At 37.5% G+C, this 141,403-nt stretch overlaps 12 protein-coding genes and 1 non-coding gene across 27 annotated transcripts in view; 10 read left to right on the top strand and 3 right to left on the bottom strand.

Annotated features, from left to right (window-relative positions):
* Window positions 1-1,125, bottom strand: part of LOC110620681 (autophagy-related protein 18h) — a 7,382-nt gene extending 6,257 nt beyond the window's left edge. Inside the window, exon 1 of the mRNA XM_021764494.2 lies at window positions 624-1,125. Coding sequence (XP_021620186.1) covers window positions 624-797 — 174 coding nt within the window. The 5' untranslated portion in view covers window positions 798-1,125. The remainder of the gene's footprint in view (window positions 1-623) is intronic.
* A 6,466-nt stretch (window positions 1,126-7,591) lies between these two features.
* Window positions 7,592-9,753, top strand: LOC110620708 (probable LRR receptor-like serine/threonine-protein kinase RKF3). The gene has a single exon (XM_021764528.2). The coding sequence runs from the start codon at window positions 7,714-7,716 to the stop codon at window positions 9,625-9,627; it is 1,914 nt and encodes a 637-aa protein (XP_021620220.1). The 5' UTR covers window positions 7,592-7,713; the 3' UTR covers window positions 9,628-9,753.
* Window positions 9,754-12,100: 2,347 nt separating this feature from the next.
* On the top strand, window positions 12,101-15,799 carry LOC110620630 (putative sugar transporter ERD6-like 13). 4 transcript variants are annotated; one of them, XM_021764435.2, is made up of 18 exons: window positions 12,101-12,296; window positions 12,515-12,577; window positions 12,683-12,772; window positions 12,870-12,929; window positions 13,009-13,074; window positions 13,176-13,241; window positions 13,324-13,399; window positions 13,497-13,561; window positions 13,671-13,763; window positions 13,845-13,928; window positions 14,013-14,097; window positions 14,194-14,237; window positions 14,495-14,557; window positions 14,628-14,687; window positions 14,767-14,820; window positions 14,942-15,001; window positions 15,074-15,188; window positions 15,515-15,799. In XM_021764435.2, the coding sequence occupies exons 1-18, from the start codon at window positions 12,132-12,134 to the stop codon at window positions 15,631-15,633; spliced, it is 1,428 nt and encodes a 475-aa protein (XP_021620127.1). In that variant the 5' UTR covers window positions 12,101-12,131; the 3' UTR covers window positions 15,634-15,799. The 4 variants fall into 4 exon arrangements, with proteins under 4 accessions (XP_021620127.1, XP_021620128.1, XP_043814739.1 ...); XM_021764436.2 differs by having other exon boundaries at window positions 15,507-15,799; XM_043958804.1 differs by having other exon boundaries at window positions 12,418-12,577; window positions 15,074-15,799.
* A 23,007-nt stretch (window positions 15,800-38,806) lies between these two features.
* LOC110620576 (sugar transporter ESL1) lies at window positions 38,807-42,493 on the top strand. The gene is made up of 18 exons (XM_021764371.2): window positions 38,807-39,070; window positions 39,667-39,729; window positions 39,843-39,932; window positions 40,012-40,071; window positions 40,168-40,233; window positions 40,312-40,377; window positions 40,469-40,544; window positions 40,637-40,701; window positions 40,784-40,873; window positions 40,951-41,031; window positions 41,116-41,200; window positions 41,276-41,319; window positions 41,385-41,447; window positions 41,537-41,596; window positions 41,701-41,754; window positions 41,853-41,912; window positions 42,010-42,124; window positions 42,213-42,493. The coding sequence occupies exons 1-18, from the start codon at window positions 38,882-38,884 to the stop codon at window positions 42,344-42,346; spliced, it is 1,461 nt and encodes a 486-aa protein (XP_021620063.1). The 5' UTR covers window positions 38,807-38,881; the 3' UTR covers window positions 42,347-42,493.
* Window positions 42,494-43,833: 1,340 nt separating this feature from the next.
* On the top strand, window positions 43,834-47,978 carry LOC110620575 (sugar transporter ERD6-like 5). Of its 9 annotated transcripts, XM_021764367.2 has the most exons (18): window positions 43,836-44,082; window positions 44,273-44,335; window positions 44,627-44,716; window positions 44,819-44,878; window positions 45,003-45,068; window positions 45,209-45,274; window positions 45,361-45,436; window positions 45,525-45,589; window positions 45,764-45,856; window positions 45,978-46,058; window positions 46,154-46,238; window positions 46,347-46,390; window positions 46,471-46,533; window positions 46,607-46,666; window positions 46,773-46,826; window positions 47,242-47,301; window positions 47,404-47,518; window positions 47,623-47,978. In XM_021764367.2, exons 1-18 carry the CDS (start codon window positions 43,927-43,929, stop codon window positions 47,766-47,768), a joined length of 1,443 nt encoding a protein of 480 aa, XP_021620059.1. In that variant the 5' UTR covers window positions 43,836-43,926; the 3' UTR covers window positions 47,769-47,978. The 9 variants fall into 9 exon arrangements, 7 of the variants coding, with proteins under 7 accessions (XP_021620060.1, XP_043815179.1, XP_043815178.1 ...); XR_002488842.2 differs by lacking the exon at window positions 47,623-47,978 and adding an exon at window positions 47,072-47,145 and having other exon boundaries at window positions 43,834-44,082; window positions 45,978-46,238; window positions 46,337-46,390; window positions 47,404-47,475; XM_021764365.2 differs by having other exon boundaries at window positions 43,835-44,082; window positions 45,978-46,238; window positions 46,337-46,390.
* A 1,315-nt stretch (window positions 47,979-49,293) lies between these two features.
* LOC110621179 (sugar transporter ERD6-like 5) lies at window positions 49,294-55,038 on the top strand. The gene is made up of 18 exons (XM_021765325.2): window positions 49,294-49,608; window positions 49,867-49,929; window positions 50,830-50,919; window positions 51,027-51,086; window positions 51,488-51,553; window positions 51,646-51,711; window positions 51,785-51,860; window positions 51,969-52,033; window positions 52,296-52,388; window positions 52,558-52,638; window positions 52,748-52,832; window positions 52,904-52,947; window positions 53,034-53,096; window positions 53,177-53,236; window positions 53,323-53,376; window positions 54,261-54,320; window positions 54,422-54,536; window positions 54,623-55,038. The coding sequence occupies exons 1-18, from the start codon at window positions 49,420-49,422 to the stop codon at window positions 54,748-54,750; spliced, it is 1,458 nt and encodes a 485-aa protein (XP_021621017.1). The 5' UTR covers window positions 49,294-49,419; the 3' UTR covers window positions 54,751-55,038.
* A 7,413-nt stretch (window positions 55,039-62,451) lies between these two features.
* Window positions 62,452-63,758, top strand: LOC110621180 (protein DMP10). The gene has a single exon (XM_021765326.2). It carries the CDS (start codon window positions 62,655-62,657, stop codon window positions 63,291-63,293), a length of 639 nt encoding a protein of 212 aa, XP_021621018.1. The 5' UTR covers window positions 62,452-62,654; the 3' UTR covers window positions 63,294-63,758.
* A 7,271-nt stretch (window positions 63,759-71,029) lies between these two features.
* On the top strand, window positions 71,030-72,455 carry LOC110620531 (protein FANTASTIC FOUR 3). Its single transcript, XM_021764313.2, has one exon. It carries the CDS (start codon window positions 71,202-71,204, stop codon window positions 72,096-72,098), a length of 897 nt encoding a protein of 298 aa, XP_021620005.1. The 5' UTR covers window positions 71,030-71,201; the 3' UTR covers window positions 72,099-72,455.
* Window positions 72,456-74,880: 2,425 nt separating this feature from the next.
* Window positions 74,881-74,953, top strand: TRNAA-CGC. Its single transcript has one exon. It is a non-coding gene; the product is annotated as a tRNA-Ala (tRNA).
* Window positions 74,954-75,106: 153 nt separating this feature from the next.
* On the top strand, window positions 75,107-77,780 carry LOC110620187 (phosphoglycerate mutase-like protein AT74H). The gene is made up of 2 exons (XM_021763814.2): window positions 75,107-75,980; window positions 77,195-77,780. Exons 1-2 carry the CDS (start codon window positions 75,365-75,367, stop codon window positions 77,614-77,616), a joined length of 1,038 nt encoding a protein of 345 aa, XP_021619506.1. The 5' UTR covers window positions 75,107-75,364; the 3' UTR covers window positions 77,617-77,780.
* Window positions 77,781-78,910: 1,130 nt separating this feature from the next.
* LOC110620974 lies at window positions 78,911-81,247 on the top strand. Its single transcript, XM_021764933.2, has 3 exons — window positions 78,911-79,771; window positions 80,221-80,244; window positions 80,717-81,247. Exons 1-3 carry the CDS (start codon window positions 79,579-79,581, stop codon window positions 81,031-81,033), a joined length of 534 nt encoding a protein of 177 aa, XP_021620625.1. The 5' UTR covers window positions 78,911-79,578; the 3' UTR covers window positions 81,034-81,247.
* A 56-nt stretch (window positions 81,248-81,303) lies between these two features.
* Window positions 81,304-86,517, bottom strand: LOC110620972 (glutathione synthetase, chloroplastic). 2 transcript variants are annotated; one of them, XM_021764932.2, is made up of 12 exons: window positions 85,980-86,517; window positions 85,360-85,529; window positions 84,654-84,729; window positions 84,403-84,533; window positions 83,627-83,749; window positions 83,460-83,540; window positions 83,099-83,179; window positions 82,928-82,997; window positions 82,418-82,539; window positions 82,155-82,294; window positions 81,871-82,063; window positions 81,304-81,713 (listed from the first exon to the last, which is right to left on the bottom strand). In XM_021764932.2, the coding sequence occupies exons 1-12, from the start codon at window positions 86,118-86,120 to the stop codon at window positions 81,590-81,592; spliced, it is 1,452 nt and encodes a 483-aa protein (XP_021620624.1). In that variant the 5' UTR covers window positions 86,121-86,517; the 3' UTR covers window positions 81,304-81,589. The 2 variants fall into 2 exon arrangements, with proteins under 2 accessions (XP_021620624.1, XP_043815048.1); XM_043959113.1 differs by having other exon boundaries at window positions 85,360-85,522; window positions 85,980-86,118.
* Window positions 86,518-134,622: 48,105 nt separating this feature from the next.
* LOC110620656 (kinesin-like protein KIN-1) lies at window positions 134,623-141,123 on the bottom strand. Of its 3 annotated transcripts, none has more exons than XM_021764463.2 (16): window positions 140,941-141,122; window positions 140,407-140,558; window positions 140,202-140,304; window positions 139,923-139,966; window positions 139,698-139,727; window positions 139,478-139,600; window positions 139,319-139,386; window positions 139,118-139,199; window positions 138,666-138,707; window positions 138,553-138,586; window positions 138,304-138,376; window positions 138,012-138,231; window positions 137,839-137,930; window positions 135,761-135,875; window positions 135,512-135,691; window positions 134,623-135,068 (listed from the first exon to the last, which is right to left on the bottom strand). In XM_021764463.2, the coding sequence occupies exons 2-16, from the start codon at window positions 140,518-140,520 to the stop codon at window positions 134,898-134,900; spliced, it is 1,491 nt and encodes a 496-aa protein (XP_021620155.1). In that variant the 5' UTR covers window positions 140,521-140,558; window positions 140,941-141,122; the 3' UTR covers window positions 134,623-134,897. The 3 variants fall into 3 exon arrangements, with proteins under 3 accessions (XP_021620155.1, XP_043814825.1, XP_021620157.1); XM_021764465.2 differs by having other exon boundaries at window positions 134,624-135,068; window positions 139,361-139,386; window positions 140,941-141,121; XM_043958890.1 differs by having other exon boundaries at window positions 140,407-141,123.
* Between the last annotated feature and the right edge of the window lie 280 nt (window positions 141,124-141,403).

The raw sequence follows: 141,403 nt of genomic DNA, 5'->3' as shown, positions 1-141,403 counted from the left end.
CTCAGATTCTCTTAATCCAAAAATAAAACTAAGTTCACATTCAAAGCCTAAAATTTATCATCTAATGGGGAGTTTCTTTAGTAACTTGGTCTTTTACAAAGTAGATATTACTTTGGCAATAACTACCATTGGATGAGTTATTAAATTTCAATCTAATAGTAATATATACAAAGTATAAACAAAGTTTAAACTCAAACTAACCACAAAAGACACTCATCTAATGAAGCAATACTATTGAAAAAGAAAACGGAAATGAAAAAGAAGTTTAATTTCTCAACTTTGCAATAGAACTTTTATCTCCTACTGAACAAAGAGATCAGCAACTATTTCATTTAGTCAAAGTACATTTTCATCTGCAATAAACTAAAACTCTCTTAACATTTCTTTTTAAATTTTCTAGCTACAGCTTTCTCAGCAATCAAACAGGTTTCACTTCTAAAAACTCTTGATTTATCAAAATCACAAACTCCAAATTCCATTTCAAGAGCAACCAAACCGATTCAACACACTAAGAAAATTTCATAAATAGCGCCGCAAAATAAATAAATAATAAACTGAAATTAAGAGTAAAATATGAACATATATACATATACTTCAAAGAAAAATTAATAATAAAAAAAAACCTGGTCCTTGTGGTCTTGATTATCACCGGAGATAGAAGCGGCGACAGAGGCGCTGGCGGAGCGGACACCGGAAGAGGCGGTTTTAATGCAAGAAGAAATGAATTTCAAAGAATTCGGGATAAAGCCATTGCTGTTGGTCTTACTATTATTCTTACCCTTGCTGTTATTCTTCATAATAAATCAAACGCTATTCAAAAAAAGTTCCGCCAAAATTCACCGGCGACCGGGAGTTACCGGGAAACTGGAAGTGTCGCCACTGCGATCGGTAATAGCATAAAGAGTATAGTCCTGAAAAGAGAAACTGGACAAGCTCCGGCGAGATATTGGATTGGATGGCGTTCGGTATGGTGGTTTTGACCTTCTCGATGAAGAGAGAGAGAGAAACGGTTCTTTGCTTTTGTATTGTGTTTCCTTCTTGATGGAAATGTTTCTTTCTTTCCTTTTTTTTTAATTTTTTTTTTCTTCTTTGGCTTTTGAGATTAGAGTTCTTCGAGTTCGGGTGTCGATTGCGCTGTAAGCAAATTTTAGCAAATGTCAGACGACTCCTATGAACTTCAGCCAAATTTCATCCGTGCCCCTAAAGTTTTGAAATGACAGTGAAGTGCACTGTTTCTTACTTTTTTATGACAATTAATTGAAGATTTGGAAGTTACTGAGTAAATTTGAGAAATTAAGGGCCGACAGTGAAAATATAATATAGGGAGGGGATGGCTAAGAGTAGGAGGATTAGAGAAAATGACAGACATTACGTCACGACAACGGAGGGATGAGAATGAGAAAATCTTAAAACAGCCAAACAAGTTGCTGAAAAAATTACAGCTAATAATAATAGTAAGACGGAAATTTACAGCGCCGTAGATTTTGTTTTACAGCGAGTGCGGCTTAAAATTTGGAAAAGGGGCCCACATGATAGAATTACAATATATAAAGCTTTGGAAAATTTACTATTTAACCGGAAAATTTAGTATTTAATTTATTAATTTTAAAAAATAATTTAAAATGTCAATTTATTAATTAATTTTTCAGTTAATTTTATCATTAATTATTTTATTATTTAATTTTTATAATTTTAAAAAATTTATTAATTAATTTTTTAAATTTTTAAAAAATTAAATAATTAATTTTCTTTATTAAAAGTATTTTAAATTTTTTTATAATATTTATCAGTTAAAATTAATAAAAAAATTAATTAATGATTTTTTTAAAATATTAAATACATTTTAATATATTTTTTAAAATAAAAAATTAATTAATGAATTTCTTTATAATAATAATTTTTTGTAAAGATTTAAAAAGAAGAAATTAAAGTTTTTTTTATTCTGTTTAAAATTCTTATCTGCATATATTTAATTAATAAAAAGTTACTAATAATATATTTAAATAATATTTTTATAATATTATATAATTATCCTTAATTTTTAATGTTATTTTTATTTTGTTAATCTTGAAATTATACATTAATTTATTGTATTTAATAAAATATTTTTTTATTAAATTAATTTATTAAAAGTAATATTTACACATATGTAAATATATAAATTAATTTAAATAATTAATTTAATAAAGTAGAATAATGAATTTAAACTCTAAAATTAATTAAAATAATTAATGTGTAAAGTAACTTAAATTTAATAATAAAAAGAAACAGAAATTTTTATATAATAATTAAAGCAACTTTAATTTTTATATAAAAATAACGTAAATAAACTGCTTATTCTTTTTCAACTTTGATCTTTTCTTTAATTTTTTATCTGCTTCATTATCTTCAACTTGAATAATTATGGATGGTGTCTATTTGAATTTTTTATTCTGACCCTTTTCATGCTTGTCTTTAATAACTTTTTATGATATTTCAACTTTTTGGATGTCTGATACTACCATTTTTTTAGATAACCATCAAAATCTTTATTTTTATTTATTTTGATAATAAAATTATATTCTTTCCCGTAGCATAAAATCATGTAAAATGAATTCATTTCTTTATGAATGTGCATAATAAAAAAAATTATATAAAATATTTATTTTATTTAAATTTAAAATTATAAATTTTTTTTTTAAAATATAGATCGGGGATTGGAAGAATTTTGGAGATTGAAAAAGTTTAGGCAAACCTCCTAACAGTCTCTACACCCCTACCTCCTTTACCACTGAGCAGTTATTTAAGGGTCTTAACTGGTGATCCGTGTTTTTTCTCTACGATGAAGTTTATCCCCATTGTCTCACTGGCCAACCTTGTCCCTATTATTTTGAGATCGTATTTAGTATTCATAATTTGTCTCGATTAAATATCGCTCTCGCGGTCCACATCAAAATAGTGCTTTATTCTTAAATGTCCAGTCAACTGCTGCGCCTCAACACATTTCGAAGAGAACCAGCTAGCTCTAGATTTGAGTGGCATTTCACCCCTAATCACAACTCATCCGCTAAATTTTCAACATGAGTCGGTTCAGACCTCCACTTAGTTTCACTTAAACTTCATTCCGATCATGTATAGATCACCTAGATTCGAGACCATAAACGGTGACAATTGCCCTATGCTTTTGTTCCGTATATATTAACCGGATATTCAATTAATATTTCAGTATTATCAAATATGATAGCATAAATTACTTCATTTTCATTTATAATATTGAAACTAAACATGTATTTATAATATAATACAAAATATAAAATTTTATATTTCATCTTTTTATATAATTATTAAATTTATTATATCAAAATTAGATAAAAATAAATTTGAAGAACATAAGGGTTTATAGCAATACCTTTCAATAAATTCAGCATTTAAAGGATTATCATGGTAAAATCTTAGTGTATCATCACCATTATCATAAATTTCTTATCACATATCTAACCTTGAAAAATAAATATAAAATAAACTATTTCTTTTTATTGAACTTATGTGCTTCAATCAATTTTCTTGAATTTGATAAAAAAGAAGTATGAGTTTTTTCTATTTTATTGCAATTGTAATTATTAAAAAAATAATAACATTGTATTAAAAATAATTCTATCTATAATATAATTATTATAAAAATTAACAATTTACTATTTACGAAATTCATTTACTTTAAAAATATTTAAATAAAATATTATTATATTTGTTAAAATAGTTTGCAGTTGCAATTCATTAGTATATTAAAAAAATTAATAATTTATAATTAATGAATGGTATTTTACAATGGGTTCTGTAAAACTGAAAAAACTTAGACCTAGAGAGAGTATTTCTCCTTTTATATGTTTCCTTTTGTCTGCTAGTGACGTGCTTGGTCCACCTGTCCCTACTATATTGATATGGACGTACGAGGGAATCAGATCTCTGCTCTATGCGTAACGATCTTTGATTCTCCCTGTGCGTGTATAGAGGGGTCCACAAGGCAGATGAATGAGTCTTCCTTCTGGTTCTGGACTGGGCCGGAAGATAGGAAGAAAGCTGGGCCCAAAGGAGATCGGCCCGAGGTGCAGTGAAGGCGAGGCCAGCCTGGTTGAGAAATTCGGAGGGCCCGCTATCAAGGCTCAAAAGGGCCTGACCTGTTAGTGCAGAGGATGTGTGGGCTTTTGAGCGATGGACCGCGGTCGAGGGCTTGACTCCTGACTGGGGTGGAGAAATCTAGTGGTCATCAATAATAATAAGGAGAATTTACGATTTAGTCCCTGGGTATTGCCATTATTAACAAGTCAGTCCCTGTATTTTTAGAAATCTATTAAAACGTCCTTATGTTTTATTTCCGTCAACGAAATAGTCCTTCCGTCCTATTTTCCGTTAAAATTATATAAAAGAGGAGAGAGAAAATTTTTAAAATCCAATTTTACCCTCAAATAAAACCATTTATTTAGTCCTTGTATATTGTAATTATTAACAAGTTAGTCCTTACATTTTCAAAAATTTATTAAAATATTTTTATCTTTTTTCATATCTAGTAAAACGTTCTTATTATTTTTTTCCATCAATGAAATAGTCCCTATCTTTTCTCACATCTATTAAAACATCCTTATCGTTTATTTAAGTCAACGAAATCGTCTCTCCCTATATTTTTAGAAATATATTAAAACGTCCTTATTGTTTCTTTTTGTCAACGAAATAGTCCCTATCTTGTCTCAGATCTATTAAAACATCCTTATTGTTTCTTTTTATCAACAAAATAGTCCCTATCTTTTCTCTCCTCCTCCTCCTCCTCCTCCTCCGACTCCGAAAAAGAAGAAGAAGAAGAAGAAGAAGAAGAAGAAGAAGAAGAAGAAGAAGAAGAAGAAGAGGAGAAAGAAGAAAAAGAAGAAGAAGGAGAAGAAGAAGAAGAAGGAGAAGAAGAAGAAGAAGGAGAGAAAGAAGAAAAAGAAGAAAAAGAAGAAGAAGAAGGAGAAGAAGGAGAAGAAGAAGAAGAAGATAAAGAAGAAAAAGAAGAAAAAGAAGCAAAAGAAGAAAAAGGAGAAGAAGTAGAAGAAGAAGGAGAAAAAACAGAAGAAGAAGAAGAAGAAAAAGGAGAAGAAGCAGAAGAAGAATAAGCAAAAGGAAGAATTGATGAAGAAGAAAAGGAAGGAGGATGAGAAAAATAATTTGGAGTAATTTAGTCTTTTACTATATTTTTAACGGCAAAAATAGACAGAAGGACTATTTCGTTGACGGAGAGAAAACATAAGGACGTTTTAATAGGTTTCTGAAAATACAGGGGCTGACTTGTTAATAATGACAATACCCAGGGACTAAATCGTAAATTACCCTAATAATAATATTTATTTTTCAAGATAATAATAAATATTTATATAATATATCACATAACTTAATATTAATATTACCTTTATATTAAGTAGCACAAGCATTTAATAATACTATTATCAATAATAAATATTTTTTATATTTATTTTAAATAATAAATATCTCAAAAATTCATTCAACATTGTTTAAAAAAATTTTAATTAAAAAAAATGTTCTATAATAATTACACAAGAAATTATATATTATTTAATATTAGTTAATATGAATTAAAAATTATTTTTATTTTTATACGGACCATTTATAATTTTAGCTTAAATAAAATTGAACATAAAAATAATTCCCTATCTAAATACTTTTAGCTAAAATAAAATTAATATTCATAAATATTAAAATTATAAAAATAAATTTTAACTACAATATTTAGCTAAAATTAGTTTATTTTCGTTATTTTAAGGAAAATTAATAATTATAAAAATAAATTACGCCGGATTAATTTTAGCTAAAATATTAATCTTTTAGTTTAAAATTATAATTGATGAACTGAAATCCAGAAAAATAGGGAGTTTTGTGAACTTAGAAAAACTTAGGTCTAGAGGAGGGCAATTCTTCTTTTATTTATTTTTTTTTTTATCTGTTAATGACGTATAACAAACTGTCTATTATTGGGCCACATGTTCCTGCCATGTTGATTCGAACGTACTAGAATATCATATTCCTGCTACATGCGTAACGGCCTCTGATTCTCCACAGGAACGCATGCTGATGGACCTAACAGACGGATGGGTCGGTCTCCTTCTAAGTTCCAAGCCGGACCGGCAGATAAGATTAAAGCTGAGTCCAAAGAGAATCTGCTTAATGAGCCATACGGGCTGGGCGGGCCTGATTGAGAAACTTAGATGGAGCCCGGTTTTAAGATTGAGTGGGCCGGACTGGATCCATGCGGGAGACTTGAGGGCCTCCAGATAATGGGCTATTGTCATGGGCTTGTCCCCAGATCGGGGTGAAGAAATTCAGCGGTCATTAATAATTAATCACAACTTACATGTGATTAATTTTTTATTTATAAAAATTATAATTAATCACAACTTGTATGTTAATTTTTTATTTTAAATAATTATAAATTTACATTAAAAATTTTAACATTACAAATGAATCTTTATAATTTTAGAAAATTTTAAATAAATATTTAAAAAATGTTCTATGACCATGTTTAGATTTTTTTTTTAATTTTTAATTTTTATTCTTTCTATATTAAATTAAATAAGATATTAAATAAATTTAACATTTATTTTTTATTTTTTATATTAAATTAAAAATTAAATAGAAGTGAACTAATGAATCAAATATTCAAAAATCACAAGATTTATTCCTTATTTGAAACCCTTTAAAACAAAGGAGGTAAATCTATTTAAAACTTTTAAATACCTTTAAAAACTTTCTATTTCTCTCAACACATCACTTTAAAAAATCTTTACCAAATCGTAAGGTCTGAAGGAAAAGGCTCCACTAACATCTAGCTTAGATCAAGAAGAATCCAACAAGCCCAAACGCAATGAATTCTAGTTCAGAGAATGCCCATGTCATTGGCTAATTATTTTGACAACTGGTAGCCATGCTAAGAATTCATGGCATGGTCTATGTTGCAGAGGTATTCAACAATCGAGGATTTAAGACGCGGCTACCCCAAGACGTGTTCTTCTTCAAGATGACACCAAGCGTTGCTGTCATGGTCGCGAAAAAGGCCTGTGTCTTTGTTAATTGCAAGGACTAATGCTGAAGTCTTTTTGAAATATAGGTATTAAATTGAAACTTTTCGATTAATATAGACAAAAAAAAATAAAAAATAAACTAAATTGAACTATTTTAATAAGGGTGAAATTAAGTATTAAGCACATAGAAGCTACTCCTGTCAATAACCAAGAAGTTGCTGCAAATTTTCAGATAAGAGATCAGAATTCTGACTCACTCTGCGTTGTGATCCCAAGTTTTGTTTTGCTGAAGCTTCACGCCTGAATTCTGAATATTCAATCGACATGCATGTAAAATATTTAACATGGACACTCTTGAAAGCTCATTTGATTTATTCAAACATCATCGTATACTTGTCAAAGTTTCACTATCGATAAACCCATAAGGTCACATGGGCTAAAAATCAAGAGCTTTAATGGTCTGTATGAAGACAAATGAAGATTCTTTTTCTCTTATAAAATTCAGTTTTAGACCCATTCCAACTCTCACTTGCCGCCCGTTCCCTACGTGCCAAAACCGGCCACTGATTGAAGAGATGAAGATGAAGGTTCAAGTTTAAAGTCATGGTTTCCAATTCCTATGAAGGATTAAGCCAAAATTAAATCATGGTTTCCAAATCTTAGCTTAAACATGTCCCTCTTTCCATCCACTTTCCTTGCGCTAATATTAGCTTTAGCAGCTTCAAACTTATGTGGTTCATCTGCTTTTCACTTCCAAATCTCGGACACAAACCTTACTAAACAATCCTCCTGTCCCATGAACTTCGATGTTCTTCGTGAACTCGCCGCTGAAGTCTCTGCTAGGCGTTCTCTTATCGATGTTCCAACTCAGTGTAAGTACATTCAGAAGGGAATTCTTTTCGTTAGATCGGAATACCTTCGGACAAATGGGTACTTTGTTCCCCCTTCCGACACTTATCACGCATGTTGGGAATCATATGGGAGCTTAGTTGCAGATTTCTTACCAGGTTTTGATATGCAATTCACTTGTGGGTATCATCCTGAATGGATTTCAGACAGTTATATGAACATTACAACTAAAGCACAGTTTGAGAGCCTTCTTCCAAGGTCCGAATTGCAAGAACTGAGGCTTTCTTGTAACCAGTCTTTGGACAATGGCCATGTTTGTCAATCTTGTATCCAAAAGTTGTGGAGTATTCAGAAACAGTTCCTCCAGGGTTCTGAAACTAAGAATGCCTCAAATTCTGCTGATTACTTGTTCATGTACGCGGCTGCTTTCAGCAATAAACTTGGACCAGGCGATATAGCAACTGCGAAATGCTTGTTCAGGCTTGAATTTTCTATGCAGTTGCAGACCAATAATAAGCACAAGTCTGTAATTTCTGGTGTTGTTCTTGGTTGCATAATCGGGGTCGTGGGGGCCTCAATCGCAGTGTGGTTGTTCTGGGTCCTGCATAAGAAATGTGGGAAGAAAAAAGACAATTCTGATAATAAAGATGAGACCAGTTTGGACCTAGGATTGCAACTGCAAACTAGAAGTACCAACTTGGTCAAATTTAAAGTCGATGAAATAAGACATGCTACGATGAATTTCTCAAGGCATAATATTGTTGGGAAGGGAAGTTATGGGAATGTTTACAAGGGGAGATTGGCTGATGGATCTGAACTTGCATTCAAAAGATTCAAGAACTGTTCTGCTGCTGGCGATGCAATATTTGCACATGAAGTGGAAATCATCGCAAGTGTTAAGCATGTCAATCTCGTTGCTTTAAGAGGCTACTGTACTGCAACAGTTCCTATGGAAGGACACCAACGAATTATTGTCTGTGATCTTATGCACAACGGAAGCCTCTACGACCATCTGTTCGGCCCAGGAACAAAGAAGCTAACCTGGCCAATTCGTCAGAATGTTGCCCTGGGAACAGCTCGTGGATTGGCTTATCTACACTATGGGGTCCAACCTGCAATCATCCATAGAGACATAAAAGCTAGTAATATACTTTTGGACGTGACATTTGAGCCAAAGGTAGCAGATTTTGGCCTCGCAAGGTTCAATTCACAAGGAAGGTCACATTTGAGCACCAGGGTAGCAGGATCTCTTGGCTATGTTGCCCCAGAATATGCCTTATACGGCAAGTTAACAGAAAGAAGCGATGTTTACAGCTTCGGGGTTGTGCTTCTTGAGCTCCTCAGTGGAAGAAAAGCATATGAAAACGACGAAGGAAAAGTTTCTCTCTTGACAGATTGGGCATGGACGCTGGTGAAAGAAGGCAGAGCATTGGATGTCATCGAAGCTAACATGCCTGAAATGGGATCCCCACAAGTGATGGAGCTATATGTTCACATAGCTGTGATCTGTGCTCATCCAATATTATTTGCCAGGCCAACGATGTATCAGATTGTGAAGCTGCTGGAAACCAACTTGCAGCTGGTTCCCTCAAACCTTGGAGATTATATTGGTGGTTCTTACAGAGGGCTTAGCCCTGTCGGCTCAGGTTATATGTCCTATTCTTCCATCACAAGTGGTGATCAAAATTTGGAAAATAGGGATGCTCAGAGAAGCTTCACCGTGACAATTCTCTAATTAATTTTAGGCCATAGCTGATAATAATTTTTTTATTTTAATTTAGCTAATAGTTTCTAAAATTGTTAATTATCGACTGGATTATTCCTATATTGGTGAAAAAATAACCGATTTTATTGATTGCTATTAATGGATATAATAAATTATTTGTATAATAATTAATTTTTTGGATCAAAGGTAGAATATTCCTATAATAAATGGATACATATGAATGAGGCTCAGATCATTCTGGTGATTGAATAACCTGTCCAATAAAAAAATCTTGGGCGATAGCGACCAGCGTACCACATTCCCAACACCTCTTCCACTTCATTTTTTTCTTTAAAAAAAATATCAAGAAAATTGGAAAACAAAATAGACTATATAAATGATAAATTTTTAAATTTTAAATTTTTTAATTTTTAATTTAAATTAAGATCGTTTCTCTATGTAGTCCCTTGCGACTCCATACTCTCGTCTTTTCCAATTCCTTAAACCTAATTTTTTCTTTTTCCTTTCTTATGAAAAACGATATGCGTCAATTGACTATCAAAACAGTCAAAAGTCATGATAGCCGAAAGTAATTATCGTTCTGTGTTTGAACTGCCGAAAACTCAGTAATTCTCGGAAAATTAATATATTGAAAGATTTGATTACTAGTTATAAGTCGAATATTTTATTTTTGATGGAAACAAAAGTTCTTAGTTTTCATATGAAATTTTTTCGTAATTTTTTACATTTTAATGGTTGTTTTTCAGTTAATAGATAAAGATTGGGAGGAGGCCTTTCGTTAATGTTGAAGAGTAATTGTGGTTGACTTTTCATCAAATTTTATTGATTCAATTGTTTCGGAAGGTGTTGACTAGAAGTTTACTAGTTATTATGGATTTCAAGTATCACAATGACGATATTAGTTTTGAAACCTCATTCGAGTTTTATCTCGTAGAAACTCTCTTCCGTGATTTTGTTAGGGAGACTTTAATGATTTATGTTCGAGAGATAAGAAATAAGGAGAAGCATCTTTGTCAACTTTTTTATGCAGGGTTTCGACATGCACTTGAAAAGCATTCTTGTCAAATTATCTTATGTAGGGGGTTTAATTTTGAATGATTGTAAATTTTTGTTAGACTCTCCAACTGATATTTCTGTTAAATGGATTCGTCGTAATATTACTCTACCTGCTCATACTTTAAGTAGAGAATCTATTAGTTATAATCGTCCCTATAATTGAAATAATATCTATTTTTATTTGATGAAATTTTATTAATATAATCGATAGTTTTATTTTTTAAAAAAATTAAATTAAAATATTTATAGTAGTGATGTATTAAATATTTTTTTTATTATATGATTCAAATCCTTAATTTTTAAATTTATTAATTTTTAATTTATATTAAAATATTAATAGTATTTTTATATTAAATATTTTTTTTAATTCTGTTAAGATAATAAATTATTTTTATAAAATTTATACAATTTTTAAAAATATATTATAACTAGTAGATGTATGAAATAAAAATAAAATAGAATACAAATATTTAAATTAAATTATTTATATTAATATAATACTGTTATAAAATGTGAATTAATTTAGTTCTTAAACCTTTATTCTGCAGAATAATCATTTCATTAAAATTCACCGTTCTACTATAATAATTTAATCATTTGAATTTTAATTTTTATAATAATTTAATCTTTATATTTAAAAAAATTATATAAATTTTATAAAAATAATTTATTACTTTAATATATTCAAAAAAATATTTAATATAAAATCACAATAAAATATCTTAATATAAATTAAAAATTTAAAAATTAAAAGTTTAAATTATATAATAGAAAAAATATTTAATAGAAAACTATTATAAATACCTTAATATAAATTGAGAATTTATAAATTTATATAAAAAAATTATTTAATATAAAACTGCTATAAAATATTTTAATATATATTAAAAATGTTTTAATATATATTGAAAGGGTTTAAGCTTATTTACTTTTTTTTTATTATACGAATAAGTAAAAATTTTACTAATAAAATAAAATATTAAAAATTAAATTATTTATTGTTTAAAAAATTAAATTAAATTATAAATTTTATTAAATTTAAAGAATCATAATATAAATTAACTTCATTTGTAAAGTACAGTAAGTTATTAATTTTAAATTTTTTTTAACTTTTGTCTGAAAAATAATTTTTTATTTAAGAATTAACTTTTATTAAAAACTCTTAACAAGCAAAAAGCCCTGTATTTTCTATGAACACACCGTTCTACTCTGAACAAATAATGAGGTATGGATAAGAAATTTATATGCTCAACCATTTGCCCCTGTATTTATTGATTTAATTCACCACATATTTATTTTTCAAAATTAGCTCAAATTTCAATTTAATTTAAAAATTTTTTTTTCTTCTTTTTTTTTTTTTTTCCTAAAAGGCCTGAACCAAACAAGTCGGTAGTTGATATTATGTTTGTCCCTATTTAATTAGTTGTTGCACGCATACGAGATAAAGAAAATTCATTATGCAAGAAGACACTGAAATGAAGACAAGCTCACTGCTTTGGAAAGAAAAGCAGAAAGAAGATGATAATGGAGAATGCAGTGGTGACGGAACTTCTTCTGTCACGTTTATGCTCATTTTCAGTACATTCATCTGTGCTGTTGGTTCTTTTCTTTCTGGAAATGCTGTAAGTTTATCAGAAATCATCCCCAGAAGCATATTCTTGTTTATCAGAAATCATCCCCAGAAGCGTATTCTTGTCCTTTGTATCAGAAATTTTAAGTTAATTTTAACTTGTTAATTGACAGATGATTAACTCAAGCAACACATCCAACAAATGCTAGTGTTTCATCAACTCTGGTAGATGGTGTTCATAATCTTTTTAATTAATTCTTTTCCATGCAGATGGGATTTTCATCTCCTGCTGAATCAGGAATTTTAGATGAGTTGGGTCTTTCTTTAACAGAAGTAAGTTCCGACATTCCATTATTCGTTGTTATTAATTGTCATCTTCATTGTCTCCTATTAGTTAGGGATTGATCTTGTAACAGACACTTTCTATTCTTCTTTCAGTATTCTCTTTTTGGTTCAATTTCAACTGTTGGGTCATTACTGGGAGCAGTCTTGTGTGGGAAGATAACAGACGTTATTGGCCGGAGGGGTGTAAGTTGACAGAGTGACAAGTCCTTTTGTTACCTCTCAAGTTTATCTAAATACAGAATATGTTTTAGTTTGATATTCTCTGATAATTTTAAGACAGGGACTTTGGGTTTCGGATGCTTTTTGCATTGTAGGATGGCTTGCAATAGCATTTTCAAAGGTTATTGCTCTCTTCCCTGCAACATGTTTCTTTTGTATTCACCATTTGTTTATTTTCAGTGTTCAACTTTTTTATGAAGGGTGTTTGGTCGCTTGATGTCGGAAGGCTGTCTGTAGGAATTGGAACTGGGATTCTTAGTTATGTGGTAATTAGTCCAACAAATGTTTTTAGATTTCAAGTTCTGGTCATTTGCTTAATCATTCAAGAGTTTTCTTTATGATCCAATACTGTATTTGCATTTCACAGACACCTACTTACATTGCAGAAATTACTCCTCAGAATCTTAGGGGAGCTTGTGCAGCACTTTCTATGGTAAACAATACAAGCATTAGTTAAATTTTAAGCTGGTTTTTTTTTTTCTTCTTTGGTTTCTGAATCCTTGTCAACTTTACAGCTTATGACAGGTTTTGGCATATCTCTTGTATTTATCATTGGTTCCATCTGCCATTGGCGAATCTTGGCTCTATTAGGTGGTCCTTTTCTGTTTCACTTTTCCCTCAAAATTTAGTCCTCATAAAATTAGAAAGTAATTCCTGTGATGGGATCTTATCATGGTTATTGTGTCAGGTGTCATTCCATGTCTACTACAGCTTCTTGGGATCTTCCTCATTCCAGAGTCTCCCAGATGGCTGGTGAGTCCAACTCTGAAATTGTGCTGAAAGATGCTTTTGGTTGTATGATCATGATGCGCATCTGCTAAAAAATGGCTGCTTTTAAAATGACGAGTGCACTTTTCTGCAGGCAAATGCTGGTCAAGAAAAAGAGTTAGAATTTGCTCTCCAACTCCTAAGGGGAAAGAATGTTGATATCTCTTATGAAGTTGCTGAAATCACTGTAATTTTTTTTACTCATTACCTATGTTCTACGTAATTGTAATTGAGCTCAGATAGAAGATTCATTAATGCTAAGCTTCAGGATTATATGCAAAGTCTTCAATATCAGAAAGCAGAAGCTGGAATTATGGAATTATTTCAGAGAAAATACTCGTATGCAATTCTTGTAAGCTTTACAAACGAATCATCAAGATTTCATCCCCTTTCGAATTAATTGTTCTATACATTTGTAGTACCTGTGGATATACAGGTCGGAGTTGGGCTAGTCGCATTGCAACAATTTGGAGGGCTAAGTGCCTATACTTCCTACATGAGCTTTATTTTAGAGTCAGCTGGTAATTAGGACTTGACAAGGATGCTTCACATGACAATTGAACTTGTGGAAAAATCACTTAGATACTAACATATAAACTTGAAATTGTGCATGGCAGGTTTCTCTAGTGCTATTGGGTCTGCAATAACAAGTATCGCTCAGGTGCTCCTCCTCCTCCTCCTCCTTCTTCTTCTTCCAATGGAAAAATAAGTTATTTTGTTGGAAAGTATTTTTTGTAAAAACTATTTTTCACAGTACAAGTTATTTTCCGTAAACAAATAGAGTCGAAATATTAATGTGGACTTCACAACCGGATTGAAAATATACGGCTTAGCTGAGTCAAGCTAGCTGTAATGGTGTATGAATATGGCAATCTCCTAGCAGCATATCTCATTCATTATGTTTTGTTTTTGCTGCAGCTAGTGATGAACATTTCAAGCATATTCTTAATTGATAGATATGGAAGACGACCACTTTTGCTGGTTAGCATCGAAATCTCTCAAGTTTAAATATTAAGAGGGAATGATAAAGATATCCTAGTTTTACTTTCAGGTTTCTTCAAGTGGGATGTGCTTGGGTTCCCTTACTACAGGAGTGTCCTTCCTATTAAAGGTTCCAAAGAAACATGATTTAAATACCTTAGCCAATATATATTCATTCTCTTGAAAATTCTAACATATATTATGAGCAGAGCTCTCACATGGGGAAGGAAACATCTCCAGTTTTGGCATTGATAGGAGTTGTGGTAATGCAAAGCCTTGATGCTGCTAGTTACTGATTAGCCTTTTTGTTTTCATGTTTCAATCATTTCTTTTCTTCTAATTTAGATTTTTCCATGAAAATGCAACTTCTGATTCTGCAATTAGGTCTGTGTGTCATCTATATCCATTGGCTTGGGAGGAATACCATGGATCATAATTGCAGAGGTATGTCAACAAATTCTGGGCTTGATTTCTTGAAAGCTTGATAATATCAAATGATGAGTTTTTGTGTGTCAGGTAATTCCTGTCAATGTAAAGGGTTCAGCTGGAAGTATACTTAATTTGCTTAACAGTTCCTCAAATTGGATTGTTGTATACACTTTCAACTTCTTGTTTGTGTGGAGCTCAGCAGGTAAATGTGTCCCTTTCCCCTTCTGTATCGACGGAAATTTTGTATTACCCCACTTGGGGTTCTTTTGCAGTGCGGCAGCGTCCAGTTTCGTCTTGATCCGGGAAAATATTTTTCAGAATTTTATTTTATTTTTTACCTGAAACTGCAAAAAGCCCCAACCGGCTCTGATCAGGATTTGAACATGAAATCTCTTAATCTTAAAGATACTCAGTACCAGTAAGCTAAAACTCATTGGTAAAAGTGGGGTAACGCTAGCCATGTATATGCTTGTCTTGTCAATCTCAATATCTCTAGCTTAAACTTTTCATGGCATATCGTTATTGCAGGAGTATTTTTCATATATTCAGCCATTTGTGGTTTGGGTATTATATTTGTTGCAAAGTTAGTTCCAGAGACGAAGGGGCGAAAGCTAGAAGAAATCCAAGCCTCAATCATCATTGACTAGCAGCATAGGAGATTTAGTGCAGTTACTGGTTTTCACAAGTATGTGGCTATGCATGGAAGCTCTACATGGTCCCTGAAATCTTGTCTGATTATGTTTGTGTTACTCTAAATTCTACCAATTTTAGGACATGTTTGGTATAATGAAATGTTTATTTACCCTCCTTTTCGCAAAATATTTCTGTAGAAAATATTTTTGGTGAAAATGTTTTCTCAGGAAATAATTTATTTTTTATTATTTAATTTTAATTTAAAAATAAAATATATTAATAAATTTATATTTAAGGATTTTAATAAAAGTTGTGAAAAATATTTTTTTTATTTTTTAAAAAAGAAGTCATTTTTTTTAAATAACTTAATTCTTTTAAAAAAGTTTTCACAAAAAATATGTTTTAAAAAAATATTTTTCATATTTTTTGACATTTCAAACACTAAAAATATTTATGGACAGAAAATATTTTTCTGAACAAAAAGAAAAAATAAATTATTTTAAGGAAAATAACTTATTTTTTTAAAAAAATAAAAATTTTCACATATTAACATTTTTATAAGACTTCTATATATAAATCTTTAAATAATTTTTATTTTGAAATTAATATTAAGCAATCTTTAAATAATTTTTATTTTTGAAATTAATATTAAGCAATAAAAAATAACTTATTTCATTCAAAAATATTTTCTACAAAAAATATTTTTCAAATATGAATTACTTTTTATGAAATAAAGAGAGTTTTAATATTTAATAAAATTTAAAATTTTTAACATGATTATAATAAAAAAATTAATAAAATAATTATTTATGTAAAAAAATTAAAGTAGATAAAAATTATGAGATTAAAGTGGATAAAAATTATGAGGTGAATGGAGTAAATTTTTTTTTGAAATAATGTCTATAAAAATTTTAAATTATGTATTTTTTTTATAATTGCACTCTTAATTTTTTTCGATAAAAATATTCTATACTAACGATACGATATTTTTATAATTGTATTTTATGTTTATATTTCTATTAAAAATTAATGAAAAAAAATTATTTTTAGCATAAAAAACTCCTAAATTAATAAAAAAAATTCTAATTAGAATAATATTTAAATTTAAGATATAGAAAAAAAAAGATATTTTTTATCTAATAATTAAATCTCTGATGTGTGTGATAATTGTATTTAAGGTTTTTTATTGTTAATTTGAGATTTTTTATACCGAATTGATTTTATGCATTAATTTTTAATAAAAATATAAATAAAGAATATAATTATAAAATTGAGATATTTTTATCTAAAAAAATTAAGAATATAATTATAAAAAAATTGTAAAATTTAAGATTTTTATGAATATTTTTCTTTTTTATATTAATAGATTTTATATATGTATAAAATAAATTATTATTTTTATAATTAAATATATTAATTAACTATAATAAATATTTAAATATAATAAAATATTATGTTGGACATGTCATTTAAACTCTTATATTTTATTTTTAAAAGTTAATCAAAACTATATCAAATATAAATACTGAGTAAGTTTATTTAAAATTAAATATTAAAATTAAAATATAAAATCACATAAATAATATTTTTTAGTAAAATTCGCCTTTTTAATTTAGAATTGAAACTAAAACATCAGGCACCACAACCACAAGGCCTATCAAGACCGCAGCCAAAGGCGGAAGAAAAAACACAGCACATCCCAATAAAATTTTTATAAAACAAACCACCAACTACAAAACAATTAAGGGCCAAGTCATTCCTCTAACTCTAAAACCTACCCAACTCCCACCAACACGTATTCGATTCAAATTTAAAAAATCAATTAAATTTTGATTTAATTTTTTATTTAATTCGATTTAATTTAATTTTTAATTTTAAAAATTTCAATTATTTTTAAAAAATTCAATTTTAATAAAAAAAATCAAAAAAACGAATCAAATCGATTAGTGATAATAATATATTATTTTCAATAATAAAAAAAAATAAATTATATTAAAATTAAAATATTTTAATTAAATTTTAAAATATTAAAAATAAAGTATAAAAAATAAAAAATTTATTAAAAATTAAAACCGACCAAATCAAACCGAATCAAACCGAATCAGATCGGTTCGATTCAATTTAATTTCTAATCAAAATCGATTCAGTTCGATTTTTATAAATACTAAAATTTTAATTTTTAATTTATTCAGTTTGATTTAATTTTAAATTGAATCGACCGAATACTCACCCCTAGAACAGAACATACGGCTAACATATTAAGAAAATACTATAGTCTTGTTTGGTTTAATAAAGTTATTTTCTGGTGAGCAATTTAACTGGATCAAAAAAATTACTTGATTTTTCATAAAAATAAAAAAATATATTATTTAAATAAATAAAATTTTAGCACTTTTTAAAAATTTAAAATTCTTTAATTAAATAAGACCTGCGTTTGCATCCAAAATTGGGTTGAAGAAGTTGTGTGGAGGAGGAGCACCGGCAGGAGGGACCACACCATGTCCATAAGGGACTGCATCAACCAAACAAAAACTGTCCCCCACACTCTGATTCTATCCAAACGTTATATTTTTGTTAGATTTAAAGTATTTTTTTTAAATACTTTTACTTTGCATCATCTATCTTCTATTTATAGAAATTTATGTGGAAACAGATAAAATATTAAGAATTTTGAAGAAGACAGGTTGTATAGAGATACCCACCCACCCCAGAGGAGAACCTTGAGACATGGTGGATCCACCTTCACGCCACAAACAAGATGGACTCGCTGCGTGTAGGCTTCAAGTTGAAACTCAACGATGCAAACCAACGTTTTAAATATATATGCATCTACTTCAATATTGCCTGTATAATAAATAAAAGAAATGCCTATGTAATGATAAAAAAAAAATATAATTTTTTTTTAAATTTGGTAAATAATTTCTCTCTGGATGCGTATCAACGCCAACAAGAAATTGAAAGCAGTAAAAGTGTAAACAAATCGGGATTATCCAAATTTTAAAAAGTTTTAATTTAATTCGTTAAAATTTTTTTGAGTTTAAATTATTAAGGGTTAAGCATTCAGTTGGTTTAATTTAAAATCAGATCGAATCGAATAAATTGAAAATTAAAATTTTGGTATTTGTGAAAATCAAACCGAATTGATTTTGATCAGAAACTGAATCGAATTGAACCGGTTTAATTCAGTTTGATTTAAATTTTTAATAAATTTTTTATTTTTATATATTTTAAAATTTAATTAGAATATTTTAACTTTAATTATGATCTAATATCTCTATTATTAAAAATAATATACTATTATCACTAATCGATTCGATTTGATTTTTTCTGATCAAAACCAAATGAATCGAAATAATTAAATTTTTTTAAATTAAAAATTAAACCAAACCGAAATAAATAAAATCTAAATTGAATTTCTAAATTAATTCGGTTCGATCAATTTTTTCAATTTAAACTGAATACTGCTCACTCTTACGAGTTACTCATTTTGAATTTGAGATGAATATTAATATATAAGTTCGAGTTTATTTCATTTAGTAAATAAGTTAAAAGACGAATAGAATATTTATCGAATCTAATTTTGAATAATAAGAAATGGTGAATTTATTTATAATTATAATAAATTTTTATATAAAAATAATAAATTTAAAATTAAATAATTTTAATTAAATAAATATATATATAAATTAATTCACCCCTCTATAAAAACACAAACTCTTAATTATGAACAATATAAATATCTGTAAATTCTAATCAATTAGTGTATAATTAAATTTTAAAAAATTTTAAAAATAGTTTATGAAAATTTATGTTGGTTTTAAATTTAGTATATTATTCATAAGATATTTCATAAGTCATGAATTTAGAAATGATTTGAGTTTATAAATTTTAACGAATTAAATATTATAAAATTTGATAACCGCTGGATTTCTTCACCCCGAACCAGGGCCTCGACCATAGCCAAAAGCCCATCAAGCAGAGGCCCACACACGTGAGACAAGCCGGACCCATATGCCTTCAAAGGCCGGGCTCACCCATCTCCTCCATTCAGGCCGGCCCAACCCGCGCCAAGCAAGCCCTCTCCTCTTGGGCTCAGCATCTGGTCCGACTCTCAGCCCAGCCCAGTGTCCAGACCCAACTCAGACAGCCTGGCAGATCCGTACGGATGTACGCATGGGGAGAATCAGAGGCCGTTACGCATGGAGCAGGCGGCTGATACCCTCGTACACCCAAATCTGCATGCCAGAGACGCGTGTCCCCATCACGGAGAGGCCTTTACACGTCACCATGAGCAAAGCAGAAAAGATAAAAGGGGAGCACCGTCCCCAGACAAACCAAGTTTGGAGAGGAGTCTGAGAAAGTTGTATTAACCATTGTTTTGTAATACGAAACCCTTGTAAAACCCTATTCCATTGGATCTCAGATCATCAATTGGCGCCGTCTGTGGGGAACCGAAGGAGATCTTTTCATCCCCGGAGTTTCCACTTTCAAAACCCACTGAGATCCACGATGGCAAACCACCAAGAAAGTAATCTTAACCTTCCCAATGACCTGAGCTCTGCTCAAGAAGGGCAGCAGTTCTCTTTTTCTGGCCCAACAACGATGAATAACCAAACACTTGTTCCCCCTAATCCCTCGCCAAGCCTGGTAGGGAATGCTCCCCCTATGACCCTGTCCAACCAGGACATTCAAACCATGGCTCTCCAGTTACAAACCACTGCTCACTGGTTGGGGCAGATAATGCAACAGAGGGGTCTTAGCACCCCAGTGAATGCACTCCCAGTAGTGGAGGAACCCAGAACCAATGAGCCCCGACCCATCTCCGACCATCTTCGAACTAACAGTCATGATACCGGGGAAGACGAAGAACCACAGGCCCGCACCCATGCGAGGAGAGTCAAAGAAATGATAGACAACGAGGAGGTGGATAACTGTGCTGCTGAAACAACCGTCGAGACCGGAACGGAAGCGGAGGAGGAAGAGGAATGCAGTTCGGGAGACGAGAAGATGAACAAAAAGTTAGAAAAGTTGAAAGAACAGCTCTTAGCCGAGCTAGGTAAGAAAGATCAAAGCCTAACCTCCTTACCTACTTCTTCTCCTTTCTCCAAGATGGTACAGCAAGAGACTGTCCCCAAGAAGTTCATGATGCCATCAACAGCAGCCTATGACGGAGCTGGCAACCCGAGGGAGCACGTCATGAACTATAAGACGTTCATGGAGTTGCAGACTTTATCAGATGCCTTAATGTGTAAGGTATTCCCTACAACACTCTCGGGACCAGCACGAGCATGGTTCAATAGTCTGGAGGCCGGAAGTATCAAAAGTTTTGGAGACCTCGCTACTCGTTTCATTAGCCGGTTTATAGCTGGGGTGCCAGCAGATAGAAAGACGAGCTACCTGGAAACCGTGAAGCAGAAGGCAGGGGAATCACTTAGAGAATACGTTGCCCGTTTCAACACGGAGGCCTTACAGATTCCCGAGCTAGACGAAGGGAGGGCAGTAGAGGCCATGCAGAAGGGGACAACCTCGGCCGAGTTCTTCGGCTCTTTGAGCAGGAAACCTCCGACCACACTGGCCGAGTTAATGAAGAGAGCGGAGAAATACATAAGGCAGGATGATGCCTTAGTAACGAGCAGATTTGCCAAAGGGACGGCAGCAAAAGACAAAGCCCTGGAGGAGAAAAGGCCGGAGAGACATGAGAAGAAGCATGGGAAGAGGCACGAGCCGTATAAGCAGGCCTGGGAGAGAAGGGACCAAAGGCCTCCTCCCCATCCGCGGGTTCCTGAGCCAAGAACGCTCCCGCCTTGGGTCCCTGAAAAGCCGACCCCTCTCAACGCTTCCAGAGCCGAAGTGCTCATGGCAGTCCAGGATAAGGAATTCCTCCAGTGGCCAAAGCCCATGAGGTCGGAGGCGGATCAAAGAAACCCTGACAAGTATTGCCAGTATCACCGGACGCATGGTCATGATACAAATAACTGTTTTCAGTTGATTGCGGAAATTGAGAGGCTGATAAAAAGGGGGCATCTCAAAAACTTTGTGAAAAAACCGGAGGGGCAGAGGCCTCAGGCCGGACCGGCAACCCAGATGCCGAGGAGAACAGGAGCCGGGCCAGTGAATGATGGATCCAGCGGGACCATCAATATGATTGTTGGAGGAACAGGAGGGCGGATGAACCGTCGAGGCAAGAAAAGAAACCGAGAAGGGGAGACCAGCAGCGGCGAAGTCATGCAGATCATGGAGCATTCTCCCACGACCATCACTTTTTCTCCAGAGGATGCACAGGGTATTCAGATGCCCCATGATGATGCGTTAGTCATCGAGGCTGTCATCAATAACTTTCGAGTGAAGAAAGTCCTGATAGATGATGGGAGTAAAGTCAACCTGTTGCCATATCGGGTTTTCCAGCAGATGGGAATTCCCGAAGAACAGCTGGTCCGAGACCGATCACCGATCAAAGGGATTGGAGGAGCGCCGGTGCTCGTTGAGGGCAAGGTGAAGCTGGCTGTCACCTTGGGAGAAGCACCTAGAACTCGCACTCACTACGAGATATTTGTGGTGGTTAAACTCTCATTGTGCTACAACGTGATTTTGGGGAGGCCGGCGTTGTTCGATTTCGAGGCTGTCACTAGCATCCGGTATCTGGCACTCAAATTCCCAACAGAGGGAGGAGTGGGAATAGTTAAGGGCTGTCAAGAAGAAGCAAGGGCTGTATACTTGGCTACAGTGGCAGAGCCGAGCTCAACTGAAGAAGAACTTGACTCGGAAGTCCTGGAGGTCAGGGATGAGATCAAGGAAGCTCGGACAGAGCCAGTTGGAGAACTGGAGACTTTCTCCTTGTCAGAAGCAGAAGCAAGCAAAATCTTCAGCCTCAACGCCAACCTCACCCAAGGACAGAAAAATGAAGTAATGGCTTTAATCCGGAGTCATGCACAGACCTTCGCATGGAAGCCCTCAGACATGCCAGGAATTGACCCTAAGATAATGACGCACCGGCTGAATGTCCTCCCTGAAGCTAAACCAGTAAAGCAAAAGAAGAGAGTAGTGGGAAGGGAAAAACAACAGGCTACCCGGGAGGAAGTACAAAAACTAGAGGAAGCAGGTTTTGTTAGGGAGGTAATGTATCCGCAATGGCTGGCAAATCCTGTGTTGGTCAAAAAAGCCAATGGCAAATACAGGATGTGCATAGATTTTACCGACCTAAATAAGGCCTGTCCTAAAGATTGTTATCCCCTTCCCGATATTAATAAAATGGTCGACTCAACGGCCGGCTTTGATTACATGTCTTCTTTGGATGCTATGTCTGGTTATCATCAAATCCCGATGGAAAGCTCGGATGAGGAAAAAACCTCATTTATAACCGAAGATGGGACTTACTGCTACAGAGCTATGCCCTTCGGGTTGAGAAACGCCGGGGCAACTTATCAAAGATTGATGAATAAGATCTTTAAAAACCAGATTGGCAGAAACGTGGAGGTGTATGTGGATGACATGGTGGTCAAGAGTTCAACTTTCCAGCAACATGTTGCCGATTTAAGGGAGGTATTTGGGGTACTGGATCAATATAGAATGAAGTTGAATCCAGCGAAATGTGCCTTCTTTATCAGGGGAGGAAAGTTCCTGGGGTATATGGTGAGCGGAAAGGGCATTGAGCCTAATCCGGAGAAGGTGGAAGCTATACTAAGTATGTCGGAGCCGACCTGTGTAAGGGACGTACAAAGATTAACCGGGAGAGTAGTGGCGCTCAACCGATTCATGTCGAGGTCGGCAGAGAAGTGCTTGCCATTCTTCAAGAAGTTAAGAAAGGTGCCGAACTTTGAATGGACAGAAGACTGCCAAAGAGCCTTCACAGAGTTGAAGAGATATCTTAGCTCGCCCCACGTGCTCAGTAGTCCCTTAAAAGGAGAAGAACTCCTGATATACTTGGCGGCCTCAGAGCAAGCGATCAGCGCGGTTTTGGTAAGAGTAGAAGAGGGGGAACAGAAACCTGTTTTTTATGTCAGCAAGGTGCTCAGAGATGCTGAAGTCAGATACTCGAATGTCGAAAAGATAGCCTACGCCCTGTTGCTAGCAGTCCGGAAATTTAAAGTTTACCTGGAGGGTCATCAAGGAGTTGTAATGACAGATCAACCCTTAAAGAAGATACTACACAGACCGGAAACTTCAGGACGGATGTTGGCATGGTCCGTGGAAATCAGCCCTTATTGTCTGGAGTATCGACCTCGGACAACGATAAAATCACAAGCGCTGGCTGACTTTATAGCGGAGTGCACATTTAACAAGGAGAAAGGAGAATCAACCTCAAGCATGCCGAAGAAAGGGGGAGAGGGAGAACCTTCTCAAGAGTTTAGCTGGAAGTTATATGTGGATGGAGCATCAGGCGCTGAGGGCAGCGGCGCTGGGATAATGCTTAAAGGGCCGGAGGACTTCAAAGTGTGTTATGCCTTGCGACTAGAATTCAAAGCTTCTAATAACGTGGCTGAGTACGAAGCCCTGGTGAATGGGATGTTAGTAGCTTCGGAGGTAGGGGTAACCGATCTCGAGGTGAATAGCGATTCTCAGCTAGTGATCAATCAAGTGATGGGGGTGTATCAGGCCAGGGACCCCATCATGCAAAGCTACCTTGACAAGGTAAAAGCTTTGGAAGCCGAGTTCACAAGTCGAGGAATCAACATCAAGTTTCAAAGAATACCTCGAGAAGAAAACGAGGAGGCAGACCTGCTGAGTCGGTTGTCCAAAGAAGAGCTAGAGCAGCTCCCCGATGAAGTGTACATACAGCACGTTCATGCCCCTGCTTTCAAAAAGGCTAGCACGGTACTGCAGGTGGAACTGAGCTCGAACTGGATGACCCCATATCTAAGGTACCTGGAGAAGGGCGAGCTCCCCGAGGATAAAGACGAAGCCAGAAAAACAGTAGCTCGAGCCGCCAACTATCAGGTAATAAGGGGAACCCTGTATAGAAAAGGGAAATCCAGCCCGTGGCTCCGATGTGTGAGTCCGGAAGAAGCCACAAAGGTAATGGAAGAGATTCACAAAGGTCTGTGTGGAGCCCACGAGGGAGCAGGGACATTAGCCAACAAGATATTCAGGCAGGGATACTACTGGCCCACGGTCAAAAAAGAAGCAGAGGAGTTTGTCCGGAGATGTGACGTGTGCCAAAGATTTGCTAACGCCATTAGGACCCCTGCCACTCCTCAGGCAAGCATATCCAGCCCATGGCCTTTCTCACAATGGGGAATCGACATCCTGGGACCTTTCCCCAAGACTACGGGGCAGAGAAAATTTGTAGTGGTGGCTGTGGAATACTTCTCTAAATGGCCAGAGGCAGAAGCAATCGCCACCATCACTGCTCGCAAAATGATAGATTTCGTGTGGGGGCATATCATCTGCAGATTTGGCATACCCAGAGTGCTTATCTCAGACAACGGTAGACAATTTGACTGCAGCACTTTCAAAGCCTTCACGACGAACATAGGAATATGGCATAAGTTTTCCTCCGTAGCTCATCCCCAGACCAATGGTCAGACAGAAGTTACCAACAGAGCTATCCTCCAAGGATTAAAGAAACGGCTAGATGGAGCAAAGGAGAATTGGGCAGAAGAACTCAATAGCATCCTATGGACACTTCGAACCACTCCCAGAGCACCCACCAAGGAAACTCCGTTTGCACTTGCCTACGGCACAGAGGCCGTAGTCCCAGTCGAATTACAGGTGCCCACTCATCGAGTCCAATTCGTCAGTGAAGACACTAATGGGGACAAACTGAGAAGCAACCTGGATGCTCTGGAAGAAGTTAGAGAAGAAGCTCAAGTCCGGACTGCTGCTTATCAACAACGAGCAGCGAGGTATTATAATCAAAAGGTCAGAGAAAGAAGCTTGAAGGTAGGCGACTTGACCTTAAGAAACCTAGAAGCTACGGGGAAAAGAGCAGCTGCAGGGAAATTAGCACCGACCTGGGAGGGACCTTTCAGAGTGGCGAAAGTGGTCAAGCCAGGGGTATACCGAATAGAAGATATGCAAGGAAATCCTGAACCTCACGCTTGGAATATCCAGCACCTAAAGAGGTATTTTCCCTGAAATATTTTGTAAAGAAAAAACGTTGTATTCTTTAAAAAATACATTTGTTTACAACGTGTGACTGTTCTTGTGAATAAAATTCCAAAGGAAGAGCAGGGCTTAAAATAAAGAAGACCGGGATCCCCAAGATCTCCCGGGCAAATAAAAAACGACCGGGATCCCCAAGATCTCCCGGGTAACCAAACAAAGACCGGGATCCCCAAGATCTCCCGGATAAAATAAAGAAGACCGGGATCCCCAAGATCTCCCGGGCAAATAAAAAACGACCGGGATCCCCAAGATCTCCCGGATAACCAAACAAAGACCGGGATCCCCAAGATCTCCCGGATAAAATAAAGAAGACCGGGATCCCCAAGATCTCCCGGGCAAATAAAAAACGACCGGGATCCCCAAGATCTCCCGGGTAACCAAACAAAGACCGGGATCCCCAAGATCTCCCGGATAAAATAAAGAAGACCGGGATCCCCAAGATCTCCCGGGCAAATAAAAAACGACCGGGATCCCCAAGATCTCCCGGATAACCAAACAAAGACCGGGATCCCCAAGATCTCCCGGATAAAATAAAGAAGACCGGGATCCCCAAGATCTCCCGGGCAAATAAAAAACGACCGGGATCCCCAAGATCTCCCGGATAAAATAAAGAAGACCGGGATCCCCTAGAAACTCCCGGAAAAAAAGCGAAAGGCCGCCGGTGGGGCCCCAAGATCACCCCGGAACAAAAAACAGACAGGATCTCGTAAGATCTCCTGAAAACAAAAATGGTCGGTGAAGGACTTAAGAGCCTCCCCGAAAAAAGAAACTTTCCCATATCATATGCAGGGACAAATTCGTAAAACTCAAGATCCGATCTAAAAAAAAAAAAAAAAAAAAAAAAAAAAAAAAAAAAAAAAAGCATAACAGTGTCGACCTCGCAGTAGTTACGGTTCCGACCTCACAAAAGCTCGGGGCACCCCAGCAAGTAAACGACGACCTCAAAATAGAGGCTAAGTAGAAATAAGGAACCACGAGTTACCAGTAAAAAACATGTTCCGACCTCATAAAGAGGCAGGGGGCACGATGGCAAAAGGGTGCCGAACTCAAAATGCATGCTAATGATTAAAAGTTTAGCCGAGGCAGAAGGACGGGCTTCCAGCTCGGATAAACATATATCCTTAAAAACCCAAAGGCATGAGGGCCAACGAAAAAACCAAAATTCTCTTCATATAGAGACTAAACCGTCTAAGGCATAAATAAAGAAGAAAAAAGTTACATCCAAAGCCCAAGTCAGTTTTCCAAAGATCTTGATCACACTATTAGCTAAAAGCTAAAAGTCAATACAGCACTTATAAAAACACATTACAGGGCATATGAAAAATTAACAAAACATTACAATTCACCTCTCAGGCGAAGTAGGAGGATAGATAGTCCTTAAAGGACTTACATCAGTTAAAACTCCCTCGCCCACATTATCCCTATTTGCAGTGACATCTGCAGGAAGCTCAGCATCCCTTGGATCAGAGCTCTCAACGTTAGCAGCAGAAGCAATCTCTGACCCAAGGTTGGGGTCCTCCTCCTCAGCAACAGGGTCGTCATCCTTCGACCCAAGGACTTCCACGTCCTCTTCTTCCAGCTCGGATTCATCCGAGGAAGACACAGTTGCCCGGCCACCAACACGGCAATCTCCCCGGGGCATAGGGAAATCATCCTCTCCATACATTACCGGCTCGCCATCTGAATCTACCTCCCGCTTGCGAAGCTCTGACAACGGGATATCAGGAGCCTGCCTAGCCTCTCTTAAACCACGATTATAGCCGGATGAGTAAAAATGAAGGGCTTTATTAACAATAGCCCTCTTCATTTCATCAGAAGCTAAATATTTAGCAAGATGCGCTTCACAGGCCTCAGCTACAAACTCCTTAAACTCAGAAGAGTCCCTGTAGTCCTGAACAGCCAACTCACCGGCCTGAATGATCTTCTCCTTCAGCTCATCAGACTCCTGATACTCCGCTATGCATTGCTCACGTACCAGCTGAGCTTTGCATTCCAAAGCCCTGACTTCCTGGTTAAGTTGATCATGACGAAGTTTGAATTCTTCAGCCGAAGAAGCCAGATCTCTGATACGGTCAGAACTTGCACTCAACTCCTGCTCGAGGACCTGCACCCGAGCTAGGGCTGCCTCTTTCTGAGTTTTCTCCTCCTTCATATGAGCTTGAAGTCCATCAAAATCTGCCTTTAAGGCATCATACTGGCGCTGGACCTCCGCTTTTTGGCCCAAAGCCTCATTCCTCTCCTGAAGGGCATTCGCCATAGAGGACAGTTGCTCCGAAACTCCTTTGCAGCGAGCCTCCAAGGCAGTTGCCCTCTCATCCGACTCTTGGAGAACTTTGCGAGTCCGAGACAGCTCATTTTCTAAAGACGAGGTATGCTTCGCTGTCTCAGCTGTTTCCTCCTCAGCCTTTTTAAGGGCCTCCAATGAAGAGTTCAATTCCGCCTGGAGGGTCTGGATTTGTTCTCGAGCAGCAGCCAGATTCCCTCTTACATCATTAGTTGCAGATATGTTCTCCTCCTGACGCGCCTCCTCAATCCGGCGGTCTACAGACTCCCGGAAGGAACGATCACGGATATCCACCTCCGTGACAAGACCCGTCATCTAGCACAGGAGAACAACAGTCAAGCAAACAAAACAGAACAAACTGAAAAGACAGGAAAAAATGACTTACCATCAGTAACATCTCCCTGATTGTGTTCCCGAGCTCTTCACGAGAACGAGATCGGAATGACACCTGTTCCTCAGTAGAACTGGCTAAGAGACCAGTCAGGGCGAGAAGACGGGGATCCGAAGCTTGTGTAACCCCGCCGAACATCTGCATTCTGAGAAGGTCAGCAACAGCACTGGCTGGAGACTCAAAGGTAATGTCCGACGCTTTCAAAGCGTTGCCAGAGGAAGGCAACGGAAGCTCGGCAACAGCACTTTTTCCTTTCCCAATGGGAGGAAGAGCCGGGGCAGACCCTGTAGTAACCCTGGATTTCTTCCTAGCTGGCGATGGGACAGACGTTCTAGCAGGAGCTGGGCGCTTTTCCCCGGTCTTTGCTGAAACACCCTCAGAACCCTCAGGTTCAGCCCTCACAGGGGCAGGGGCATCTTGGGTAAGATCCTCTGGAGTTCGGTCCTCTATAAGGACAATCTCCAACCCCGTCCCGGAGGCCTCCTTATTTTTATCCCCAGATACCTTCTCAGGAGAGTGGGCAGTACCCCGCTCCACCTGCTCGACAGCAGAAGTCTGCTCCGTAATAACCAAGGAAGCCTCTCTCACGGCCTCTGAGGAGGCTGGAGCAGACCTAGACCCTTCAGCAGACTCCAAAGTCGAGCTCTGTCCGCCACGGCCAGATGGCCTGGATGACTTGGAGCTGCGAGAGCTCGGCTTTGCAACTTGAGAGGGAACTTTGGCTGGAGATCGGCTAACCTTCTTGGAGGAAGTAGCTTGAACCACTTCCATAGCAGCTTCAGATACTGAACGACCAGCTGAAAAGGCGTCATAGATTGCATGAATATTGTCCCGAGATAGGACAAAGTTCTTGGGAAACTTGATCTCGTCCATTTTTACTTCCGAAGCTGCAAAAATGCGAAATCATGAAAGTTAGCATACATCCCGATATTACAAGCAAAGTAGAAACCACATAACTGGACAGAGTGCTATACCCATGGACCGGACGTCCCTACGATTGGACACGTATAAACACTTCTCGACGTCATACTTCCTATCAACGGAAGTCAGTCGAAGCAACCCTACTTGTTCAACAACACTCAAGTTGGGCAGGTCGTTGGAGCCCGGATCAATCTCTCCCCAACGTAGGTCTACCTCCCACGACCGGTCAGTCCCTAATTTTAGCTCGGCTACGAGGAAATTCTCTACCCACCCCTTTATGGAATCCTTGTAGCCCGTAAGAAGAGATAATCCCCTACGAGGGGAAAAATAGTAGAAGTTCTGGACCGCCTTTACAAGGCGGAAGAAGGTCACAAACAGACAGGCCGTAGGTGCAAAACCCCAACCCAGGCAAACAGACTCGAAACAAGACATGAACAAAATGGAGTTTGGGGATAACATTCGAGGAGTTACCCCAAAATAATCAAAAACCTCAACAAAGAAAGGAGTAAAAGGCAAGGGTAGGCCAAACTCTTTCTGCTTCAAGAAAAATACTATGCTACGATACTCTTGAGGATCCACCAAACCCGGAGGAGGAGGATAAGGCAGAACTATCCTCTCATTTGGGTGAGGGGCTCGAATCAGATACAAAGGAGTATCCAAAAACCTCCGAGAAAGGTATTTAGTTATGTTGGCAGGCGTAATGTGGGACTCAAGGTTACCAACATCAGGGAGTTCTGAAATCGCCATAGAAGAACAAGGAAGCGTACCTGAGAATGAAATAAGGTAAAAATGCAGAAGGAATGGCAGGAAGACAGAGAGCAGAAAGGAGTTGTTTTCCTCAGCAGACAGAAGGAATTCGAAATGACAGCCAAATAATGAAACAGCACTCTAATCTGTACAGTTTTGTCTTGGAGCGGCGCGATCATTGATTACCCTCGAAATTTACCCTCCCGACGGTTGGCTAACCGGTGGGAAGGTAAAGGGGGCAAAAAGAGGGGAAAAAGGATGACCGCTGGGCTTCTCTGCACACAACAGGGGTCAAGTCCATCACAATGGCCCAGCGCTCAAGGGCCCACGCGCCGCATAAGAAGCCCAACTCGTCAGTCAAAGTAACTTAGCCCACAAAGATTTACCTCTTTATCAATAAAGGGGATAAAAGGGGCAAATTGTGAAGAGACTCAACAGTACAAGCGAACAGGAGCACAATCCAGGTCAGACTTGCTTATTATTTAGAAAATTATAAGTTCTGACGCGATTGTTATTAAAATAAATACTGAGAGACCGGGGCGCTAAGGACACCTCGGAGTCATACAGAGCTAAAGGCTCAGAGTTCAACTTAAAAGCAGAGCTCACAGCTCGGTATTCTAGCTCGAAAAAAGAAAATCGAAAGCAGAAGCTCACGACTAAGTATTTTGGCTCGAACAAATAGGGCTCGCAGATCGGTCGGTACAGTTCGGAAAGCGTAACTTGAGACCTCGGTCAACCAAAGAAGCACAAAGCTCCAGATAAGTCTGAATTCGTAGGTCGGATAGTACAGCTCGGTGGAGTTAACTGACCTCCCAGTCAGTTGAGTAAGTCTTAAAGCCGAGCTCATAGACCGGATAAATACAGCTCGGAAGAGCTAACCGACCTCCCAGTCAGTTATATCTTAAGGTCGAGCTCGTAGGTCGGACAGCATATCTCGGGGGAGCAAGTCGACCTCCCAATAAGTTGGGTCAGTCCGGAGCTCGGATTGTCGACTAAAAGCGGGAGTTCCCAAGTATTATTTTAGCTCGGAAGAAATAAAGTTCAGTTAGTTAGACCTACAAAGAAGACAGTACCAGTACTTCATCCAAAACAAAGAAAGAAACAGGTTCAAGTATGAACGAAAAATAGGAATTTCATTAAAAGAAAAGTACATTACAGAATGGAAGACTATCCTTTAAGAATCTACATATCCGGACCTACATTACAGAATGGAAGACTATTCTTAATGGATTTACATATCCGGGTACTTTGTCATCTACGATTACATCACTTTAACCGACCTCAGCACTCAAGTCTTCAGTCCGGAGGATACTCCAGCTCGATATGTGAGTTCGGCAGAAAAGCCAGGATCTATCTCAACACTATAGGGAAACTCCTGACGTTGATTCACGGAAAACATTTCACCCATAGGTCGGCATTCGGTTGCCCAAATGCGATGCAGAAGGCGCGGTGGACCTTGGTTCCGCATAATACTGGTACTTCCCACCAAGGCCACGCAGGATATAGGTATTGAACATTTTTCACTGATTCCATCATAGATAGACATTCTGAAGGGCAATGGAACAAGTGAATGTTGCAAACCTACACCCGAATGTGAGGCTTGATACAACCACGCACATTCAGGGAAATCAACGAAACATTCTGAAGAGCAATGGAACAAGTTAGAACCCTCAACGTCTTGAAACATATATGGAGCCAGCACCCTCTCAGGAGCCCGAACAAAAAGCAGAGGAGGAGGCCGGCCAGTCGACCTGGGTGAAACCGTTTCAGCAACTTGCCGAACAGTCTCACCCAGCGACTGTCCTAGCAGCAGAACCTCCAAAGCCTCGTTCAGACCCCCTGAAGGTAACCTTAAATCTTTAAAATTTTTGAACTGACCCATTTTTATCTCAGGCACTGCAAAAAGTTCAAAAACAGGTACAAGTCAGAACAAATCCTTATCAGAGAAAAACAAAATAACACGAAGACCCAGGATTACCTCCAGCCACTTAAAGAAGGTGTCAAATGGATCCTCCACAGATGAAACAGAACGATCTCGCCGAAAGAAGGGAGCAGACAGAAAATTGCAACGAGGGCAACCCTTATACCAACAGAAAGTTTGAAAACGAAGAAAAACTGGCGTTGATATATACTCGAAGTCTGAGGCCTAGGCACAAAATAGAGTTATACTAGACTCTAAGCTAGCCAGGCCAGACGTCCCTCGGAAAGGAAAGAAAGGACAAGCCCAGATAATGATGACAGAAAAGCAAAAACCGCGAAGAACAGAAAGAATAGAGAAAAGCCAGAAATGGAAAAGGCAGATGAGACTCAAAGACTGCGCAACGCCAGAAAGGTGAAAGGATTTTATGGAGGCATCTGAACACAAACAGACGCGGTATTAATGGTTTTTGATATTCACCCCCTCGACAGTCGGAGCAATAACTGCCGAGAAGGTGAAGGGGCAATTGATAACCGCTGGATTTCTTCACCCCGAACCAGGGCCTCGACCATAGCCAAAAGCCCATCAAGCAGAGGCCCACACACGTGAGACAAGCCGGACCCATATGCCTTCAAAGGCCGGGCTCACCCATCTCCTCCATTCAGGCCGGCCCAACCCGCGCCAAGCAAGCCCTCTCCTCTTGGGCTCAGCATCTGGTCCGACTCTCAGCCCAGCCCAGTGTCCAGACCCAACTCAGACAGCCTGGCAGATCCGTACGGATGTACGCATGGGGAGAATCAGAGGCCGTTACGCATGGAGCAGGCGGCTGATACCCTCGTACACCCAAATCTGCATGCCAGAGACGCGTGTCCCCATCACGGAGAGGCCTTTACACGTCACCATGAGCAAAGCAGAAAAGATAAAAGGGGAGCACCGTCCCCAGACAAACCAAGTTTGGAGAGGAGTCTGAGAAAGTTGTATTAACCATTGTTTTGTAATACGAAACCCTTGTAAAACCCTATTCCATTGGATCTCAGATCATCAAAATTCAAATTTAACTCATTTACCAACTGTATTTAAAATTTAAATTCGAGTTTAATTTATTTAAAAATTAAATTAAATTCGATCAGTTAAATTTTTATCGAATTAAATTTTAAATAAAGTTAAAATAATTTAATTTATTTATACCTAAAAAAACAGATAAAGCGTTGGGTAAAAAAATTATTTTATACCACCGTTATATTTATAATAATTATGTTTTCAACGCTGAACTAACCCTATGAAACTCGCCTATTAAAGAGCGAGCATAATTTTTCAATTTTAGTTAGCTAATTAATTTAAAAGAAAAAAGAAAACAAACTGAAGTGAAGATGATGTTTTTCCTGATTGGAGAGAGGCGTGGGTTGTGAAGAGTGAAGATGGAGTGGGTTTCAAGCAACAAAGAAAATAAGAAAAAGGTAGGCCTAATTAGATAGTTTTCTCCTGCCTTTTCAACTTTCATTTTATTGGTAAGCTTACCTAATTATCAGAAAACGTGACTACCTTATTACATAATCTAATTATTCTATGCATATTATTTTTCAACTTTTATAGTTTGACTATAGACTTGATTTATTTGCATAAAATAATATATATTTCAACATTTTAAAAAAAATATAATTTACTTTTCATTATTTATTTTAATTTAAACGGTAAAATTTATTAACAAATTATATATATATATATGTGCCGATAAAATCTTCAAAGTGTAAAATTTGACTTAAAAAAGTAAGTTATTTTTCTTAAAATAATTAATTTTTTTTAATTACAAAAATATTTTTCATTGATAAGTTTTTATAAATATTTCAAATGAATAAAAAAATAATCAGTCTAAAAGTTTATTATCAGACAAAACCAAATTAATCAGGTCGTTATATTTATCTTCAGATTCTATATTGGTTATTAAATTATTCAGCCGTATGATCATCAATTTAATTATTCAGTGATATCGAGTCATAAGATTGTCCAATCGTTTAATTCAGTGACATTAAATCAGTCACTAGGTCCGACCGGCCACTAAATCACTAGATCATAATCTTGTCTAACCATATACTTCTACACCATATCAATAGGTTGTTTTGTCTATATGGTTATCCACTTGATCGCCAGATCATTTCGTCTGATCATATCTTTTTATGTTTCGTCTAGTCATCCAACAAATGGTTATCAAATTGTCTTATTTAGTCGACCGATCGTTTTTTTTGACATTAACTATATCTTATTCGGCTGTTCATCAGTTTATTAAATTATTTTGTTTAATTGATATTCTTTTACAAAATGAATCTTTTGAAAAAATAATAATAGATTTAATATTTCGAATCTTTTGAAAAAATAATAATAAATTTAATAGTGAAATATTATATATATATATATATATATATACACACACACGAGAAAGCAATTAGTTTTGTTATTGACCGGCAACATATAGAAGATTGCATTGCATGTGATTGCAAGCAAGGGCAAACCTTTTACACTATGCCACGTCTGTAAATTGATTAGTTTATTTAGAAATATGACAAAATGAGACACGTTGAAAATGAGAGGATACAATATTAAATAAAGTTGAGCTACTATAGCTCAAATATTTTATGATAAATCAGATTGCATTTCACAAAAAATATCACAAATTACAGTTGAGTCAAATTCACATATAATGATTAAAAAATCAGTCACATATATTAAATTAACTATTGCCAACACAACACAGCTTACGTCTTTCTTGCCGCAATGAAAAAAATATCAAACTCTTATAGCAGTTTTATATATTATATTTGCTTTTTTATTCGAAACAATTACTATAATAATAGGTAAAAATTAATATTTTTATATCACATCACAACAAAAGAAAGAGGATATAAATAAATAAAAATTAAAAAGATCAATAAAAACAGCATTCTATTATCCAAAATCAATAAAAACACGTTACGATAAAATAATAAAGTCAATTTAAACCATATTAAAAATTTCTTTATTCCCTTCTGTTCATATATACTCAGGGGCGGAGGGAGGAGCTTCCCTTTGGTAGGGCACCGCTGCGCACTACTGCGGCACCACCGGCTGCGCCGCTGCGACACCTTCATCCCCTTCAAAGCATTTTCCGGTCGCCGGTACGGCAAGTGCCCCCTTGCCGTACCCTCCCTCCGCCCCTGTATATACTAAATAGTAAGTTTGACCATTGTAAATAATAAAGAGCTATCTTCTCCAACCCCAACTAACACAGAAACTCAATTCATATAGGCAGTAGCTTTCGTCACACAAAAAATAAACAAATAAATTCATAGACTGCAGCTGTGGGGGCACTGCTCTTGTTTTTTCTTATTGGCCTTCATTTTCTTGCTATAAAATATCACCCAAATTATTAACAATGTTGAAAAAGGCAAACATGGGTCCCATATAAATTGATTTTTAGCGCTCCGAGACCTCTACCGTCTTTCTTTTCTTTGTACAAAGTTTTTTTTTTTTTTTTAATTTGAAAATGAAAAATTCTTTTGTATATTATTTAATTAATTAAAAATTAAAAAATCACATCAATATATAAATTTTATCATATTTTAAATATTTTTTTTTAAATTTTAATGCATCAACTCTAAATAATTAGTATAGCTCTACGGTATACTCCATTAAATTGGGGGCCCATCTGAGTCTTTTCCTGGGTCTTCCCTCCAGCAAGGGTCCCCGCCTCTAAGCCCTGTTCTATCGTCACGTGACGTTTATAAAAATTCAAGATTATTGTTATTATTAACGTGAACGTCACCGATTGTTTAAAAAAAGAAAATTAATTATTTAATCATAACAAAATTTATTTATTAATTTTAATCATTAAATATTATAAAAAATTTTAAAATAACTTTAACAAGAAGAAATTAATTAATAAATTTTTAAAAATTATATAAACTAAATAATAATTTAAAAAAAAATAAAAAGTTGTGCACGTCACAAATAGATGCAGAATTGATTAGATAGGATTAGTTGATCCGTCTCTCTTTTTCCAGATGGAGACATTATTCTCTCACATTTTTTTTTTGCCTGTCTCATCTAGAGTCAAATCTTTGATCTTATATGCCTCGCACCATATTAATTTTTATTTTGATCAATTCCAAACTTTATGGTGTTTTTCTTATAATCTTCATTGGTGCTCCTTTCCTTTACGGTATTGTGATGTTACTTGAAATAATTAATTTTTATTGACCGCTATTATAATTATTATTAATAGTTTTAGATTTATCACATCAGATATTATAAAAAAATTATCAATTATAATAGAGTTACTATTATAACGATTACTATTATCGCGATATTTATAGTAACAGTGAATTTACGACTTTAATGTATACGGTTAATTCATAAAACTTATCATAAATTACTTTTTTTACTACTCTTTTAAAAAGTAAACCTCAAATCACATTATAATTTTTTTTTTATTTTTTGAAAATGAGACTTTAAAATTGAAAATTGAGAATCGCAAAAGTAGAATTTGAGATTTCTCAAATTTATTTAGATATATTTACGATAACTGTATTATAACTTGGGGGTGGAGTGTTGGACTTTAATCATTTGATTCCAAGTAGTATTTTAGATAATTCATATTATTTATTTTGAAGACATTTGAAAACAAAACTCAATTATTATTTTTTTTTTCAACTCAATTATACGTTTTACTATAGACAATATTTATTGTATGTACTTGAAATAGTCCCTCAACTTGTTGAGTAAGACACTCAATCAATGATATCACCATAAATTTAGGTGAATTGATTTAAAAAGGTTGAAGGGTATTTATATTCTAATCTAAATTTTTTAATTTTAATTTAATTAATTTAATCTTTATATTTTGGTATAATTTTAATAGTTTATATATCAATTTGATTATTTAACTGACATATTATACGATATATTATTATAATTATTTTTTAATTGATCAATTGAGTGAAAAAGATTTAATATTCTAATTATTTTTTAATTAGTCAATTGATTTAAAAAACTTAATATTTATTTTATTTTATATTTAATCTAAATTTTAGATAAATTAGCTCAAACATTTATATTTGAATATAATTTTTATCAACTTTTAAAATTAAAATTAAAAATAAATAATTTAATCCGTTCACATCATAATAATTATAAATATTTTATAGCATAGATATTATTTAATCAAAATAATAGCATATATAAAATAATTAAAAATAATATATTTATTATAAAATTTTTATAATTATTAATATAAAATAAAATTAATTTGCGGTTAAAATTATTGATCACATATTAAATTATTATTATTTTTAGAATTAAATATATCATTTAACTATAATTTTTTTAAAATGAAATTATATTAATAAAATTTCATCAAATAAAGAAAAATATCATCCCAAACAGAGATGATTATGCCTAATAAATTCTCTAGTCAAAGTATGAGCGGTTATAATAGTATTAGGACGAATCCATCTAATAGAAATATCAGTTTTAAAATCTAACAAAAATTTACAATCATTCAAAATCAAACCCTTATATAAAATAATTTGACAAATATGCTCCTCAAGTGTCTGTCTAAAACCTCGCATAAGATAATTTGGCAAATATGCTACTATTCTTTCTCATCTCTCGAGTATAAATTATTAAAGTCTTCCAAACAAAATGAGAGTTTCTATGTGATAAAACTCGAATAAGGTTTAAAGACTGACGTCGTCATTGTGATTCCGGAAACTCATAATAACTAGTAAATTTTCATTGAACATTACCTTCCGAAACAATCGGATCAATAAAATTTGAAGAAAAGTTAACCATAAAAATATATAACTGACTCTTCCACGTTAACGAAAGGTCTCCTACTAATCCTTATCTATTAATTGAGAAGCAACCATCAAAATATAAAAACCTATGGAAAAATTCTATTCGAGAACTAAGAGTTTTTGTTTCCATTGATTGTATATGAGAAATATTCCCACCATACAGAAATCATAAGTGATGATCAGAATATATCTGAAACTCTTAATAAAAACAACATTTTTTTTTATCGATAGTCAATTGACGTAAATAATCTTCTATGAAAAAGAAAAAATTAGAAATTATATTTAAAAAAGAGAAAAAGACGAGAGCATCGAGTTATAAATGGAGTACAGAGAAAAAACTTTATTTAACTATAGTTAAACATGAGTTAATATTATTTATATATATATAATTAATTTATATTTAAAAATAATAAAATATTACATTTCATATTCTATTTAAATTCTTATTTTTCGATTTTTGAAAATTGACTAAAATTATATCTAATGGTAAAAGTTGGACCAATTAAATTAAAATTTAAATGTCTAGATTAAAATATAAAATAATATAAATATTGAATATTTTCAGTCATTTAATTATTAATTTATAAAAAATAATAAAAATAATAATATACGTCTAGACTATTAAATTGATATGTAATCTATTAAATTTAAAATTTTAAATTACACTACAATATAAAAGATTAAGTCAATGAAATAAAATTAAAAGATTTAAATTAAAATAGTACGCATAAATCGTTGGGATCAATTGGCCTAAATTATTACATTAACTTAAACCAACACGACCAGTAACTTGATTAAGGCAAATTTAAACTTGTCATTATGCTACTAATTTTGCGTAACACTCCTTATCTTCATCAACTGTGATCTAAATCATCCAATCAATATTCTTCTTTAATGTCTCTATTAGGTAGGGACTTGTAGAATATAAAAATGAAAATTTTCAACAGATTAACAGCTCAACAGTCACTTTCCTACTTCCTATATAAGTCTAAGGTTTAATTAAACAGGCCTCGTCCCCAGCAACCCATCTTTCTTTGTTTTGTGTAAAGACTTCAAACAAAACAAGAAAATGGAAAGAGGCTGCAGAGAAGAAGGGCTACCGACAAGCCCTTTGCTTCCTGTTGCAAAGCCTCCGCCGCCCGACAGGAATTATGAGATCGTTAGCTTCAACGTAGTAGCCGCAGATTCGTCCATCACTCCTGTTCTTGTCTTCAGCACTTTCATAGCTGTCTGTGGCTCCTTCTGTTATGGCTGTGCTGTAAGTACTCTCAATTTACGCATAAACATGGAGGTCTAGCATGTAATTCAAAAAGATTACAACTTTTCTTAGATTCCATAACACCCTTTTGCTGAGCTATTTGAAAGATATAATTGAGCGGTGCAGTGGGGTCACTGGCCACTGAGATGAGCTCGATCTTCTACATCACAACTTCGGAGATATTTAACCTGAACATCAAATGAAACCATGATTTCTTATTGGTAGAGATGAGTTGTTGGCCAACGGCCTCGTGCTTTGATGCTGAGGGCGCCTATGCAATATGGGTATAGATTAGCGGTTGGATTAGTCTTACGTGGACTATGATGCATCACCGGTCTATTTTTATATATAAATTATGGCTAATTTTATTATTATTTTTTTAATTAAGGTTAAATATGTTAGTGCTGGCTAATTTTATTATTTAAAATTATTATATTGTTTTATTTTATATATTAATTTATAAAAATAATGAATAAATTCTCATTAGCACTTGAATAATTTTTTATTAAATTAAGTTTGAGTTAATCAATAATATAATTTAAATAAGATTGTTGGAATTTTATGATCGAAGAATATATATATATAAATATTTCCAGGTGGGGTATTCATCGCCGGCAGAATCTGGAATCATGGAAGAGTTGGGCCTCTCTTTGTCGGAAGTGAGCAACTGATGACCATTTTCAAATATTATTATTTATTATAATAAGAAATTTTAAATTATAAAGAAAAAAGAAAAGCATAATTAAGAAAATATATATTTTGAGTGGTGCAGTACTCAGTTTTTGGGTCAATAATGACAATCGGAGGAATGATAGGTGCGATTACAAGTGGAAAGATAGCTGATCTTGTCGGCCGGAGACGAGTAATTAATTAATCTTTTTTCATATAAATTCTCTTAATTTAATTAATTAAATTTAAAATCAGCTATGCTTTATGAGCAGACGATGTTATTGGCTGAATTATTCTGCACTCCAGGTTGGCTTGCAATTGCCTTTGCTAAGGTTTATTTTTCCTTCCTCCTTCCCAGTTAAATTATCATTTTATTATTATTATTATTATTTTTAAAATAATAATTATTATTGTTGTTATTCTAAAAGAATGCTTGGTGGCTGGATATTGGAAGACTGTTGATTGGACTTGGAGTAGGGCTTTTTACTTATGTGGTAATTCTTAGTCTTTATTTTTTACTTAGTGATGATGTGGCAGATATATTGCAAAAGTATTAATTTCAGCCATGGCAGGTACCTGTATATGTGGCAGAAATAGCACCTAAAAATCTCAGGGGACGATTTACCTCAGCCAATCAGGTGAAGATACGAGTTTTATCTTTACGATTATTAATTATAAAATAGATGAAAATAATTTTTTTTAAAAAAAAATAATTTTGTAAGTTCTCAGATGTTAACTAGTTGCGGCTTTGCACTCTCATACTCTATTGGAAATATAATTTCCTGGCGCACCCTGGCTATAATTGGTAATTTTTTCTACCTCCTAATTTTCTTATATTATATTTTTAGCCCCAATAAAATTGTCTATTATTAATTTTCTCAAGTATATTGTTCTTAGGTGCTATTCCATGCTCGTTGCAGCTTGTGGGTTTATTCTTTATTCCAGAGTCTCCTAGATGGCTAGTATGCACTGGAAATACCATCTTATCATATTTTATTTATTTGCAATAGAGATAATCTTATTTGGGAGATGGAATTTCCACAGGCGAAATGTGGCAGAAAAGATTTTGAAGCTTCATTGAGACGACTTAGGGGAAAGAATGCAGATGTTTCAGTAGAAGCAGTGGACATAATAGTAATACCTCAATTCTCAAATCTAAAAGAAAATCTTATTTGGGAGATGGAATTTATCTTCTTCAATATTGTTTATAGGAAATTACAGAAACCTTTCAACAAAATTCAGAAGGGAGTGTTCTTGAATTATTCCAGAGAAGATATGTTTATTCAATCATTGTGAGTCTTTAGTCTAGTGATTGATCATGATTCGTTCTTTTCAATTTCATGGATAATTTAGATATTTGTTGGAACTGAGGTTAGGTTGGAGTAGGGCTAATGTTTCTGCAACAACTAGGAGGGGACAGTGGAATGGTATATTACAGCAGTACCATATTTTCTGAAGCTGGTAAGACAATCTCTAGAATTTTCTTTTCTTTTCTTTTTGCCTTTTAAATGGTGAATTTTGTTTGGCTTGTTGCAGATTTTTCTACAGTTTTTGGAACTACGGCCTTAGCGCTTATATTGGTATGTACTTTGATTTCTAATATCGAATATAAGTAAATCTGCCTCTCTGAGAACATGTTTTGCAGTTAATAGCAGCTATGGTGAGCCTGAGCTTAATGGATATATATGGAAGACGAACTCTCCTAATGGTTAGAATGCTGTCTTCTTCTTCTTCTTCTTCTCCTACTTCTTGATTTAATTAAGTAGTGAGGTGATGGTGATGAATTTGAATTTATAGGTTTCTTCAACCGGAACATGCTTGTTCTTATGCGTAGTTGGATTATCATTCTTGTTGAAGGTTTAGTGGGATGAAAATTATGTCTTATTATTTTTTTGTCTGTGATTTTGGTTGGCATTTTCCTCAATCACAAACATTTCCTCTCTCTTTTTCTCATTCTTCAGGAACATGGATATTTGAAAGAGATCACTCCATATATGGCATTTGCTGGCTTATTGGTAACTATGAGATTTCGAGTTCGGCTTTTCCTGGAAACCAATTACACTAAACATTCAACTTATTCAATAAATGATTGGATTAATAATGCTGTGAGCAGGGTTATCTCGCAGCTTTTGCAATAGGCATGTCAGGAATCCCATGGGTTATCATGTCAGAGGTATATAATTTCAATTAAAACAAGAAAAATATAGAATAAAAGAAAAAAAAAGACATAATTTATAACTTGAATTAAGGGATGAATTTTTTTATTGCAGATATTTCCTGTAAGTGTGAAGGCATCAGCTGGAAGCCTAGTTGCCCTAACCAATTGGTCTTGCTCTTGGCTTATATCTTACACTTTCAACTTTATGCTAGTATGGAGCCCTGCAGGTCTCTCTTTTTCTCTATATGATCCCTAATCTATATTTTGCTAAGCTATATTTTGTGAAAATTTTATGATTAGAATTATGTTCTACAGGTACATTTTTCTTCTTTGCGGGTGTGTGTTGTTTTACTATCTTATTCATTTGGAAGTTAGTGCCAGAAACCAAGGGACGAACATTGGAAGAAATACAAGCAAGAATTGCTCGTATTCCAGAAGAGAGTTTATAGTATTAGCTTTTGTTCCAAGTAAGTCTGGTTAGAACTTCGAAGTTAAATGTATTTAGGCAAAAGCTTAAATCAAGTGTAATTAAGTTTGTTTTCCCTTTTTAAAAGGGATAAAGAATAATGGGTCTCAAATCAAAAACTTGTTATCCATTAATATGGTGAAATTTATAAGAGAGAAGATTATGTATCATTATTTTATTATAGAATGATATCTTATATTAAAATTATATATTTATATAAGAAAAACAGTGATACATTAAAATGGTTTACATCCTCTTTTTTTATTTTTTTTTTGTCGTTTAGTGGTGTGTAACCATTATCTTATTATAATACCACATGTTATTATCTACAGAACCGTAAGTATGGATATACCGCTCTTTTCTCCATTGTCAGACGACTATTTAATTCTCTCCTTCGATATCTGTGTTGACATGATCCCGGATGTATAGAATTCCCCATCAAGTCAGTTGAGCTGCACCCTCTCCCTTGGATTCAAGCCCTATTCTGCCCAAATGTGGTCTGAACTGCGTGCTAGAGAGCTGACCTGCGTATTAAACTTCAATAGATTTACAGCTTAACTCTCTAATGTGGCTCCACTGGGGTTCGGATATCAGAATCCCAGCACTTATCCATAATAAAGCAAATCGTTAATGATATAATATATTAAAGTTATATTTTCGTATCATTCCATTTACGCCCGTTGATCCATTAAGAAATAAAATGCTTTTAATGAATATTTGTTCCATTTATAGATATCCAACTCTCACTAGTGAGAAAAGTCTCGAACCTTCATGACAATTAAATTTACAACTTATTAATTATGGAACTTTCCTTTTCAGTCTCCCCTTGTTGAACTTGTCGACCTTGATCTGGTTTAACCCTTAAGAGCCCAAAACAAAAGGTGCAGCCTACAGAAACGCCCTGCAAATGCAACATCAGTGGAGGGAAGATTCTCGTGCAGACCGAAGCCCAGCTGACGGCTAAGATTTTCTAAATTTCACAATCCAATATCTTTGCATGGCCACAAACATGTTGTACTTTAATTAACTTGTCAAAAGATCAAACTTGTTCTGTTATTAGTTCATTCACTGGATCTCAACCTATTGGGGAAATGGCAAAACACAACCCAGAAGCTGTAGACTTTCAAATATGTTAACGTTGTAATGTAGCAGAATTTTTTCTGCATGATTAGTTGTTTTGCTGTAGCATTCGCACAAGTTATAGTTATAAATTTTGAATATTGTCATTTATCTAAAGAGATATGTGGTTTTGATTTGGAATAAATTATTAATAGTCAAATTTTACACTCTTGAGAATCGATAAAATTTTGAGACTTGAATATTGATTTATCCTAAAATAAATTGGAAGGATGAAGTATGCAACAAAAGTAAAATTGGGTGGCTTTTTAAATATATTTTTTAAAATAAAAGGACTAAATACTAATAATATCAAAATATAGGATTTCATGATAACTTTACCCATTAAAAAAAAACAGCCGTCTACAAACTTGACTTCAAGTTTGCATCTGCATCCTGTCTTGCAAAAATTTCTCTCTCAATAAATGAGATAGAGACACAGAATTCATGGAAGAGACTGAAAAGCAACTGCTACTTTCAAGATCTGAGCCCAATGCTCATGGCGTTCAACACTTTCTGCCATCCAGTGATTCTTTGTCCACTCCTGCTGTGGTTCTCAGTACTATGGTCGCCATCTGTGGTACCTTAGCTGTTGGCTGTGCTGTAAGTACAGTTTGTAAAGCTTTATATCAGATTACCCTGACTTTTTTATGCTCAAGTTTCTCTTGGAATTGGAATATGGATCTCAAGTGTCGCTGAAATAGAACTTGAAATTGGGTCCTTTGAGAATTCATCACCTGTTTGAAAAGCCATAGTTTTGTGATTTTATTCTTTTTTTTTTTTTTTTTTGCAGACGGGGTATTCGTCACCTGCTCGGACTGGAATCATGGAGGAACTGGGCTTGTCTGTGGCAGCTGTACGCATTATTTTCCTTCTCATTTTTCGATTAATTATCACTAAAACCAAGAATCACGCATGAATTAGTTTTTGTTCTGCTGGATTCTTCTTGAAACTAATACCAAGAATCGTGATCGAGCGTCTTAGCATAAAGAACACATTAGGCTATGGAAAGATATTTGAAACAATTGTTTGTTATCATTTTGCTTTAACAGAATTATCATGGAGTGTGAATTTTATGGTTTGACTAAAAATTCATTTTCATTTTTTTGCCGGTGAAGCTCTTAATTTGTATTTATCCGTTCTGCAGTACTCCATCTTTGGTTCTGTCGTTACAGTTGGAGGAATGCTAGGTTCATTAATAACTGGAACAGTGTCAGATCTCATTGGTCGAAGATATGTGAGTTTTTTGTTACCCTTCATCCCTTGGCGCATTGTAACTTTCTAGTACACAACCAACTTTCCTATTAGTTTCCATCAATTTGTTAATCTTGTATTGCAGACGATGTGGGTGTCTGACTTTTTCTTCATCATTGGGTGGCTCGCAATAGCATTTTCACAGGTTTTTATCTTCTCTTTCCCCACCATTAGCCTTCATTTCATGCTTTTCTTCTGAATTGATGGTTTAAAAAGTAAAAGTGTAGTTAAATGGTGTACTGGACTTAATTCTCAACCCTTGTTTGAAGGGTGCTTGGTTGCTGGATCTTGGAAGACTTTTAGTGGGAATTGGAATCGGGATTACACTGTTTGTGGTAATTATGTTATCTTTGTATATATGTCAAATTTAAATTACTTGTGTAATATTTTTACCCCAGCAAAAAACTTATGCATGTGTTTAATGCTTTTTATTTGTTAATTGTTACTAAGCATTTGCGTTCTTCTTATCAAACAGGTACCAGTTTACATTGTGGAAATAACTCCTAAAAACATTCGTGGGGGATTTACATCTGCTTATCAGGTAAAGGCCTGCCAACATGGATTGAATTGAATCATTGCTTTCCATCAATTCATTCTTTTTACATATATATTTTGTCAAGTGAGCAGTTCATGGCAAGTTGTGGACTCTCACTGATATATTTCATTGGAACTGTTGTTTCCTGGCGTACCTTGGCGCTAATTGGTGACATCTCCTTGCGCTTCTTAATAAACTGCTTCTGGTATCCGAAATTATGCAAGTTACCTACTTTTATTTGCTTGAAATTTTCAAGGGGCTCTTCCATGTGCATTGCAAACTATAGGCATTTTCTTCATTCCAGAGTCGCCTAGATGGTTGGTGAGTCTTTTCCTTTCCTCTTCTTTTTTTTTTCTTGCTGTGTAGTGTAGCCAAAATTTAAAGAATCCTCTCATGTTTTTTCCTCATCATTTTTGCTTATCATATAGCATAGGCTAGTGTTGAAAACACATCCATGCTCCTTTATCTCTCCTTTTAGAGTATAAATATCTGCAGGCAAAAGTTGGTCAAGAAAAAGAGTTAGAAGTGACTCTGCAGCACCTCAGGGGAAAGACAGCTGATATATCTCAGGAAGCAGCTGAAATTATAGTAAACTTCCAACTTCATGTTAAACTTGAATTCAAAGGATTTATTTTCCTTTTCTCACTTGATATATCTATCAGTGGCATAAAATCAGAAAATGAGATGGATTTTTCCATTTTTTGTACAGAGCTATACCAAGACCTTTCAAGGGCATTCTCAAACTAGATTTCTAGAATTATTCCAGTGGAGATATGCTCATACCCTCATTGTGAGCCGTACATCTAAAATCTCAGTATGGTATCTCATGGATGACAAATCTCGTCATTACCTATCTAAAATTCTATGGATATCTACTTGGTTCAGGTTGGTGTTGGGATGCTTCTATTTCAACAGTTTGGAGGCATCAATGCAATTGCATATTATGCCACCTCCATTTTTGAAAAAGCTGGTAAATTAAGGATTTGAGAATGTGATGTCCATTTTTTTTTTGTCGGAATGTGATGTCCATTAACCATATATGAATTGAAGAAATAATAATTAATGTAGCTGATGACAGATTTTTCCAGTAATGTTGGGCTAATATCAATGGCTATTGTCCAGGTAATTGCTGTTTTAACTAGTAGACTCAAGATTAATCTTTTATGCATTTCTCATTGGACCAGTTACTCTTTCTTTTACAGATTCCAGCTACTGCTGTATCTGTTCTCTTAACAGATAAATGTGGAAGGCGACCACTTCTCATGGTTGTAATGCCACAGAATTAGTTTCAAGTTTGTGATGTGGTTGATCACCTTACTGAATATTAAACGTTTGCAGGTTTCTGCCTCTGGCATGTGCTTAAGTTGCTTTGTCATAGGAATGGCATTTTGCTTGCAGGTTTGTAGACAGATCAGATGTTGATATTTCAGTATTTATTCTTAGGGTTTCCTTTATCATGCTTAGAATAGCCACCCTCTGAAAGTTTAAAGTTTATTACGAGCAGGACCCTCGAAAGGAGATAGGGATCAGTCCCATTCTGGTGTATATTAGTGTATTGGTAATTGCTACTCAAATTTAAACTTCCTTTGTTTTAAAGTTCTTAATTTCGAATCGTATAGTTAATCTGGTCAAAAAACAGATTAATTGAAGTGCATCAAGATTTAAAATATATATATATATATATGTATATATATATTCCTTACGAATTTCTTTCATTTGCATGGGCTCAAGCAACCAGTTAAATATGAGTTCTAAGGTATGAAAATGAGATGTGAGCTAATCTTGATGCATTTCATTGGCCAGATTCACTAGTATAATTTTAAAATCTTTGCATGTATTTTAAACTCAAGTTAAGTCTGAAGAGAAACGAAAATGAGGTAACTGCTAATTGTTTGAATGGTGTTCCATTAAGCTGAGCTTTGATAAGACTTGCAAATCCTGCAATTTGTCAACTAATTATAATTCATTACAAGGGCTATGGTGTGGCCGCATCGGTGGGCATGTTAGGATTACCATGGGTTATAATTTCTGAGGTATGTCTGTATCAGCTTTTGAAACTACACCATTGACTCAGCATATATAATAAATGAAGAAAGGGAAACCATCCGGGCTTAGATTAACATTTTTCATCTCAGATATTGCCTATAAACATCAAGGGCACAGCTGGAGGTCTGGCAACTTTTCTCAAATGGATGTGCTCCTGGATAGTTACATATACTTTTAATTTTATGATAGAATGGAGTGCAGCGGGTACCTGAAACCTCTTTTTCTTATTATTTTTTTTTTTTGTTTTTACTCATTTTGATCTGCTCTGCCTTAGATGACTAACAGTTGTGATTACCAAATCATCTCAGGAACATTTTTCATACTCTGTGGACTTTGCGGCGCAGCTGTTTTGTTCATTGCAAAGGTGGTGCCAGAGACCAAGGGGCGAATGTTGGAAGAATTACAAGCTTCAATTACTCACGTTTCTGCAGTAAGAAAAACCACAAGTACTTGAGAAAATAATTGGAGAAAAATTGTTTTTTCCAAACATTGTGTTGTAATGATTACATTGGCATGTTGGCTCTAATAATGATTGAAGCACCAAGAAAGTGCAAATTCTTTTGAAAAAGATGCACCACCAGACTGCGGTGGCAAGTAGCGAGAGATGATTTAGAAATCAGACTATGGACATATTTATAAATTTTTATTATTTATTGGACTTTTATTCTTATTTGTTTGATTTAATTTCTGATTTTTATTTTGTTGAACAATGTATTTTCTTTCCATTTAAAAAGCCTTTCGATAAGCAAAAATACCAGGCACAGCTGAGTTCTCATTTTTTTTCTCTAAAATTACTCCGGGGAGAATCCATAGTCATTGATGGAGCCAAAAAGAAATCTAACCAAATAAAAGGAAAACCTGTCTTGCTAGGAGAATTATGAAAGACGCCATATATCCAAAAGAAGTTCGGTGTTCTAAGGGAGAAAACAAAACCAGAAAGAATAAATAATTTTTTTGAAGATAAGTTTGCATAAACAGGGCTTGAGTCCAAACTCTTACACAAGCCCGAAAGCCAACCCAACTACATCATGCCCAATAAACTCTATAACAAAGTAGAGAATCCAAGCTACTTACCAAAGGAGAGAGAAGAAACTACATCTGTAGAGAGAGGGAAGGCCGCACTAGCCACATATGAAAGGGCTTTACTCGTGATAGGGTGAGTATTTGATTGGTTCGGTTTAAAATTAAACTGAATTAAATAAATTAAAAATTAAAATTTTAGTATTTATAAAAATCGAATCGCATCGATTTTAATCAAAAATTGAATCGAACTGAATCGGTCTGATTCAGTTCGATTTAATCAGTTTCGATTTTTAATAAATTTTTTTTATTTTTTACACTTTATTTTTAATATTTTAAAATTTAATTAAAATATCTTAATTTTAATATAATTTAACTTTCCTATAGTATTGAAAATAACATATTATTATCACTAATCGGTTCGGTTCGATTTTTTTTAATTTTTTTTTATTAAAATCGAACCGAATTGAAATAACTGAAATTTTTAAAATTAAAAATCAAATCGAACTAAATTAAATAAAAAATTGAACTAAATTTTAAAATTAATTCGATTTGATCGGTTTTTTCAATTTGAACCGAATACTGATAACCCAATTTTTAAAAGCAAAAAAAACTCTAAGAAGCAAAAAACAGTGAGAAAAACTAAAGGTCGGGGAAGAGGCTCAATGAAAAGAAATAAATCTCTCTCTTTAGATTTGTAGACAAAGATATGTGAATTTGTTGTGTGTCTGCCTTCAATAAGAAAAAAAAAATTATATAACCTAAAGCGATAATTTTGTTAAAATTGTAATGTAAATGTACAGAAATTAAGAGCATCAAGAGTCTAGAAGTCTAGATAATATTATTGAAGTACAATTAGCAGGCAGAAAGTATCATATTCTGATTTTATTATTATTCAAATAAAGAATAAAGAAATCCCACCAATTCAATGCTATTCTCAATGTGTCCTGTTTTTGTTTTTTGCTTAATAATTAATCCTAGTAAACCAACGCAAAACCCTCATCCTCTAACACCAACTTAGCCTTGTCTTGACGTCCTATAAGCTCTCCAGAGCTTCTGCACTTTGTCACTGAAAAAACCAAGAAATGGGTAGGGAAGGCATAGAAGAAGGAGACGTGTCAAGCTCTCTGCTTGTCAAAGATAGATCCCAGATACGGGGAAGAGATGATGCCAGTGTTGGTGGAGATGGGCAGAGCAAAGGTTCTCCGGCAACTGCTGTGGTGGTTATAAGCACTCTGGTTGCTGTTTCTGGTTCATATGTTTTTGGATCAGCTGTAAGTACTCTTGGCCAATTGGTAACTTAATATTCTAGCAAGTCTCCTCTGGCGTTTTTTTTTTTTACCACAAATTAACATCAACACCAACTTTCAAATGACTCCCCACCCCAGAAAACCCTTGTTTTGTTGCTAAGCTAATGTGAACTCACTAAGCCTAATGGGGTACCCAAATATTATTGGGTAACTGTGATAAGGTTGAAATGCCAGTTTGATAAGGTGACTTCTGGACTAGCTAACAAATGGTGTTGTCTACAGGTGGGATATTCATCACCCACTCAGTCTGGAATCATGGACGATCTGGGTCTCTCTCTGGCAGAGGTAAGCAATATTGGGAAAAATATTTTAATTTTTCATATGTTGCATTTTATTACTTTTCAATCTATGCTTCTATTGGATTCACACATTTCAGGGTATGTAGCACAGTGCTGTAATGGAGTCTCCTTGTATCAGCAGTAAAAAGAAAATGGAGACTGGAGAGGAGGGTTACTACCATTGTTTACTTTTGGTCCACTAGACATTCCCATGGCCAAGACAAAATTTTTTATATAGGCATTAAAATTCACGCAAGAAATGAGTACACAAAATTGTGAACCATTTGCCCACTTGACTCGTCCAATGTTCCACAAATTTTGTGTACTGACTTTGTGTACAATGTCAATAGCACTTTCCCATCCACAGACAGAGTCTTTTAATTATATATTCATACTTAAAAAAATGGTGGTAAGCATAAATATTAAATAATGTTGAATAAACTAGTTGGAAGAAGTTTACAATGATGATTGCAAATTTGATTTTGTTAAAAAGAATATACAAAATGATAAATGACTACTCAATAGACTTATTGAATGAGAAATACTAGAAATCTATTTTTAGGGGAAGAAAGAAAGGCGAATAAATTAGTGTAGCATGCGGCTTTTAGAAGGAAAAGAAAGGAAGAAAGTGAGTGAATGCCCCAGGACAACTTAAAATGTCATTTCTATAGTAAATGTAATTCAATTTGGATGTCCCATTATGAACTGTGGTTAAAGGATCTAATTAAAGTCTCAGCTGTATAACATGCATTAGATTACATAAACTATGTAGTTGTAGTTCAGTGGACTCGATACATTCTGTCAGAAAAGTTGACATCTTTCACACAAAATTACTAAAGCTGTCTAAGCAGATTAAAGTGCAAGTTGATGATTTTCCTTTCTTTTTCAATTTGATTTCATCATGCAGTACTCAGTTTTTGGTTCGATATTAACAATTGGGGCAATGGTAGGCGCAATGATGAGTGGCAGGATAGCAGATTACACTGGTCGAAGAGGCGTATGTCTTTTTGTTACTGTGATTAGCACTAGCCATATCATAAAGTTCTACATCAAACAACTCATCTATGTGTTTCATTTTTCTCTATTGTGGTTGTGGTGAACCAGACAATGGGCTTCTCAGAAATGTTCTGCATCATAGGCTGGCTGGCAATAGCATTCTCAAAGGTTTTCTTTACTTATCTTCTTCTCATGCCAGAATTTCATTAATGTGCTCATTCTTTGTATGGTTTCCAAATGCAATGATAAAACCTTAAAACCTTCTATCTCTTTTCATGTTTTTTAGAAAGAAAATGCAATCTTAGATTGGCTTGGGGACGTTCATTACTTAAGTACCAAGGATTAGCTATCTCTGAACTCTTTAAGAGAATTTAGGCAATAGGATAGTGGATTCATTTCTATTGTGTAAAGGCTATTCTTCTGTAGAGTAGCATCTGCGTTCTTTATTGGATGACATTTTAAATTATGAGAACAATTATCAAAGGGCAGAAAAGGTTATAGAAGTTTTAAATATAATTTGTTTTTCTTGGATTGTGTTCATGTCATTAACATTCAGTGCATGTTGAAAGGCTTCTTGGTTGCTCGATGTTGGAAGACTGTTGTTAGGATATGGGATGGGCCTTCTTTCTTATGTGGTAATCCTTTTGCAAGTACTGCAACTCATTTGATTACTCATTCATGTGTGGGGGATGGGGATTAATCCATTTTCATACCATTAATGAAAAAGGTACCAATTTATGTGGCTGAGATTACACCCAAGAATCTACGAGGAGCATTCACAACAGCACATCAGGTATTTATAGCATTATTTATTTGGCAGGCTGCACATACTGTTTGCAGGCAGCTACTTACAACTAACTATGCAGTTGATGATATGTTGTGGTGCATCAATGACATTTCTTATTGGAGCATTTGTGTCATGGCGAATTTTGGCTATCATTGGTAATATTTCTTAGTCCTTTTTTTGGCATTTCAATGCACTTTTATGGTAATTCCGTAATATGTAGCTTGTCTGTGGTTTAAGCATTGTATCATGACTTTTGACTTCAGGAACTATTCCATGTCTTCTTCAACTTCTTGGGCTGTTCGTCATTCCAGAATCTCCTAGATGGTTGGTGAGTATTTAGAATTTCCAATGCTCACTATCAGGCTTTTGTCATAAATGGAATAAAAGAATAATTAGGGTTTTTCTCTTCTTTCTTTTTGTGTTACTCTCAAGAAACTTTAAAATATTTGTTACAAATTTGTTATAACTCTCTCCTGAAAACATGAAAAATGATTTGCTGATGAAGCTTAGGTAAATGCTATAAATATTTCTTGTGCAATGTAGTAAAGCTATGGAAGCTTGTGGTGTTAAATGTTAAATAACTTTCACAGGCAAAGATTGGACGATGGAAAGAGTGTGAAGCAGCTCTACAGCGCCTTAGAGGGGAGAATGCTGATATTTCTGATGAAGCAGCTGAGATTAAAGTAGGTTAACAACAATTTGGATTCTAAATTTGGTTCTATGCAATCTACCATTCTTTTTTTGGAAGAAAAAAAAATTCATGATCAGAAAAGAGTTGAATCCTTGGCTCACTCTGCACTTTTGTTATTATATTCACATAGTAAGAACTGAGATGGGGTATTTTATTTATAGGATTACACAGAAACCCTTCAACAGCATTCTGAAGCTGGCATATTTGAATTGTTTCAGTGGAAATATGCTCATTCGCTTGTTGTGAGTTTTCTAAATTATTCCTATCAGTAACATTTTTTTAAAAAATTTTTCATTTTGTTTGATTTGGATTGGAGGGATAATGTAACAAATAATCAAATCCTATTCTAAGGTTGGAGTGGGCCTGATGGTTCTGCAACAATTTGGTGGGGTCAATGGCATTGCATTTTATGCAAGTTCTATATTTGTATCAGCTGGTATGTCATCATTATAATTAAACGGACAGGAAATGAATGAGAAAAACATTGAATCCCTAATTATATGACAGGTTTCTCTGGTACTGTTGGAACTATTGCAATGGTTGTTGTCCAGGTCAAATCTTAACTCCCTCTGTAATATAAGTGTTTGATCATTCTGAATGATTTTCTAAGAAAGAAGTGATAACTGATTTTCTGCAGGTTCCACTGACAGCACTGGGAGTAGTCTTGATGGACATATCTGGGCGAAGACCACTTATGATGGTAAGGAACTAAGGAATTATTTTAAATTTGAAGTGTAGTTTGACAGAAGAAGCCCATGCTAAAGCCTATAAATTTTGCAGATCTCTGCAGCTGGAACATGCTTGGGTTGTTTTCTTGTAGCATTGTCTTTTTTGTCACAGGTTCTCAAAAGTAGTATCCACTTGTCTCTCAATTACTTTCTGTTTTCCCCTTATTTTTCTCGATTATAAAAGTTTGCCATTTACAGGGCCTTCATAAGTGGATGGAATTTTCTCCCTTCTTGGCACTTGTTGGTGTACTGGTAATGCTACATTAACTTTGAATTCAATTGTCCACTTGATGGGTCTGCAAATGAAAAGCAGCTCATGTGGAAAAATTTCATATGTTTTATACTATATGTTGAAAAACAAAAGCAAGCTCTTGGTGTTGAAATTAGAATGAAAAATAGCTAGCTAAAATAGAAATAGCTAACTAAAACCGATGAATATCAAATCCAAAAAAAAAAAAAAATAGAGCATATGATTTTGTATAAAAATACCAAAAGCAACAAAACCAAATATCAAAAGCTGAAATTTCAACTTTAGCAAATATATAACAAAAAGTACAAAATACCATAACAGAAATAAGGGAAGAATAAAGAGAAAATAAACATCAAATTTCAATAAAAAAACAGAGCAACACAAAATCTTTTTTCTTCTTTTTCTTCATTTTTCCAGCACATTTTTATAGAAAATCACACTTCTCTCTCTTATTTCTTTTTTTCTCTTCTAATTTCCACTTGCAAAACATCCTTTTTATAGGCAAAAGAAAGCATTTACAAAGTCAACAACCTAAGCATGACTACGTTACTTGCCTTACACTCAAATTATTTTTTATCTAATTTTTTAATCAAACATATCTAATTAAGAAAACTTGTTGTAGCAAAATATCTCAGCTGCCAACACTATGAACTAACTATGATTTATTCATTCCTGATCTGCCTACTGTTATTCTAGCATTGAAGCCTTAGGTTGTCTTACCATAAGCCTTCTTACCTTAATCATTGTCTTTATGATGATATTGGCTATAGCATTGAAAAATTGCCTCAAGCTTGTTTACCAGTTCCTCATTTACGCTTCATTTGATTAGATATTGCAAAAAAAAAAAAAAAAATGCTTCTATTTATGTGTTGAATTCTGTAATCAGATATATATAGGATCTTTTGCGCTAGGCATAGGAGGAATTCCTTGGGTTATAATGTCTGAGGTAAGTTAACTTAATAACGCTTGATTCCTTGCAGTCTTTGCTTTTTATCTCCTTTCAATAGATCAAAAAGATTTACAGCATGAAAATGGTTTTGATTTCAGATATTTCCTATAAACATGAAGGGCTCAGCTGGAAGTCTAGTGACAGTAGTTAATTGGTTAGGTTCTTGGATTGTCTCCTACACTTTTAACTTCATAATGGATTGGAGTTCAGCAGGTAAAATGCTCAGCATGCAAATTTGCTTGCAAGCTTGCTGGAGTTTGGACATAATCTAAGCTTTCTTTTAAAATCTTTAATCTCAGGAACATTCTTCATATTCTCATTTATATGTGGCATAACCGTTTTGTTCGTTTGGAAGCTGGTACCCGAGACGAAAGGACGAACATTGGAAGAAATACAAGCTTCCATGAATCCATTCACAGCAGAGTGATAGATTTCCATCCTCAGCCTGGTGTCTTCATGGATTGCAATGAGCCTGAGTACTGTTACTCATGCAAATCTCGGATGGAAAACGTATTAACTGAATATTTTGGTACTGAGTATGCACAAACTTGTTGGTGTTTGTGATAAACAAGCTATCTAAATCCTTAGATTTCGTCACTTCATTATGTCACTTTAGGTTATGCATGTAACTGATTGTAGCTTATTAACCAACTGGTTCAGAACTATGAATTAACATCTTTGGAGATGTCTTGGAACAGGATTTTGCATTTGATCATGACTTGTGGGTGCACTTCAAATGAATCCCCTGGTAACTTGTGGACAAATAAGCTTAAAATCATTGTTCTTTGATAAAGGATCAGAATTCTGGGGATTGAAGGGAAGAGTTCATCACCTTGAGACAACCTTATAAGACCAAGTCCAGTCCAGTGGATTATATTTGGAGATTTATTACATATAAATGCTCGAAAAAGGGGAATGTTGTGTGTAGAGGGACAAAAATCATTTTCTTTAAAATAATTTAATTTTTTATTTTTTCCAGCAAAATATTTTCGTTAAGAAATTTTTCTGATTGCCCTAAACGTCAGAAAATGTGAAGGCTGAGGGGAGGAAAAAAAAAGACTTAGCATGTTCTATCTTTTTAGTAGGTGTGTCAGACAGTTGGACAGTACAAAATACCTTTTTGTACGTGCATTTAGTACCTCAGAGAGAGCTAGAGGGGTAGACCATCGCATTGGAGGTCAGTGCCTTACTCTGGTTTTATCATGTTGTGTCCGGCTCATTTTGTATACGAGAGGGGTAGACCATCGCGTTGGAGGTCAGCGCCTTACTCTGGTTTTATCATGTTGTGTTCGGCTCATTTAACTTATACAAAGGTAGATTTCTTCCGGTCATTGAGGTCGACTGTTTCTGTATTCAATTGCCTTGTTAGTAGTACAAGCCTTAAGGTGGTCGGACAGGTTGTTCCAAGCATTGGTGAAGTCTGGAGAGTCGGAGGTCTGATCTTCATATTCTATTGGTTGGGCTTTTCCAATAGCTCAACTTATGAAAACTTTCCGTATTCTGTGTATACGTGTCATGATCTAACGGGCTCTATTTTTTATATGTTATAAGATGTCATTTTGCTTCTCTGACGGTTATTTATGACGATTGGAGAAGGGAATCTAATCTGTTGATTTGACGCCATTTGTTCATTTGGTAGACGCTTATGAACTTTGAAGGGAGGTGTGGTTCAACTGATCATGGATTAAAGTGAATGAGTGAATTTCATTCCTACTTCTGAAGGTCTTTATTAGAGGTTTTACGTTGATAATCTTCCCGTTGGGAGATATGATCTTTGGCGGTCTTCTATGAAAGATATAATATTAGTGGGTTTCCTTTTAGAAGATTTGAAGTTGGTGGTTTGCCCTTTCGACTTGACTTTAATGGCTTGCCTTCTTGGGTTTCTTTCATAGAAGGTCATACCTTAGTTGTCTGGTGAATCCTTATTTCATTTGAGGAAGTTCAAGAATAATTTATTTGTAAATATGTGGTAGGCATGTTTTCGCCTTGTTCTTGTTGTGGAAAATTTTTTAATTTCTTGTAACATATATCTTTTTTGAGCATTTTTTTTTGTGGCCTTCTGAACTCTTTAGCCTTGAGTTTTTATCCGAGCACTTTGCTCTTATGCAACTTCCGAGCTCTTTGCCCTTAAGTGTCTTCCGAGCATTTTTGCTCTTGCATGTCTTCTGGGAATTTAGTCCTGATTTTTCTCTGAGCACTTTTGCTCATGCGCTTCTTCCGGACTCTTCAGCCCTGATTTTCAATCGAGTTTTTTGCTCTTAAAGGGATTCTAAGCTTTTACCCTAGACCTTAGTTTCAGTAACTTGCTCTTGAGCGTGTTCCGAGCTTTTTTCCCTTAAAGTGTCTTCCGAACTCTTGACCTTGATTCTACTTCTGAGCATTTTTACTCTTATTCCTCTACTGAGTTCTTTGTCCTTCCGGACTCTTTAACCCTGACTATTTTTACATCTGAGCTCTTTTGGCTCTTTGCACTATTTCAGGATTTTTAGCATTGACTAGTTTTATGCTTGAGTTTCTTTGGCTCTTTGCATCATTCCAAACTTTTAGCTTTGATTCTTTTTTCGAGCTTCTTGCTCTTGCACTCCTATGCACGAGCTCTTTTGGCTCTTTGCATTATTTCGGGCTCTTAGCCCTGATTCTTTTTCAAGCTTTTTACTCTTGTGTTCCTTACGGGCTCTTCAACCTTAATTATTTTTATATTCGAGCTCTTTTGGCTCTTTGTATTATTTCGGGCTCTTAGCCTTGATTTTTTTTTGAACTTTTTACTCTTGTGCTCCTTTCGGACTCTTTAACCCTGATTATTTTTTATACCCGGTCTTCTTTGGCTCTTTGCATTATTTTGTGTTCTTAGCCCTGATTCTTTTTTCGAGCTTTTTGCTCTTAAGAGTTATTCAAGCTCTTCAACCCTGATTATGTTTACGCTCGAGCTCTTTTAGCTCTTTGCATTATTTTGAACTCTTAGCGCAAATTTTTTATCCGAGTTCTTTGCCCTTAAGGGTCTTTTGGACTCTTAGCCCTAATTCTTTATCTGAGTACTCTGACGTCTTTCGGGCTCTTTGCCCTGGACCTTAGTTGAGCATTTTGGCATGGACCTTAATCCGAGCATTGCGCAAGCTTTTAACCCTAATTCTACTTCTGAGCATTTCGCTCTTTACCTTGGTCCTTAATCTGAGCTCTTAGGCTCCTAAGGGTATTCTGAACTTTTTGCCTTGGACCTTAGTTCGAGCATTTTTTGCTTGTTAAGTTTGGATTTTTTCTTGTATTTCTTGTGGGGCATACTCAACCCTGTCATTTATATGAAATTTTAATATCTTGTTAGGTCAGTAGGCCATTTATAACTTGTCTTAGCCCTGATGGCCGGACGAAATAACTATATTTTAAGATTTATATAAATGAAAAAAAAAATAGACAGACTATTTGATAATGATCTCATCAAAAGCTATTGTAAGTTGTTGTTTGTGTTTGTAAAAATTTTCAAAGATCGTGATATACTTCACCTTATCATTTTGTGTTATCAATCTGTGCTCCATTTGGAGAGACCTTTTGGCATTTAGCACTGCATCTCGTCCGAGCCCTTTAACTCTTTATCGTCCACCGAGCTCTTTGCCTCGCTGGTCTGCTCCCGGGCTCCTTTAGCCCTAATTCTTTCTCTAAGCTTTTTGACTCTCTGGTTAGCTTCCGAGCTTCTTTAGCCCTGATTCTCTCTTTGAGCTTTTTGGCTCACTGGTTAGATTCCGGGCTTTTTTAGTCCTGATTCTTTTTTAGAGCTTTTTGGCTCTCTAGCTCGCTTCTGGACTCCTTTAGCCTCAATTTTTTTTTTTCTGAGAATTCGGGCTCGTGGCCTTATTGGCGATTTCATGACTCATACTTGTGGCATTTCTTTTATTTGTAAAATTTATCTGCAAAATAAATGCCTGCATAGAGTATTTATAGCGAGAATGCTTGTTGTCAATTATAATAACATTTACTAATGAACACTGTATCATACAAGATACTTAGCTTCATGGTTCGAGCTCTTGGCCTTTCTTAGTGTTTCTAAGATTCAGACTTGTGGCCTTACTGGCGATTTTCAATATTCAGGCTCGTGACCTTACTGGCAATTTTTGAGATTCAGGCTTGTGGCCTTACTGTCGATTTCAAAGATTTAAGCTCATGGCCTTACTAGTGATTTTCGAGATTTAGGCTTGTGGCCATATTGGAGATTTTTGAGATTCAAGCTCGTGACCTTACTGGCGATTTCGAGATCTAGGCTCGTGGCTTTACTAGTGATTTCTAAGATTCAGGCTCATGGCCTTACTACAATTTTCGAGATTCAGGCTTGTGGCCTTACTGCGATTTTTGAGATTCAGGCTCGTGCCCTTACTGATGATTTTAGGATTCAGACTCGTGGCTTTACTGGTGATTTTCAAGATTCAGGCTTATAGCCTTACTAGCGATTTTAAAGATTCTAGCTCGTGGCCTTATTGGTGATTTTTGATATTCAGACTCGTGACTTTACTGGCGATTTTAGGCTTATTAGCCTTTCTCTTACTTTTGAAATTTATCTGCAAAATAAAAACTTGCACTGCATACATATATGTAATGAGAACACTTGTTGTTAATTGAGTAATATTTGTCAATGAATACTGGTACGTGCAATATACTTAGCTTTAAGTTGTCTTCTGGGTTCTCGGCCCTAGTTATTCGTCCCAGTGCTTTTCACCCTCCACATTTTTCCCGGCTCTTTAGCTCTGATAAGCTCTTTAGTTTGCTGGTTGACTTCTAGGCCTTTTAGCCCTGACTCTTTTTCCAAGCACGTTTGTTTTTGTGCATCTTCTGGGCTCTTTTAGCCCTGGGTTCGCTTTCCAACATTTTTGCTCTCACATTTCTTCCGAGCTCTTAGCCCTAAACATGCATTTGGACGCTTTGTTCTCGTGTTTCTTTCGAGCATTTAGCCCTAAGTCCTACCTCTTCTGGGCTTTTAGCCCCAATTCTCCAAAGCATTTTTCCCTTGAGTAATTTTCGGGCTCTTAGCCCTGACTCTCTAGTCTTTCTCTTTTGAATTTTTTCTAAAAAATAAAGGCTTGCACAAAGTATATATATCGAGAATGCTTGTTACTAATTTAAATAGCAAGATACTTAGTTTCATATTTCAACTGAATGTAAATATTAATTTTGTCCAACTATATCATCTCATATAATTCTAAAGAATTTAATAAATAATGTTTCTCATGTATAACTCACTTCACAACTTTCAAATTATAAAGCAGCATGCTTTAAACAAATAATCCTTTTCTCAGTAGATTCGTGCTAATATTAATTATAGATGAGAGCTTTTTAAGTTATTTCAATATACTGTCATATTTCAGGTTCATATATACAATACTTTCGCCTAAGGTTTTAAATTTTTTGACTAGTTCATAATAGCAAAAATACTTTGAGCTAAAGAAAGTAATTGTACGATTTGGGTAACTTGTGCACGCCACTTCTCTTCCATGGTTGATGGATTGCTCTTGTGTTGTTCTTTCTTCTCATATCAACATCTTCCTCTATCTGATTTGCACATGGCTTTTAGATGCAGTTGGTGATTCTCAGGTCTTTCACCATCTCTCTTTCTTTCAATTTTTCTTGTTGTTTGGTTGTTAGCTTTTCTTGGTTTTCCATGTGGATTTCAGTGGGTTTTGTTTGAAAACTCTAGTGATAGGATAGTCTCATTCGTTTTCCATAGATGGTGCCACTTGATGAACTAAGATCCAGCGGGGTGTCTAGATGCAGGCACCTGGGCAGTGGCTAGATTCAATGGTTGATCATTGATCCGTGATCGACTTCGTTAGGTCCCACTATATTTGATCTTGAGGAAGGGGACCTGTAAAATAGAAGTCGGTCAAGGGTCCATCGGGCCTCCAATACTCAAGTTAGATCAAAAATTATTTGAGATTCATTCACATAAAGAGAAAATAATAATAATAAAGCATTTAAAAGGGATTTCCAGAGAGCCTATATTTTGAGAGTTCTTCTGTGAATGTATCAGAGAGAGATTAACTTTCGGAGAGCCAATCTCAGAGCGAGAGAACCCGCCTAGAGAGGTTGGTTCAGGGATATGTGTACCTTCGATTTCTTGCCTTACGTCCTATCAGATTGGATGGTGGTGTGTTGTGGCAAATATGTCGGGCGGCTGGTAGTCGACTAATCAATATAGAGTCGTTTTGCCCAGGGGCGGAGGGAAGGTACGGCAAGGGGGACACGTGCCGTACCGGCGACCGGAAAATACTTTGAAGGGGGATGAAGGTGCCGCAGCGGCGCAGCCGGTGGTGCCGCAGCAGTGCAGTTGCAGCCGGTGGTGCCCTACCAAAGGGAAGCTCCTGGCTCCGCCACTGGTTTTGCCCATACCCTTTGGCAGGTGTGTTAGTCAGCTGGACAGTCTTTCTGCATGCGCATTTAATACCTCATAGAGGGTTAGAGGGGTCGACCATCGTGTTGGAGGTCGGCGCCTTACTCTAGTTTCATCAAGTTATGTCCGGCTCATCCGATCTATACAAAAGTAGGTTCCTTCAGGTCATTGAGGTCGGTTGTTCCTGTATTCAATTGCCTTATCAGTGGTATGAGTCTTGAGGTTGTCAGACAGGTCATTCCGGGCATTAGTGAAGACTGGAGAGCCGGAGGTCTAATCTTCATATTCTATTGGTTAGGCTTTCCACTACTCGATCAAACCGGATGGCCCAACTTATAGGACCTTTACGTATACTGTATATACGTATCATAATCTAACGGTCCTATTTTTTATATGTTATCACATAGTTATAAAGTTTTGTTCAAAAAGTGTGCTTCCAAGTTGCCAACAATAAAGTTAGAAATGGCTTTCCCTTGTTTTGTAGAGTGTAAGGAACCTGAGAGAGAATGGGAGACGAGGACCACAGAATCACCAAACAAGCAGACAAGAGGTGGTAAACACAGAAGCACCCTCCCGTCAAAGGAAGACATCTGCTTAACCTCCAAACTCATATACACATCCCTTGTTTCCATTCTTTCACATCCAATCAAAGTTGAAATTTGTTTCCTTCGAGATTCATTTTGGACAGCTCCTTCGTTGAAGCTTCACGGTTGGAAAACGCGACATGAAATTGGAAAGGGTGGTAGCATTACTTAAGAAGGAGAGAGATACAGATGAAATTTCTGTAACTTTATCCTCAACTTTCAATTCTGATCTAATAATTCTAAATTTAACAATGTTAACTAACGTAGTAAAAAAAAAATAGTAAAATAAAGGTTTCATAATTAAAATATTAATTTTATATTTAAATAATTAAAATAAAAATCAAATAAATCATTGATATGAAAAATTGAATACTCAAAATCTATCTTCTTCAAACCAACCCCATACAAAAGCCTAGCATCTCCTTAAAAAAATCAAATATAAATTATAGAAATAATAATTAAGGAGTTAAAATAAACATTTTATAAAGAAAAAAAAAAAAAAAAGAAAAAAAACCTGCGCCCAGACCAAAGGAAAACCAACCCTGCAATGACATTCTAATTAAGAGACTTTCTATTTCTAGTGGATATGTTATTGTGAAAATTTTAGAAATGTGTGGTCTTTGCTGTGCTAGAGACCTTCTATTGTATCGTTGAGGGGAAAACTTTGAAGAGCAGAATCTATACTTGCCCTTCCAGTGCTCTTACTGTGAAAACCATGAACAATATTCTTCATTCTTTTGCAATTTGCATCAGATACTTGTCCTTCTAGTGTTATTACTATAATTCTGATATAGTATATCAGATCAATTAAAGCTAGAAGCCTAGGACAGCGAATGTGGTCCTCTTTTTAAGTCTTTGTTTTTTCTTTCTTTTTTAGATAGGAAGGAATTAAATTCACCTGAGAGCAAATAAACATAGAGTCAAATCAATAGATATAGTTGGCCATGATAGGACAAAATAAAGAGAATGGTCAAGCATTATTGCAGACTTAACAAGAGAGAAGAGAGATGGAGATTACTGTAGGCGACTAAGCTAGTGCTTGTCAAGCATTGGCCAACTCTTGAAAATGAAAGACGAAAAGAAGCAAACACTATCTTTCTTTTTTATTTCTTGGGATGCCCTGACGCCATCACTCTTCATATTCAATTATACCTCACATTATTACTTACATCTACATGCCACGCACAGGCAGAATCCTGCTCAAGTTTCATCATTGCATCCACCGTACTTGCCTATAAAACACAAACCAACAGATTACAGGCAAACAAAAAACTAGCTTCTTTTAATTAATTCCCACCTCTTTTAGCTCTCCATAGGGATATCAGTGCCATCAAGGCATCAACAGAAACCACTAGCTGCACCATCTCCTTGTTTTAAATGTCGAAAGTTGGCACTCGGGGTGCAGCAAGTGCTGCAGCTAACCTCGCAAACCTTCTGCCAACGGGAACTGTACTTATATTTGAAGCTCTTGTACCTTCCTTCACTAATAATGGTGAGTGTGTTCAAGCCAATAAGTACCTCACTTTAGCCTTGATTTTTTGTTGTTCTCTGGTTTGCTTTTTCTCCTCCTTCACTGACAGCTTCATTGGCAAGAATGATAAGAAACTTTATTATGGTATCGCCACCTTAAATGGGATATTCGTATTCAATGATCCTGATTGCACTGATGGCAATGGAGAGGAAGAACTGGATCATAACCAGAGGAAAAATTACAGAGTCACTCTGATAGATTTTGTTCATGCCTTCTCATCGCTAACTGTGTTCTTGGTTTTTTCTCTTAGTAACTCTGAGCTGCAAAATTGTTTCTTTCCGAAGGCAGGGCCTAATGAGAAACAACTAATCGTGAATTTGCCATTAGGAGCTGGGCTTTTGAGCACCTTTTTGTTCATAATATTTCCCACTAAAAGGAGAGGAATTGGCTACGGAGACATGACACCATCGCGTCCCAGCATCCTTGATGGAGACTCGATAACATCCCGTTCTGAAGTCCAAAATACCCAGAAACATCAAGCTTAAGTTTTTATCTGGATTATATCCAATCGATCAGCAATACTTGGTTGGCTTTTGTGAATCTTGAAGTGTATTTGCACCATGACGAAGTTGAGGTGGAAATGCTGAAGAGTACTTCAGAATCACTTTATTGACTTACATAAGCGTAAATGCTCCTCGCAAACAATCAGTTTGGAGCATATATGCAAGATGGTTGAATTTGAAAATAAAATAATTGTATATATATATTTAAGAAGTGTGATTATTATCTTATATTATATAGAATGGCAAGTTTCAGTGTTATTGATTTGAGAAAGCTCACTAATTAACAACTGCTGCTTCATGAAAACCCAAAACAGCTACAGCTTCTTTGTTCTTTTTGATTAGTTGAAATACAAGGATTTTGCGACGCAATTGGTTAATCATTCTCCGATGTTTTCCTAAATGTGTCAGTATTTAGCGACAAATTTTTGTACCAAAATTGAGTCGATGGTAAATGAAAGTCCATTGCGTCGCCTTTCTATGAATGAATGAAGCAGAGCCAATCGACTGTTATTTAGCAAAATTTTTCTTGAATTCTGTTATTTGTTTCCCCTTTATTTTTTTTATTGAAATTTATAATAATACTGCTAATACTCGGGTTGGTTGAAAATAATTTATATTTGAGAAATATTTTTCATATAAAATATTTTTTAATAAAATAATATTTTTTATTACTAATTTTAATTTTAAAAATAAAATATATTAATAAATTTATATATAAATGTATTAATAAAATTTTTAAAATAGAAAAAATAAATTTCTATTTTTATAATATGGAAGGCATTTTTTTAAAATAATTTAATTTTTTTAATTAAAAAAATATTTTACATTAACTAATTGTTTTTAAATATTTCAAACATTAGAAATATAAAAAATATTTTATTTTTCATAAAAGAAACGAGCCTAATTAAGTTTCAATAGTTGTTTCTTATATTTTATTTTTCATCCAATTAAAATTTAACTCATTTAATAATTATTTATTAATAAATAAAATTGACTTTATATTTTTATATTAATATGAATAAAATAATGAAGAAATTAAAGAGAGAATGTATAATAGGTATTATTCCATGAAATTGGGAACACGTGCAGAGTGCAAGAATCTTATTCCATCTTTTTCTACTCATGATTCACGCCCTTCATCAAATACCAATGGACCTAATAATTTTAGAAAAACTAGGGTTTTTTTTTTCTAATTTCTTAATATATATTCTCTTGATGAGATGATCATGTAATATAGGAGTTGATGGCCCCCTTCTGAGATTTCAGAAACGTGTTCAATTAATTTGGTAAAAAGTGAAATAATTAAACAATAATACTCTAATACCATGTGATACATTAAAATTTTTTATATTTGATATTCTAAGATCTAGAAGATATGATACATTAAAATTTTGTGATGTATTGAAATTTTTTATATTTAATGTTCTGAAATTTAGAAAATATGATTTTATAGTTAAGTGTAAGTTTAGTCTGGAAAGATTACGTCTCTCCCATTTTATCTCTTTTATTCTTATCCTCTAGTGATATATAATCATCATCCTGTTACAGTATTATCTGTCTCTATCACTCAGATCCGTATGTACAGACGTATCAGTATACTTTTTGTGTCAGACGATCATTTAATTCTTCCCGACGTCTATAATAATAGGGCTGCGAGGTAACTGGGTGTGCTCTCCTACCTCCCATCATGTCATCGAACTAGACTCTCATCTGGTGGACCTGAGCGTGGGGTCAGTCTAGTCTGATTGGGTCACGGACTGGATGACGCGATATTGGTCCGGTCTGCTCAATGGAATCTAATGGATTTTGGGCCTATATTCATCTCCAGATTCCAGTCTTGGGTGCCAGAAATCCGACGATCATCAATACTTATTCTTTTAATTATATGATTGTTCAATTATTAAAATATATATATATATATATTTTAAATGGATTAGCTAGATCATCATTCCATATAATTCAATATTATTAAAAATACACAATGAACTCAAGAAACATATATGCTTATAGAACTTGGCCAAGAGTTAGAAAAATTTCTACTCAAACACACTCTGTTAAGGTAGAAAACACAGAGTAATATATTACTCTGATACACAAATGGTGGCTTGTGGTGGATAAGCTTCTTTTGAGAGAGTTAGCCTTCATTTTGATGAAATTGAAAAGGTTAGATTTGATAGTTTAAATTTATTTAATTTTTTTTTTAAGTTTAAAAAGTTTATTTTAGTAGCCTTAGTCATTTCAATTCACTAACATGAAATCAAAATAGAAATGATCTTTAAACTAGCAAATATTTTGTTGATCAGTCAATAGACAAATTTTTTCCACCCTTATAATCATTACCTTTTAAGAAGCAACTAACTAAACTTGGGTAAGCAAAACAATTGTATGGAAAAAATCTAGCACACTCATGCTAAGATAACAGTACGTAGCAGGTTGACTGAGTGAAGCAAGTCATATGCCACAAATGAATATTGCAATGGAGAAGTTGGAAGGTTTGGTCGGCTTTGTGCAGCAGGTAATACATAGCATCCTGTCATTGTTGTGCATGGCTATACTCAATATTCTTAGTGGTCTTCTTCATCTTCCACTTCAATTTTTTGTCCATCAAATCATTCATTTAGCAATTCAGGAGTTAGATCCTTTTCATGGTTTAACTCATAAATTATATGTGCTAGAGGTTCTCTCGAAGAAAAATACGAATATTTATAATCATTATTATTTTATTTCAACCTGACAATGGTGAGAGAGGAATTCAGTGGGCAAAGGAAAGTCGAATGTCACCGGCAAGAAAAATAAAGGATGACCTTGCTTACCGACGGAGGATAATGCATTACTAAAGCGGTCACGCTTTTCTTAGCACCGGGAAAAGGGAAAGAGCATTCAGCTGCTTCCATCTGTGCTGTCCTCAGTCCTTGGAACAGTCTCCGTGTGGCGGTGCCGCCCAATGTCCTGGAAGGGGTGCCGCCTTTTGGGGAAAAAAAATTAATATATAATTCAATTTGCATGTTCATGCGTGATGCATGCTTATATCAAGGTGGATGCACTCATTTAATTAATAATTATATATTATTATTGCTATAATAATAATTTTTAAAAGTATTTACTTCAATCAAAATTTATTTATTAATTAATTCCCAAATTCTATAATCCACAAATATAATTTTTTTTATTAAATTTTTAATTATGTTCATTTTAAATACATTAAATTTTATTAAATATTAAAAAAATTAATTTTTTTTAAATAAAATAAATTATAATAATTAATTTAAATATTATTATAGTTTAAAAATGAATAATAATTTTAAAATAATATTTTTAGTTTATGTATAACTTAATAAAATACTTGTATTAAATTCCATTTTAATAACTTTAACAATAAATTTTGCTTATAATTAATTTTTATCATAAGCCACTTATAAATTATTAGGCATTGATGTGATTAATGAATTGAATTTTTCTTTTTGACAACACAAGGCAGGATTAATAAATTGACATTTAACTTTCTTTCTTGTAATATAGAACAAAATAGTTACTCACATATTCATCATACAACAAATCACGATCATACTTCGTTTGCGGCAACTTCTAATGGTTTCGGCTAATATTCGTATGATGTTTAACTTAATAAACTACCATTCTCTAGAATAGAATCACCAGTTCCTCTTTCACTTTTTTCGCCACAAGAGATTGCTCAAATTTCATCAATTCTGATTATTTCTAGTGGCATTCCAGATTTTTTAGTCTCGCATAATATATAAGCATACAGTAAATCGTGCGTTCAGATTATCAGCTTTTATTATATCACCACTAAGTTTCAAGTTCAATTTTGTCACCATCTCCTTTTGTATGTCCTCGTCATGGTACATGGAAGAGTATTTGGTCCATCCGGTTATATCGAAGTTGAGACTCTTACTTTGGAGATCACTTCATAATATTTTACCTATTTTAGCTAATTTAGTCAGGCATGACTGTTTATCTGATTCTCATTACAAGATTTGTCATTCTAAATCTGAGACTCTTGAACATATATTTTTTTCACTGTTTCTCTGCCCGTTTGATATGGTTTGCCAACTTTTGTACATATAAGCCTATTTTAATTGATTTCCCTTGTTTCCTCAATCTAGTGAGAGGCTCTTTTAGCACCGTCCAAATTGGATTATAAAGGTTTGAGGCTTTTAACTTTATATACTCACAGTATGGAATAGAGTGTAATCATTATATTTTCGATAAAATTTTTCTTAATTCTATGCTCATTATGTCTTGTATCTTATTTAATTTCTCGCAATTACAACTCAGGGAAATTTTTATTGATCCTTCCTCGCATTCTTCTCATGTGTTGGCTACAGACACGAGTATGGTTTCTCATTCCATGGATTTCGTTTTATTATGTTGTGATGTCTTGTGAAAGTACCAGTTTCTCCTATGGTTATTACTGTTATTATCAATGATAAAGTTGGACATGCTATCCATGGTCTTGCTATACTTATCAGGTAGGTGAAACACAAACTCTGTTAAATATTATTAAATCGGTTGTGCCTTAGGGGTTATCATCTTTTGTTTGTGAAACAGACTCATATTTTGTATTTTGCAGTCCAAGATCAGGCTTGGAAAATTAGGACATCAGTAGCAGCTATTTTGCAGGTCTCTTCTTATTTATAATAGGTCTCCTTACGACATATTCCTCGACATTTAAATATTTAGGTAGATACTATAGCTAAATTGTGTCGTCAGAATTTGCTTCCTTTTTATAGTTTTACTACACTAATAGTCTTGGAAATGCAATCTTATTTGTAGCTCAAAAAAAATGTGCTACTATTTGCTTTATATATATATATACTTAAATAGAGAGAGAATCCATATCGCCAAGGGCCAGCACCGAGGTAACACTGCCACCACCACACCAATCGTCTCAATCTCATATGTAATTGCCAACAAAATCATGAAGGCAAAGCTAGACCAGAGGAAATAAGAACGTGTGAACTACACTGCCAGTCTCGAAACCAAGAACGACCAACATGCAGATAAAAAATAAGAGAACAAAACCGACGCAGTCGACCATGTTAGAACAAGAACCATAAACCTCAGAAAATAGTCAGACGATGCCAAAAATGAAACTAAAGGCTACTATGTCTATATAGAAAAGATATTAGAATCGTGAATCATCCCATGACATTTTCGGTCTATTATAATCATAAAGCCTTTTAGAGACAAGTACAAGTCCTCCAGTGCCATTACCATCTATTTCCCAAGCTAGAGTCTAAAACCATTCAAAAGAAACCACAACAAATAAAACAACATACAAACAATGGCAACGAAACTGAAACAAATAAAGCAAAAATACATTAGGAGACAACACAAACCCTATTTTCTCTTTCCTTACTTTCCTTTTCTTTTCTTTTTTTTTTTTTTTAAATTAAGAGATCTAATGGATAGGCAAAAATAGTCTTTTTTATATATTTTTTAAAGGGAGATTTATAATTTAGTCTCTGAATTTTGCTATTATTAACAAGTCAATCCCTACATTTTTAAAAATCTATTAAAACGTCCTTATCTTTTTTTTCCGTCAATGAAATAATCCTTTCATCCTCTTTTTCGTTAAAAATAAACAAAAGATGAGAGAGAAATTTTTTAAAATTCAATTTTACTCTCAAATTTTCCCTTTATTTAGTTCTTAGATATTGCTATTATTAACAAATTAGTCCTTATATTTTCAAAAATCTATTAAAATATCCTTATCTTTTTTTGTATCTATTAAAATGTCCTTATCATTTTTTTTTATCAACGAAATAGTCCCTCCTCCTCCTCCTCCTCTTTAAAAAAAAAAGAAAAAGAAGAAGATGATGATGATGATGATGAAGGAGAAGAAAAAGAAGAAGAAGAAGAAGAATCTCTTCCTCCTCCTTAAAGAAAGAAGAATAAAAAGAAGAATCGAAAAAGAATCAAAGAAGAATCAAAGAAGAAAAAGAGAAGGAAGAATCAACGAAGAATCAATGAAGAAGAAGAACAAAAGAAGAGAGATAATTTGGTTTTTTTTTATATTTTTAACGACAGAAATAGACGGAGTGACTATTTTATTGATGAACAGAAAAATAAGAACGTTTTAATAAATTTTTAAAAATACAGGAACTGACTTATTAATAATTATAATATCTAAAGATTAAATTGTAAATTTTTCTTTTTTTAAATATTAAAATATTCAACCGGTGATCTTTACTTTTATTTTTTAAAATAAATTTATAATGAAATAATAACACAGTCATAAAATAATCATATTGTGATAATTTTCATCGTAAACTTTTTAGTAAAAAGTATCTTTGTTCATAAAAATTTAATTAATAACAAATAAATTAAACAATAATAAATAATGTTCTACTTTAAATAAATTTTATATTCAGACGATACAGTTTAATTATTGTATTTATTTAAATATTTAAATATTGAAAAATATATGCAAAAGAGATAGAATTGCAAACATATTCGAATTTTTTAAAATATTAAATTTATAAAATCTTGAATTACAAAATATAAAAATCTATTTTACAGAGAGAGAAATAATATCCCTGAAAATAACCAATTTAATATCATCCGATATATCTCGAGTTTCACCTCTTGCTTTTCCTTTGCTTTTTAACTTTTCTTTCATGTTCCAACTTTTGTGTTCAGCACTCTTGGGAGTTGGGTGCAGTTCGAATAATCTGTCTTCCACTTTTCAAATTTAATTTTTTTTTTTTATCCTCTTTATCTTGCTTTTTTATTAATTTTCTTTTTTTAGAGAATTTCCAAACCTATTTAATGTCGACTTAAAATAATATTATTTAAATATTTTCATAGAATTCAAACAGAAGATAACTAAGCTATAAGAGGAATATTTTAAGTTATGTTTATATTTTTTATATTTAAAAATTTTTATTTTTTATTAATAATATTTTAAATAAAATAAAATATTATATATTTTAAATTATAATTTTTTTTCATATTTTAAGTTTTTATTAATAACCTATGATATTATATAAAAATAGAAATAGAGAGTAAATAATGAAATTAATAAAAAAATAATATTATTGTAATAAAAATATGTATTTAAAGAATATTTTATTAATTAAATAAAATTTTTGCGAATATATTATAATTTAATTTTAATTTATTTAAATTCAATTTTATTTTCTAACTTTCTAACTATAATTATAATAAATTAAAAATTTTAATTTTATTATAAAAATTTAAAGTGTTTAATATAAATATAAATTAAATTGAGATTTTTTTTAATATCCCTCAATAATAAATATTCTATAATTTATTGATAAATAAGGCCATTTTTGCATATAAAAATGGAATATAAGATAAGGATGTGTTTGGATTTCAGTGCAGTTGAGGTAATTTATGTCTGTTTTTTCCATGAGTAATTGATTAGATAAGAACAAATTGCTTAACTGTATAGACAGCTAGCAAAAGCTAATCGCCCATTGCCAACCCCAACAGCAAATAATAAAAAAAAAATGTAAAACAGAAATCAAAATTTTAGATTAACAAAAAACATTTTTTAAAAAAAAAAAAATAAAAAAAATAAAAAAAAAGAAAGAAGAAGAAAAGAGTGGAAGGAAAGGCAGATGAGAGCGAAGTCTCAGGCCATCGAAACGTGGGACCCGGCACCGTTTCCTCCTCTATCAGTCCAGCTCACATTTCACCACCACTTTTGTGTAACGCTGGCACTCTCTTTGCCATTCCACCACCCCCTCCCTCTCCTCCTCCTATCTTTGGCGTGAGGATATTATTAATACCCTCATCTTTCTTCTTTATTTTTATTTTCTTTTTCAGTTTTCCGAGAAAGTTTTCTTCTGTCTTTATATATATACATGCTTCTCTGTTTTCTCTTTCCATTTTTATGTATGCATGACATATACCATGATGAGCTTTTGTAAGAAAAGCGTTCACTCTTTCTTAGGTTTCTCCGCAGTTTCTATGAATCTTGATGATGATCATAGACAACCTTCTTCCTCCTCCAAATGCCTTGCTGTTTTCACTTCTGGCCTTGGCTTGACCACTGCCACTGCTTCTGATTCTCATAGAACTCCTAATGTTCTTGAATCTGCTTCTCTTCTCAAGTCTTCATCTTCATCCTCATCTTCATCTTCATCTTCACCACCATCGTCGTCGTCATCTTCTCCTTTGAAGAAAGATCCTGGTGGGTTTGGTTTTATTGATGATGTTGGTGGTGGTGTTAATGGGTTGATGTCTTGCACTGAAAGTTTAGGGTTTGAGAGCTCTGATGAAAGAAGGGTTGATGATGAGATTGAGTTGTGTACCAGGATGAAATCCACCGAGAATAAGGTTAAGTGGAGGAAGATTGGTGAGAGAAGAGAGGTTAAGAAGTTTCCGTCGCCGATTTCTTCCTTGGACCATAATGGTCACCCTTGTTTCTTTCTCCGACCTATCAGGAAGGATGGAAGACTCGAGTTAACGGAGGTTAGAATCGATAGGCCAGAGATTTTACGTGCTTATCGTGAAGATGGACGGTTGAGGTTGCATCTGGTTAGAGATGAAGAATCATCCAATATTAATGAAGAGCTTCAAGTTCAAGATCAAGAATATGAAAAACAAGCAGAAAAATTGGAGGAAGAAGAAAAAGAAGAAGAAACTGGTGGGGAACGGAAGTTCTCTGTGAATGGAGAAGGGTTTAGAAGGTGTCATGAGCTAGTGACAAATCATCATGATTATCACCCCGGCCACCACAGCCACCACCACCATAACTTGCATGTATGGAACCAGCATTGTGTGACAACTAGATGAAGCTAAGATGGTTACGTGGGTGTGAAAAGAGACAAGATTCAAGGGTGTGTGTGTGTGTGTGTGTTTGTCTATCTGCGTGTCTCAAATTAAGGATGCCTACTGTTGTTTTTCGTTAGGCATAATCAAATTATCATGGGAAAGAAGATTAATTGATGTGTCTCAACAAAGACGACAATGGAGGATTCGAATCTTGAGAACCACATCAAATAGAAAGGACCCTGTGGGTAACACTCACAGATTCATCTGTTAAAATTTCCGAATTCAGAAATTTCATACATATTTTTTAAAAGTTAATTCTTTGATCTATTCACCAAAGAAGAGATAATAACAAGAATAAATTATTGTATTTATAAAGAATTTTGTTGGTTTATTTGTGATATGTACTTATCAGATTGATGATGAAAATCTGTTGAATTGGTTGGTTGATTTAGCAAATTAATGGTCAATATGGATAGGGAGACTTTGAAATGTACACCCATTTTTAAATTATTTAATAGTGTTGACAAATATTTGAGTTTGAGTGATATAATATGATCACATGACGAGCCTGCATTGCTGAGATGATATTATGTCAGTGAATAAAGGCAAATATAAATAATAGAAAAATGAAATGATGGAAGCTAGCTTTTGACTCCATTAAACAGGCAAAACTAAGCTTTTTATTCATTAATTGAACATTTGATTAAAAAAACCTCCACAGGAGACCAAAACGGACTTCACATAATGGAAATGAATCCGAACGTTCAAGTTGTTTGTAACTGTTTTATTTTTGGCTCTAACATTTAGTATAAGGTAAATGAAGGGGATATAATTCAAGTAATATATTTTAAGATTTAGAAAATATTTTTTATATTTTTTAACATTTGAGACATTTAAAAATAAGTAACACAATTGTTAAATATTTAATTTAATGATATATAAATTTTATTTTACAGTGATAATTATAAAAATCTTATATCTGGCATAGTATTTAACTAAACTGAATATTATTTATAAATTTAAATCTAATAAATACATTCGGTATAAAATAATTAAAAAATAATATATTTCTTATAAAATTTTATAATTATTACTATAAAAGGCGTATATTGCCTATTTAATAATTGAATTGCTTTTATTTGACTATAAAATATATTAGTTAAGGGAGAGTTAGTATTATTTTCACATAGTAAAATTATTTTATATTCTAAAAAAATAATAAAATATTGCACCACCACACCATCTAAATTCTATTTTAAAAATCAGTCAAAATTAATTTAATTATAAATATTAAATTAATTTATCTAAAATTTAAATATTTATATTAAAATGTAAAATAATAAATATTGGGTCTTTTTATCAAATCCGCCTAAATTGAATCATCATGGTTAGGGGTTAGCATTCGGTCGGTTCGGTTCAAAATCGAATCGAATCGAAATAACCAAAAATCGAATTGCAGTATTTTACATAAATCGAACCGAACCGAATAAGAGAGATAATCAAATCAAACCGATTTGGTTCGGTTCGGTTCGGTCGGTTCGATCAGTTAAATCGATTTTCAAACTTTTCATTATTCTTTTTACTCTTTTTAGATTGATTTTTAGTGTTCTAAAATTCAATCTAAAAAAGAGTAAAAAGAACAATCAACAGCACACAAATTCAACATACAAATTCAACAATCAAACGTACACAAATTCAACAATCAACAGCAAATAATACTTGCCAAAATAACACTTGCCGACTGAGGGCTGTGGAATAAGCACTTGCCGACTGTCCGAAGACGCGTGGAGAGTCAGAGAGCAACGACCGACGCCGATGGTGAATCAGTTCAGTCGAGAGGAGAGTGGAGGCACAGGTGCGAGAATCTCGCGGCGAGATGAGAGATGGAGCAGAGCATAGAGATGAGAGATTGTCGACTGCCCGACAACGCGTGGAGAGCCGATAGAGAGCAACGGCCGACGCCGATGGTGAATCAGTCCAATCGAGAGGAGAGTGGAGGCACAGGCGCGAGAATCTCGCGGCGAGATGAGAGATGGAGCAGAGCACAGAGATGGAGCACTGGCGGCACGCACGAAGAGATAGAAATTTGTTTTAGATTTAGGGCAGAGAAGGGAAGGGAAGGGAAATAGGGAATTAGGGAATAGGGAACTATTAAAACGACGTAGTATAGGTGATTTCGATTCAGTTCGGTCTAATCGAAATTTTTACGTCTAAAACCGAACCGAACCGAAATTATCGATTTTTTAAAAATTTCAAACCGAATCGAACCGAAAAAAAATAAAACCGAACCAAAATTTTAAAATTAATTAGTTCGATCGGTTATTTCGATTTAAACCGAATATTGCTCACCCCTAATCATGGTGAGGCTTGTAGACAAGGACAATACACAAAAGGAGAGATGACTATTATAAGCAAACGCTTAACTAATAAAAGGGTGGCCTTTATTTGCAACTGAATGCTAACAAGGCCTTTTTGAACGAAGGTCTTATTGAGGTTTACATGGTAGTTTTCACCTTGTCTTGGTTCCAACCTTACATGAAAGGAGGCTGTCGACCATCTGCAACCCTCAGAAGTCATTGTATGGTCTGAAATTGACCACTAGACAATGGTTGACAATTTTTTGTATTGCAGGACGTTGAGAAAATTTAACACTAAGAGATGATGAGGGAGAATTGTTGTCAGAGGTTCCAAGTTTTTAGAGATTGATTGGTGAGCTAATTTAGCTTTTGTGTGAAAATTGGAAATGTCAAAATACCCTCTCAATATTGTAGGAATTAAAAATCAGATATCTTGTGACGTGCTTGGGGACGTAGCTCATATGGTAGAGCGCTCGCTTCGCATGCGAGAGGCACGGGGTTCGATTCCCCGCGTCTCCATTTTTGCATTTAATTCACTTTGTGCGTTTTGCTCTTCTCCAAACGTTGTCGTTCACGTCACCGCGGCAGGCTTTGCATCAGATTAGTGTGAATTGTGTCTATAAGAGCGGAAATGTTGGAATGAAGGAAATGAATTGTCAGCACCAGGTTGGCAAATCCAGAAACCCCATCCCCTTCTCTGGTGGCGTAAACTCCTCGCCGGCGCCGACTTCTTCTCTTTTTCTCTACGCGTAGCTTGAAAAATCAACTTTTAAAGCACATCCATACACACACAACACATGGTGATTATCTACCTGTTTTTAGTATATATATTAATATAATTTATTTAATAAAAAACCCAAAAGGTTGAATAAGTTCTTCGCTTTGAAATAATTACAACATGGAATTCAAGAAAAATAAAAGAATGTAAAAATGCAAATGACGACAAGACCGCACTATAAATCCAATCTAGGCTTCACCTCTTATTCATTTTTAGCAGATAAGCAGACACTAATAAAAAAAACCATAGTAACAGATTCATTAGTCTCCAAATCAAGAATCAGCTGTTACTGCCCAACCATGACCGCCGACGACCACCACCACCACTCCTGCAAGTTCCTCCCCAAGAGGATTATCCTTGTTCGCCACGGCGAGTCAGAGGGCAACATAGACACAGCCGCCTACGTCACAACCCCTGACAACAAAATCCAATTAACCTCATTGGGTCTAGCCCAGGCCCGTGTCGCTGGCACTCGTTTGCTCGATCTTATATCTAACAGCAGCAACTCCACCACTAACTGGCGGGTCCACTTCTATGTCTCCCCTTATCAGCGTACCAGATCCACTCTCCGGGAGATCGGACGGTCGTTTGAGAGAGAGAGGATTGTTGGGGTTAAAGAGGAGTGTAGGATCAGAGAGCAAGATTTTGGTAATTTTCAGATCGAGGAGAGGATGAAGGTGATTAAAGAGACCAGAGAGAGATTTGGGAGATTCTTTTATCGGTTTCCTGAAGGAGAATCAGCTGCTGATGTTTTTGATCGCGTTTCAAGTACGTTTTTTCCCTTGACCTGGTCGTTTAGTTGATTAATTTTGCTAATGGGTATTTTTTTTCTTCTCCTGTTTGTTTCGTGAATGTAATATCATAATGAACTTCTTTACATTCTGTTTTTCTATCATATGCAAATTTGATTATGAGGAAAACCGTGGGATAAGCAAAAAATAGAACTCAAAACATGAGTTGAAGCATAGCTGTTTGTGTTTTTATCCTGTTTCCTGTTAATGTTGAAAAGCAACTTAATTTTGCATTAGGAACTGTGATGAACTGAGTTCTATTGTCTCTTCAAACATGCTAAATCAATTAGCATAGTTAGTCAGATCACCTTGGGCAATTTTACAACCAGTTTCTTTTATGCCAAAGATGGTTGTTTTCAAAATGCTCAATTGAATTGGTAGTTTAGAGTTTAGACTTGGATGTGGAATGCTAATATAAAGAAGTTGAAAATGGATGAAGAATATGTTTCTACACAGGGCTTTTATTTTCATATGTGGGCATATATTGTTTATGCTATTGAACTTTTAACATGCTTTGGCTCTGGGAAGCTTTGATATTAGCTGATGATGGTTTCACTTGCTTGCTTTTATAATCCAATGTATTCTGGTAGATCCAACTGACAAATACATGATTTCACATAGCAGAAAACTAGCAAGAATAGTGCACTTCTCCATTAAGTAGCTGCATTTGAAACATAAAGCGAAAATGATACCAACTTGGATTAGTTAAATGACAATGGAATCTAACATCAGGAAACATGTGATTGGCAGTTAAGAGTATTAAATTCAGTGCTGTATTTCATGAGTTATACATTAATTTAAGCTTCGATTAATGGGAAGAGAGATATTTCCCACATGCAAATGTTCTTTTTTCTTGTAGAAGTTCTTTTCTCCAATATTTTAAAAATATTGTTACAAATATATTTACATAGTATAAAATATAAATTTCATGTGGCTGTCAAACTATTGGGATCATAAGATAAAAGTTTGGGTGTTAATTTGGCTAATTTGAGAAATCCATTAGTTCGTTCTTATTTAAAAATTATTCAATTATAATCTCTTTATATTTTGAAAAATTCAACTTTTTAGTTTATATCTTAAAAAGAACTGTTAATCGCCTTAAATATTTATACTTTGATATTTAACAGTGATGAGTTATTTTAATAGAATGAATATTTCAGGTTTGAATGTATTCTTTTCTTCATCTGGCAGGTTTTCTGGAATCTCTCTGGAGAGACATAGACATGAACAGGCTTCACAAGGAGCCTTGTGAGCTAAACCTCATAATTGTTTCGCATGGATTAACTTGTCGTGTATTCATGATGAAGTGGTTCAAGTGGACGGTTGAACAATTTGAGCATCTAAATAATCTCGGGAACTGTGAGTTTCGAGTGATGGAGTTAGGAGACGGTGGAGAATACAGCTTAGCAGTTCATCACACAGATGAAGAAATGCTGGAATGGGGAATGTCCCCTGAAATGATTGCTGATCAAAAATGGCGAATCCATGCCAATAGGGGTGATTGGAATGACAACTGTTCCTGGTACTTTGATGCTTTTTTTGACCATCTCAACACTGATCTGGATAAAGAAAGTGATGAACAAACCAATGATTCTTCAACTAAATGTGTGTAAGCTACCCAGAAATTAGATGTCAAATTCTTATGATTTATCAATTTCATGTAGTTGATCCTTGTCAAGAAAACACATGGAAACTGTAGTTGTTGTTGTAGATTATTTTCATGTGGGTAAATTTTAACTACTTTACACGAAACATCTCCATTCTTAACGATGATTTAGCAACACATATTCAATTTTTTTTAATTATCTGTTCTTAACGATGATTTAGCAACACATATTCAATTCTTAACCATGATTTATTGAGGTGGACAGTTAGATAAAATATTTTGAATTGAATTATATTAATTTTTAAAATTTTGAATTATATTAATTTTTAAAATTTTAAATTAAATTATAAAATAGTTAAAAATTTTAAATTTTTTTATCAATAATATCTATTTAAATAGCATATGAATATAATAAAATAATATAAATCATTTTACCACATCATTTATACATCGAGTTATTTATACATCGAGTCGCATAGTATCATAAATAGATATTCCGGATAATTGGGAGAAAGTTTTCCATTCCTTTAGCCCCGAAAAATATATAGCTATGAAATAGGAATTAAACAGAACAGAATTGATTGGATAGAGCGGTAAAAATATCTGTTTCTTTCATATTTTGAATATGAAATAATATGTTAATACTGAAATATTTTTTTGCAATTTAAAATTTAAATTTAAATTTAAATATAATTATGATAAATTTTATAATTTTAAATAATTTTATTAATTTTTAAAATTTTAAATTACATTATAAAATAATAAAAAATTTTAAATTTTCCATACACACAGGCTTATAATTTACTAAAACTTTCATTTCATTGAACTCGTTCTAGCTGTTACTTTTTCTATCTCCTAAATCTATATGGAAAAATGTTTTCAGTGGGACTGAAAGTTACAAAGTTGATGTATTTTATGTCTGGCAAAAGAAAAAATACAACGTTACAAAGTTGACCGTTACTAATATATATAATCTCATAATTTTATTAAAAAAATAATTTTTTTAATTAATTATTACAATCAAATGCTTAAAAAAAATAGAAGGGACATTAATAAATTATTATATAATCGAGTCATAATAAATTCGGATTAACTTCATATTTCACTGTAGCATTACTCGAAACCCTAAGAAAAAAAAATAGAAATGGAAAATTTTCAATCAACTTAAAAAATTTTCAATTATTGGCAGTTTCCTTTGTGTATCAGACAGAAATCAGTAAACGGTCATCTTCTTCTTTCTTTCTTTCTTTCTTTTTCGGAATTCATTTATTTTAAATAACCCAGCACATTGGACACGTCACACATACAGACAGAGTCTCAGAGAGGAGGAGAGAGAGAAGACATGCCATGTGCTTAGCTGCGATCAGATTAACTAACGATGTCTGCCCTCCATTGGCTGCTTTCAATTCTCTCAAAGTTTCAATTTTTCCCCTGAAGAAACAAAAAGCAACAGACAGAATCATTAGAGAAAGCTTTATGCGTTAACCCAAAACTTATCAACTTGTATTTTTCTGTTTTTCTTTCACTCCCTCACTTTATTTTTATTCTCACACCGTAGCAACAGATCCACGAGTAAGTCTTATAAGTCTCTTGTACACTTTCTAGGGATCTGGGTTTCCTTTTCTTTCTCAAAAAATTCATACCAAGACATTGCTTTTCCTCTTTTGCACTCTCATTTCAACTAAAAGAGATTCTACACCTAGTTAAAGTGTTGCAGATGTTACTGTAATAGTCAAATTTCTTACAGTCAGACCCAGATCTTGAAAAGGGTGTATTTTAAAATGCTTCAATGATGGAGCTAATACTCGATTATGCGTCCATGTCACAAATCTTCTAATGGGTATCGGATGCTTTTTCTTAAAAAAGTCTGGTTTTGTTTCTTCTTAACTGGGCAGTTTATTCAATTCTTGAAAATCGAATTTAAACCAAGTTGATTTTGGGTTTTGTTTATTTTTGAGTAAACTCTTCGATGGCTTATCCATCAGAGCATTATGGGTTGTGTAGTAATGGCGGTTTAAGGATAGTTTTGGCGTTGGTGGCTACATTCTTGGTTGGGTACATTGCGAAACCCCAGCTGTATTCAAGGGAGAGTTCAAGTAATCAAACTTTATGTCCTTGTGATTGTGATTGCTCTGAAGAGATTGCCTTGTCCTTACCATTAGGTCAGCTTTTTACCTCTCTGAAATGGATATGCTGGTTAATTTGCATACTTGAGTCTGTTCGTTATCATTGAATTAGATTATTAGACTTAATAGACTTTCAGCATAAGCATTCACTCTGTTTTAGCAGAGAATGCAGTTTGCAATTTTGGTCTTTCTTCTTGTTAGCTACTACAGTAGTACACCATTTGATTTAAACCATCTTTCCAATGAAGTCTGGTTAGCTGCTGTTATCTAGCAAAACCATGAAACTGATAGAGTCTGATTAATTTAGGGAACCATTTCCACTAGATAGCAAAAAAAGAATTGATTTGAATTCTTTTTTTTTTTTTTCAAAATGAATAAAGGAAAATGGGGGGTTAAAAGTTGCAAAGTTATTGTCACTGTTGTCCTTCTTTAAAGATTTTTGTTTTCTTTTCTCTAATTTTATTTCAATATCTATTCTTCTGCAGGATTTATCAACAGCTCATATTCAGGTCAGTTCTATATACGTGTATTCTGCTAGTTATTATTGCTTCATTTATTCTTTTTTACAATTGCTGTTATCTATCCATGTCATTTTTAAATTTGGAAATCTAGATGGCCATCTGTGTTCACTGGAATTTAAATTCTCAGAAACATCCCAGTGGACAACATATGTGAAAAATGGGAAATCAACCAAAGAATCTCCACCCAAATAGTTTAATATCACATTGCTGGAGAAGCTTGGTGTGGCTTGGAACTTGTACACATATGTTTTCGCTCCTCCTTTCTTAATTGTTCAAGATGAGTCATGTATGATTAATGGTCATCCATAATACAAGATCAAATAAGAAACCAAGAAATCCAACAGAATGAACAGTCATTTAAACTAATGTGACCAACTCTGGAAAACATTCGTAGTAGAACCATTGATTGATTCTTATCCTATAATTTTCACATCATCAAATGCTTCTCCACTATGTGCAGACTGTGGCAACCATGACCCAGATGTGCATGAAGAAATGGAGAAGGATATAGTAGCTTTACTGTCTGAGGAAATTGATTTGCAGAAAAGAGTGGATAATGATTCTTCTGAGCACACCAGGGCATTAATAATGGATGCTAGGAGAGCCTCTTCACACTATCAGAAAGAAGCAGAAAAGTGCAATGCTCAAACAGAAACTTGTGAAGAAGCAAGGGAAAGGGCTGAAGCAGAATTAGTAGAAGAGTATAAGCTTTCAGCATTGTGGGAGAAAAGAGCAAGAGAACTTGGATGGAAATATAACAGGAAAATGTATACATGATGCAAATTTTCTCTTTTACAAGTAATGTTAGGCTTTGATTTGCAATTTGTGAAATAGCTTGTATAACCAGTATATTAGCATGCAAGTTTGATGTCAATAGTCTTGAAGAATTGATGTTGCTCTGCCGTCAATGTAAAGGAAATTAAACCGATGAAATGGTTCTGTATTCCCAAACTCTGATTGAAATATTTCTTGTTCATTTCCTGATTGAAAACCCAAATGTTCCTTATTCTAGTTTTATAGCAACTAGCCGATTTACTCGAATTTCTGGAGGAAAGTGTTCAAATTTTTATTTGACAAAACAGTCACACAACACAAGACATACATGAAACCTGACGATTGTGTCCACTCATTACAACTGCATTGCACTGCCAACAAAACAATGGAAACTAGAGGTAAGTCCTCCATGCCCTTTTTTTTTTTTTGAGAATTGTAAGAAAAGACCCTGCTATATCTCAAGATTGTAAGACTTGATGCTGAATAACTGTGACATATGTGTTGGTCAATTATGAAGCATTCGAGTCTGTAAACCAACTTGAAAATTAAAGTTGCTTCATCAAGTCAAGTATATACTATCTAAGACAGCAAATCCAGCTGCAACTCCACCTTCATTTGAGGATGATACCTTTGTCCGCATCAAGTATCCACACTGGTCATTTATAATAACTTTGTCCTTGTTCCTGCTTGTTGCAATACATGAATGTTAGAAAAATTTGTTGAGAGTATGACATTGATCATTTTCATATTATATGTTTAAACCCTTTTTATATAACTGACCAGCATTTCACTAGATATGCATATTATTAATAAACATCTTTTGGTGCAGAGATTGTGTACCTCAAGTAAGCACCGTAAACTCCAAGTTCTGATACTGCACGATCTTTATGACAAATGCCATTTCGCACCAAAAATGTGGAGGAAACAGTTGGAAAAATTCGTTGCATGAGGATGAAAGCAGCATCTTCTTCAGTTCCATCCCTCTGCAATCTTTTAAGGTTTTGCTTCACATCATCACCATAGATATTGTTCCCTGAAAATAAATGACTCGTTTTTAGACATCAAGACCACAAAATACTCATCACGCGAGGAGAATATGCGAATGAATTTCAGAAATAAGGAACCTCCGCCTTCTCTTTGGGGCTTCATCACAAACAGATCAGGTCTCTCAATTGCTCTGTTGATGATATCTGTATCATCCAAACTCCACAAGCCGGCAAAGCATTTCCGTAACTTGGCAATGTCCTCTTTATCATCAAGAAATCTGTAAGAAACTACTCATATTAGACCCTCATAATCTTTTATTAGGACTATATCAAAGGATCAAGCACCTAATCCACAGAAATCTGGACCACATAGAAAGTGCTTGTCATGAAAAATTCATTACCTCTCAAGCACATTAGGCTGTGCAAGCTCTTGTTGAATCTTCTTAGTGCCTGCCAAATGATAAGATATGGATGGACACTTGACAGCTAATGACTGCTCCATGAGTAGCCTAGCTCTCCATTCCTACAACCAAAACAAGTATGAAGCAGTAGAACACCATCAATGAAGAATATTCAGAGCATAGAATCATCATAACGACAGAGAAACTGAGAATAATTTTAAGTCTTGCAATCTAAATTGATTTGAAACAACCAGGAAATAACAAAGTAAATGTCAGGAAGCAAAAAGTAACTGGAGAAATCTGAAACAGGAAAGCAAGCACAAGGACAACGTCCAATCCATCTATTTATGTTTCATTACAGTTACCCTCACGTCAAAGCTTCTGTTCACCTACCCAAAAAATAAGTTTTGGGTCCCGAGACAAGAGATTCAACACTCAACATTGGAGCACAAAAAAAAGAAATTAGATTGTAAGACATATTAAAATGAAGGAACATGAATAAACACATACTGCTTCTGAAGGATAATCAGTTGGTGCGTACCCAGATCTAAAATAGATCACGGCAATTGCTTGGCCAGCTCTGCAAATGTATACATTTCATACATCATAGTCGAAAATAGACAAGGTAAAACAACAAAACTAAAGAGGATATACTAAATTTCCAAGCCAGAAATAACATACACAGAGAGTGTTCCATCTGATAGAAGTTCCCCTTCTGCATCAATTTCTGCCAATGTTTTCCGAATAGCTTTTACGTTATGTGTATTATAAAAGCTAAGGAAAATAAAATATCTCAAAAGGACTGCTGAAAAAGCTTTAGTCGACTAAAATAAATATCTGAATAGAGATTTCTGAAAAGTGATTTTTGAGAAGTTCTTGTTCCATCTTCCAAAAACCAATTCATCCAGAAATTGGTAAAAGTATCATCAGCTTTCTCAACTTGTAACACATGAAACTACATGTCTTTATAATTATCTGCAATCATACCTCAGAAACTACAATGTCCAGCAATGAGAGCATAATTTTTACACGAAAAGGATATTTTTCCTTCAAAGCAGCACAAAGCAAATGTTGATCATACATGTTGTGCTCCTCAGGCTGAACAACAACCATAACTACAGCCCTATACAAGTGTATCAAGAAGTATAACCCATATGAACACAGTAGGAGCAGCAAGAGATAAGAAATGGAGCAGTCATCAGACCTAACCTTGGGTTATTATACTCAGTCCAAGCTTTAGCCAAAGCCTCAGCAAATCGATTGACAGTATTGTTGCTTGGAATTCTTTTGGAATCTAATCCAAGGTACTCTCCATAATGCTTAAGCAAGCTCCTGCAGAAATGAATAGCCAGCGCTATAATTCTCTTTTGCTTAATTTTTGAGATCATTAGATTAGAATACATAACTTTTTTATATTGTCACCCAAAGGGTACTGTGTGCACCTTTTTTTTTTCCTTTTTGTGCGTGTGTGCTGGGTGGGAGGGGGAGGGGGTGTTTGGACAGGGGGCATTGTGTTTGAGATTGAGTACCCAAACATTTCAGGCATTTGGATGAGGTGCAAAATCTTGTTACATGATAGAACAATAACAAATTATCAAATACATGGAACAAAATTACTAGCTAGGTCACATGAATACCTTTCAGGCAGTTAATGTTATTGAAAATTGGCAAACACTAAACTCTGACCCTATTAACAGTCAGATCTACATTTGATCCCACAACAGGAAACTTTGTAACTCAATAAAAGGAGGAGGTGCAAAAGTAGTATGCTTAACTCTGCTTCACTGGTACTGCTTACTTCTACATGTGAACTATGTAGCCATCCATTGCTATAAAGTAACCCAACAATACAATGACCAGCCAAACTTGAAAAAACATTTAAAATATCCTTGATAAATAAGATAACATTTGCAATTTTTTTTTAGTGAGACAGATATGGCCAGGAAGAAAGCATAAGACTACAAAATCGATATAAGTTTCTTGACCTGTGAAGCTCACTGACAAGACAACTGAGGCCAGGAAATGAACAGGAAATTGTATTTAGCTCTATTTGGAGGAGTAATTTAGTTTGTTCATCAAGCATGTAATCAGAGCGATGTAAACCCAATCGTATTTCCTGTATAATTTGCAAAAGGAAAAGTTAGCATTTTTTCAGCAAACTGTTACCTAAATGAATCAAATAATAACATAATATTCATATATAAAATGCGATCCAAGTGCCTTGAGACATAATTACCTCTATTTTGTTCATTTCTAGCATCTTGGAATGAATATCTAAAAGTCTTGATGTAAAAACATCTACTTTCTTTGTTCTACAGTGTCAATAATAGAGTAGATATCAATTTCACAACCATTCAAATTTAACAAGAGAATATAAAGAGTGAGCATAAAATGCACACAGATCCAGAAGTGATGAAGCTGGACAAAGAAAAGGAAACAACAATCAATATAACTGCGAAATTCTGAATCTAATCAACAGCTCCATTTGAGCTGGACCACAAATGCATGATAGTTGATACTGATCTGCTAAAGTTGCAGGACACAAAGAGACAGTAAAGCTAAGGACAGTTAAAAGAGAATGTGAAGGTACTATCAGTTTCAGTTAGATCTTTATAACTTTCACCATGCACAGCTTTTTTAACGACCTAATATTCAATTTGAACATAGAGGATATTATAGCATATTAATACATCTTTCAAGATGGTTCCAGCTCTGAAATAAGCATTTATCAAAACAGATGATAGTGATAATGATCACAACCACAACAGTTACATCTCAGAAGTCACTACAAAAGACGGGCAAATAATAAAAGGAGACACTGTACTGAAGAAACATGTAGCAGTCCACAATCCAAGAAATGATACCCTAAAAGGTTTAATTACAGCAACATTTGTCAGTAAAAATAAACAATAAAATGTATGAGCGTCCGGGATGAAAAGTACCTGGACAATGAGTCCTGCAGAAACTTTCCATCCAAACTCACACGATCAATAAGTTGATTGAATATGGGCGCAACCTCACATGCTAACTTAAAGTGATTTTCTGGGAATGCCACGGGCAGCAAGGCAAATGGAGCATGTACCATCCCCACGCCAGGTACTTTTCCTGATCTCTACGAAGCAAATAACCACATTATTCCTATCTTATATTACATATACCGTTTTGCAGCAAAGGTTAAGAGTACTTTAGATGAAAGTTTTTTTTTTTTTTTTTGTTTTAATTTACAACACAAGGGGAAAAAAAGAAGAAAAGAAAGCAGTCTCCTTCTCTTCTACTGTTATCATTAACAATGGTGATGAATTTACAAACTAGCTTGAAGAATATCGATCCACAATAGCTAATCAAGTATTAGATTGCAACGAGAAACCCACCAAGAATCTTCTCTCAATAACAATATTAACTCCATTAAGTTGCTAAAAAGGTGAAGAAAAATACAAGCAAATTAGCTATCCTTATAGGAATGGCCTTCATTTTCAAAACGAATAAAGAACCACTTTAGTCATTATATATACAACCATACCGAATTTACAGAGAATTGATAAGAGAATTTTTATGCACAAACCTGAACATTTTTGTCTCCAACAACAAGACCATGGAGAGAGCTCCAGACAAGAGCATCATGAACCATCTTTTGAACCAATTCTTCATCGATGCCATGAAAATCAACGAGGGGTTTTGAAACAATTCCTGCTTGGGTCTCCATCAAACTTACTCTGGCACGCCTCAAAGGCACAATCTTTGCAGACGAACAAGGAGAAGTAGGTGAAAACTGGTGTTGGAAAATAAAATTGTTGGTGGGTTTCTGGAGATGAAATTAATAGTAGGAATGAAAGTAGACTTTTAAGTTGGTTTTAAAATTTGATGCGTGATGAAGAAGATGGCAAATTATGACGTCAGTAAAGATAGGGGAAGAGGGGCAGAGAGCAGAGGAATCAGGAATAGGCAGCACTCATTTTGACCATTCTCTCCGTGGCCACAAAGAGATTACAAAGATTCCATGGCGGTCCAAATCCAATACAGAGAAGAATTATGACTTGGATTATGGCAATGGGAGCATCTTTTTGATTTGTTTATGACGGCCAAAGTGCTATTTGGTAGGCTGCTTTAGCTTTTATTTTATAAACTCTCCTCGTTTACTGGTTGAAGATAGCAAGGTTTTGGCCCTATGTGCATTTGCTGAGGAATCACAAAAAATTGTTCCAAAAATATTAACCTGATTTAATTTGGTAATATATAAGTTTCACGCTCATAATAATTAATAAAAAATATTTCCTAAATTTTTTATAAATGAGAAAAATAATTGCATAATTGTAGTTGGGTTGTTCATTGAATAATTGCATAAAATTTAGTTGCAAACGGAGAATACTTCTGTACTGGCCATTCCCATTTCTGGTTTTGGGCCACAGCATTGCTTGTGGGCATTACAATTAATTGATGAGTGCCTCATTTTTCCAAATTAAACAAACACACCATTAGCTTAGACCCTCTTTCTGCAAGCAGCAGCATCCAATTCCATGCGCAAATGTCACGGGCTTAATGATTCCAACCCCGAAAATCGCTTAAGCCGTGCGGCACTAAGCTCAGTCCGTCGAGCTAAGTCAGCCTAACCTCACAATCACGCAACGGAAAGTAATTGAAGGGTTGTGAAGAGCTCAGCCAGCTTCTTGTGGGATGAAGGAAGCAAGACAAGCTAAACTAGCTAGAAGGGAAGAGAATTGGGGAAAATGGCTCTTATATTACACTTGGAAAAATTTACAAGACAAGAATACAAGAAAGCTCACAAATGTACCACAAAGTGTGTACAAGATGTCCCAAAGGCTATTTTGGTGTAGGAGGCTCCCACTCTCTCACTCTTCTAAGTTTCTTGTTGCCAATGGGGGTATTTATAGGCAAATGAGGGAGTTTAACCGACCTAATCACGTGGTTGGTGTTTTTCCACGTGTCTGCCCCTGTTTGGGCGGTTTGGGAGCAATCTGGGACGTTCTGGAATTTTCTGGCAGATTCTGGCAATGAACCTCGTTTTGGCGTGCTACGGGCCCGTGCGCCCCGCGCGTCCTCGGCTCGCCCGCACCTCTCTGCCCGCGCCTCGCAGCTTCCAGCAGCGCCTGGAGAATCCTCGAAGCTTCTGGAATTCTCACGCGTCTTCCAGCCCGCGTGAACCTCATTTCACCGCGCGGCCAACCAGCATCGTCCCGTGCGCGCGGCCCACCAGCGTTCCTCCTCTGCGTGTGCGGCCCACCAGCGCGCCCCATCTGTGCGCTCGGCCCGCCAGCCTCGCGCGGCCTACCAGCGTGCCCGCTGAACCTCATCTGCGCCTGGACATCTCCGGATGCCCCTGGAACCTTCTCGAATGTTCCAGCCCCATTGAACCTCCTTCCATCTGGCGACGCCCCTTGGCTTCCAGCACCTTCCCCTGTGCTGGGCTGGCCCAATTGCACCCCGTTGGGCCTGCCACTCGCCAGATTGCCTCCATTGCCTTTGCCAGCCCGTCTGGCCTGCTGGGCTCCACGCCTGGCCCAGTCTCCAAGTGAACCTCGCTTGCTAGCCCTCCTGGCCCGCAAGTCCGCCTGTTTTCCCCAACAGTGCCAGTCACCTCTAGCACCCACGGGCCCGTTCAACCTGTCTGCTGGCCAATCTGCCCCAGTTGGCATTTTTCCCCTGCAACCAGCAGCACAAGCCTGTTGAACCTCATTTGGGCTGCCACACAGGCCCAAATGCAGAATTGGCTCTAACAACCCGTAAAGCCAATTTTCCTTCCAATTTTGGGGGTCCTTGGTCCCAACACCTTTGGACCGTGACATTCTCCCCCACTCATACCCGCGACGCCCTCGTCGCGTCTTCTTCGCTTGCCCAACACCTCTTGAGCAAACTTCGGACCTCTTCGCATCTCCCTTGTGCGAAGTTGTGGAGGACCCCTCCGTATGTCCTCTTACATACGAAGTGTTGCCTTCAGCCTTCTCCTCTAGTGCACTAGTAGCATTCCCCTCGTCCTTGTGGCTAGGTGACTTTGCCATCCCCTCGGCTTTGCACCTACTTTGGCTCCCCCTTGAGCGTCGTCGCCTACGCCTCCCTTGCTTCGGCGAAACCACTTCCCTCGGACTTTCAGCTACTTTGGACCCCTCGTCCATGGCACCATCCACCTTTTCCCTTGGTGGTAGCTCCCTCGGCAACTCCATACCCTTTTGGTCCCCACATTCCCCTAGGTCCTTCCCCAAACACGAAGATGAAGATGATGACGATGAAGATGATGATGATGAGGTACCCGCTTCCTCATCTAGCCTCTCCAAATTTTCCACCCGTCCAAGTGCTCCACGCACTTGTAAAGAACCCAAGTGTGCCACCCTTGGCTCCAACGGAGTCTCCTTGTTGCTTTGCTCCCTTACAACAAGCTCACTCCTCCTTGGGCATTCATCACTTCTATGAGGACCTTTGCAACAATAACACCTTCGCAAAGATCTACTCTCCTTAGGGACTTCCTCCTTGCCTAGTAGAGGGATGGATGAAGTGGACTCACAATCCCTATCTTTCCTCAAATTCTCCACCTCACCCTTCATCCTACTCAACTCCTCTACCAATTTCCCAAGTTCACCCCTCAACAACACATTCTCTTCCTTAAGTGCGACAATTTCACTAAGGAGGAAGGATTTCGAAGACTCACCTTCTTTAACCACCTTGTCGATGGCTTCATTTAAGGCCCCTTGCATCTCCTCGCGAACCTCGTCCATGCTAGACTCAAGTTCCTCAAGGTGGGACTCTATCTCCTCGAAGCGTTGATCATCATCGACAAGTCGCAATTGCACCCTTGCGAGCTCGACCTCAAAGTCCCCTAGCTCCGCTCTCCCTTGGCTAGGTTTCTTTGGCTCCAACTTCCTCCTTAGATCGCCATGCTCCTTCCCTTTTGGAGCACCCAAGCCAACCGCCCCAACTTCCTTTGTCGGGCTTGACATCGTTGGCAAGATTTGCTTCCTTCGATGAAAACCTCCTTTCTTCCAAAAACGGGTGGGGGAACCAAGTACTCCTCTTGACTTGGTTGCGGGTAAAATTCTGCTGCTTTTGGCTTCTTACAGAAAGAACCTCACTGCACTACCCCTGTAGGCAGTTTTGAACCTCACTGGTTACTCTTCCAGCACACAGATTTTCCTCCCCTGAAAATCCGCCACCAATGCCCAGAAATCAACCTCACAATTCTGGACAGGCTATCCTTGCTGGACTGTCCTTCTGCAGCCAAAAATCACCCTTGCCGAAACTGCTCAGCAACTTGCCCAGAAACTGGCAGAAATATCCTCACTTCCTGCCAAACCAGCGCCCCAAAGATCCTGGCAGACTCTTGCCCAGAATCAGCTGGAAATAACCTCACAAAGGCAAGCTGACCCTCACTGAAGCAGCAACACCACCCTCTGGTATATCGGCAACTCCAATCGCAGCAGTAATAAACCTCACAGTATGCTACCGCTGTCCAACCAGAACCAGGCAGAATTTGCCTCCAATGGCTCTGATACCACTTGTCACGGGCTTAATGATTCCAACCCCGAAAATCGCTTAAGCCGTGCGGCACTCAGCTCAGTCCGTTGAGCTAAGTCAGCCTAACCTCACAATCACGCAGCGGAAAGTAATTGAAGGGTTGTGAAGAGCTCAGCCAGCTTCTTGTGGGATGAAGGAAGCAAGACAAGCTAAACTAGCTAGAAGGGAAGAGAATTGGGGAAAATGGCTCTTATATTACACTTGGGAAAATTTACAAGGCAAGAATACAAGAAAGCTCATAAATGTACCACAAAGTGTGTACAAGATGTCCCAAAGGCTATTTTGGTGTAGGAGGCTACCACTCTCTCACTCTTCTAAGTTTCTTGTTGCCAATGGGGGTATTTATAGGCAAATGAGGGACTTTAACCGACCTAATCACGTGGTTGGTGTTTTTCCACGTGTCTGCCCCTGTTTGGGCGGTTTGGGAGCAATTTGGGACGTTCTGAAATTTTCTGGCAGATTCTGGCAGTGAACCTCGTTTTGGCGTGCTACGGGCCCGTGCGCCCCGCGCGTCCTCGGCCCGCCCGCGCCTCTCTGCCCGCGCCTCGCAGCTTCCAGCAGCGCCTGGAGAATCCTCGAAGCTTCTGGAATTCTCGCGCGTCTTCCAGCCCGCGTGAACCTCATTTCACCGCACGGCCAACCAGCATCGTCCCGTGCGCGCGGCCCACCAGCGTTCCTCCTCTGCGTGTGCGGCCCACCAGCGCGCCCCATCTGCGCGCTCGGCCCGCCAGCCTCGCGCGGCCTACCAGCGTGCCCGCTGAACCTCATCTGCGCCTGGACATCTCCGGATGCCCCTGGAACCTTCTCGAATGTTCCAGCCCCATTGAACCTTCTTCCATCTGGCGACGCCCCCTGGCTTCCAGCACCTTCCCCCGTGCTGGGCTGGCCCAATTGCACCCTGTTGGGCCTGCCACTCGCCAGATTGCCTCCATTGCCTTTGCCAGCCCGTCTGGCCTGCTGGGCTCCACGCCTGGCCCAGTCTCCAAGTGAACCTCGCTTGCTAGCCCTCCTGGCCCGCAAGTCCGCCTGTTTTCCCCAACAGTGCCAGTCACCTCTGGCACCCACGGGCCCGTTCAACCTGTCTGCTGGCCAATCTGCCCCAGTTGGCATTTTTCCCCTGCAACCAGCAGCACAAGCCCGTTGAACTTCATTTGGGCTGCCACACAGGCCCAAATGCAGAATTGGCTCTAACAACCCGTAAAGCCAATTTTCCTTCCAATTTTGGGGGTCCTTGGTCCTAACACCTTTGGACCGTGACAGCAAAGCAGAGGGGAGGCACGCATCAAAGCTGTTTGAAAACTTTCTAAAATGAGAATCTGAATGTACTTTTTCATTTTTTTTTTCCCGGAAAATTTATCTTGGTTTCGAAATTGGGAGAAACCCAATCCAACAAAAGAAACCCGCATTGTAGAAACCGGCATTGTTAGGCAAGAGAAGCAAAGAGCATCGCCAATGGAAACTCTCATCTCTAGGAGCAGAAGATAAAAAGCCCTTATCTTACAAAAATTAACATATTAATTGATAATGTATAAAAATTATAAATTTATTTTAATTAAAAAATAGACCCGCTTAAGAATATGCTAAATAATATTCTTTCATTTTTCAATAAAAAGCGCAATAAAAGGAGCTTATTTTTTCTAGAGGACATACCTTGAAAAATGTCTTCATCCTCTTTACTCTGCCTCTTCTAGCCCTTTTTCTTCCTCTCCTTTTTCGCCTCTCCTATTTTTATTTTTTTTCTATAACTTTTATAAAGTAAATCCTTATTTTATAATTTTTTTAATTTAATTTGAGCGGAATTTTTATTAGAGATAATCACGATAGACTTCTATTCTCTTTTCCTTTGTTTTATATACATTTTTTTAAATCAAATATCGAGAAATTCATATAAAAAAATAAAAAAAAATATTATTATTATTAATAAACCACGAAACCTAAGTTCTAAAAACTTTTCGGAGAATGTTAAAAGAAATGGCCATCAATTGAAACTTAAAAAACTCATTCAAACACTGTGAGTGCAAAAAATAGTGGTTCGGCAAAAAGCTTGATAAAATTGAAAAATTACAGAGAGAATCAAAGAGCAGCGGGCATGCATCAATGATGGGTAGAGCTTTGATGGATGAAGCAACTTGAAAGCAACAGTTATAGTGAGCATCTCGAAGATAACCTACCACTAAATCACCAGAAACTAGTAAATTTACTAGGAAACAAACATCCAAAAATTATTAAAAAAAAAACCTATAGAGACATGTAATAATAGGTTAAAGTAAACTATATCAAGAAATAGACAAATCATAAAAAAATTTTCTCGACTGCAGAAGAGAATAAAGAAACAAAAACAAATCGATATACATCCCATTTAAACTATAGTGTCGTTAAAAAGTTTAAAAGGTTGAAGTTACAATACAACAAAGCTGATCTATACAAAAATCTCAATTAAAGCCCAAGAACTCAACCCATTCATTAGAGGCCCAAAGCTCAAAGATTAAATCCCTAATATAGGCTGGGTAAGTAACTCTTATTCCAGGACCGAGGAACTTTGAACATAGCAGCAGAGACTGCTGCCTCTAAAAAAATGCACTGCAGGGAGCCTCCGCCAGGCAAATCTTCAACCAGTATATGGTGTTGGATTCTGGAAACAAGAGCTGAAAAGTCAAAGTGGGATCAAAGACCAGACCCACTCGGGAGGAATACATACAATGAGAAAAAGTAGCAGAAGAAGCACAAATCAAACCCAATGATTAGGAGCGAAGAAGATAAACTCTTTGGTGAACTCACTCGCATTCGGTGAAGTATAAAAAATATAAATAAAATGTCTTAAAATCAAAGTAAATATAAAAAAAATAACATATATAAAATAGTTAAGGTCATTGCCTTCTAAACAAAGTTGCCTCCATTAACATTACCTTCAACTTAAGCTCCAGAACTCAACTTGTTCGGAGAACTCTACAAAGAAAAAAATTATAAGCTCAAAAGTTCAACCCTGAAAATTGGTTAGGCTGTCTTTGAAGAATTACTTCAATATTTCATTTTTATTTCTGTATTTTATTTTACATTTTTTATCTTTTTCCTTTTTGTCTATAATTGGTTTACATGTAATATTATAGGGACCTCTTTGATATTGTGCTCAGCCATATAAGAAGGGCTTCTAACCGTTGTACAACATGTATGATTTCATTTTTTTTCCTTGAGACAATAAATCTATCTTTTCTCTCTCTTTCTCTTGATACTTCCTTACATGGTATCAAAGCCACGACTAGGGTTCTAAGTAATAGTTGTGCCTTCAGAATTCCTCCCTCTCTCCATATCTGGGGTGCATGCTAGTTGATCCTTGCGAAAATGCAAGAACACGATGAAGGAAGCAAAGAGGAAAGAACTTTGATGTCTGATAAATAAAAAATAGAGGTATTAGAATAGTTTTAGAAGCCAAGGAGAAGTTAGGGTTTATAGAAGGTACTCCAAACAATATGAGCTGCGGAGAAGATGTAATTTTATAGTCACATCTTGGATATTGAACTCAATATCTAAAGATCTTGTAGATGGTTTTATCTATAATAAAATCACATCTTGGATATTGAACTTGATATCCAAAGATCTTGTAGCCCTTTATCTACACAGACTCAGCTCATGACCTCTGGCTCGAAATCACTGAAAGTTCGGAGAATATAATGGCCCGATGATATATCAATCACATAGAAAAATTTTCTTGATTGTGCAAGAAAATGTCTCTGTATCAGTCTATTTCAAATGACTCAAGAGGCTATGCGATGAGCTAGGGTCTATGGAGACCTTGCCTCCCTGTACCTGTGGTGCTTCAAAGGCCATAGATGAGATTAATAGTAGAAATAAACTTATGCAATTTCTCATAGGTCTTAACAGTACTTATAGTCCTGTAAGGGACTAGATCCTTGGAATGGACCCCTACTTTGAACAAAGCGTATTCTATGGTACTCAAATCCGGGTCCCAAAAGGAAGTTTTATGAAATATAAGCAATAATATGGATTCTCTAGTCCTGCTTAATGCTCTTATTGTGACATGAATGGTCATGTCAGAGAGGGCTACTTCAAACTAATAGGCTATCCTAAATTGTATAAGCCTAAGAACAAGACTGGAGGACAATCTTCTAGACAAGATAAAAAGACAAGGAACATAGATAAGGTAGTGGCAGCTGTAGAAGGACCTTACTATGAAGGAAAAAATACCTTCGAGATATCTAATGCCGCAATGAAAATTGATGAACTGAGTGCAATGCTCAGTTCCTTCAACTAGAGGTTACAAAGCTGAGCAAGGGAAAGACAGTTCTTACCTCTAGCACCAAAGCTTCATATTATTGTGGTGGGACTGCTTCTGATTCAAGCCTCATAGATTTCACAGGTACTTCTAATATAAGATTTGTCTGTTGTGCATCAACTTGCAATAATACTAATTGGATATTAAACACTGGAGCCACAGACCACATGTCTTCTAATAAGTCTTTGTTTAAATCCCTACAAGTGCTTGATAAACTTGTTTATGTTTATCTCCCTAATTGCATTACCTTTAAGGTGACCCATAGAGGATCAATCATGGTATCTAATTGCATACAACTTGACAATGTTCTTTTTATACCAAAGTTTCATTACAATATCATCTTAGTAAGCAAATTGATTCATACCTCATCTTTAAGTCTAATTTTTTGCTCTAATTATTTTGTAATATAGAACCCTCTGATTAAGAGAGTGGTTGCTGTAGGAAAAGGGGAAGTGTAACGACCCAGAGACCGGACCGCTACCGGCACTAGGATTCAGATCGACTTAAGGTCGCCGGAACCCGTAGCAAGCCTACTATGCATTCTGTAAACCTGGTAAGTCCCATACATGATCAACAATTTCCATAAAAAAAATTGAAACTTTACATCTACCAAGCTTAACCCTGTGCATACACACTATCTCTGTCAACATAAAATCCCATATTAGAGCCCTCATCAAATACTCTAGATGGGTCATCATTTCATATATTAAGCTTGGTCCTCAACATATATCATTATGAAATATAATAATATACAGATCATGTACAAAAGGGATCAATCAACTCTAGGGCCAAGCACCATTCTATCAATAACCATTACATGACTTTACATCATTTTACAATACATGTCCACTACCACTATTACATGAACTTTTCTTTTCTGCCGCTATCCCATGCTATCTCTGACCCTGCAAACCTGGGGGTTAAGGAGAGGGGTGAGCTACGAGAGCCCAGTGAGTAGAGCACTACTAAAATCAATAAAACATGCTTCCATGAAATGCATCACCTCACAAATAACTCATATCAAGGATGAATTTATCACCAATAGTCCTCACACATTCCACTAGTGCCAGGGCGTAGCATGGGCCTCTGGTCTTTCTCATACATAACAATAACATCACATAACATTCCATCATGCCAGTGGCGTAGAATGGGCCTCTGGTCTTTCTCTTACATGATACCAGGGCGTAGCATGGGCCTCTGGACTTTCTCATATATCATGCCAGGGCGTAAAAGGGGCCTCTGGACTTCCCTCAAGGACTAAAGGTGTAATACCCGGCTAGAATCCGGCATCGGAATTCCTGTTGTCCGGTGGAATCCGGGGTGTCGGATTTCTAGAGGAGGGTAGGATGTATGTTTTACTATATGTTATGATGTGTGTTAATGGGGTAAAGTCAAATGGACTTAAGTTTTGAGCTGAAATGACCTAAGGCTGATGAGCCAAGTTCGGCCGCCGAAGGTAAGTTCGGCCGCCGAAAGTGCTCAATGTTCGGCTTCCGAATTCAGGTTCGGCCCCCGAACGTTGCATGGTTTGGCATGCACTTCGGCAGCCGAAGCTGAGTTGCTGAGCCAGCAGGTTTGTATCCCTTAGTCAGCATGTTGGACAGGTGTTATCACCAGATGATGTCCAGAAGACTGGCCACGTCTCCCATACTTTATTTGCTGAGTTTGAGCAGCTCATGCAGAGTGTTTTGTTCGTTCACAAGGGTTTGAGTGTTTGGCAGCAAAAAAGCTAAGTTTGTGAGAGTTTGAGAGTTTGAGGAGAGTTGGTCCGTTTTCCCTTGTTCAGCGTGTTCATCTTCCTGTTTACAGAGGTAAGGGAAGAGCTGAACCTGTTATATGTGTTTTCTGAAGGTTTTATGGGGTTAAAGGAAAGAGATGCATGCGTAGGTGAGTAAAGGGAGTTTTGATGATTTATGCATGTCTATATGTTTATGTGTTATGTTTGATTTGTTATTTGGGGTTATTGGATAGTTTTGGACCCCTGTGACCATATACTTATATGTATATGAGTGTTGAGGAGTTGATTATGCATGTTTGGAGATGTTGAAGAGAAGGAGGAGCTTGGTTTGCCGTCGGGCTGAGTTCTGGATGAACTCAGGTTCGGCAGCCGAAGGTTCATTCGGCCGCCGAACCTCTTGCATGGTGGCTTTGGCTGCCACAGCTTGCCCCGTGAGTTTTGCATGTTCGGCTCTGTTTGGGGACTTCGGCCGCCGAAGGTGCCGCCGAAGGTGCTTGAGTTTCGTCTTTGGAGAGGACATTCGGCCGCCGAACCTGCCGCCGAAAGTGTTCTGTCCAGTTTCCTTTTGCATGCTTTGCATGGTTAGTTGAGTGAGTTGGAAGGGTTTCTGGGGGAGTGTAATAGAAGTATTCAGAAGCTAGTTTGGTCCCTCATTTTGTTTTTATCTGTATCTGTACAGACCAGAGGAACCAGAGAGAGCAGCAGTGAGTACTGCTCTAGAGTGTACAGAACCTGCAAAGTCAGTCCAGAGCCAGAGGTGAGTGGAACTAAACTTATTACTCGTTTTAATTAAGACATTAACTGCTTTTGGCATTTTTCATGTATCATGTTTATGCAATAGGTTGATTGCATTAGAACTCACAAAGATGTTGCATTGCATAGCTTTATTATTGGTGTGGGTAAATGCTGAATGATCCAGTAGTTCCAGACAGGAAGACCAGGGCCCCATTCTACGGCCTGGCAGGTAAAGGAAGACCAGGACCCCATTCTACGGCCTGGCGAGTATAGGCAATTGGTCTATACTGGCAAAGGGTAAGTATAGGTGTTATACACACATATACATATATGGTACACGAAGTCCAGGACCCCAGTCTACGGTCTGGCACGGATTACTGGGATTATGTGGTGACAGGTTTACTCTTGATGTGGCTTGTTTGTGTTATGACGCATTTCATGAGATCATGTTTTACTGAGATATTTTACTGTTCTACTCACTGGGCTATAGAGCTCATCCCACTCCCTTAATCCCAGTTTTGCAGGTTCAGTGTACAGTGTACAGGGACAGTCCAGCAGAGAAAGAGTAAAAGAGCTTGTAATCGTATAGAGTGGACATGTAACTTGTAAAGAGATGTTAAAGTTGTGTATAACGTTAGAGTTGTGCTTGACTTAGTGATGTATGTGTTATACATGATCTGGATATGTATCTATGTCTATGTGTTTCTGTATGTTTTATAACCAGGCTTAACAGGTATGAGTTACCCATCTAGAGCAAGCTCTAGTCAGGGGTACAGAGTACAGAGTACAGAGTACAGAGTACAGAGTACAGAGTACAGAGTACAGAGTACAGAGTACAGAGATAGTGCATGCACAGGTTAAGCCTTGGTTCAGCACAGAGTTTTATTTTTACAGAAAATGTATGATCATGTATGAGTTTTACAGGTACACAGAGAGTATAGCAGGCTTGCTACGGGTTCTGGCGGCCTTAAGCCGACCTGAATCCTAGCGCCGGTGACGGTCCATTTTGGGATCGTTACAGATTGGTATCAGAGCCCTAGGTTCACATGATCGGACCTATAGTGACAGTGTCGGGCTCATAGAGAGTGGTCAAGCACAATAGGAAATCATGTCCACTAGGATAGGATGTGGAGTCCTGTCTCTTATTTCCTGCATGTGTAATATGATTGAGCTATATGTTGATGTGATGTGCTGATATGCTATAGTATGTGTTGTTTTTCAGAGTTAAGATGCGAGGAACTCGTCGATCAGCTCGATTGACTGGAGTCCCATCAGATAGTGAGGGATTAGCTGCTCGTCCTCCTGCATTGCCGAGGGCAAGGTCTTAGAGATCTAGCAGGGAAGGCATGTCAATAGACCCTAGAAGGTCTGTAGACGAGAGCAGAAGAGGGATGGTTAGAGGAGGTAGATCTGAGGAAGAGAGGGAGGCCATGGAGACTGATCTGTCTATGGATGAAGGTATGGGAGAATCTCTGGGAGGTGTTCAGGTCTCAGGTTTTGAGTATCCAGCTGTTTCCCAGGTTCCAGAGTATCCAATGGAGGGTATGTCGGAGTACTCTCGATTTGACCCATATCCTACATCTATGCCATATATGCCATATCCTTACTATTACCCATCATATCCACCATATCCTATGTATCCACCCTCCCCTACCCACCCTAGTGCAGCATACCCAGAAATAAATGAACCAGTACCTCCACCACCACAAACAGAACCAGCAGTCCCTGTTGCACAAATACCTCCACCTAGTTCATCTGGGAGTAAGGTACAGATGACTGAGTACCTTAAATTGGATGCTCCTAAGTTTTATATAGGAGATGATCCATTTGAGTATCTGAGATGTGTCAAAATGATTACTGATGAGTTGGGTGCGGATGGTAGTAGAGCCATTGAGATGGCAGGGTTTACACTAAAGTGTAGGAAGGCTCAAGAATGGTTTAGGAACTATATAGAGCCTAGATTGAACAGTATGTCGTGGGGAGAATTTGCTAATGAGTTTGCAGGATGGGCTTTTCCTGATAGCTCCAGGGAGATGAAGCTAATAGAGTTTGAGCAGTTAAGACAAACAGATGAGATGACGGTTGATGAGTTCACAGATAAGTTTCTAGAGTTGTTTCAGTATGTGGGTCAAGCCTATGATACTGATCAGAAGAAAGCTAGAAGATATACCATGAGACTTCATCCCAGGTATTCTTCTTTGATCCTTCCAGCAGAAAAGGAGAGTTTCCACTCTATTGTGGATGCAGCTAGGAAGATGGAAGCTAGTGCCAAGATTCAAAAACAGTCTCAGGCACAGGCTTCGGGTTCTAAGGCCCCCAGTTCAGGTACCTCAGGTAGCAAACGATGGGAGAAGACAAAAGGAACAAAGAGTAGATTCTGGAGTAAAGTCAAGTCTGGTCTGGGAATGGGTAGTGGCTCAAGCTCTGGCACAACTATTCCAGCATGTAGGAGATGTGGAAGACCACACAGAGGAGCTTGTCAGTTGGGATCTTCAGCCTGTTTTAGATGTGGACAGGTGGGGCATTTTGCTCGAGAGTGTCCTCAGGTGACTTTTGTGGCACCTTCTCAGCAGATGAGTTCAGGCAGTGTAGCTCAGCCAGTAGGGCAGCCAGTGGCTCCAGCCATGCCTCAGAGTAGTGGCAGAGGTCGAGGGAGAGGGGTAGCCTCTACTTCAGCAGCAGGTTCCCGAGGTGGAAATCCTGTAGCTCCAGCACGGATTTTCACTATGACTCAGGAGGAGGCTAATACATCGAACACAGTGGTGTCAGGTAATCTCATCATTGGGTGTTCAGATGTGTATGCTTTGATGGACCCCGGTGCTTCTCATTCCTTTATTGCTTCGAGAGCCATAGAGAGATTGGGTTTGATCAGGTCTGAGTTAGAGTATCCTCTCTGGGTCAGTGGACCCAAATGTGACCCATCAGTGGCAGTGTCAGTCTGTCGTTTCAGTCCAATGTTTATAGAGGGTAGATACCTTCCAGCTGACCTTGTGGTTCTAGATTTGACGGATTTTGATGTCATTCTAGGGATGTATTGGTTATCTACATATAGTGCTACGTTGGACTGTAGAGAGAAGATAGTGAGTCTCAGAGACCAGGATGGGTCAGAGTGTGTCTTCAGAGGAGACAGGAGAGGTACACCCAGAGGTTTGATTTCAGCCCTTCAGGCTCGTCGTTTGCTTAGGAGGGGTTGTCAGGGGTTTCTAGCTCATGTGAGAGAGCTAGACAGTCAAGTGAGGGAACCAGCCGCAGTACCAGTCGTCCGAGAGTTTCTCGATGTGTTCCCAGACGACTTACCAGGATTTCCACCTGATAGGGAGATAGGGTTTGAAATTGAGTTGCTACCAGGTACGAGACCTATCTCTATTCCTCCCTACAGGATGGCACCAGCAGAGTTAAAAGAGTTGAAAGAACAGTTGCAGGACTTGGTAGATAAGGGTTTCATCCGCCCTAGTACCTCACCTTGGGGTGCTCCAGTGCTTTTTGTTAGAAAGAAGGATGGATCCCTCAGACTTTGTATCGACTACAGACAGTTGAACAAGGTCACTATCAAGAATAGATATCCGCTACCTAGGATTGATGATCTATTCGATCAGCTAGCGGGAGCAGGTTGTTTTTCAAAAATAGATCTGAGATCCGGGTATCATCAGTTGAGAGTCAGAGAGGCAGATGTGCCTACGACAGCTTTCAGGACTAGATATGGGCATTATGAGTTCTTAGTAATGCCGTTCGGGTTGACTAACGCCCCTGCAGCATTCATGGATCTCATGAACAGAGTTTTCAGGGAGTTTCTGGATCACTTTGTCATTGTGTTCATCGATGATATTTTAGTGTGTTCCAGAGATGCAGAGGAGCATGCCCAGCATCTGAGGATAGTTCTGCAGACACTGAGAGAGCATGGTTTGTATGCCAAGTTCTCGAAGTGTGAGTTTTGGTTGCGGAGCATTTCCTTCTTGGGACATGTAGTATCAGCAGAGGGTGTTGAGGTAGATCCCAAGAAGATAGAGGCTGTAGCTAACTGGCCCAGACCCACAACAGTGACTGAGATTAAAAGCTTTCTGGGACTGGCAGGTTACTACAGGAGGTTCGTTCAGAACTTCTCAAAGATAGCAGCTCCTATGACCAAACTAACTCAGAAGAACCAGAAGTTTGTCTGGTCAGACCAGTGTGAAGAGAGCTTTGAGGAGCTCAAGAGAAGATTGACAACAGCACCAGTGTTAGCTCTGCCTGTGAGTAATGAGGACTTCACAGTATTCTGTGATGCGTCTCGAGTGGGATTGGGTTGTGTTCTGATGCAGCAGGATAGGGTGATTTCTTATGCTTCTAGACAGTTAAAGAAGCACGAGTTGAATTACCCCACCCATGACCTTGAGATGGCAGCAGTTATCTTTGCACTTAAGATATGGAGGCATTACCTCTACGGGGTTAAATGCGAGATCTTCACTGATCACAAAAGTTTACAGTACATCTTGAGTCAGAGAGAGCTGAATTTGAGGCAGAGGAGATGGGTAGAATTGCTCAGTGATTATGATTGTAAGATCCAGTATCATCCGGGTAAGGCGAATGTCGTGGCAGACGCCCTAAGCCGAAAATCACTAGGCAGTTTATCTCATATAGCAGTTGAGCGGAGACCAGTAGTTATGGAGTTGTATAAGCTCTTTGACGAGGGGTTACAGTTAGAGTTGTCTGGTACAGGTGCGTTGATAGCACAGATGAGAGTGACACCTATGTTTCTGGAGCAGATCGCTCAGAGACAGCATGAGGACCCTGCGTTGATGAACATTGCCAGGACTGTTCAGTCAGGCAATAGTGCAGAGTTTCGTTTTGATAGCAAAGGGATCCTTCGTTATGGGAGTCGACTTTGTGTACCAGATAGGGGTAGTGTGAAGGAAGACATTATGAGAGAAGCTCATAATGCGAGATATAGTGTTCACCCAGGAGCCACTAAGATGTATCAGGCTCTGAAAAGGATCTTTTGGTGGCCAGCCATGAAGAAAGAAGTGGCGCAATTTGTGACAGCCTGTGAGGTTTGTCAGAGGGTGAAATTAGAGCATCAGAAACCAGCAGGAATGCTTAACCCATTGCCGATTCCAGAATGGAAATGGGAGAACATAGCCATGGATTTTGTAGTGGGTTTACCAGCAGCGTCCAACAGGATAGACTCTATATGGGTGATTGTGGACAGACTCACAAAATCAGCTCATTTTCTTCCAGTACGGAGTACCTATTCTGTGGATAAGTTAGCACAGGTCTATCTGGATGAAATAGTACGATTGCATGGAGTTCCCGTGTCTATAGTTTCAGACAGAGGACCTCAGTTTACCTCCCGCTTTTGGCGGAGTCTGCAGAGTGCGATGGGCACGCGATTAGAGTTTAGTACTGCTTTCCACCCACAGACTGATGGACAGTCAGAGAGGACCATCCAGACCATTGAGGATATGCTCAGAATGTGTGTGTTAGACTTTGGCGGTTCTTGGAGGCAGCATCTACCTTTGGTGGAGTTTGCCTACAATAACAGTCATCATGCTAGCATTGGGATGGCTCCGTATGAGGCGTTATATGGGAGGAAATGCAGATCACCTGTTTGCTGGGAAGAGGTAGGAGAGAAAGCACTTGCAGGACCAGAATTGGTCGAGATTACCAGTAGAACAGTGCCCGTGATCAGAGAGAGGATTAGAACAGCGCAGAATAGACAGAAAAGTTATGCAGACATTCGCAGGAAACAATTAGAGTTTCAGGAGGGGAATATGGTATTGCTGAAAGTGTCTCCAATGAAAGGAGTGGTTCGTTTTGGAAAGAAGGGTAAGTTAGCTCCACGGTACATTTGACCCTTTGAGATTTTGCAGAGGATCGGAAATGTGTCGTATAAGCTAGATTTGCCTGCTTCTATGGAGAGGATTCACCCGGTATTTCATGTTTCTATGCTACGGCAGTTTGTGTCAGATCCGAATCAGGTTCTGAGTGAGCCTGAGATGGAGATTCATACAGATCTCACCTATATAGAGCAGCCAGTGCGGATTCTGGACACACAGATCAGACAGCTAAGGAACAAAGAGATTCCGATGGTGAAAGTTCTATGGAACCACCATAACCTAGAAGAGTGCACCTGGGAGACACGAGAATCTATGCTCCAGCAGTATCCATACTTATTTTGAGGTTCGTTTCCTCCAACTTATGTGTTTTTTGTTTTTCGAGTCATTCGAGGACGAATGTTTTTTAAGGGGGGGAGAATGTAATACCCGGCTGGAATCCGGCATCGGAATTCCTGTTGTCCGGTGGAATCCGGGGTATCGGATTTCTAGAGGAGGGTAGGATGTATGTTTTACTATATGTTATGATGTGTGTTAATGGGATAAAGTCAAATGGACTTAAGTTTTGAGCTGAAATGACCTAAGGCTGATGAGCCAAGTTCGGCCGCCGAAGGTAAGTTCGGCCGCCGAAAGTGCTCAATGTTCGGCTTCCGAATTCAGGTTCGGCCCCCGAACGTTGCATGGTTTGGCATGCACTTCGGCAGCCGAAGCTGAGTTGCTGAGCCAGCAGGTTTGTATCCCTTAGTCAGCATGTTGGACAGGTGTTATCACCAGATGATGTCCAGAAGACTGGCCACGTCTCCCATACTTTATTTGCTGAGTTTGAGCAGCTCATGCAGAGTGTTTTGTTCGTTCACAAGGGTTTGAGTGTTTGGCAGCAAAAAAGCTAAGTTTGTGAGAGTTTGAGAGTTTGAGGAGAGTTGGTCTGTTTTCCCTTGTTCAGCGTGTTCATCTTCCTGTTTACAGAGGTAAGGGAAGAGCTGAACCTGTTATATGTGTTTTCTGAAGGTTTTATGGGGTTAAAGGAAAGAGATGCATGCGTAGGTGAGTAAAGGGAGTTTTGATGATTTATGCATGTCTATATGTTTATGTGTTATGTTTGATTTGTTATTTGGGGTTATTGGATAGTTTTGGACCCCTGTGACCATATACTTATATGTATATGAGTGTTGAGGAGTTGATTATGCATGTTTGGAGATGTTGAAGAGAAGGAGGAGCTTGGTTTGCCGTCGGGCTGAGTTCTGGATGAACTCAGGTTCGGCAGCCGAAGGTTCATTCGGCCGCCGAACCTCTTGCATGGTGGCTTTGGCTGCCACAGCTTGCCCCGTGAGTTTTGCATGTTCGGCTCTGTTTGGGGACTTCGGCCGCCGAAGGTGCCGCCGAAGGTGCTTGAGTTTCGTCTTTGGAGAGGACATTCGGCCGCCGAACCTGCCGCCGAAAGTGTTCTGTCCAGTTTCCTTTTGCATGCTTTGCATGGTTAGTTGAGTGAGTTGGAAGGGTTTCTGGGGGAGTGTAATAGAAGTATTCAGAAGCTAGTTTGGTCCCTCATTTTGTTTTTATCTGTATCTGTACAGACCAGAGGAACCAGAGAGAGCAGCAGTGAGTACTGCTCTAGAGTGTACAGAACCTGCAAAGTCAGTCCAGAGCCAGAGGTGAGTGGAACTAAACTTATTACTCGTTTTAATTAAGACATTAACTGCTTTTGGCATTTTTCATGTATCATGTTTATGCAATAGGTTGATTGCATTAGAACTCACAAAGATGTTGCATTGCATAGCTTTATTATTGGTGTGGGTAAATGCTGAATGATCCAGTAGTTCCAGACAGGAAGACCAGGGCCCCATTCTACGGCCTGGCAGGTAAAGGAAGACCAGGACCCCATTCTACAGCCTGGCGAGTATAGGCAATTGGTCTATACTGGCAAAGGGTAAGTATAGGTGTTATACACACATATACATATATGGTACACGAAGTCCAGGACCCCAGTCTACGGTCTGGCACGGATTACTGGGATTATGTGGTGACAGGTTTACTCTTGATGTGGCTTGTTTGTGTTATGACGCATTTCATGAGATCATGTTTTACTGAGATATTTTACTGTTCTACTCACTGGGCTATAGAGCTCATCCCACTCCCTTAATCCCAGTTTTGCAGGTTCAGTGTACAGTGTACAGGGACAGTCCAGCAGAGAAAGAGTAAAAGAGCTTGTAATCGTATAGAGTGGACATGTAACTTGTAAAGAGATGTTAAAGTTGTGTATAACGTTAGAGTTGTGCTTGACTTAGTGATGTATGTGTTATACATGATCTGGATATGTATCTATGTCTATGTGTTTCTGTATGTTTTATAACCAGGCTTAACAGGTATGAGTTACCCATCTAGAGCAAGCTCTAGTCAGGGGTACAGAGTACAGAGTACAGAGTACAGAGTACAGAGTACAGAGTAGAGAGTACAGAGTACAGAGATAGTGCATGCACAGGTTAAGCCTTGGTTCAGCACAGAGTTTTATTTTTACAGAAAATGTATGATCATGTATGAGTTTTATAGGTACACAGAGAGTATAGCAGGCTTGCTACGGGTTCTGGCGGCCTTAAGCCGACCTGAATCCTAGCGCCGGTGACGGTCCATTTTGGGGTCGTTACAAAAGGATCATCCAACCTTCATCCACATCAATAACATATAATGCAATGCAACATCTTCGTGAGTTCTAATGCAAGACAACCTAATATATCCATGGCATTCATGATGCATGAGTCATACTAAAACTTTTCATTTAATTTCAAACATAGTTCAGTTTTCTACTCACCTCTAGAAGACGCTGAAATACCTCTGAACCAGCTAACACTGAGGGCCTCCTTTGTAACGACCCGGAAACCGGACCGCTACCGGCGCTAGGATTCGGGTCGGCTTAAGGCCGCCAGAACCCGTAGCAAGCCAAACATACATCCTGTGAACCTGTTTAATCCCATACATGATCAACATCATACATAAAAATTAAAACTTTTCTTTCCAAGCCTAACCTGTGCATACATAACATATCATAAACCCCTCATTGGAGCCCTCATCAAATACTCCAATGGGCAACATAACATATGATAGGCTTAGATAACATAAACATCATAAAAATATTTTTGGATCATATACACAAGGGATTAAAACAAACTCCAGTCAAGCACATTCTAAACTTTCATTACATTACATAACATACTTTTACATTACAAATAAACCATGTCCACAGCTAAGCTATTACATAGACTTCTCTTACTCTTGCTGACTTCTCTATCTACACTGCACCTGCAAGACTGGGGTTAGGGGAGAGGGGTGAGCTATAAAGCCCAGTGAGCAGAAAGTAAAAACATTTGATTTAATTCCTCCATTTTTAGGTATATTATTATTCATTTTATTGATATTATTATTATTATTATTATTATTATTCATTTTATTTTATTTCATGCTTTCATGAAATGCAACACATCACAGCTAATCATATAAAGGATGGTATTGTCACCATTAGTCCTCAACATCTCCAAATGCCAGGGGCGTAGAATGGGCCTCACTGGTCTTTCTCTTACATAACATAACATAACATTCTAAAGTGTCAGGGGCGTAGAATGGGCCTCGCTGGTCTTTCTCTTACATAGTGCCAGGGGCGTAGAATGGGTCTCGCTGGTCTTCCATAACGCATCATCATAACATAACATCAGAGGACTATGGATCACCCAACAACCATCCACATCAACATCAAATTATGCAATGCAACATATTCGTGAATTTCTAATGCAAACATCCTGGAATATTTCATGGCATTAATGATGCATGAGTATGCTTTCAGATTCATTCATTTGTTCATTTATTCAATTACTTTACTTAGAAACTTAGGGAGTTATCCTACTCACCTGGTGACCGAAGTTTTAACAACGGACTCTGAACGACTATCTCACAACCGGGGGTCTCGGTTCCTCGGGTCCGAACCTACACAGGTGGACTCAAATGAGGCACCAAACAACAAGAACATAACTCTAAACATACCCCCAAAAACCTCCTAAAAACACCTCAAAACATCCCTAGAAAACATGCAAGAAAAGGCTGGGAAGGGCACTTTCGGCGGCACCTTCGGCGGCCGAAAGTCCTTCCAGAGCCGAAAGTCAGGCAGGTTCGGCGGCACCTTCGGCGGCCGAAACTCCCAGACAGAGACGAAACTCATGCATGTTCGGCGGCACCTTCGGCGGCCGAAAGTCTCGGACAGAGCCGAAACTCCCACTTTCGGGGGCAGGCTTCGGCAGCCTAAAGCTGCCTCCCAAGCTGGTTCGGCGGCCGAAAGTGCCTTCGGCTGCCGAACCCGGTTTCTGCAAAAGGGCAGAAACTTGGTTCTTCATGCCCCTTTCAACCCCCTACACAACCAATCATGCATAAACTTGTTCTAAAACATGCATAAACACCATACATCACACCTAGGGGTCTCAAACTATCAAATACCCCAACTACAACACTTCAAACAACATACAAACAACATACATTGCTCATCAAAATATCAAAACCCATAAACTCATCAACAAGCCTAAACATGCATCTCTACCCATAAAACAACTTAAAACTTACTTAAAACATCTAAGGAGCTTAAGATCGGCTCTTACCTCTTGAAGATCGAGAGGGAGACGACCTAAACTTGGAGATCCACGAAAATGAGCTCCTGGGTTCCCAAAGCTCCAAAACTTGTTTCAAAAGTTCAAAACCTTCAATGCAAGCTTAAAACTCAAGAAAAATGGTGGGGATTTGAAGGAAGAACACTAGATTGGGAAGAGGGAGGTCGGAAGCTAGCTGTGGCCGAAAATGGGAGAAAGCTCGCCCATTTCGGCTAAGTGACCCTTTTATAGTGGCTGGCCAGACCACGTTCGGGGGCCGAACTTGCCTCCGCATGCATGCCATGTTCGGCGGCCGAACTTGACTTTCGGCGGCCGAACCTGGACTTCCCTCACTCATGCTTTCGGGGCCTAACGTGCCTCCAAAACGCATGCATGTTCGGCGGCCGAACTTGACTTTCGGCGGCCGAACCTGGGTTTTCCTCCAAAGACTTTTCATGCAAAAACTCACTTAATTTTCATACTTAAACCATGAAATGCTTTAAAACATTTTATAAAAACATGTTTCTACCCTACTAGAGGCTTTCGACATCCGAGATTCCACCGGACGGTAGGAATTCCGATACCGGAGTCTAGCCGGGTATTACATTCTTCCCCCCTTAAGAACATTCGTCCCCGAATGTTCACCAAACAACACACAACATGGCAAACATATAACATACATATATAGCACATCAACACTTAGGGATCTAACCTTAAAAGAGATGAGGGTATTGCTGGAGCATAGACTCCCGTGTCTCCCAAGTGCACTCTTCCAAGTTGTGGTGGTTCCACAAGACTTTCACCATCGGGATTTCCTTATTTCTTAACTTTCTGATCTGCGTGTCTATGATCCGTACTGGCTGTTCAACATAGGTGAGATCCTCTTGGACCTCCACATCAGGCTCACTAAGAACCTTGCTCGGATCTGACACAAACTTCCTCAACATCGAAACGTGGAAAACCGGATGGATTCTTGCCATTGAAGCAGGTAAATCCAGCTTGTACGACACATTCCCAATCTTTTGCAAGATTTCAAAGGGTCTGATGTATCGTGGGGCTAGTTTACCTTTCTTCCCGAAGCGAACCACTCCCTTCATTGGAGACACCTTGAGCAATACCAGGTCCCCCTCCTGAAACTCTAACTGTCTCCTGCGGATGTCTGCATAACTCTTCTGTCTGCTTGCAGCAGTCTTGATTCTCTCCCTGATTATGGGTACCACCCTGCTGGTGATCTCTACTAGCTCAGGCCCTGCTAAGGCCTTTTCTCCAACTTCCTCCCAGCAAACAGGTGATCTGCATTTCCTTCCGTACAAAGCTTCATATGGAGCCATCCCGATGCTAGCATGATGGCTGTTGTTGTAGGCAAACTCCACCAAAGGTAGATGTTGCCTCCAAGAACCGCCAAAGTCCAGCACACACATTCTAAGCATATCCTCGATAGTCTGGATGGTCCTTTCGGACTGTCCGTCCGTCTGGGGGTGGAAGGCAGTACTGAAATCCAACCTAGTACCCATGGCATTCTGCAGACTCCGCCAAAACCTGGAGGTGAACTGGGGCCCTCTATCTGACACTATCGAAACAGGAACCCCATGCAGCCTGACGATCTCATCAACATACACCTGCGCCAACTTGTCCACAGAATAGCCACTCCTGACAGGAATGAAGTGAGCAGATTTGGTGAGTCTGTCCACAATCACCCATATGGAGTCCACTCTGTTGGACGCCGCCGGTAACCCTACTACGAAGTCCATGGCTATGTTTTCCCATTTCCATTCTGGAATCGGTAGCGGGTTAAGCATTCCAGCCGGCTTCTGATGTTCCAGCTTCACCCTCTGACACACTTCGCAGGCTGACACAAACTGTGCCACTTCTTTCTTCATCGCTGGCCACCAATAAACTCTTCTCAGATCCTGGTACATTTTGGTGGCTCCGGGGTGAATGCTGTATCTTGCATTATGAGCCTCTCTCATAATGTCTCCTTTTAGCCCTATGTCATCTGGTACACATAATCGACTCCCATAGCGGAGGATCCCCTTACTGTCGAATCTGAACTCGCTATCATTGCCTGACTGAACAGTCATGGCAATCTTCACTAACTCGGGGTCCTCATGCTGTTTCTGAGCGACTTGCTCAAGGAACACAGGTGTCACTTTCATCTGAGCCAACAAGGCACCTGTACCAGACAACTCTAACTGAAGCCCTTCTTCAATAAGCTTGTAGAACTCCTTCACCACTGGCCTCCTCTCTGCCGATATGTGGGATAAACTGCCTAGTGACTTCCGGCTTAGGGCGTCTGCCACGACATTCGCCTTACCCGGATGATACTGAATCTTGCAATCATAGTCACTCAGCAGCTCCACCCATCTCCTCTGTCTCAAGTTCAAATCTCTTTGACTCAGGATGTACTGCAGGCTCTTATGATCTGTGAAGATCTCACATTTTACCCCATAAAGGTAATGCCTCCACATCTTGAGTGCAAAGATTACTGCTGCCATCTCAAGGTCATGTGTGGGGTAATTCAACTCATGCTTCTTTAGCTGCCTCGAAGCATAAGCAATCACCCTCTCATTCTGCATCAGTACACAACCTAGTCCCACACGGGATGCATCACAAAAGACTGTAAAGTCCTCATTACTAGATGGCAGAGCTAAAACTGGTGCTGAAGTCAACCTCTTCTTAAGCTCTTCAAAACTCTCTTCGCACTGGTCGGTCCACAGGAACTTCTGATTCTTCCTGGTTAACCTGGTCAGAGGAGCTGCTATCTTTGAGAAGTCCTGAACGAACCTCCTGTAGTAACCAGCCAAACCCAAGAAACTTCTAATCTCTGTCACTGCAGTGGGTCTAGGCCAGTTAGCCACAGTTTCTGTCTTCTTGGGGTCCACCTCAATACCATTCTCTGACACTACATGCCCCAAGAACGAAATGCTCCTCAGCCAGAACTCACATTTAGAGAACTTGGCATACAAGCCATGTTCCCTCAAAGTCTGCAAGACCAACCGCAGATGATGGGCATGCTCTTCTGCATTCCTGGAATACACTAAGATATCATCTATAAAGACAATAACGAAGTGATCCAGGTATTGGCTAAATACTCTGTTCATGAGATCCATGAATGCTGCAGGGGCGTTTGTTAACCCGAACGGCATCACTAGGAACTCATAGTGCCCATATCTGGTCCTGAATGCTGTCTTTGGCACATCTTCATCTCTGATCCTCAGCTGATGATACCCAGATCTCAGATCTATTTTGGAGAAACAACCTGCTCCTGCTAGCTGGTCGAATAGATCATCGATCCTGGGCAACGGGTACTTGTTCTTGGTAGTGACCTTGTTCAACTGTCTGTAGTCGATACAAAGTCTGAGGGATCCATCCTTCTTTTTCACGAACAACACTGGAGCACCCCAAGGTGAGGTACTCAGTCGGATGAAACCCTTGTCTACCAGCTCTTGTAACTGTTCCTTAAGCTCCTTCAGCTCTGCTGGCGCCATCCTGTAGGGAGGGATAGAGATCGGTCTGGTTCCTGCCATCAATTCTATCTCGAACTCTATTTCCCTAGGAGGCGGTAAACCTGGCAGCTCGTCTGGGAAAACATCTAAGAACTCTCTAACCACAGGCACCGAGGCGAGCTCTCTGACATCTCTGTCTAGCTCTCTCACATGAGCTAGATAACCCTGACAACCCCTCCTGAGCAGCCTACGAGCCTGTAGGGCTGATATCAAACCTCTAGGTGTACTCCCCCTGTCTCCTCTAAAGACAACCTCTGACCCATCCTGACATCTGAACTTAACTACCTTGTCTCTGCAATCCAAGGTAGCACCATGGGTAGATAGCCAATCCATCCCTAGAATGACGTCAAAATCTGTCAAATCTAGAACCACAAGGTCGGCGGATAGGCATCTTCCCTCTATGAAAAATGGACTGTACTGACAGACTGACTCTGCCACTGACGGGTCACACTTGGGTCCACTGACCCATAGGGGACACTCTAACCCAGAGACCATCAAACCCAACCTCTCGACCGCTCTCGGAGAAACAAAAGAATGGGATGCACCCGGGTCCATTAAGGCATAAGCATCTGAACAACCAATGATGATATTACCTGACACCACGGTGTTGGATGCGTTTGCCTCCTGCTGTGTCATTGTGAAGATCCGTGCTGGAGCTGACGGACCTTCCCCTCTGTAAACTGATGAAGAAGAGGCTGACCCTCTCCCTCGGCCTCTGCCACTAGCCTGTGTTGCGGCTGAAGCTGCTGGCTGTGCCACACTACCTGAAGTTGTCTGCTGGGGCTGTGCCGTAGGAACTGCTCTCGGACACTCCCAAGACATGTGTCCCTCTTGCCCACACCTGTAGCAGGCTGTCGTCCCAAACCGGCATACCCCTCTATGTAGCTTCCCACACCTTGCACATACTGCATTATCAGCACCAGAGCTTGAGCCACTTCCTAATCCCAGACCTGACTTGATCTTGCTCCAGAACTTACTCTTCTTTGGTTTCTTAGTGGTACTGCCCCACTTCTTACTAGCTGAACTCAAGGATGAAGGGTCTATCCTTCCCCCACCTGGGGTCTTAGAACTCGAAGGCTGTGTCACTGACTGTTTAACTGTCCCCTCGATGATTGCACTAGCCTCCATTCTCCTGGCCATGTCTACAATGGCATGGAAACTTTCTCTATCAGCTGACTGAATCAAGGAGGAATACCTGGAATGGAGCCTCATGATATACCTCCTTGACTTCTTCGGATCTGTGTCCAGATGTTGCCCAGCAAACGGCAACAACTCTAAGAACTTGTCGGTGTACTCATCGACACCCATTTCATCTGTCTGCCTCAGCTGTTCAAACTCAATCATCTTCAGCTCCTTTGAACTATCAGGAAAAGCCCATCCTGCGAACTCATTCGCAAACTCCTCCCATGAAAGACTGTCCACCCTCGGTTTCACATAACCCTTGAACAACTCACGGGCCTTCTTGCATTTCAGAGTGAAACCAGCCATCTGAATGGCTCTACTGTCATCCGCCCCTATCTCATCTGTAATTGTTTTGACCTTCTCCAGGTACACAAACGGATCATCACCTGTATCAAACTGGGGAGCACCCAACTTAATGTAGTCAGTCATCTTGACTTTGCTCCCTCCAGATGAGCTAGGCTGAGGTCTTAGGGTTTCTGGAACTGTGGGTTCTGCTGGTGGTGGTGGTGCAACATCCCCTGGGATAGGGTTTGCTGTGCCTGGATAGGAGGGTTGAGGTGGGTACATAGGGTATTGTGGATACTGTGGGTGGAAAGGTGGGTACGGGGGTGGTGGAACAAACCCCGAGGCCTGAGTGTCTCCCTGAGACTCACCCATGCCCTCCTCTGGCATGCTTACACCAAGGCTACCGTCCCTCCTCTGGTCCACATCCATCTCTTCTCCCACATCCACTGACCTGCCTCCTTGAACCGTTCCTCTTACTGATCTGTTTCTACCCAGATCCAGAGACCTTCTAGGGTCTCCCACTGCTCTGTCCCTGTTGGACCTACTTGACATTGCCCTTGGCAATGCTGGAGGACGGGCGCTCGTGCCCTCATCCTCCGGTGGTACTCTAGTCAATCTAGCTGATCGACGAGTTCCTCGCATTCTGTTTACTGAAAAACAGCACAGATAATCAAAACATTAGCATCAAATGGTTCATGTGGAAACACATGAACCCACATCATATTCATAGCATATCTCATGGCATACATACTTTCATTCTAGACAGGACTCGACATCCTATCCTAGTGGACATGATTTCCTATTGTGCTTGACCTTTCTATCACATCTATGAGCCCGACACTCTAGGTCCGACCATATGAACCTAGGGCTCTGATACCATTCTGTAACGACCCGGAAACCGGACCGCTACCGGCGCTAGGATTCGGGTCGGCTTAAGGCCGCCAGAACCCGTAGCAAGCCAAACATACATCCTGTGAACCTGTTTAATCCCATACATGATCAACATCATACATAAAAATTAAAACTTTTCTTTTCAAGCCTAACCTGTGCATACATAACATATCATAAACCCCTCATTGGAGCCCTCATCAAATACTCCAATGGGCAACATAACATATGATAGGCTTAGATAACATAAACATCATAAAAATATTTTTGGATCATATACACAAGGGATTAAAACAAACTCCAGTCAAGCACATTCTAAACTTTCATTACATTACATAACATACTTTTACATTACAAATAAACCATGTCCACAGCTAAGCTATTACATAGACTTCTCTTACTCTTGCTGACTTCTCTATCTACACTGCACCTGCAAGACTGGGGTTAGGGGAGAGGGGTGAGCTATAAAGCCCAGTGAGCAGAAAGTAAAAACATTTGATTTAATTCCTCCATTTTTAGGTATATTATTATTCATTTTATTGATATTATTATTATTATTATTATTATTATTATTCATTTTATTTTATTTCATGCTTTCATGAAATGCAACACATCACAGCTAATCACATAAAGGATGGTATTGTCACCATTAGTCCTCAACATCTCCAAATGCCAGGGGCGTAGAATGGGCCTCACTGGTCTTTCTCTTACATAACATAACATAACATTCTAAAGTGCCAGGGGCGTAGAATGGGCCTCGCTGGTCTTTCTCTTATATAGTGCCAGGGGCGTAGAATGGGCCTCGCTGGTCTTCCATAACGCATCATCATAACATAACATCAGAGGACTATGGATCACCCAACAACCATCCACATCAACATCAAATTATGCAATGCAACATATTCGTGAATTTCTAATGCAAACATCCTGGAATATTTCATGGCATTAATGATGCATGAGTATGCTTTCAGATTCATTCATTTGTTCATTTATTCAATTACTTTACTTAGAAACTTAGGGAGTTATCCCACTCACCTGGTGACCGAAGCTTTAACAACGGACTCTGAACGACTATCTCACAACCGGGGGTCTCGGTTCCTCGGGTCCGAACCTACACAGGTGGACTCAAATGAGGCACCAAACAACAAGAACATAACTCTAAACATACCCCCAAAAACCTCCTAAAAACACCTCAAAACATCCCTAGAAAATATGCAAGAAAAGGCTGGGAAGGGCACTTTCGGCGGCACCTTCGGCGGCCGAAAGTCCTTCCAGAGCTGAAAGTCAGGCAGGTTCGGCGGCACCTTCGGCGGCCGAAACTCCCAGACAGAGACGAAACTCATGCATGTTCGGCGGCACCTTCGGCGGCCGAAAGTCTCGGACAGAGCCGAAACTCCCACTTTCGGGGGCAGGCTTCGGCAGCCTAAAGCTGCCTCCCAAGCTGGTTCGGCGGCCGAAAGTGCCTTCGGCTGCCGAACCCGGTTTCTGCAAAAGGGCAGAAACTTGGTTCTTCATGCCCCTTTCAACCCCCTACACAACCAATCATGCATAAACTTGTTCTAAAACATGCATAAACACCATACATCACACCTAGGGGTCTCAAACTATCAAATACCCCAACTACAACACTTCAAACAACATACAAACAACATACATTGCTCATCAAAATATCAAAACCCATAAACTCATCAACAAGCCTAAACATGCATCTCTACCCATAAAACAACTTAAAACTTACTTAAAACATCTAAGGAGCTTAAGATCGGCTCTTACCTCTTGAAGATCGAGAGGGAGACGACCTAAACTTGGAGATCCACGAAAATGAGCTCCTGGGTTCCCAAAGCTCCAAAACTTGTTTCAAAAGTTCAAAACCTTCAATGCAAGCTTAAAACTCAAGAAAAATGGTGGGGATTTGAAGGAAGAACACTAGATTGGGAAGAGGGAGGTCGGAAGCTAGCTGTGGCCGAAAATGGGAGAAAGCTCGCCCATTTCGGCTAAGTGACCCTTTTATAGTGGCTGGCCAGACCACGTTCGGGGGCCGAACTTGCCTCCGCATGCATGCCATGTTCGGCGGCCGAACTTGACTTTCGGCGGCCGAACCTGGACTTCCCTCACTCATGCTTTCGGGGCCTAACGTGCCTCCAAAACGCATGCATGTTCGGCGGCCGAACTTGACTTTCGGCGGCCGAACCTGGGTTTTCCTCCAAAGACTTTTCATGCAAAAACTCACTTAATTTTCATACTTAAACCATGAAATGCTTTAAAACATTTTATAAAAACATGTTTCTACCCTACTAGAGGCTTCCGACATCCGAGATTCCACCGGACGGTAGGAATTCCGATACCGGAGTCTAGCCGGGTATTACATCCTTGGTTCCTCGGGTCCGATCCTACACAGGTGGACTCAAATGAGGTACCGACATATTCTATCATAACTCTAAACATTCTCCCCAAAACCCCCTTAATCATCTCAAATATGCATGGAAAAAAAGCAAACGAAGGCTGGACAGGGGACTTTCGGCTGCAGGTTCAGCGGCCGAAGGTCCCTCCAGAGCCGTAAGTCAGGCACTTTCAGAGGCAGGGTTCGGCAGCCGAAAGGCCTTCCAGAGACGAAGTCACAACCTTCGGCGGCATGGTCGGCGGCCAAAACTCCACTCCAGAGCCGAAAGTCCAAACTTTCGGGGGCGAGTTTAGGCGGCCAAAACAACCTCCTCAAGGGGTTCGGCGGCCGAAGCTTGCTTCGGCAGCCAAACCTGAGTTCTCCCAGAAGGCAGAACTCTATTCTACCTCAAGTCTCCAACCTCCAAAACCTCTCCAAAATATGCACAACTCACAAACAAGTTCTCAAACACATGCATATACCCTTCTTCATGCATATAGGGGCTTAGAACTAGCTCAAAACCCCAAAAACAACACATATACACACATATGGCTTATGAACAACATAAACCCTATCCATGCAAACCATGCAAAACTCACTCAAAACCCTTCAAAACATACTTAAAATATAAGCATGTCTATACAAACTGAATCAGTTAAGCTTTTTGCCTTCTGAAATTGAAAATTGCTTAATCCAAGCTATTCATTTGTTGCTTGATTTGCATTCATCTGTAAGTATCATGCTTTCTAAGACTTGCAATAATAAAAAAAGCTTTTTTAATGTGTCTAATACTTGTGTGCATGTTGTTGATATGATTGATCTCCATGATAGGTTTGAAAATGCATCCCTTAGCAAACTTAAGCATATTAAAGGCATGCAATTCACAGGGAATAATAACTTTGAATGCCACATTTATCCTCAGGCCAAACAAACAAGAGCAGCCTGCAGATATCTTCACGAAGCCTTTGTCAGCTGAACAGCATAACCATCTAATAGCTCCAACTTGACGGGGTGTGAAGAATTATTTCTATATTTCATTTTTATTTCTGTATTTTATTTTACATTTTTTTGTCTTTTTCTTTTTGGTCCTTAATTAGTTTACATGTAATACTATAGGGACCTCTTTAATATTGTGGTCAGCTCTATAAGAAGGGATTCTGACTGTTGTACAATATTTATGATTTTATTTTTTCTTTGAGACGATAAGTCTGTCTTTTCTATCTCTTTCTCTCGATGCTTCCTTACACAGTTATCAATATTTAGAGGATATCAAAGCATAACAATCGCATTCTTATACAGCCCTGGAGGGGTCTATAAGTCGCTGTTATTGAGTATGCATGTTAAATTTTTATTTTAGGTTTACAGTTTATTTTTAAATTAAAAATGTTAATTTGGTAGTATTTATTATTTGTGGAGTAGACATCATCCGAAAGATGGGGAAACTGGTAAGTAAAAGAAATTAAATGAATTTCAATGGAAAATATTAAATGATTTTTTGAAGGGGGACATAACTGAATGTTAGTGGATATATATATAAATTTCATTATCCTGAAATTTAAGAATAATAGGGTGACCATAACTTCAACACAGAACACCTACGGATCAACAGAAAGCTTAGCTTGTTACATAAACAACAGCATATAGGCCTCAAACTGACTCAAAAGAATTTGATTTTTCACCTGAAAAAGAGCCCACCTTGAGAATTGATCTCAGTGGTTTAGGCTCATCTTCTTCTTGCTCAAATGAAGTCAAATTTTCTTTTGATTTCTTCCTTCTCATTTTCTTATTACTTGTATATATCTCCTCAACCCTGTCATTTATGCTAACAGCTTTCTTCGGAGGTTTTGCTTCAAGTGAAGGTACAGCTGCTTCCTCTCCTGGTATCTCTCCTCGACAATCATTGGAATTAATCTTCTCTTCATCGATTTTAGCATCATTGTCTTGAACTTCTGGGTGCTCCTCGCCGTCTTGCTTGCGACCATTGCTAGGAGAACTAAGTGGAGCAAAAGGGTCTGATTTACATGTGTTATCGGCTTGCTCTACGCTTTCAGATGGTGTTTCTTCTTCAGCCCTGTGGTTTGCCATTTGATCACTCTCATAGGCAGCTCTACTCTTTGCTTTGGATAACTTTTTATGCACAGGATGCCCTAAAGTGACAGTCTTAAAGACCTGCTTTGTCAGGTTTTTCATGAAGTTGTAGAGCCTATTGCAAAGGGTTTGAAACTGGTGCTCTCTTTCATCCATTTATAAAACTGGAATGTAATTTCAGAAGTTGATTTACATGAACAGAGATAAATAGTGGGTTTATCTAGATGCTTTTCTTGCAAGTCGAGGTACATCAGAATCAAGATGAAAATCATTCTTTACTTTTTTTGAGAAATATTTGTAAACCCAAAAGAAAATTCACTGTTAGATTCTATTACTCAATAAAGTAAGATAAACCTCAACCGGAGTTTATATCAATAATTGAAGTTGAGTGCACATTTTTTTGGAACAATAGGAGAAAATAATAAAACATAAGTCATTGTAGATACTGTTCTTAAGATTTATTTTGCAGTTTTCAGAATTAAACGTGTTCTTCTGAAATTTTAATTTTTAGGATCAGAACAATAAGAATTTAATTTTAATTTATAACTCAGCAGAAAGAAAGTATAAAGAAGAAAAAGAATAAATTTTCTAATTTGTAACCCAGCAGAAAATATAAAAAATAGAAATAATAAAGTAGAAAATGAAAGTCACTTTTTTTGTGAAAATGCAAACTATTTATAATGAAAAAAAATAGTAGTTGTAAACTATTATATAAAAACTTTGAGATAATATAATAAAATCATAACGGTCATATTTAATATTAGATTTAAATATCAAACTTGTAATAGTAAAAAAATCTCACAAATAAAATTTTCAACATACAGAATAATTAGTGAAACTTTTACTTCTATAAATCAAAAACTTTTTTTTGCATGCTAATATCACATCAATCTCATAACACTCTACAGATCTTGTTGTCAATGCTATTTTACACTAATAGGCCATACGTACGCCTGATAGTTTATAAGTGCTCTAAAGATAATGCCACAATCTTATATAATTAGCTGCAAATATCACTTATATAGGTGATATCATCAAGTGTATACTATAGTTTATACACCACCTAAAAGGATATGAATATCATTAAGAGCTTTTAGCTTATCCTCTCGTTAATGCAGTCTAGCACTTCTCACACTATAGGTATGGACAACGTTAAACAGGTGACTTGTTATTATCCATATGAACCTTTTTCATGAGATCTCCAGTCACAAATGTTAATTTCAGATTGGCTAAATCCCACTCCTCTCGATGTTTTATTTATTAACTTCTTTCTTAACAACATAGTCAAAGAATTGGCCAAATTCATTTTGACTTCACATAATTAATGGATATAATTCTATTTATCAGTAACTGTTCAACCATATCATGTATTAGACAAATATGTCTATTTTTACTATTGAAAATTTTATTTTTTACAATAGTTATTGTGGTTTGGCAATCATAATATACGAAAAATATTAATTTTATTCTCAACATAATATTTGCTAAGAAACTTTTTAGCCGCTCAAGTCTCTTTGTCATCTAAATTCAAAGCAATAAACTCTGACTCCACAGTGATTTTGGCATTAATAATTGATTTTCAAATAATTGCACCACCAATTAAATACATAATTATTAATAGATTTTATTTCATTTGAATTTAAATTTCAATTAATATCACCGTATTCTTCTAATATGGTGGGACATCCACCATATAGAATACCATAACTCATAATACCTCTCAAATAATTCTTAAATTTGATTAAAGTGGCCTATTGGTTGTAATACCCGGCTAGAGTCCGACATCGGAATTCTACTTTCCGATGGAGTTTCGAATGTCGGACGTCTCTAGAATGGTTAGAGTGATGTTTTTCTAACATGTTTTGGTATGTTTCAGAGTTTTAACGCATAAGGAAATGAGTTTTTGAGTGAAATAAACCAAGGCAGAAAAGCCAGGTTCGGCCGCCGAAGTTGAGATTCGGCCGCCGAACATGCATGGCTTTCGGTTTTACGTGTGGCCGCCGAAGGTGGTCTGGCCAGCCACCTATAAATGGCCCTCAGTCGGTTGAAGTGGTAAGAGCACCGTTTCTTTCACTTGCTGAGGTGAAACTCTGTCCTTTGTGAGTATTCTTTCATGTTTTCATTAAATCGTGCAAAGATTTGATTAGTTTTTATGGTATTTGAAGGTTTTAAAGCTAAAAACTCAAAGTTGTGAAGTTTAGAGAGTTTGAAGAAGAGTTGCTTCAAAACTCCACGTTAGGATCATTCAGCTACTTGTTTTCAAGAGGTAAGTGAAGATCCTGAGCTTGTTTTTATGTTTTCTGAAGGTTTTATGGGGTTTATGGAGAGAGTTGCATGAATAGGGTTAGTTGTGATGATTTTGTGAGCAAGGCTTGTTTGTGTGTTATGTGATTTGTGTTGTTGGGGTTTTAGGTAGTTTTTGACCCCTTGGAGCATATATTTAGGTGTATGCAAGTTGAGGAAGTGAGGTGTGAAGTTGGAGAGGAGTTTGGTGCATTTGGCGAGAGGCATGGCAAGTTTCTGCCCTGCTGATGAACTCAGGTTCGGCTGCCGAAGGTACATTCGGCCGCCGAACCCCTGAAGAGGTTAGAGGAGGTGGCTTCGGCTGCCCAAGCTTGCCCCCGAGCTTTTGGACTTTCGGCTCTGGAGGGAAGTTCGGCCGCCGAAGGTTAGAGACTTTCGTCTCTGGAGTGCCTTTCAGCCTCCGAAACTTGCCCCCGAAAGGGTTCGGCAGCCGAAAGTGGAAGTTCGGCCGCCGAAGGTGCTTGAGTTTCGTCTCTGGAGAGGACTTTCGGCCGCCGAACCTGCCGCCGAAAGTGTCTTGTCCAGCTTTCCTTTGCATGCTTTGCATGGATGTTAGAGTGAGTTTAAGGGGAGTCTTGGGGAGTTTAATAGAGTGATTCATAAGCTAGTTTGGTCCCTCATTTGAGTCCATCTGTATAGGTACAGACCAGAGGAACCAGAGAGAGCAGCAGTGAGTACTGCTCCAGAGTTTACAGAGCCTGCAGAGTCAGTCAGTCCAGATAGCCAGAGGTGAGTGGAACTCTTTAACGTGCACAAATGGAATGTTTTAGCATATTTCATGCATCATGATTATGCACTAGGTTGATTGCATTAGTATCCACGAATATGTTGCATTGCATAGTTATTTGTTGATGTGGTGGGTGAATGTTGAATGATCCAATAGTCTCAGACAGGAAGTCTAGGAGCCTTTGCCTATGCCCTGGCAGGTATAGGAAAGACCAGGAGCCTTTGACTACGCCCTAGCAGTTATAGTAAAGACCAGGAGCCTTTGACTACGCCCTGGCAATGGTAAGTACAGAGGTGTTATATACACATATACATATATGACAGGAAGACCAGGTGCTCGATGCTACGCCCAGGCACAGAGTTACTGGGACTATATGGTGACAGGTTTACTCTTGTTATGGATTGTCTGTGTTATGACGCATTCCATCATATCATATGTTAATGAATTGTTTTACTGTTCTACTCACTGGGCTATAGAGCTCATCCCACTCCCTTAACCCCAGTCTTGCAGGTTCAATGTACAATGTACAGGGAAGGTTCAGCAAAGTGCAGAAAGAGAAAAGAGAATTGTAATAGTGTAGAGTGGACATGTAATATTAAAGAGATGTAATAGTTGTGTATACAGTTAGAAATGTGCTTGACTTAGTGATGTTGTTCATAACATGATCTGTATATGTATATGTTTTACAGAGTATGTGAAAAACCAGGCTTAACAGGTATGAGTTAACCCATCTAGAGCAAGCTCTAGTCAAGAGTACAGAGTACAGAGTACAGAGTATAGAGTACAAAGTACAGAGTACAGAGTACAGAGATAGTGCATGCATAGGTTAAGCTTTGGTTCAGAAAAGAGTTTTCATTTTCACAGAAAATGTATGATCATGTATGAGATTTACAGGTACACAGAGAGTAGAGCAGGCTTGCTACGGGTTCTGGCGGCCTTAAGCCGACCTGAATCCTAGCGCCCGTGACGGTCCATTTTGGGGTCGTTACAGATTGGTATCAGAGCCCTAGGTTCACATGATCGGACCTATAGAGAGAATGTCGGGCTCTTAAAGGCTAGACGTGGTCAAGCATAATAAGAAATCATGTCCACTAGGATAGGGTATTGATTCCTATCTGTTTAATGCCATGAGTTATGCATGTGCCATCTTGATATGTGATGTTTATGTGCTAAAGTGCTATCTTCTGTGTTGTTTTCCAGAGAGTAAAGATGAGAGGAACTCGTCGATCAGCTCGATTGACTGGAGTCCCACCAGAGAGTGAGAGACCAACTGCTCGTCCTCCTGCATTGCCGAGGGCAAGGTGTAATACCCGGCTAGACTCCGGTATCGGAATTCCTACCGTCCGGTGGAATCTCGGATGTCGAAAACCTCTAGAAGGGTAAAACCATGTTTTATGAAATGTTTTTAATGTATTTTATGTTTTTAAGCAAAAAGGAAATTGAGTTTTGAATGAAATAGACCAAGGAGACTTTGCCAGGTTCGGCCGCCGAAAGTTATGTTCGGCCGCCGAACATGGTGGGGTTTTGGGAGCGCTTTAGGCCTCCGAAAGCCTTGTTTGAAAGACTCAAGGTTCGGCCGCCGAACCTCATGTTCGGCCGCCGAACATGCATGAGATGTGGGGGCACGTTAGGCCGCCGAAAGGTGGCAGAACCAGCCCTATAAGAGACCCCGTGACCGAAACAGGCGAGGTTTTCTCTCCCATTTCGGCCGACGGTAAGCTTTAGCCCTCCTATGGTCATTTTAAGTGTTTTCCCTCAAATCCTTTAGATCTTGACAAGTTACATCTTGTTTTTGAAGAGTTTTAAAGTTTAAGCAAGTTTTGGAGCTTTGAAGTTCAAGAACTCGAATCTCCTCATCTTCGAGCTAGGATCGTTTCTCTCTCGATCTTCAAGAGGTAAGAGCCGATCTCTAGTTCTATATGTGTTTTAAGTAAGTTTTATGCAAGTTTTTGGGGTAGAAATGCATGAGTAGGCTTGATGGGTTTTTATGAAAAATCCATGGTTTTAATGTGTATTTATGTGCAATGTGGCTTGCTTGTGTGTTGTAGTTGGGGTTTAAGCTTGTTGGAGGCCCCTAGGAGCTTGTATGCTTGAGTATGCTTGTTGTAGAATAGGTTTATGCATGATTGGTTGTGTAGGGGGTTGTTTTGGGCATGAAGAACCAAGTTTCTGCCCTTTGGCAGAAACCAGGTTCGGCAGCCGAAGGTACTTTCGGCCGCCGAACCAGCTTGGGAGGCAGCTTTAGGCTGCCGAAGCCTGCCCCCGAAAGTTGGAGTTTCGGCTCTGTCCGAGACTTTCGGCCGCCGAAGGTGCCGCCGAACATGCATGAGTTTCGTCTCTGTCTGGGAGTTTCGGCCGCCGAAGGTGCCGCCGAACCTGCCTGACTTTCGGCTCTGGAGGGACTTCCGGCCGCCGAAGGTGCCGCCGAAAGTACCCTTCCCAGCCTTTTCTTGCATGTTTTCTAGGGATGTTTTGAGGTGTTTTGAGGAGGTTTTTGGGGGTATGTTTAGAGTTATGTTCTTGTTGTTTGGTGCCTCATTTGAGTCCACCTGTGTAGGTTCGGACCCGAGGACCCGAGACCCCCGGTTGTGAGATAGTCTTTCAGAGTCCGTCGTTAAAGCTTCAGTCACCAGGTGAGTGGGATTATTCCCTAAGTTTTTAAGTAATGAATAAATGAACAAATGAATGAATCTGATAGCATACTCATGCATCATTAATGCCATGCGATGTTTCAGGATGTTTGCATTAGAAATTCACGAATGTGTTGCATTGCATAATTTGATGTTGATGTGGATGGTTATTGGGTGATCCATAGTCCTCTAATGTTATGTTATGATGATATGTTATGGAAGACCAGCGAGGCCCATTCTACGCCCCTGGCACTATGTAAGAGAAAGACCAGCGAGGCCCATTCTACGCCCCTGGCACTTTGGAATGTTATGTTATGTATGTTATGTAAGAGAAAGACCAGCGAGACCCATTCTACGCCCCTGGCACTTGGAGATGTGAGGACTAATGGTGACAATACCATCCTTTATGTGATTAAATGTGATGTGTTGCATTTCATGAAAGCATGTGAAGTAAAAGTTAAGTTATTTAATGTTAATAATAAAATGAATAATAATATATCTAAAAAGTGTGGAATTAAAGCAAATATTAATAATAATAAAAATGAAGAATAAAATACCTAAAAATGGAGGAATTAATATCATGTTTTTACTTTTGCTCACTGGGCTTTTTAGCTCACCCCTCTCCCCTAACCCCAGTCTTGCAGGTACCGTGTAGATAGAGGAGTCAGAAGAGTAAGAGGAGGTTATGTAATAGCATAGCTGTGGACATGGTTTATTCATAATGTAAAAGTATGTAATGTAATGTAATGTAAGTTTTATAGTGTGCTTGACTAGAGTCTGTTGTAATCCCTTAAATACATGAGATAAATGTTTTATGATGTTTATGTAACCCAAGCCTGATATATGTTATGTACCCCATTGGAGTATTTGTTAAGAACTCCAATGAGGGGTTTATGTTATGGTTATGCTTGCACAGGCTAGGCTGGGTAAAGAAATGTTTAAATGAAAGAAAAGTTTTAATTTTTATGTATGTTTTGGTTCATGTATGGGATTGAACAGGTTCACAGGATGTATGTTTGGCTTGCTACGGGTTCCAGCGGCCTTAAGCCGACCTGAATCCTAGCGCCGGTAGCGGTCCGGTTTCCGGGTCGTTACACAAGGTCTCAGAGATCTAGCAGGGAAGGTACGTCAATAGACCCTAGAAGGTCTGTCGACGAGAGCAGAAGAGGTACAGCGAGAGGAGAAAGATCAGAGGAAAGGAGGGAGGCGATGGAGATTGACCAGTCTAGAGATGACAGCATGGGTATAGGCAGATTTGAGGAAGGTATGGGAGAGTCGCAGGGAGGTGCTCAGGCCTCAGGTTATGGATATCCAGCCTTTCCGCAGGATCCAGAGTATCCGATGGGAGGTATGTCGGAGTACTCTAGTTTTGTCCCATATCCGCCTTACATGCCATATATGCCTTATCCTCCTTATTACCCACCATATCCGATGTATCCACCCTCCCCTACCCATCCAAGTGCAGCACATCCAGAGCTAAATGACCCAGTACCACCACCACCAGAACCAGTAGCCCCTGTTGTTGACAGACATCAACCTAGCTCATCTGGAGGTAAAGTGCAAATGACGGAGTACTTGAAATTGGATGCTCCTAAATACAACATGGGAGATGATCCATTTGAATACCTCAGATCAGTTAGGATGATAACTAGTGAATTGGGAGCTGATGATAGTCGAGCCATTGAGATGGCAGGGTTTACATTAAAATGCAAGAAGGCCAGAGAATGGTTCAAGAATTATGTGGAACCCAGGATGAACAGTATGTCTTGGGGAGAGTTCGCCAATGAATTTGCAGGGTGGGCTTTTCCTAATAGCTCCAGGGAGATGAAAGTCATAGAGTTTGAACAGTTGAGACAGACAGATGAAATGAGTGTTGATGAATTCACCGATAAGTTCCTGGATTTGCTTCAGTATGTGGGTCAAGCCTATGATACTGATCAGAAGAAGGCAAGGAGATATACGATGAGATTGCATCCCAGGTATTCTTCCTTGATTCTTCCAGCAGAAAAGGAGAGTTTCCACACCATAGTGGACGCAGCCAGGAAAATGGAAGCTAGTGCCAATATCCAGAAACAGTCAAGGGCACAAGCTTCGGGTTCGAAAGCCCCCAGTTCAGGCACTTCAGGCAGCAAGAGATGGGATAGAGCAAAAGGAACAAAGAGTAAGTTCTGGAGTAAAGTGAAGTCAGGTCTGGGAATAGGTAGTGGCTCTAGCTCTGGCACAGCTCCAGTATGCAGAAGATGCAGAAAACCACATGGAGGAGTTTGTCGGTTGGGATCTACAGCTTGTTTTAGATGTGGACAGGAAGGGCATATTGCTCAGGATTGTCCTCAGGTGACGTTTGCACCATCCCAGCAGATGAGTTCAGGTAGTGTGGTACAGCCAGCAGCTCCAGTCATACCACAGAGTAGTGGCAGAGGTAGAGGGAGAGGGGCAGCCTCTACTTCAGCAGTAGGTTCCCGAGGTGGAAATCTGGTAGCCCCAGCACGGATTTTCACTATGACACAGGAGGAGGCTAACACGTCGAACACAGTGGTGTCAGGTAATCTCATCATTGGGTGTTCAGATGTGTATGCTTTGATGGACCCCGGTGCTTCTCATTCCTTTATTGCTTCGAGAGCCATAGAGAGATTAAGTTTGATCAGTTCTGAGTTAGAGTATCCTCTCTGGGTCAGTGGACCTAAATGTGACCCATCAGTGGCAGTGTCAGTCTGTCGTTTCAGTCCAGTGTTTATAGAGGGTAGATGCCTTCCAGCTGACCTTGTGGTTCTAGACTTGACAGATTTTGATGTCATTCTAGGGATGGATTGGCTATCTGCATATAGTGCTACTTTGGACTGTAGAGAGAAGATAGTGAGTCTCAGAGACCAGGATGGGTCAGAGTGTGTCTTCAGAGGAGACAGGAGAGGTACACCCAGAGGTATGATTTCAGCCCTTCAGGCTCGTCGGTTGCTTAGGAGGGGTTGTCAGGGGTTTCTAGCTCATGTGAGAGAGCTAGACAGTCAGGTGAGGGAACCAGCCGCAGTACCAGTAGTCCGAGAGTTTCTCGATGTGTTCCCAGACGATTTACCAGGACTCCCACCTGATAGGGAGATAGGATTTGAAATCGAATTGCTGCCAGGTACCAGACCTATCTCTATTCCTCCCTACAGGATGGCGCCAGCAGAGTTAAAAGAGTTAAAAGAGTAGTTGCAGGACTTGGTAGATAAGGGTTTCATCCGCCCTAGTACCTCACCTTGGGGTGCTCCAGTGCTCTTTGTCAGAAAGAAGGATGGATCCCTCAGACTTTGTATCGACTACAGACAGTTGAACAAGGTCACTACCAAGAATAGATATCCTCTACCTAGGATTGATGATCTATTTGACCAGCTAGCTGGAGTAGGTTGTTTCTCGAAAATAGATCTGAGATCCGGGTATCATCAGTTGAGAGTCAGAGAGGCAGATGTGCCTAAGACAGCCTTCAGGACCAGATATGGGCATTATGAGTTCTTAGTGATGCCGTTCGGGTTGACTAACGCCCCTGCAGCATTTATGGATCTCATGAACAGAGTTTTCAGTGAGTTTCTGGATCACTTTGTCATTGTTTTCATCGATGATATTTTAGTGTATTCCAGAGATGCAGAGGAGCATGCCCAGCATCTGAGGATAGTTCTGCAGACACTGAGAGAGCATGGTTTATATGCCAAGTTCTCGAAGTGTGAGTTTTGGTTGAGGAGCATTTCCTTCTTGGGACATGTGGTATCAGCAGAGGGTATTGAGGTAGACCCCAAGAAGATAGAGGCTGTAGCTAACTGGCCCAGACCCACTATAGTGACTGAGATTAGAAGCTTTTTGGGACTGGCAGGTTACTACAGGAGGTTCGTTCAGGACTTCTCCAAGATAGCAGCTCCTATGACCAAACTGACTCAGAAGAACCAGAAGTTTGTCTGGTCAGACCAGTGCGAGGAGAGCTTTGAAGAGCTCAAGAGGAGATTGACCACAGCACCAGTATTAGCTCTGCCTGTCAGTAATGAGGATTTCACAGTGTTCTGTGATGCATCTCGAGTGGGATTGGGTTGTGTTTTGATGCAGAGTGATAGGGTGATAGCTTATGCTTCTAGACAGTTGAAGAAGCACGAGTTGAATTACCCTACCCATGACCTAGAGATGGCAGCAGTTATCTTTGCACTTAAGATGTGGCGGCATTACCTCTACGGAGTTAAATGCGAGATCTTCACTGATCACAAGAGTTTACAGTACATCTTGAGTCAGAGAGAGCTGAATTTGAGGCAGAGAAGATGGGTAGAATTGCTCAGTGATTATGATTGTAAGATCCAGTATCATCCGGGTAAGGCGAATGTTGTGGCAGACGCCCTCAGCCGGAAGTCACTAGGCAGTTTATCCCATATAGTAGCCGAGCGGAGACCAGTTGTGATGGAGCTTTACAAGCTCTTAGAAGAGGGGTTACAGCTAGGGTTGTCTGGTACAGGTGCATTGATCGCACAGATGAGAGTGACACCTGTGTTTCTGGAGCAGATAGCTCAGAGATAGCACGAGGACCCAGAGTTGATGAAAATTGCCAGGACTGTTCAGTCAGGCAACAATGCAGAGTTCAGATTTGATAGCAAAGGGATCCTCCGCTATGGGAGTCGACTTTGTGTACCAGATAGGAGCAGTGTGAAGGAAGACATTATGAGGGAAGCTCATAATGCAAGGTATAGTGTTCACCCAGGAGCCACCAAGATGTATCAGGATTTAAAGAGGGTATATTGGTGGCCAGCCATGAAGAAAGAAGTGGCGCAGTTTGTGACAACCTGTGAAGTTTGCCAGAGGGTGAAACTAGAGCATCAGAAACCAGCTGGAATGCTTAACCCATTACCGATTCCAGAGTGGAAATGGGAGAACATAGCTATGGATTTTGTAGTGGGTTTACCAGCAGCATCCAACAGGATAGACTCTATATGGGTGATTGTGGACAGACTCATGAAATCTGCTCATTTTCTTCCTGTACGGAGTAACTATTCTGTGGATAAGTTGGCACAGGTATATCTGGATGAGATAATGAGATTACATGGAGTTCCAGTGTCTATAGTTTCAGACAGAGGACCTCAATTTACTTCCAGATTTTGGCGGAGTCTGCAGAGTGCGATGGGCACGAGATTGACGTTTAGTACTGCTTTCCACCCACAGACTGATGGACAGTCAGAGAGGACCATCCAGACCATAGAGGATATGCTTCGATTGTGTGTGTTAGACTTTGGCGGTTCTTGGAGGCAGCATCTACCTTTGGTGGAGTTTGCCTACAATAACAGCCATCATGCTAGCATAGGGATGGCTCCTTATGACGCTTTGTATGGGAGGAAGTGCAGATCCCCTGTTTGCTGGGAAGAGATAGGAGAGAAGGCTTTTGCAGGGCCAGAGTTAGTAGAAATTACTAGTAGAGTGGTGCCCATGATCAGAGAGAGAATCAGAACAGCGCAGAGCAGACAGAAAAGTTATGCAGACGTTCGCAGAAAGCAGTTAGAGTTCCAGGAGGGTAATTGGGTATTGCTAAAAGTGTCTCCAATGAAAGGAGTGGTTCGTTTTGGAAAGAAGGGTAAGTTAGCCCCACGATACATTGGACCCTTTGAGATTTTGCAGAGGATCGGAAATGTGTCGTATAAACTGGATTTACCTGCTTCTATGGAGAGAATTCACCCGGTATTTCATGTTTCTATGCTACGGCAGTTTGTGTCAGATCCGAATCAGGTTCTGAGTGAGCCTGAGGTGGAAATTTTTACAGATCTCACCTATATAGAGCAGCCAGTGCGGATTCTGGACACGCAGATCAGACAGCTAAGGAACAAGGAAATTCCGATGGTGAAAGTTTTGTGGAACCACCATAATCTAGAAGAATGCACCTGGGAGACACGGGAGTCTATGCTCCAGCAGTATCCATATTTGTTTTGAGGTTAGTTTCCTCCTTTTTATGTGTTAATTGTTTGTTTTCGGAACATTCGAGGACGAATGTTCTTAAGGGGGGGAGAATGTAATACCCGGCTAGAGTCCGGCATCGGAATTCTACTTTCCGATGGAGTTTCGAATGCCGGACGTCTCTAGAAGGGTTAGAGTGATGTTTTTCTAACATGTTTTGGTATGTTTCAGAGTTTTAACGCATAAGGAAATGAGTTTTTGAGTGAAATGAACCAAGGCAGAAAAGCCAGGTTCGGCCGCCGAAGTTGAGATTCGGCCGCCGAACATGCATGGCTTTCGGTTTCACGTGTGGCCGCCGAAGGTGGTCTGGCCAGCCACCTATAAATGGCCCTCAGTCGGTTGAAGCGGTAAGAGCACCGTTTCTTTCACTTGCTGAGGTGAAACTCTGTCCTTTGTGAGTATTCTTTCATGTTTTCATTAAATCGTGCAAAGATTTGATTAGTTTTTTATGGTATTTGAAGGTTTTAAAGCTAAAAACTCAAAGTTGTGAAGTTTAGAGAGTTTGAAGAAGAGTTGCCTCAAAACTCCACGTTAGGATCATTCAGCTACTTGTTTTCAAGAGGTAAGTGAAGATCCTGAGCTTGTTTTTATGTTTTCTGAAGGTTTTATGGGGTTTATGGAGAGAGTTGCATGAATAGGGTTAGTTGTGATGATTTTGTGAGCAAGGCTTGTTTGTGTGTTATGTGATTTGTGTTGTTGGGATTTTAGGTAGTTTTTGACCCCTTGGAGCATATATTTAGGTGTATGCAAGTTGAGGAAGTGAGGTGTGAAGTTGGAGAGGAGTTTGGTGCATTTGGCGAGAGGCAGGGCAAGTTTCTGCCCTGCTGATGAACTCAGGTTCGGCTGCCGAAGGTACATTCGGCCGCCGAACCCCTAAAGAGGTTAGAGGAGGTGGCTTCGGCTGCCCAAGCTTGCCCCCGAGCTTTTGGACTTTCGACTCTGGAGGGAAGTTCGGCCGCCGAAGGTGCCGCTGAAGGTTAGAGACTTTCGTCTCTGGAGTGCCTTTCAGCCTCCGAAACTTGCCCCCGAAAGGGTTCGGCAGCCGAAAGTGGAAGTTCGGCCGCCGAAGGTGCTTGAGTTTCGTCTCTGGAGAGGACTTTCGGCCGCCGAAAGTGTCTTGTCCAGCTTTCCTTTGCATGCTTTGCATGGATGTTATAGTGAGTTTAAGGGGAGTCTTGGGGAGTTTAATAGAGTGATTCATAAGCTAGTTTGGTCCCTCATTTGAGTCCATCTGTATAGGTACAGACCAGAGGAACCAGAGAGAGCAGCAGTGAGTACTGCTCCAGAGTTTACAGAGCCTACAGAGTCAGTCAGTCCAGATAGCCAGAGGTGAGTGGAACTCTTTAACGTGCACAAATGGAATATTTTAGCATATTTCATGCATCATGATTATGCACTAGGTTGATTGCATTAGTATCCACGAATATGTTGTATTGCATAGTTATTTGTTGATGTGGTGAGTGAATGCTGAATGATCCAATAGTCTCAGACAGGAAGTCCAGGAGCCTTTGCCTACGCCCTAGCAGGTATAGGAAAGACTAGGAGCCTTTGACTACGCCCTGGCAGTTATAGTAAAGACCAGGAGCCTTTGACTACGCCCTGGCAATGGTAAGTACAAAGGTGTTATATACACATATACATATATGACAGGAAGACCAGGTGCTCGATGCTACGCCCTGACACAGAGTTACTGGGACTATATGGTGACAGGTTTACTCTTGTTATGGATTGTCTGTGTTATGACGCATTCCATCATATCATATGTTAATGAATTGTTTTACTGTTCTACTCACTGGGCTATAGAGCTCATCCCACTCCCTTAACCCCAGTCTTGCAGGTTCAATGTACAATGTACAGGGAAGGTTCAGCAAAGTGCAGAAAGAGAAAAGAGAATTGTAATAGTGTAGAGTGGACATGTAATATTAAAGAGATGTAATAGTTGTGTATACAGTTAGAAATGTGCTTGACTTAGTGATGTTGTTCATAACATGATCTGTATATGTATATGGTTTACAGAGTATGTGAAAAACCAGGCTTAACAGGTATGAGTTAACCCATCTAGAGCAAGCTCTAGTCAAGAGTACAGAGTACAGAGTACAGAGATAATGCATGCACAGGTTAAGCTTTAGTTCAGAAAAGAGTTTTCATTTTTGCAGAAAATGTATGATCATGTATGAGATTTACAGGTACACAGAGAGTAGAGTAGGCTTGCTACGGGTTCTGACGGCCTTAAACCGACCTGAATCCTAGCGCCGGTGACGGTCCATTTTGGGGTCGTTACATTGGTCATGATGAGATTATGTGTAAATATGCTTAATCTATATAGCATAAACTATATCAAGTCTGAAAATTTCATTAAATGCACCAATCTTCTAATAATATATACATATTTAAATGGTAATAATATAATCCCTATTTTTCTTTGAAAATTAGCATTATATGGGGTATTCATTATTGAAATGTCTAAACTTCTTTATAAAAAATTCAATATTAATACTCTTGCGATATAATTATATTATCATTTTAATTTTAATACTCCAAATCACATATGCTCCTTTATATATTTTATATTAAATTTATATGCTATATCATAATTTGTATAAAGTATAAGCATATGACCACATATAACAAGTAATTATCAATTCATTATTTATAAACTTTGTAAACATGTACTTATCAACTTCAATAGAAAAAATAATGATCCTAATCAAAACTTAATCAGAAAGTATATTTTTAAAAAGATGCTCTATGCTTTTAAATAATTTAGGTAAACTTATTGTCTTTTTATAATCCAAAGGGCTTTTCATTTTATATATATATATATAAATTCTACTTCTGTTTTCTTTATAATACTCTTACTATGAAAAAAATAAAAATAATAAATAAATAAATAAATTTAAGTCTACAATTAAAATAAATTTCATCTGTAAAAATAATTATAGAGCCTGATAAGTTATAGAAAAAAAAAATTAAACTACAAAATTTATTATTTTGGTTCATGGAAACGTAATCAAGCATGTATAATAAATAATAAAAAAAATATATTAAATCAGAAATAAGAAATAGCCAATTTCAATTAGCCAAAAAAGATAGTAAATAACCTTGAGACGTAAGATCAAAATGAGAAAAAATTAATTTAACACATTTTTTTTTTAAATTCATTTTCAAATTGAGTTCACATATTTAATATTTGATCTATATTTATTCTCTTTAGTAGAACGAAGGAAGACAAAAAAATTAAAGAATAAAAATAATAATATTGATAATAATAAACTCACTTGATTTCATTGTCAGTTTTTAACGGTAACAATTTTTAATAGTCGAGATCCTAGAGTATAACTTTAATTATTTTCTTTCAATAAGATTTCCTCCCACTATTGAAGGCTCCCCATTGAAGGATAAGATTTTCTCCCACCATTGAAGAATAAGACTAAATCCTTGGAAAAATAGGATAAAATAATAAAATATGAGTCGTGTTAAATATTATCTTTAAAATTTTATTTTACAATCTCCCAAAATTAAATAGATTCTTTTCAAATTTTAATTTTCAGGATTAGAATAATAAGAATTTATCTACAATTTATAATTCAACAAAAAGCATAAATAAGAGAAGAAATAAAGTAAAAAATAGAAGTCACTTTCTTTGCGAAGATGCAAGCTATTTATATAAAAAAAAAATAACCGTCGTAAACTGTTATAAAAATTTTGACATAATATAATAAAATCATAACGATTAGATTTAATATTAAATTTAAATATCAAAACTAAAAAAATCTTATAAATAAAATTTTCAACAAACATAATAATTCTTTACTTTTCTTGAGAAATATTTGTAAACCCAAAAGAAAAGTTACTGTTAGATTCTATTACTCAATAAAGCAAGAGATGCCTCGAATGGAGTTTATACCAATTTCAACCTTTGATAATTAAGAAAAATATCAACATGGTTTTATCTTTTCTGGCAAAAAAAAAAAAAAAGAAAAAGAAAAAGAAAAAAACACGTTTTCAGGCATGGTTATGGTCTATGTGCCATAGATGAAGTGCAGAGGTCTAAAAGTAGAAGTTAGTGTATAAAGGAAGACAAGGATTCAGAGACAGAATAATCTAAGAGTTTGATGCATGGCAAATAAGTTCTCTGTTACACGACAGTCAGATGAACAGAAACTTGCAATTGTACTAAATAGAACTATGATAATGGAACAGGTGATCCTTAGTGGTCTGAGGAACTGATATTCTGAGTGTTTTGAAAACTGTAATTGCAGATTGCAGAAGCAAAATCTCAATCTGAGAATCAAACGCCATTAAGTAGACATACCCAGTTGTCAAAAAGAGCAACAGTAACTGCACCTTTCATTACTCTTGCTCACCACATAATAAACTAAGATTTCAAACAGTTAGCCATTTTTCCTTTTATGAGGTAGAATTAGAACCATAAAAATAGCTAGTTTTTGGATACCTGTTGTTTGAACTCTTTTTTTAGCGTGAGACTTAAAGATGAACCTATCAGGTGAATTATTATGCTTTTAATTATAGGCCAAGCACTTAGGCTTAAACTCAATTTTGTTACTGTCTCTCTCTGTTTTTTTTTTTTTTTTTTTTTTTATACAATTTATAATATTTGCTAGAGGGGACACGATCACACCAATGCTACCCTTATAATCAACACTGATGTAAATTCTTAGTAGATAGAAGATCACATCATCCAGCTAAAACTGAACACTTAGGTAGAATACCTAGGATCACATCATCTAGACTAAATTGAGTTTGAGAGGAAATTTGGAGGGCATCCAAATTGGGCCTACGTTTGACCTTAAATAAAATAACATTTAAAGTCAAAAAAACGGCACTTCGGATTTGGAATTTTAAAAAAATCCAAAATTTAGAATATTTTTTTAATTAAGACCAATATAACTGCTGCTTAAACTGTCAGTGCCCCTTCCAAATAGTATCTTGTTTCGGACATGACTTGTATTAATAAATACCTATTCTTTCTACAGAATTAACTACTTAATCTCATCATCAATAAATACCTATTCTTTCTACAGAATTAACTCTTAATCTCATCATCATCTTCTCTTATTTTGATGCTTCATCAAGAGAATGCATCAGCTTGTGCATGACCGTGGGATTGGCGTTGTATGACACAAAAGATGCCCCGTTAAATATAAAGTTATTCTTGTAGTCCTTACTAGTAAATTGAAATTTTAAATTGCTAAATTTCTGATATAGTATTAGAGCCTTTTGCCCTTTTCAATGAAAAGATTTAAAGTTTAACTTATTTTTTCCATAAAAAAAGCCGAAAATAAGCTCTAAAAGGCATTTTATTCGAGAAAAATGGATTAGAATATTCCCCTATTTGCATGAAAAGTTTCTTGTGTCACTTATATAAGATACATACGTGTACCTAAGCACATTTTGTTTTAATAAGGCCTAAATTGTTGAAAGGAACTCACGGTGATTTATGATTTGATTTCCAAGTATTGCTATGAGTCATATACGATAGTCTTTATATTTTCAAAAACTTATTAAAAGATCCATGACTTTTACCTTCATTAACAATTTAGGCCTTCTAGGCAAGTATAATAAAATGACTATTAAAACATGGATATAATATGAGAGATGGTCTAATGCAATGTGCATTTAGATGAAATAGCAATGTCCATTACATATATTCCCAGGGTGGGCATGTTGATATTAGCAGATATTAAGCTGTGTAATGACTACTTCCTATGCTTGAATAGCGATCCCAATGCCAAGCCAACGCCATCAAGCAACATACTCTTTAATATCTTATAAGCAAACACTTGTGGAGTAGTTAGTTTCATTTCAGCATCCTAACCAGAGGGAATGATCCGACCCATGAGATGAAGAAACTTAGAGTATCTGAAATCTTTCTCATCACACTTGCATTTTCTCCAGCTTCCTTGGGCATAACATTAAGCCTTTCAGCAACTTCTATTCTGGCCTTAAGAGCCTTGTTCTCACTTTTAAGCTGGCATACATATATTCATGTATGACACTTCATGTATGAAAATACACGCATGCACGCCTATAACATTTGATCTATTTAACAATAAATTCTGGCATGAAGTCAAATTTCTACGAAGCAACATGAACGAAAGAATGACCTCTCCTGGAACTTGTACCAGACTGCTCAAATATATTAATTAATTCTATTTGTGAAACAGTTGGTGAAAGCATCGATCAGGAACACTTATGGAGAGTGGAGACAGAATAACTGTCAACAGGCATTTTGCAGAAGCTCAAAATATATCAGATTATATGTCCTAGTTTTATCCATCTACTTAATTGTACATCTTAATTAGAAGACATGGTATTGACAGCCGCAATCATGAAAGAGTTGAATAGTAATCACAACTAGAAATCATTATCAATTTAAATTGGGCATATGGAATCTTCTTGTACATTGCTTACCTCCTCAATTGTAAACACAAGCTCTTCTACAGCCTGCTGTAATGATGAAATTGTTTGTAGAGTAACATCTTCATAGGCTGATTCCAAATCCTCAACTGAATTAGGATCAAATAATATTCCCTCCAGTATGAATAACTCCTCAAGTAACTCCACATCTTCAACATCCAATTTCTCCCTTAACTGCATAAACTGAATCTACTTAAATAAATTATATAGTTTGAACAGTAAAGTGACAACTTAGAGTCTTACCCTATTTAGAATTCTGTCACATGATTCATCTTTACTTGGAGCAACTTCACCCTGCTTTTTGGCAAGTTTATCTTGGCTGCGATGAACAGTAGGTGATGCCTTTATATGTTTTGCCCTGCCACAATGTCAAATTACAAACATGAAATGCAGATGTCATGAAGTGCCCAAAAAAAGGTTTAAAATCCAGTACCCTTTCATTTAAAAGAATCAGCACAGCTTCTTTCTGATAAGGATAACAGGATGGCAGCTGTCTCACAACAGAGGATTGAGTAGATTACAGCAGCAGAAGATTGAGCAAGAATCAAGCAGAAGATTACGCACAAATCACGGACGGTAAATCACGTATGTAAAGCTGTAGCTATTATGGAAGGCCAATTACATGCCTAAACTCAAGGAATACCGTTAGAACATTATCATCATCATCATGTATAGTGTATAAATATACGACCATGTATGTTATCTTTTTCAATCAATGAATTCCATCAATTCATACATTTCTGTAAAGTTCTTCATGGTATCAGAGCTTTGAAAAACTAGCAAATTTAAAGTATCCCACAACAAAAAGGAAGAAGGTTTATGGAGGAACCAAAGCTTACGTTGCAATCGTTCCATGAGTGCGCCAGTTTGGTATCTATCAAATTGGGCACCAACAACTATTTGATGTGGAGATCACAAATTCTTCACCTATCTCGCAGTCTCGGAGTGCTTCACCATTTGGAGAAAAATGGTGATAAACCCGAAAAACAACCGGAGAATGGAAAGACAAATCCAGACTATATAAGCTGGCTCACAAACGATGGTCTAATCATCTCATGGCTCCTTGGCACAATCAAGGAGGAAGTCCAGCCATCTGTCACAGAAGATTCCACTGTGTATGATGTGTGGAGCTCCTTAGAAGAACAACTACTGCCAATCACAGTTGAGAAGGAAGGACTCTTAAAGAATATGCTGATGACAATCAAGAAAGGATCAAAATCCTTAGACTCTTTTCTGAAAGAGTTTAAGTCAATCTGTGACAACCTTGCAGCTATCAAGAAACCAGTCGATGACCTTGACAAAGTGTTCCAACTGGCACGAGGATTGGGATCAAAATATGAGAATTTTCGCCTCGCCATGGTAACTAAACCTCCATATGCCACATTTAATCAATTTGTACTTGCTCTACAGGGATATGAACAGACACTCAACACTCAAAAGGAAGAAGAAAAAGATCATGTTGAATATAATCAAGCCTTTGTTAGTCAACGTGGACGAGGAAGAGCGAATAGAGGAAATCGTGGGGGTTTTAGCTCAAGAGGAAGAGGGTTCACCCCGGCTGGTCGCTACAATGCAAACTCAAACAATTTCATGAAAGAAAAAGGTGCAAATGGCAAACAACAAGAAAAAGGTGACAAACCTACTTGTCAAATTTGTGGTAAAATGAATCATACTGCTCTTGAGTGTTGGTACAGGTTTGATTACTCTTATCAAACTGAAAATCTGCCACAAGCACTAGCAACACTCACCACAAATGACTATGATTCATCCCAGTATATGGACTCAACAGCAACCTCTCACATGACTAACAATCCAGGTACACTATCTCATATAAAACCATACAAAGGTAATGATGTTGTGTATGTTGGAAATGGAAATAAACTAGATATTACACATACTGGAGATAAATCTATTGGAAGTCTGAATTTAAAAAGGGTACTCGTAGTGCCAAAATTGAAAAAGATAACATACATGGTCGTATATTTATACACTATACATGATGATGATGATAATGTTCTAACGGTATTCCTTGAGTTTAGACATGTAATTGGCCTTCCATAATAGCTACAGCTTTACATACGTGATTTACCGTCCGTGATTTGTGTGTAATCTTCTGCTTGATTCTTGCTCAATCTTCTGCTGCTGTAATCTACTCAATCCTCTGTTGTGAGACAGCTGCCATCCTGTTCACTTTCTACTTTAGACAGCGAAAAGAAAATAGAAGACATCTAATGAGCTCAATCCTATCTCTATTTTACCTTTTGATCACTTCTAATTACCTTTCTTATTTGGTAAAAAAAGGCAGATTCGGATTTGCCTACCTTGCACCAAAGCGAAGGGTGGATAGAGTTTCTGCTGCATTTGAAGGGCTTGGTGAGCAACAACACAGTAATGCAGTCCTCGAGTTCCCTCCCTATAAGATAAGAACCTGCAGCTTGTCATACAAATTGTTCTACAGAAAACAGTATTGTGAATTGTAGGGGCGAAAACTAACAAGAGCATCTTGTAGAATCCGAGTAAGCTTGGAATCACGATAGGGGATGTGACTTGCTTTGGTTGACGGACCACACGTCAAAGCATTAATTACATTTCCCAACGCTGATAAAGATTTGTTGATGGTCTTGGCTTCTTCAAGAACTTTCCCTTCAGCTCCAGTTTTCTCTACCTTCTCGGAGCCTGCCAAGTCCACAAGAATTACTTTTCCAGTTTTTACCCTGCTAACAGAACCAAAATTTGAATATTATTTCATTGAAACATTAGGGGCAGGCACAAAAACAGATAACTACCTCTTATCAGGCAGTTCTAGCTGAACCGTGAATATGTAGATACAATGACTTCTACTGCTGGCCATATTCATTTCTATCCATGTTAAGTTTGCAAAAGTAATTCTAAAAGACTCAAGTGAAAGTTGGTAACTATAATCACCAAGAAAGGTAGGGGCATAGTGGACGGTATAGTTGCATTAGCTCTTTTTACGCAGATGAAAACAAAGAAAACAAAAGTTGATGTTAAGGAAAAAAAAGAAAGAGGAATACGAGTCTCTCCAACTGCTCTGTTAGCTATCCCACCCTGCAATGTCAAGCCTACATTAGAAGCTGGGCTATTGATTGAAAATGAAAAGAAAGCTCTCTGGAAATTTTCATCTTACAGACAAGCTTTGTAAGGCTTCTGCTGGGTCTGAAATAAAAATCTGGAACAGGGAAGAGAAATCACACTGAGTGAGTAAACCTTTAATAAGCAAGTCACAGATGCATATGTTCCAATATGACAAAAAGCTACAGTTTACTGTCAAGAAATGCTATTTCTCAGAATATATGACGAGTTCACAATACGAATTTCAAAACAAGAGTAGCGTATTGCCGTTGGTAAAAAAAACCAAAAGCACTCTTTAGTTGCCTACGGCTTAATGTTAAGTCTTGACCTGAGAGTAGCCACTCAGCTTGTCAAGCAAGGAAATGTAAGTGGATAAAGACATCGCAAAATTAAAATGTCCATTTCAACTATTAAAATAATAGAAAAAGGAAAGGCCGCACGTTCAAAACTTTTTCCTAGATCAGTGTCAAATCTAAGCATTGCATGTGGTACAAGAACTATACTCACCTCCGTTACTCCAGATAACATTATTCCTTGCACTTTACTTTCCTTTATCAATATGTTGTCCTTTGTTAAATCAAGAAGATCCCTATAAAACAGAGAGCAGTAACACGCAGTAGTGAGAATGCAAGCATTAGAATATCACAGCAGATTTAGTAAAAGATCACTAAAACAACCATGTGGGGGTGAACAATCAAAGATGTGTACAATGGAATCATAATCTTGAATACGGATACAGGGCATGCACACCTGATTTTCTCCATGTAGATTTCTACCTAAAGGCAGAAAAAAGTTTACAGATATTCGTGAGTGACAATTGTAGGCACGCTAACGAGGGGTCCAATGTAGAGGAAATCTGTCTCATACCATTGACAACTTGATTGTATACTTGTCTGATTCGTCAGCAGATTTGACACACTCAAAGAGATCATCTACTACTCTTGGAAGTAATCCTTTCTGCAGGTCATCACTTTCTAGGATGCTAGGCCCCTAATTAATTTGTTCAAATTTTCACCATGATGAGAACTTTAAGCTGTATTGGTTTTTTTTTTCTTTCTGGAATATATTTATCGGATTTTCATGTTACCTCTATGCTGTATGTTTTCCCAGCTCCAGTCTTTTAATATATGTACCATTAAAAAAGAAATACAGTGTGAGACAAATAAACAAAATTCCACATAGAAATATGTCAATCTTTGCATGTGCAGTATGATCTTACACCAGAATTTGGCATATAACGGATTTATTAGACATACGAGATTTATTTTCAGGACATATAAATGGAAATTCTGCCCAATCAACTAAATCTGACCTGTCCGTAAGTGATGATTGTCCCATTAATTGCATTAACAGCACCTGCTTGATTTACGTTAAAACATTGCATAAGAACAGTAATTCACGAACTCAGGTGATTTAAGTAAGACAGCTTCAAAATTTTAGTTATGAATCCAGTTAATAAAGATACTGAAACATAAAGAATAAGCTAAGATCCAAAATTCTGGGCCCTTCACTGATCCTGTATACGCTCGAGCTAAAAACAGAACCTTCACATCATAGTAGGAAAAAAATGTAAACGGATTCCATAATATACCTCGAACAATTGGGAGAGCCAGAAATTCATAGACATCGGCTTGCACAGTTTCCTCATAAAACACTCTATCAAAACTAAAGACAAGCTCTTCTTCCTTCTCATCCTGCAAACATCAAAGAAATCAGTATCACTGCAACAATCGATCAATAAACTCTGCATGCAGATCAATAGATTATTGGATAGAAAGTAATGCGGTAAAAAAGACCTTGAAAATGAAAGTTTCAGTGTCCATATTGCGAATGCAAACACTATCGCCATGAACTCTTTTCTCTTTTGAGCTCAAAGGTCTGAAGCGACTACACACCGTAATATTTGTCATCGGTTTGTTGCGCCCAAAACCTCGATAGTCGGACGATTCTGTTCAAACATCGTCATAAAATTAATAAAAAACAAAACGAGGAGTCGCAATCACTAATTAATTCAAATGGAGAAAATAACATCTAGATGTTAAGTTCTGATAGACGTTTGATTCTGTACTTAACAACTAACGAAGAAATACAGAATTTATTCTCGTATTTCAAATTCCTCATAAGCCATAATCATATACGCTATGATGATCTATAAGCTTACGGAACTCTGTTTGTTTGTAGAGAAAATGAAGGAAAATGAAGCAAGACCAGATTTCAGATGCAGAAAGTCTTTCAGAGATTATAATCTCGTCTCTGCTATCCTGGAAATTAGGTCCAGGTGAGCAGAGAATAAAAAACTTTTACAATTTGTAGAATTTGAACTGTCTTACAATTTCTGAGTAACCAAACGGAAAAGGAGAGAAACGAAACTCGCAGTTCTTGTGAATCTTCGATTGGCGGGAAAGAACAAAAGGCGTGAAAATGAAGTCCGTCGGTTGAGCTTTACAAAATCAAAATTAATTGCTTTATATATTTTTCTATTTGCTCTTTTTATTGAACGTTACTGACACTCATCAATAGAAGCGGATACTCAATGCTTCACAGGGTTAATTGTTTTTTATTCTCAATTAAAGAAATTATGATTATGATTTTATCTTTTAAAAATTAATTAAATTCTTTCATTTAAATGTATAAAAAATTTAATAAATAAATAGATAAAATGGTTTGTATCAAGACTTCTTTGAGTCTCGGTCCAAAACTCAGTCGGGGTGTGCTTTGACAATTATGAGCTTTAGCCCAATGATTGTAGCATGAATCCCATAGATCCGATCACATTCTATGGTTTTCTTTCTG

Source organism: Manihot esculenta, chromosome 8 (assembly GCF_001659605.2).
Source record: "Manihot esculenta cultivar AM560-2 chromosome 8, M.esculenta_v8, whole genome shotgun sequence".
NCBI lineage: Eukaryota > Viridiplantae > Streptophyta > Magnoliopsida > Malpighiales > Euphorbiaceae > Manihot > Manihot esculenta.
Note: the sequence above shows the minus strand (reverse complement) of the source record. Positions and strands in the feature narration are given on the sequence as shown.

Bases quoted from the DNA above. Each gene is read 5' to 3' on its own strand.
- LOC110620531 (XM_021764313.2), top strand. From the start codon at position 71,202: ATGACATATACCATGATGAGCTTTTGTAAGAAAAGCGTTCACTCTTTC.
- LOC110620187 (XM_021763814.2), top strand. From the start codon at position 75,365: ATGCAAATGACGACAAGACCGCACTATAAATCCAATCTAGGCTTCACC. The intron at 75,981-77,194 runs GTACGTTTTTTC...TTCATCTGGCAG, and splicing joins TGTTTTTGATCGCGTTTCAA to GTTTTCTGGAATCTCTCTGG.
- LOC110620972 (XM_021764932.2), bottom strand. From the start codon at position 86,120: ATGGAGACCCAAGCAGGAATTGTTTCAAAACCCCTCGTTGATTTTCAT. The intron at 83,180-83,459 runs ATATCCTTTTCG...CTTTTATAATAC, and splicing joins TGTGCTGCTTTGAAGGAAAA to ACATAACGTAAAAGCTATTC. The intron at 81,714-81,870 runs GTACACAATCTC...TGCAACAAGCAG, and splicing joins GTTTACGGTGCTTACTTGAG to GAACAAGGACAAAGTTATTA.
- LOC110620656 (XM_043958890.1), bottom strand. From the start codon at position 140,520: ATGACAAATATTACGGTGTGTAGTCGCTTCAGACCTTTGAGCTCAAAA. The intron at 139,387-139,477 runs GTATGAGACAGA...TTCTGCCTTTAG, and splicing joins ATACAATCAAGTTGTCAATG to GTAGAAATCTACATGGAGAA. The intron at 138,708-139,117 runs GTGAGTATAGTT...TCCCTGTTCCAG, and splicing joins TGTTATCTGGAGTAACGGAG to ATTTTTATTTCAGACCCAGC.
- LOC110620576 (XM_021764371.2), top strand. From the start codon at position 38,882: ATGGAAAGAGGCTGCAGAGAAGAAGGGCTACCGACAAGCCCTTTGCTT. The intron at 40,234-40,311 runs GTAATTCTTAGT...CAGCCATGGCAG, and splicing joins TAGGGCTTTTTACTTATGTG to GTACCTGTATATGTGGCAGA. The intron at 40,874-40,950 runs GTAATACCTCAA...TATTGTTTATAG, and splicing joins TAGAAGCAGTGGACATAATA to GAAATTACAGAAACCTTTCA.
- LOC110620630 (XM_021764434.2), top strand. From the start codon at position 12,132: ATGCAAGAAGACACTGAAATGAAGACAAGCTCACTGCTTTGGAAAGAA. The intron at 12,773-12,869 runs GTAAGTTGACAG...ATTTTAAGACAG, and splicing joins ACGTTATTGGCCGGAGGGGT to GGACTTTGGGTTTCGGATGC. The intron at 14,688-14,766 runs GTTCCAAAGAAA...TATTATGAGCAG, and splicing joins GAGTGTCCTTCCTATTAAAG to AGCTCTCACATGGGGAAGGA.
- LOC110620974 (XM_021764933.2), top strand. From the start codon at position 79,579: ATGGCTTATCCATCAGAGCATTATGGGTTGTGTAGTAATGGCGGTTTA. The intron at 79,772-80,220 runs GTCAGCTTTTTA...ATTCTTCTGCAG, and splicing joins TGCCTTGTCCTTACCATTAG to GATTTATCAACAGCTCATAT. The intron at 80,245-80,716 runs GTCAGTTCTATA...CACTATGTGCAG, and splicing joins TATCAACAGCTCATATTCAG to ACTGTGGCAACCATGACCCA.
- LOC110620575 (XM_021764365.2), top strand. From the start codon at position 43,927: ATGGAAGAGACTGAAAAGCAACTGCTACTTTCAAGATCTGAGCCCAAT. The intron at 45,857-45,977 runs GTAAACTTCCAA...TTTTTTGTACAG, and splicing joins AGGAAGCAGCTGAAATTATA to AGCTATACCAAGACCTTTCA. The intron at 46,667-46,772 runs GTTTGTAGACAG...TATTACGAGCAG, and splicing joins GAATGGCATTTTGCTTGCAG to GACCCTCGAAAGGAGATAGG.
- LOC110620708 (XM_021764528.2), top strand. From the start codon at position 7,714: ATGTCCCTCTTTCCATCCACTTTCCTTGCGCTAATATTAGCTTTAGCA.
- LOC110621179 (XM_021765325.2), top strand. From the start codon at position 49,420: ATGGGTAGGGAAGGCATAGAAGAAGGAGACGTGTCAAGCTCTCTGCTT. The intron at 50,920-51,026 runs GTATGTCTTTTT...GTGGTGAACCAG, and splicing joins ATTACACTGGTCGAAGAGGC to ACAATGGGCTTCTCAGAAAT. The intron at 52,948-53,033 runs GTCAAATCTTAA...GATTTTCTGCAG, and splicing joins TTGCAATGGTTGTTGTCCAG to GTTCCACTGACAGCACTGGG.
- LOC110621180 (XM_021765326.2), top strand. From the start codon at position 62,655: ATGTCGAAAGTTGGCACTCGGGGTGCAGCAAGTGCTGCAGCTAACCTC.